Source organism: Miniopterus natalensis, chromosome 3 (assembly GCF_054644295.1).
Source record: "Miniopterus natalensis isolate mMinNat1 chromosome 3, mMinNat1.hap1, whole genome shotgun sequence".
NCBI lineage: Eukaryota > Metazoa > Chordata > Mammalia > Chiroptera > Miniopteridae > Miniopterus > Miniopterus natalensis.
The window spans coordinates 36,327,430-36,452,425 of NC_142083.1; the positions used below are offsets into that span (position 1 = coordinate 36,327,430).

The 124,996-nt window shown below is 35.5% G+C and overlaps 1 protein-coding gene, 1 long non-coding RNA gene, 1 other non-coding gene and 1 pseudogene across 4 annotated transcripts; 3 read left to right on the forward strand and 1 right to left on the reverse strand.

Moving 5' to 3' along the window:
* Positions 1-14,657: 14,657 nt before the first annotated feature.
* Positions 14,658-116,971, forward strand: FCHO2 (FCH and mu domain containing endocytic adaptor 2). Of its 2 annotated transcripts, XM_016214432.2 has the most exons (27): positions 14,679-14,743; positions 29,933-30,024; positions 37,247-37,321; positions 40,770-40,911; positions 41,004-41,156; positions 48,730-48,834; positions 54,488-54,586; positions 55,337-55,433; positions 65,685-65,729; positions 67,580-67,652; positions 71,937-71,961; positions 82,125-82,182; positions 82,446-82,621; positions 84,315-84,326; positions 84,711-84,735; positions 86,441-86,483; positions 88,547-88,641; positions 93,107-93,210; positions 97,745-97,874; positions 99,527-99,586; positions 101,440-101,551; positions 104,487-104,642; positions 105,012-105,144; positions 108,130-108,329; positions 109,075-109,139; positions 114,545-114,709; positions 114,994-116,971. In XM_016214432.2, the coding sequence occupies exons 1-27, from the start codon at positions 14,711-14,713 to the stop codon at positions 115,014-115,016; spliced, it is 2,496 nt and encodes an 831-aa protein (XP_016069918.2). In that variant the 5' UTR covers positions 14,679-14,710; the 3' UTR covers positions 115,017-116,971. The 2 variants fall into 2 exon arrangements, with proteins under 2 accessions (XP_016069919.1, XP_016069918.2); XM_016214433.2 differs by lacking the exon at positions 99,527-99,586 and having other exon boundaries at positions 14,658-14,743.
* Positions 15,287-17,727, forward strand: LOC148093471 (uncharacterized). Its single transcript, XR_015714214.1, has 2 exons — positions 15,287-15,842; positions 16,750-17,727. It is a non-coding gene; the product is annotated as an uncharacterized LOC148093471 (long non-coding RNA).
* Positions 33,724-33,914, reverse strand: LOC148093472 (U2 spliceosomal RNA). The gene has a single exon (XR_015714352.1). It is a non-coding gene; the product is annotated as a U2 spliceosomal RNA (small nuclear RNA).
* On the forward strand, positions 41,320-42,864 carry LOC107538243 (Golgi SNAP receptor complex member 1 pseudogene; annotated as a pseudogene).
* Positions 116,972-124,996: the final 8,025 nt, after the last annotated feature.

Here is a 124,996-nt window from a genome sequence, read left to right on the forward strand (position 1 = left end):
GACACATATAAGAATCAACCAATGATGTATAAATAAGTGGAACAACAAGTCGATATCTCTCTTTTTCTCCTTTCCTCTCTCTAAAAATAAAAAAAGAGACTCCCTCATGATCACTTATTTTCTCAATAAGACTTATAGTTTATTTTGCATGACATAATATTAACATTTATTAGTTATTTAAAATGTATACTCTATGAAACTAATATTTTGGCATTTAAAAAATTATTTTTCAATTTACTTAAACTAAAAAAATCCCACCAAAACAGTTCACCCATTCCTCTCACCCCACCCCCACCATCTACCTCTGGCAACCAGCAATCTGTTCTCTGTATGCATGAGTTTACTGGCTTTTTATAATATATATACTTTTAGATTTTACATATAAGAGAGATCATATAATATTTGTCTTTCTCTGTCTGACTTATTTCATTTAACATAATGTCCATAAGGTCCATCCATATTGTTGTAAATGTCAAGATTTCATTCTTTTTATGGCTAAGTAATATTCTATTGTATATGTAATATAATATATGTGTATTATATTATATATGTATATATATAAAACATTTTCTTTATCCATTTATTTATCAATGAACACTTGGGTTGCTTCTATATCTTGGGTATTGTAAATAAGGCTGTAATAAACATGAGGGTGTATATATATCTTTGAATTAGTGTTTTCAATTTCTTCAGATAAATACTCAGAAATGGGATTGCTGGATCATATGGTAGTTCTATTTTTAATTTTTTGAGGACCCTCCATACTGTTTTTCATAGTGGTTGCACCAATTTACATTTCTACCCACAGTGCACAAGGGTTCCCTTTTTTCCACATTCTTGCCAACACTTGTTATTTCTTGTTTTTTTTTTTTATAATTGCCATTCTGACAAGTGTGAGGTGATATCTCATTTCCCTGATGATTAATGATGTACAGCACCTTTTCATGTACCTACTGGCCATCTGTATGTCTTCCTTGGAAAAATGTCTATTCAGAAGTTGCCCCCATTTTTTTCTTTCTTTTTTGGACTGTGTGTTTGCTTTTGTTTTATTTTTATTTATATATTTATTTTCTATTGAGTTGTACGAGTTCTTTATATATTGTGGATATTAGTTGCTTATCAGATATGTGATTTGCAAATATTTTCTCCCATTTAGTAGGTTGCCTTTTCATTTTGTTGATGGTTTCCTTTGCTGTACAGAAGCTTTTGAGACTGATGTTGTCCCATTTGTTTACTTTCACTTTTGTTGCTTTTGATTTTGGTGGCGGATTCAAACAATCATCTCCAAGACTTATGTCAAGGACCTTACCGCCTATGTTCAGTTGTGTTGCCTTCAGTATGTGCCATGACTGGGGATCAAACCCACCAGTAATCGAACTGGCAACCCTTCGGTGCACAGGACAGTCCTCAACCAACTGAGTCACTCCAGCTGATCCGGTGTAAGCTGGGGTCAAGTTTCATTTTTTGCATGTGACTGTCCTACTTTCCTAACACTATTTTATTGAAGAGACTATCCTTTCCCCATTCTTGGTTCTTTTGCCATTAATTACTTGTCCATATAATCGTGGGTTTATTTCTAGACTCTGTTCTGTTCCACTGGTCCATGTGTCTGTTTCTATGCCATTACCATTCTGCTTTAATTACTATAGCTTTGTAATATAGTTTGAAATCAGGAAGCATGATGCCTCCAGCTTTGCTTCTTTCTCAAGATTGCTTTGGCTATTTGTGTTGTTTTATAGTTCATATAAATCTTAGGATTGTTTATTCTATTTATGTGAAGGATTTGCCTTATTCAGTCAATGTGAAGGTCAAGATTAGCAAGTTTCTTTGCTGTCTTCTTTGCAGCAGGTTTACTTCTTGCTCACCTTTACTTTTATAATATTGCTTTTGGGGTCTCAATTTATGAGAAAGATGATGTTTTAAATCAATAACAAAATAATAGGAAATTCAGTAGACAGTTGTGAAATAACTTGAAGGAAATTAAGTTAGATCCCTGTATCATGCCTTAAACTAAAATTTATTCTAAGGAGATTAAAGATTTAAAAGTAAAAAATGAAACCAGGGGAAGATTATCAATATACTCTCTATGTTCTTCCTCTCCTGAAGCAACTCAACAACTTGGCGGAAGTTTGGGGGAAATTTGATCGCTACCAGGGCCCTCAGGGTAAGCCCCACCTATGAGACTGAAGCTTTGGATTTTATGGGGGCAAGCAGGTAATATCAAGGAATGTATTTATTGCTTCGTAGCAAACCAGTCAAAACCTAGTGGCTTAAAACAACAATTCTTCACTTTGCTAATGAATTTGCAATTTGGGCAGGGCTTAGAAGGGAAACACATCTCTGTTCCACATTTTATTGGCTGGGATGGCTTGCCTGTGTACTGGGAGATCCACTTTCAGTAAGTGTCACTCATTTGACTGGCAAATTGGTTCTGGTTGTTGGCTGGGTGCTCAGCTGGAAATGTGTTCTTTGGGTCTCAGTTCCTGGCTATATGAACCTCTCCAGGGCTGTGGGCTTCTCCATAGCATGGTGTCTGGGTTTCAAGATCAAGTGTCCCAAGAGAACTGGACGGCCGTTGTACTGCTTTTTATGAGCTAGCTTCTAAAGTCACATAACAGTATTTTTACTGTAGTCACAACCCTGCCCAAGGGTTAAAGGAGAAAACAGACTTCACCTCTCCTTAGGAAGTAAATTACATTCTGTCATAAGGCGACAGGCTTGCTACAAACCTGCCTCTTCAATATCACCTGGGACATGGTCTGCTGAGCTTACAGACGACCCACACACCTGGAAAGGGGACCTGGGAACTACTGCTACCTGATTGTTTCACAGTGCTCTGGGAGTTTTCCATTAGAGAAGTCACTACATACTGACCCACACACCTACCTGGAAGCCACCACCACTACTGTCTCATTACAACTGTCACAGAGTTTTCAGGTTTAAATCCTACTTCAAGAACTTATAGACAACTGTGTGACCTTTCTGTGTCTTAGTTTCTTCATTTGTAAACTGAGGATAATAAAACCTACTTTAGATGATTGTTATGAAGGTTAAATGAGTTAATTCATGTAAAGGCTTAGAACAGTGCCTGCTACATTGTTAACCTAAAGAGGATTCTACCCTAGGGACAGACTACTCTCCTCTGTGCTCATCTGACCACGTTTCCAGGATGTAGTAAAATTGCTCCTGGCCAGAAAGGGCCTTCCAAGTGGCTGACCACCTTCAACTACCTTATGACTGAATCTAGGCAGCCCTGTCTTTTGGCCCGTGAGAGTGGAAAATGCTCACCTGGAGCCTTCTCCTTCTGGCCACCTGAGGAAGATACACACTACCCCATGCCACTGGCTGTTCTCCATCCCAGGGTAGGGCACCTTCTGGGCTGCTCCTCTCCGGGCAGTGTGAATGGCCTCCATGAACAGAACACTGTGATCCCTAAATGGATCATGAGTAGAAAGGCAGAGACAGCCTCAATCAGTTGTCCTCAGAACCCTCTCAGCAGCCAGGGACCCTGGTTAATCAAACCATCATTCAGGGCAATGAGCATACAGGAAAACCACTGGCTAGAGGAAGGGCATCAACCCCGGAGACACACGAGGAAGTGAATTCTAATGAAAACAAGGCATGAAATAGGAGCCGGACTTCTGCTTTGCCCCTCCTCCAAATCCCACTGATATGGCAAAGAAATAGAAAAATAAATTCAAAGCAGGAGAGGAAAACCAGAAAGGGTGCTTCCAGCAGACCAATACAGTAGGAATTTTCAAAAAGAGAAAAGAAATGGGAACCAATTGACAGAAAAATCTAGCAGAGCAGAAATCTGCTTCCTTATAGGGAACAGGGCACTTGAGCAATTGACAAAAGAGAGAAACAATTGAGCCATACCCCTAGAACTCTACTAACTTGCCAACTCCTGGAGCTGCTTCTGCAGCAGCTGGCTCTGCTGTTTGGGCTCAGATGATAGCCACAAGTACAGTTTTGAAGTAGTTATTTATCACAGCAGATCCAGAGCAGTGGTGTGGGAAAGCCAGGCTCTTGGAAGTGTATGTGCACAACTCTCCCCAACTCCCACTCAGTGATTTTATGTTGTTAGCTTGAAATTGGCCAAGGTAGGAGAATTTGTACTATGGAGTTCAGCAAATGCTGCAAATCAAGGCCTCCTTCCTCCACTTTGGAGAGGGCTGTTAAACATTTACCAGCATATCACTGCTCCAGCATTAGCTAAGATTAGAGAAAAAGGACAATGCCCGGAGGGTCAGGGAAACCATGTTAAGAAAAGAAGTTACCTACATAGCCTGCCCACCCCTCCACAATCCCATGAGGCAGATTCCTGTAATCAAAACATGCATTCCCTGCCAGGTAAACAGCAGTTCTCATCTGAAGTGAGGAAATGCATTCCAACTATGAATAAAGTCCAGTCCAGACTTGCACCTACAAATAGGAACAGAAAACTAAGAATCAACAAACATTTTGGGGAAACCAAGAGTATAAAAGGAAGCACCAAATTCAACAAACAGAATTAGCTCACACTAAAAATAGAGAGTTAATAGAAACAGGTTAAACATAGCTAATATCTTTATATTACTTAATATATTACAGTTACTTAACAGCATATTACATCTAAAAAATAGGGCCAATTGCTATGAAACACAACCAGAATTGATGGAAATTTTCAAATGTGATTGCTAAACTGAATAGTTGGACTGAATATGCAATTCTTGAGTTGGAAAACTGAGTTGATTCTTCCAAAATGGGTATTCTAAAAAAGAAAAAAAGAAAAAGAAGGGGAGAGAGAGAGAGGGAGAGAGAGAAGAAAAAGAAAAGTAATGTTGAGAGACCTGAAGGGTACATATAACTAAAACTGCAAGTATAGAACTTACAGAACCGTGATAAGGGAGGAAAATGATCCAAGAACATTTCCCAGAACTAAAGAGGGAGTTGGAAGGAAAGGGCGTAGGAAATGCCAGGCAGAATTAGTGTAAACTTATCCTCTGGAGATGTATAGGTATTAACATGACAAAGAAAAGTTAGGTCTTTCCTGCCTCTTCTTTTAGAAGCCACCCCTAAGTAATGAGACTGAGAAGCAGTAATGCCAACTCCATATTTGATGAACTGGGAGGCATCTGAAGCTAAAACAGGAAGAAGGACCCACAAAAGCAGTGAACATCGGAGGTGCGGAGAAGCATGGAGCCCAGAGCTGCGGATCTGGGCAGAAGCCAGCGGAACCCGTGACTTTAAGGTGCACAGCTTAAGACGAAAGTCAATACTCTGTTTTGCAACAATGGAATGACGTCTGGTGGTGGAACTTCTCTGAACTTTGTTTTGAACTGAGAAAAAGCTGAGGAAGTAGATTTTAGCAAGAAATATCATAGACTAATCATGTTTTTCAGGAAGTAGCCTGTAGTTGAGGGAGGAGGGAGGGGAGAAAGGCTGCATTGTGACACCCCTCTGGTGCCGTCCTCAAGTAGGCTAGAGAGAAGCAAAGCACAAGGCAACCGAGACCCATAGCCCTGTGTTGTGAGGAGTTTCTGCTGGTCATGATTACGGTCCTAACCTCTCTCACACAAATCTCCAGTAGATAACTAGTCTGGGGGGAACGCACCTTATTTAAAGTTGAATAAGTAAACTTAAAAAAAAAAAAGCATAAGAACTGTAAAAAGAGAGAAGAAAGAATGAGAGGGGGAAAAACAACAGGCAAAACAAGTGGCAGATAAAGAATGAAGAATTCTCACCATGGAGCAGATAAAAACTGAGGCCAAACTGCCGTTAAGTTTTTAAAATTTCATCAGTTTAAACACAAACACAAAGCAGAAATATGTGTTCAGGGACAGTAAGATAGAAAAAATGAAGACACGTTTTCCTTCGTATTGATGAAACCTGAGACAGCAGGGCCCAGGGAGAAGTGACAAGACAAGAAAGATTGCAGATGTAAACGTGATATTGCAGGCAGCACACAGGAGAATAGGCACTGCTGGAAACACAGGGAGGTAGGCACACAGAGGGCAGGTCATTGAAAGAAAAAAACAGAAAATGAAAAAATTTAAATCTAAAAAGGACGAGAGAGGAAAATTATAATTTTGGAAGACAAAAAATGAAAACTCTATTCAGGCATGATTGGTGCTTTTATTATAAACACTAAAATAAGATATAAGCTACTCAAGTGAACATATAAGAAAATTTTAAGATACAATTAAAATACTCCAGAAATAGAAGACTTATAACAACTGATTGAAGAAACACAGCATATCTTTGGCAAAATTGCTTTGTCCTATACCAAAACCTGTTCTTCCCTTCTTCCAAACAGCAGAGCGTAAGGCTGGAGTCCCTGAATCACTGGGTGGAGAAGTGTTGCCTGTGATTTGGAACACCTGTTGTAGACTGTTACCCTAAAGAGAAACACACTTCTGTTTTGTTAGGACCATTTCATTTGGGATTCTTCATAATAGGTTAGCCTGTCCTAACAGGGTCAGAGAAAAAAAAAATAGATTTGGAACATCTGTAACAAGATATATTGTCATAAATTTATTTGGCTTCAAAGAAAAATTAACAACTGTTTGGACAGGTAGGTTGAAAAAATGATGTAGAAAAGGAAAAACAATTCAGGCCAGCTTAAGACTTCACAGGTTATTTACTGTGAGGTGGCTGTAGAGCAATCCTATAAAATTGAGGAAATAAAGTATGACAATAATTACACACATTGATACTAGTCAAATAGTCATTGAAGTAAAAAAGGCAACAGAAAAGCATTTTATTTTTGTCTTGAGTGTACGCATATTCTAGTGTCTTTGGTGGTGACGTCTGTGTTTTCCTACTAAGCATCCAATCCACTTCAGTATCTTTGGTGGCTGCCTTATCCCCCTACCCCAATTCCATTACCATTTTTTAACATCTGGGCAAAATTCTGATTTGTTTCTTTCCTTTTAAAGTTTAAGTTTATTTACCCCATTTTAAATAGGTAGTACATCCACATGGAGCAGGATTCAAAAGGTGGTAAAGCCAGTCTTCTTTTCATTCCTGTTACCTAGTTGCCCTCTTTAAAGGCAATTGCACTCGGTTCTCAACATCCTGAGGATCGAGTGCAAAGGGGGTCACAGTTACCAGCTTCTTACATGTCTCTCCCAGGATAGCATAGGCACACATAGGAAAATAAGCATATGATATACCCAGATTGTGTATATATGTATAAAATATTTCTGTATATACGTAAAATGTTTGTGTAGACATATGTTTGTATGTATCCACAAACACACACAAATGGAAATATACCATTCATTCTGTTCTACACCTGGCTTTTTCCGACTTAATATATTTTGTGTATCATATTAATATATAATATTAATATATTATTTGAATATTCTCACTGGGCTATAAGATTTCTGAGGGCAAGATTTACATTTTCTGCACTGCTCTGTATCACACATCTAAAACAGTGCCAACACACAGTGCACAACACACAATTGTTGAATGAATGAATGGGGATATATTGTACATCTCCATCTACACCTTTTTTTTCCCTATAAAAAAGGGAGCTCACAGATAAAGTGAAAAGTAGGAGACAATGTGTTTTTAAGAGTAAAGAAAGGCTGAATTCCACCCTAACCACCAACACAAACACATACACCTTCAAAACAAAGCAACAAAAATAAACAAACAGACCAAAAACAAACAAAAAAACAAAGAGAGAAAACCAAGAAAGATGCTACAAAGAACAGTCTAATAGCTGTTTATGATAAGACAAAAACTTAATCTAAAGGACGGACCAGTGAATATGGACGGAGGAAAAGAAATGTGAGTGAGGTTATGCAGAAGGTAATGGTTTGGCAACTTTTCTTTTTTGGAGGAGATATATTTGAAGATAGATTTGAATAAGGGAAAGAAGTGGATTTAGCTGGCATGTGGGATGTGGGAAGGAAAAAAATAACATACATTTTTTTGGACCTAAATGAAAAAAATAACTGGTGACAGTTTGTACTTGAAACACTATAAAAAAAAAAAGTATATCAAAATAGATGTCATCCAGTGGAGTTGTAAGGCTAGAAACAAAATTTTCTTTTCTTACCTTTGGATCTGGCCAGTTCGGCCAAGTCCAATTGACTCCTTGCACATAGTTCATCAGAATTTAGGAGTCTTTCTTAAGGATTTTGATAGAGAACGTTATAGTCATGTCTAACAAGCTGGTTTGGTTGTGTGTTTCCTTCTGCCTGTGAAAAGGGAGTGCTTTTTAATGTACAATGACCAGATGTCCTGTTTAGGGTGGGACAGCCCAAATTTTGATTAGAATCTGAGTTTTTTGACAATTATATTTCTAGCATGTTTCAGAACTGACAATGAGGAGAGAAGACTTTTTAAAACAGGAATATATAAAAATCTGCTTGAAATTTTTATTGGATCCGTATTAGTTAGCATTCATGTCCATATATAGCACCTGGCTTACAGAGACAATAACCAAGGAAGGGACTTCTTTATGGAAAGAATGTGACAAATGATAAACACCAGACCATGAGTTAAAAAAACAAAACGCATAAATGAGAGCTCTGGGTGGATGAGTTTAACTTTCACCCCTGACTCTCACTTTCCTTTGACCTGTTTGTTCTCTTGCTAGAGGCCTCACTCACCTTCCTTTGTAACATTTTCTTCATGCCTTTGTTAACAGTTGTTTAATACTGTTAATGTTTACCACAAGCTAATAGCAGTTTACCAATTACTAGTTGTGTGACCTTGGCAATTTATTTAATCTTCTGGAGCATGTTTTCTCATCTGTAAAAATTGGGATAATAATAGTAGTGACCTCATAGGGCTGATGTGAGGATTCAGTGAGATAATACATAAAAAGGTGCTTTTACCATGCAGAACTAAAATTGTACATGCATTATAGTTATTTTTACAAATGAATTGATCATCCTAGAGAGTGAGTGGGTCCTAGAAGTATTGAGTTTCAGAAATTGCTCTGGATTCCACTATACCTCATGGACTCCCAAACCACTGCACTAATGGAGGAAACTCTCAGTGAATCCAGAATAATTTCCTGTAAAAAAGAGAAAAGAAAGAAAAGAACACAAATGAATTTTTTAAAAAATGTTTTTATTGATTTCAGAGAGAGGAAGGGAGAGGGAGAGATAGAAACATCAATGATGAGAGAGAGTCACTGATTGATCGGCTAACTCCTGCACGTCCCCTACTGGGGATGGAGTCTGCAACCCAGGCATGTCTCCTGACCGGGAATCGAACCTAGATCTCCTGGTTGGTTCACAGGTTCATAGGTCAACGCTAAATCACTGAGCCATGCTGGCTGGGCCATGAATAAATTTTATGAGGTTATCGTTCAGAACAAACAGTGATTCATTTATTTTTTCATATAATAAATATTTTTTGGTCACTATATGTGAGGTATTCTTCTAGAAGAATACCTCACATTATTTTGTAATTATCATCTCTACTGTCTTCTTCATTATGGGTCTATATTAGATTTTTAACTTCTTAAGAGCACAGACAGCCTTTTCATTGTATTAAGGGCTCAATAATTGCCTATTGCCTGAATAAATGAAAAAGAGGAGTTAATGAAAGTCTTAAGGAAGATTCAATTCAGTTACATTTATATTCAGACAAAAACAAGGAACAGTGATTGCTCTTTAAATCTCATTATGGCCTGGCCGGGTGTGGCTAAGCGGTTGAGCATCGACCTAGGATCCAGGCCATCGGGGTTTGATTCCCGGTCAGGGCACATGCCCGGGTTGCGGGTTCAATCAATGACTCATCATTGATGTTTCTATCTCTCTCTCTCTCTCTCCTTTCCTCTCTCTGAAATCAATAAAGATACATTAAAAAAAAAGAAAAAAAAAAAAAATCTCATTATGTTATTATATTAAAATAAATTTTAAATGTTTAATAGTTGTCATAATCTCACCACCCTAACACATATATTATTATTCCATGCTTTTTTAAATTTTCCTCTATTTACATGCATATTTTTACATGTTTGTAATTTTAATGTCTTTTCCATGTCATCTTCTTCCTTCCCCCTTAATATTTATGGCAAACATTTTTTTAAGTTTTTACATTATCATCACCTTTATGACTTTCTATAATTTAGTAGTTTCTCTTTTCTTATTTTTGAAACCCCTCTTGGGTTCCATGTGGTTACTAGCAGTGTAAACCCCTGAACATTTGTAGGTGTTTTTGTGCTTCTTCCACAGACAGAAAGGTAAGAGAGTCCCTGGTAAAGTATATCACATTCTGGGGAAAGAAATGATGCCACATCAGGGAACACACAGTCAATCACAGGTGTACTCAGGAGAGAAGAAAGCTGTGCCTAACAGGCTTTTCTGAACTGAGAAGAGTGTGGAGGGTGGTATTTAGCTCTATTCTGCAGTTTAACTTGTTCCTGTATCCCAGTCTGCTTGGATACCATCTGCTAAGCTTTTGCTTTTCTTTCTATTTTGCATAAAGCTTTTGCTTCCAATATGCTGCTATTGAGTAGGGAAAAACAAGAGAACACCAGACTTCAGGGATCTGCCTGCTTCTCTTCCGCCTCTCAGTGGAGCTTAGCTCTTTTGCCACTCGTTATCGTTAAGTGCAAGGTGAGTTTAGAGAAGGACTGCTGCCACTTGAAGAAATTAGCAGGGACAGGAGAGGTTTATAGGAGCTTCTCCTCTGCCACGCTCATCTTGGAAACAAGTGGGTGTACATTTGCAATATTATATTAAAAGCAAACAGGAAAATGAGTTTTATTTTATTGCCAACTCTTCTGGAATATAACTAGTTTTAAATGAAGTAATGAGGAAATGACCTTTGTAACTAAATGTTCATTAATGTGCTGTGAGCTGTAAACCCAGGATTGGAAATGGGAGATCAAACTAAGGAATGAAAGCAAGGAAGTTCTCTGGGTGCCTTGCCCTCAAATCTTGGAGATAAGCCATGTTTTGTAAACTAGAGAATTTAGATTTAGGTTATTTTAATTTCTCCTCTCTTATTTGCTACCACTTATCAAGTTATGTCTGAGCAGTCCAGGTATGCTATGGGCTGTAACATGCATACTTGGTCCACAGTTTCATAGGGACCAACAGCATCCTCTGAAAGCCAACATGCTGATGGCAGGTATAAAGGAGATATTCTAAGGGGAAGATGAATCTAATGATGGAGGCGCCCAAAATTTGAGGCTAAATTGTTTAGGGGTCCCTTCAATAGAAGATCTGCTAGAGCCAATCTTGAATATTATTGTTTCAATTTTACTTTATTTTTATTACAAAAGGTAGCTTATCCTTTATGAAGTATACTCAAACCCAAGAGAATTCTTTTGAAAATATTTAAAGGAATACGAGAAATTTAAATCAAGTAGAACTTAAATAATGATATTTTTTAATAGGTTCTAAGATATAGCACCAATTAAGAGTATGAGTGAAAGAAGAATGGATTTATTGCACATCTAAAGTCTCATGCACCTGGACATTTCTATAACAGGCTCAATCATTCATCCATTCTTTTACTGAACATTTACTGAGCGACTCTTTTTTTTTTTTTTAACTGAGCAACTCTTAAGTGCCCGGTGTTACAGGCAGTGAGTGGGAACACTGCTGTTATCTAGTCTGTTTTTAATAATTTCAGAATCTGTTTGGCTAAGCAAGGGTAAGTGTGTGTGGCACAAATGCTTCAATGCATATGAGTGAACTACTCACTCAGGACCTTATCTATTGTCTGCCACAGTATATATGCATCCCTGGAAACCTCACTTGAGAGGACAGAAGGTGGGTGATACCACTCACATTCTTCTACTATACCATCCTGTCTGAAATTTAGTAATCTTAATCACTATTTACTGCAGAGTCCCACAATTTAAATATCAGGTAATTACAGCATATGGTGTTTTGGCCCTAATAAACCTTGTAAATAACCAAGACACACAGGATATCTGTCTTTGTGGCAGGCCTGTCTGATATTTATGGGATCAGAGGTAAAAGTACAAATGGAGGCCAGTGTACCACATGCAACTATTTGAATATGTACTATGGCAAACTGTCAGTGTTGGAAGCACAATTTGGAACACTAAGAGAAGGAAAATTTGTGCTTGACACCACTTTGTTATGCAAAACAATCTTTTGCTATGGGAGAATCTACTGCATTCAAGCTGAGAGAAAGGATTCCACAAGTTAACTACTTGTCCTTTTTAAAAACATTTTTATTTTTTTACCTAAGCACTTCTGCTATTCAAATTCTGCCTGAACTCCACAGCAGTTTATCTCTGAAATGGGCAGCTATACCACCCACAAATTTTCACTGCGTTTGGAGTCCACTTTTTGTTTTGAGGACACAGGCTAAGAGACATGAAGTTTTTCCCTGGGGCCAACTATTGTTGGTCACTACAGAAAGTATTTATGGTTGTAGGCCAGTGTTCAACATTAGATTAGGAGTAGCAGAGGCACCCATGTGTTTTTTAAATAAATTAATATGTGCATTTGTGATATGCAAGGTTCTTGAAAGCATCGGGTCCAGGATAGAGGCATCTCCTGCCCAGCTCTAAGAGTTAGTGCTTAGTGATACTGGGAATTTAATGCCAATCTCATTTGCATGGAGATCTGGAAGGATGCATTTTTTTCTAGAATTTCTTCAGCATCATGAAAGATAGGGCTAGACTAATGGCTTAGAGAATTGTAACATATTTCTAAGTTTGACTTTCCCCAAAACTAGGCGTTAATGACAATGTTATGAAGACTTTCTCAAGGAAGGACATAGCAAACACATACAGAAAGGGACTAGTACAGTGAACCACCACGTTTCCCTTACCTCGCTCCAACAATGGACAACTCACCAACAGTCTTGTTCACACTCTATACTCCTATCCATCCCCCCTCCCTCTGTGAGTTTTTAAGCAAATTCTAGATGTCTTATCATTATATCCTATATATTTCTAAAAGATATTCTTTTAAAATTTTTTATTTATTGATTTTCGAGAGAGGAAGGGAGAGACAGAAATGTTGATTTGTTCCACTTAATTGTGCGTTTATTGGCTGCTTCTTGTATGAGCCCTGATAGGACATGGAAGGGCAACCGTGGCACCCCCAACCTTGGTAGGTATGGGAGGGGGGATCCGGATGCCGGCTCTCATCAAGTTAGGCCCCCTGCCCGGACTAAAAGATATTTATTTATTTATTTATTAACAATTTTTATCATATAAATCCCTTTATTTATTTTTTTAAAGCTATCTTTATTGATTTCAGAGAGAGGAAAGGAGAGGGAGAGAGACAGAAACATCAATGATGAGAGAGTCACTGATTGAGTCCCCAAGCGGGCATGTGCCCTTACAGGGAATCGAACCCCGATGGCCTGGATACCAGGTCGACGCTCAACCGCTGAGCCACGTGGGGCTGGGCAAAGATATTCTTAAAATTATATAGGCCCTGGCCCAGTAGCTCAGTTGGTAAGGGCACCATTTGGCTACACGGAGACTGCCCAGTCCCCGTCAGGGCACACCAAGCATCGACCAAGGGACGCGCCAGTGAGTGGAACGACAGATTCATGTTTCTCTCTCAAATCAATAAAAAATTAAATATATAAAAGATACGACAATATCCTTCCCCAATTATCCCCAATTCAACAAACACTGTACAGTGTCCTCCATGTTAAAGGCGCCATGTTTTTACTTTAGAGGATGAACCTAACTTCCAACGAACCACCAGTGGCGTGCGCACTGGGTTTGCGGCCGCGCGATCCGAGGAGGCGTGCCCGGCGTGTGTGGCTAAAGCGACCCTCAGTCTGTGGGGCTCGGTTTGGAGAGCTGCTGACCTGGTGGCCGTGAACTAGAGGCCTCTGACAAAGGCGTAGTTTTCCCCTTAACCTCTGGAAAGCAAGGTGTGGGAAGGGGATTTGGTGTCTCTGTTATGCTGACGCGTGTTCAAACTTGTGTCTCTCTGCCAACTGTACAAGTTGCTAAGAGAGCCACGGACTTACATGAACACGTCCTGGGAGAGACTTTTTTAGAGCTTCCCGGCCTTCGCCCGGAGACTCGTGGGTGTGGGTGGTTCCCGCGGCCGCCGGACCGGAGGTCTGCTGCGCGCTGGAGGGCACGGGCTGGGCGCCGGGGTCTCGCGGCTCCGGTGACCCTGGGCGACGCCGGGCGTTTCCTCCTTTTCCGGCCGTGGGAAGTTTTGTTTTGGTGCTTGGTTCCTCGTCTAGGAAAGGTGCCCTGTTGACAAGGGTTTCTCAGTCTCCTCTAGGCGGCTGGAGGCCGGGTTCCCCCATCCAGCGTGCTCGGACTCGGGATCCTCGAAGGCGGGGGAGGCGAGTCTTGTGAGGAGGAAGCGGGCGGGCGACTGGGCTCCCGGCTCCACTGCCGCCGGCCGGCCCCTCTCGGAGCCGGGTCGCTGGGCCAGTACCCAGTACACCGCAAAGGGTGCAGACGGTCCCCCCTGGTGACTCCACAAGGACCCGGTTCTCCACCATTCCCAAGAGGCTGCTCAGCGCGGCCCCGCCCGTGCTGGGAAGCGAGGGAGGCGACTCGGGCGCGGGAGCGGGTCGCGGGGCGCATGCGCGCACCAGGCCGCGTCTAAGGGTTCGCCCCGCGGCGGCTGCCGCTAGGTGGCGCATGCGCCCTGGAGGGTGCGGGCTGGTCTCTGGGAAGAAGGCGGTGGCGGTGAAAGGTGGGGGCGCCGTGGGGGCCGGGCCCGTGTTTACACAGCGGCGGGCGGGCGGGCGCGGACGCAGAACCCGGCGCGGCGGCTGCACGATGGTCATGGCGCATTTCGTCGAGAATTTTTGGGTAAGAGAAGGATGTTGGAAATTGTGTGGGTTTCGGAGTCCAGGGCTTTCTGCGCCTGACCTCGGCCTGTGTGCGCTTCGGGCCGTGGCGGCGGCGGCGGCTCCTCGGGCTGGGCGAGCGTCCTGGGACCGCCGCCTGCTGGATCCCGCCTGGATGAAGCCCGGCCGGCGACTGGTCGGCGGCCGCCCCGACTTGCAGACTCGCAGCCCTTGCCGGGGCCGAGGGCTGTCAGCGCGGCCCCTCAGCCCGCGGCGGGGACGCCGGGGAGCCGCCCGCCTCCCGCGCTGGGACAAAGCGCCGGATGAGGCGGGAGACGGGACCCGGCCCCGCCGGAGGCTCCTGGCGCCGGGCTTGCTCCGCGACTCGGACGCGGAGGACGGGCCCGCGGCGCGGCCGCCCCCGCTGCGCGCGAGCGCGGGCCCCAGTGTGGTGGAGGGGGCTCGCCTCCTCCCGCACGGCCGGCCCCCGTCTGCGCCCTTTGGCCCCCACCGTTCGCACTCGGAATCCCGTGAGGGCTGGGGCCGGAGCCGCACTTCCTCTCGGCTTCGCAGTTCGGCGCCCAGGACTTTGCCTCAGGGCCTTTTCACAAAGCGTATAAAAGTTGAATTTAATGATCCTGGATTCCTGGGGCTTAAGTGCTCCGAAACTTCCCCTTGTCCCCGCGCTCCTTCCCCTTCCTCATTCTTTCCACACTGCTCTAGCCCAGTGTCAGCATTAGGTTCTTATTTGAGAATGCCTTTTCCGTCTCCCTGTGCAGTGCCTTTGCTGCAGTTATTGTTTGCTGTCCTGGGAAGTACAGTTCAGCCATGGACAGGAGAGGAACATGTTTACTCAGGTATCTTGGGTGAATCTCATTTTATGTCCTGACAGTTGCAAGTACTGCAATTCCATTTTAAGATGCAGAAGTATTTAAAGGAGTAATCTTGCAGTGAATAAGGATTGTGCCTGAAATCCTTATTTCTAAGTGTCTCAGGCATGACCTTGCTTAGTAATCAGATCAGTTCAGAGTTAACTTGTTTTGTATGTTCCTTGTTTTCCACAGGCAACATAAATACTGGACAATAGGTGGTGTTTTTTCCCCCTGAAAAGTTTTATTGAGGTACAGTTCACATACCACGTACTCATTTAAGTGTACAATTCAAGGATTTTTTTGGTATATTCATAGAGTTGTGCAGACCTCACCACAGTCGATTTTAGAACAATTATATCACCTCAGAAAGAATCCTTGTATCCATTAGCGGTCACTCCCCATATCCCTCCTACCTCAGCCCTGGGCTACTAACCTATAGATTTCTGCCTCTGTAGATTTGTCTATTTTGAACATATTAAAGAAATGGGATCATATATGTGGTCCTATGTGACTGGCTTCTTTCACTTAGCATGTTTCCAAGGTTTATCTGTGATGTAGCATGCACCAGTCAGTACTTAATTCCATTTTATGGCTAAGTATTCCATTGGAGATATATAACATTTTATTTATCCATCGCCATGAGGGACGTTTAGTTGTTTCCACATTTTGGCTATTACGAATAATGCTGCTGTGAACATTTCTGTACAAGTTTTTGTGTGCACATATGTCTCCATTTCCTTTGGGAATGGGATTGCTGGTTCATATGGTAATTCTCTGTTTAACATTTCAAGGAGCCAACAAACTGTCCAGAGTTGCAGCACCGTTTTACAATTCCACTGTCAGTGTCTGAGGGTCCCAGTTTTTCCACATGCTGGACAACACTTGTTATCTGTCCTTTTTATTACAGTGGGTGGGTGTGAAGTGGTATCATTGTGGTTTTGATTTGCATTTCTCGGGTGGCTTATGATGTTGAACATCTTTTCATGTGCTTGTTTCCCATTTATGTATTTTGTTTGGCAAAATGTCTGGTTAGATTCATTGCCCATTTTTAGATTGGTTGGTTGTTTTATTACTGAGTTGTAAGAGTTTTTTTACATTCTGGGTGTATGTCTCGTATCAAATTTTTGACTTTGTAAATATTTTCTCCCGTCTGTAGGTCGTCTTTTTCATTTTCTTGATGGTGTACTTTGAAGCACAGACATTTTTAATGTTGATGAAGTCGTGAAGTCCAGTTTATCTAATTTTTCTGTTACCACTTACGCTTTTGTTGTTTTATCTAAGAAGCCTTTCCTAGACCAAGGTCACAGAGTTTTTTGGGGGGGAAGTGGGAGGATTTTTATAAGAGCCAAACTGACAGCATATGCTGAGGAGCAAGATCGCAGATGCTCCCCAAGATCACAGAGATTTACTTCTGTTGTTCCCTTCTGTGGGTTTTATAGCTTTTGTTTTGACATTTAGGTCTATGATCCATTTAGTTAGTTTTTGTGTGTGGTAAGAGGAAGAGGTACAATTTCATTCTTTTGCATGGGGATATCTAGTTGTCCCAGCACCATTTGTTGAAAAGGCTCTTCTTTTTCATTGAATAGTCTTGGCATCCTTGTCGAAAATCATTTTTTGACCAAAGATGTATGGGTTTACCTCTGGATTTTTAGTTTTATTCCTTGTCTATTCTTATGGTAGCACCACATTGCTTTGATTACTATAGCTTTGTAGTAAGTTTGGAATCAGGAGTGTGAGTACTCCAACTTTGTTCTTTTTCAAGATTATTTTGGCTATTTTGGATCAGCTGCACTTCCATATGAATTTTTGGGTTAGCTTGTCAATTTTAGACTTTAGGTTTTACAATGGCAATTTGTAAAACTTTTAAAAGAATAATTTAAATTGACATTCTTAAAATGTTTTGCATATTTTTTGATGCATGAATGTGTTTTGGAAGTTGACTTTAATTCCAAATTGTATGTTAACATTTTAAAGTTATTGTTTGCTTTCTGTTAACTGAGCTTTGAACATAGCCTTGTTTGATGTTTTTGGCTGTTATGAATAATGCTTCTATAAACATTTTTGTACAAGTTTAGTGTATGTACCCTTTTTTGTCTCTCTTAATAGAGGAATAAATTTCGCTGTCTGAAATCTGCAGTGAATCCCAAGTCTAATTTATGTTTCAGTCTTTGCCTTCACTTTACTGTCGAATACCAGTAGTTAAAATAGACTATTTTATTTTACTTTCAAGACTGGAATTGGGGCTGAAAGCTCTAAATTAGAGCTTAAAAAGCTCCAAAGGAGGGTTAAGTGAACTAGGAAAGTCTAGGAACAAAATAACTTTTGAGAATTTGATAGTTGTGTGTTTAAAACAACTTAAAAATTTGTATATTTTAGGATCACTTATAAAATAATTTTCTAAAATATATATTTTTATTGATTAGAGAGAGAGAAGAAGAAAGGCAGAAACATAGATTTGTTGTTCCACTTATTTATGCATTCATTGGTTGATCCTTGTGTGTGCCCTGACCGTGGATGGAATGGGGCAACTTTGGTGCATGAGAATGACACTCTAACCAACTGAGCTACCTGGCCAGGGCTTAAAATAATTTCTTAAAATAGAGAACTTAAAATTAATTTCACTTTTTTTTCTGAATGTTTAAAGCACACTGTCAAAACAGAATAAAACTTGTCAGAGTGAGATAATGGGAGACTTTAAAGTTTTAGGTTTGTAAGAAAACAACCTATTAATTGTTTTTTCTCCTGCATGTAAAAGACCTTTTGCTGTGGCATTTTATTAGAGGACAGTGTGAATCATTCAAACTCTCGTCAAGTTCTTTTGAAAGCAGCACATCCTGCCTTTCAGTCTTTAAAGTATAGTGTTTCTTAACTAAAAGTGTATGCTACATTACAAATTCTTTTACTATACTTTGAAAAGAAAAATGTATTCTGCCTTCCTACACAAACAGGTATTTTGTTGCTGATAAGTCATTTTTTACCACAAAGCATAGGGCCATTGATAAGCTGAAAATATTTTTCTTTTCTATTAAAATTGGACAGCAAAAATCTTAATAGCAGATACTACACTTCTGTCTTTACTATATAAAAACAGTTGTTAGCTCATCAAAAGATTATGTAACTTTAAAAAGGTATCAACAGTTATTACAGGGAGGAAGTGTCTCTATATGCCACTTCATTCTCCAAGAGTTGAGTACTAGTTAATAATACTTTTGAGATTCTCTATGTCAGTGTTGCACTATAGTTATTAAAATGGCTTTAAAAGTTCAGATTATTAAATTCAGGAGCTAAAAATTTTTTTAAAGGAATGGATTTCATAGGTGATTATTATTTTTTTAATATGTTTTTATTGATTTCTTTTAGAGAGAGAGGAAGGGAGAGGGAGAGATAGAAACATTGATGAGAGAGAAGCATCGGTTGGCTTCCTCCTGCATGCCTCCTACTGGGGATCAAGTCCAAAACCCAGACATGTGCCCTGACTGGGTCTTGGGGCATGGGACTACACTAAACCAACTGAGCCACACTGACTAGGCATAGGTGATAATTTTTGAAGAGGAAAAATAAGTAAGCACAACATATTTGATTAAATACCTTATAAATCTCATTTTACATAATAAACCTAATTTATATAAGCTATGAAGCATTTTCCGAAAGATACCAAGTATTCTTTAGCATACATCGCATTGTTATAAACTGACATTTTTCCTTAGGTAACTTTTTCCAAAGATTATCTCCAATCACTACATCAAGAATGCACAACAGTTATTTTAGGTATTTTTATCCTGAGGTTTTTCCTTCTTTTCCTTATTTCTTTTACTGATTAACCAGTACAAGAATTTCATTCCATTTGTCTGTTGATTTCACTGGTGTTGTCATAGTTAAGTTTTAAATAAAATTGGAGCACTTTATTATATATCCAAAATTTGATATATGATTACATGATAAATTGGGAGGATTAAAATGTATTTTTTTTTTAATAAACCTGGAATTGCTATTAGTAGGACATTGGAATGCAAAACATTGTTATATTTTTGTTTGCTTATGTAATATAAATTTAGTATCTTAGATGAGAAACTAATAACCACGCGCGCGCGCACACACACACACACACACTCTTTGGGGTTATTTAAAAATGTATGTCTTTAGCAAATTAGTTGAAGTCACCATAGAAACCCAGAATATAGGCTTTCTATTACTTAAAATTTTCAAATACTGTAGTTTGGGGTACCTGCTTAGGATATGATCCCATCAGATGATACACTAAAATTCAAAAAGTGTATGTGTATGTATATTTACATATCTACATTAACATATTTGTGAAATTTATACATTTTAGTATTCAAAAGTTACAAAAGGAAATAAATACAGTATAAAAATCTCCTTACTTTTCTCCAGTCATCAAGATCACCCCAAAGGAATTCACTGTTACCAATTTCTTACATAGCTTTCCAGAGATAACCTGTGTATATTCAAGCAGATAACATCCACTAAGTTAAAATGTATAATTGTATAACAGTTAGCCATGCCCAAATTGTTTTCAACTGCAACAAGCTATGAAAATAAATGCAAACTACAAATTCATCTAACTAGGTTCAAGTAGACTTGACAGGCAGACATTAAAAAATTACAGTATTGTAGATGGCACTAAATTTTATTTTGAGGCCCTTGGATTTTTTGGTTGGTGGTGGGGGTGAAGGGGTGGTGGTTTTGTATTTTCGCCTTAATCTAGGAGGAATTTGAAAGTGAGAAGTTGATACTGATTTAGTCTGCATAAATTCAGTTCAGGGGAAGGATTTTAGAACATTGATATGGAAGGGATAAAAATTTGCTGTCTGGGTTCTTTTCTAGCCCTGCACACTAAATCCTAAATGCTTTAATCCTTTTAGAACTACTTTAATTATTTAGGCAAAGGCATGGGAGAACAGGTATGCTTTGTATCATTCTGCATATTTGGCTAGCATTAAGTCCTTTGGAAGTAGTTTTTTTGAGTCATGGGGTATCTTTTGAGATTATTCATCCTGATTTCATAATTCTAGAACAATTAATCCTAAAACATCCATATAGAAATTTGTTGCCATGCAGATTTATAAAGGAAAGGGAATAATGGCTTGGCTTTTAATTTACCTGGTGTGGAAAAATTAAAGAATATTAGAATTAGAAGAATTTTAACAATCAGGTCCACAGAAGTTAACATAAATTGGTCAGATATGGGGAGAAACAAGAACAGCACAACAGCACCTGAGATGTATAGTTATATCTATTGATGAAGATTGTAGAGAATGTTGCTGGAATGACCAGAGTTAGGATTAAATTGGGACATGGCTAGTGAACTGCGCGATGGAGATGAAGCAAACCATTCCATCAGTTCCATGAGGCATAGACATGTTCCTTGATGGAAGCGCAGGATTAAAAATTATGGAAGATACTGACAGGCATGTTTACTTGACTTTAGGGAAAAGATAGGAAGGTACAATATAAGTAAAGCAAATTGTGGTTCTGGCGTCTTAAAACTAAAAAGTGTTCCGTTTTAGTTGGGTGAAACAACAGCCAGTGAAGATGGCTTTACCTTTTAATTATAACCATTATGATGTAATAGGTAAAACAGGAGACTACAGAAGAAAGGAAGATTACCTATAGCCTTTCCCTCTATCCTCTGAGATACTTAGAAATACAAAATGGTTCTTTATGGTTTTGTATCTTAGCTTTTTCAAGTGATACTACTATCAAGCATTTTTCTCTTGTGATTAAGTATTCTTGAAAATATTTTCAGTGACTGCATAGGTTCCCATGGAATAGAGAGGCCATACTTTTTTTAACCACCACCCCTCCCTTTGGACATTTAGGTTACTTGTAATTTTGTTTTTTCCTTTTATGAGTTATGAGGACTTGAGATTTATGTATTAATGTATACAAGATGCCAGTTTAAGAGGTAGCCTTCAGTGCCTTTGTAAGCATAGCTTGAAGAGTTTTTGAGAAAGCTGACATTGTTTTATTTCATTTTGAAAGTAATGAAAATTACATTTATTTACAGATTACAGAAAATTTGAAAGATATAAAAATGAAAGTTATTTCACAACTGTTTGCATCTGCTATTTTTGTAGAATCCATTATGTAATATCTATTTAGATGGCTTTAAGGATTTAACTAACTGGGAAGAAGTGACTTATAATTAAAAAGTTTAGGGAGTATTATCTGAGGGGTGAGAAAAATATTTTTAACGTGATAAGATTTATTTTCATCAGTCAACCAACAAATGTGTTTGAGTGAGTTTTGTACCTGCACTAAGTAGTTTTGGTTGCTGAGCAGTGCTCATTCTGCATGTTTTAATCATTGTTTTTTGCTTTAGCAATATCTTGTCAGTAGTTCTGCAGAATAGTTTTAGTGATCATGTGTGAAAAACTACTTGCATATATTTTGTTTTTTCCTAGCATTTTTCAAGGCAAAAATGGTACTGGAGGGCTGTCATTGCTTATTTGTTAAATTCCCATCAAAAGTGTCGAGAAGATACTTCACTAGAGGGTCCATTCTTCAAAGAAAAAAGAGTATCATCAGAATTAGTTAAATGTTTGATTGTGTTTTTCAGAGAAGGCAGGTAAAGTGAGACTGTACCAGACATGTATTAATGTTATACTTTGCAGTGACTTGTCCAAGGTTATCTAGTAAGTGTTGGTAAAAACTAGAGTAAAAGCAGAACGTAGAGAGGTAGAAAGTGATATTTTTTTACTTTTGAAGCAGTATAGAGTTCAGAGGAAGGTTAGGCATGTTATTGTTGTTCACATGACAGCACCTCCTGACCTTTTTCTTCCCCCTCCAAAAATATTTTTTTTAATTGAAAAGGAAAATAGGTAAAATGAACTTTTTAATTCATACAGTCTATACTCTTATCTTCTGCCTGTTTTTCAGCTCTTGGACTCATCAAAGTTGAAGTGTTTAATTTTCTGTTGCCCTTAAAAGGTTCTTTGAAAGAAAAGTTTCAAACCATTAACTAAAATCTCTGGGGTTTGCCCTGGTCCGTAGCTCATTTGGTTAGAGCGTAGTCCTGATTTGCCAAGGTTGCGGGTTTGATCTCTGGTCAGAACATATACAACCAATGAATGCATAAATACCTGGAACAACAAATTGATGTTTCTCTCTCTAAAATAAATTAAAATTTTTTAAATATGTGGGGTTTGTAGCCTTGTGCTTTTCTACTATTTTTGTGGCTCTTAAAACCTAGATATGTGAATTCCATTTTAGTTAAAATAGAAATTTCATAGCCTTTTAAATAGAGATATGCATTTTTTCTTCAAGTGGAAATATGTTAGATTGTATTTTATAACCTATTTAAAAATTTTAAGTATAAAGTTGTTATAAAATCAACCAGAAAAAGGTGCCTTTGGATTTCCAAAGTAGGTTTGATGATTTATTTAAACTTTTTAATTTGAAATTTCAAGGATGTCTTACTTGTAGACTACATTAGGCTAGAAAAAAATCTGAACATTTTCAGTGACTTGGTGACCTTTCTTATAATTTAGTTATCTTTTCAAGCTAAATTTCAGTTCAATTGATAATTTAGACCCAGGACAATATGCATAGTAGACCTCATTTTCATGATTAAAAAGTAGCATGTTACTATATGTATGTGAAAAGAAATCTGGACAGATATACATCAAACTGTTAACTGCAGTAGTCTTAGTTAAATTGGAGTGTTAAGAGGAAGTCTGATTCTGGACTTTCATCTTCAAAGGATGGTAAAACTTTTTTTTCTACTTCATGCTAGGAGTACAAAGATTTTTTAACGCTTATTTATATTGGATCATAACACAATTTTTATTTGCCCCAGGTCATAGTCAGTGGATATTCTGTGAAAGTGATACCTCTTTGTAAAGTGCATTAAGATTAGCCGGTAAAAGAACCTATCTTAGTGCAAACGTTTATAGCAGTTGTTCTCCTTGGATCAGCAATGGTGTTAATGTTTCTGTCAATCAATACTGAAAGTTTCTCTGCAAAAATTTATTGATTAAAAAGGGTAAATATTATTTACTGAACTTTTGGGACAACTTTATTGAGCTATACTTTACATACCATGTAGTTCACTCATTCATTTAAAGTGTACAATTCAGTGGCTTTTGGTAATATTCACAGTCAATTTTGTTAATATTTGCAACCACCATTACATTTAACTTAAAAACATTTTCATTACCTCAAAAAGAACTCCTATACCTTTTATCATCCCCTACATTACCCCCCAACCCCCAAGCAACCCACTAATCTACTTTGTCTTTATCTTTTTTTATTCGGGACTTTAATATGAATAGAATCATTACACTATGCGGTCTTTTGTGACTGGCTTCTTTCTTTTAGCATCATGTTTTCAGGGTCAATCATTATTGCTGCATATAGCAGTCCTTTATTCCTTTTATGGCTGAGTAATATTCTAGTGCCCGACTATATCACATTTTGTTTATTCATTTGTCAGGTGGTGGACTTCTGGGTTGTTTTCCATCTTTCAGCTATTATGATTAATGCTGCTATAAACATTCTTGTACAGATTTCTTTGTGGACGTATGCGTTAAACTAATGAATTAGCTAGCTGAAAAGAAGCTCATCACTGATTAGTAAATACCTACCCTTAAAAACCTAGCTACAGCCTGTCCGGGCATGGCTCAGCTGTTGAGCATCGACCTAGGATCCAGGAGATCCCGGTTTGATTCCCAGTCAGGGCACGCGGCTCCATCCCCAGTCTGGGACGAGGCAGCTGATCATTGATGACTCTTTCATCATTAATGTTTCTATCTCTCCCTCTCCCTTCCTCTCTCTGAAATCAATAAGATATATTAAAAAAAAAAAAATCTAGCTGCAGGTGTACCTCAGTTTGCATTTCACAGGTTTTTTTTTATAAATTGAAGGCACGTCCCTTCACCAGCATAAAGCTTACGACTTGCTTTTTGTGCAATACTCACTTTGTTGTGGTAGTCTGGAACTGAGCACCCAGTATTTCTGAGGTATGCCTGTATTTGGTTATGGATTTGTTGTTGTTTTTTGGTGGGTGACAGTAATGTTCTGACAGTGATTATGGTGATGGTTGTACAACCCTATAAATATCCGAAAAATTATTACAGTGTACATTTTAAATGAGTGAATTGTATGGTGTGTGAATTTTATCTCAATAAAACTGTTGTAAAAAAAGAATAAAAATTTGAGCAGAAGGAAAAAACAGCCATTGATAAGCAAGATTTTATGTCAACAGTTGTGGTATACTTGGGAGAAAATTGCTTTTTAAAACTGCTTGTCATGATAGCTCTTAACTCTGTTACTTCTGTATTGAAGAGTTGGCTTATTTATTTTTTAATCCTCACCCAAGGATATTTTTCCATTGCTTTTCAGAGAGAGTGGAAGGGAGGAGAGAGAGAGAGAGAAACATATATGATGTGAGAGAGACACACATTGATTCGAACCTGCAACTGAGGTACTTGGCTGGAATTGAACGTGGGATCGGTTAGTCCTCGGGCCAACGCTCTAACCACTGAGCAAACCAACTGGGGTGGCTTTATTTTTTATTAGAAAGTTAACCTATGCTCATTATTCCACTTCTTAGAAATAATTGGCTGTTAATAGTTTGCTGCATATGCCTTTAGAATCCTTTTATATACATACAAGGTGGGGCAGAGGTTTACAGTTCATATGGAAAATAATACAGTAGTTAATAAATAATAATACACGATTAAACTGTTTTGAGTACCAACAACTGTAAACCTACTTTTGCCCCACTCTGTATATGCAACATTTTTTTTCAGTGAAAATGAAATCCTACTAGGTATACTGTTTTGCACCTTCCTTTTTAATTCAATTCAATTTAATTTTTTTTACTTAAAAATAAATAAATAATAAATAAAAAAACAATACCAGGCCTCCATAGAAGAATGGGGCATTATGAATTCTGCAGTCATCTGTTCCCAATGAACATAAATAGCAACCCTATCCAACTGTTAGGGAAAGCTGACCTTCCTCAGTAAATAAGATTTGACCATTCAACTAAAAGAAAAAAGAAAAATCTTGCTTATATATGGAATCTCCCTGTACATTTTTTAGCCATTTCCTGTAAATCTACAGTTCTTTCAAACTAAAATTTAAAAATATATTTCTCTTGTAGGAAGGTACCAACCTTCAGAAATTGAGGTAGTAAGAACCAATTTGTTAAGAAAAGACAAAACCAAGCAAAACTACTCTCCCAAGAGAAAAAGGGAATTTCCCAACTTCTCTTTCTTGTTTCAGACAACCTTATTGAAAACATATTTTAGCTATCATAAAACCTACCCATTTTAAGTATACAACTTACTAGTTTTTAGTAACTTTATGGAGTGGTGCAACCATAACCATAAATCAGTGTTAGAATATTTTCATCCTTCCAATAATTAGATCCCTCATGTTCGTATACAGTTAATACTCTTTTCCACTTTCAGTTCTAGGCAGCCACTAATCCACTCTCTTTCTTTATAGATTTCACTATTCTGGACATTACATACAATCATACAACATGTGGACTCTTATGTCTGGCTTCTTTCACTTAGTAAAATGTTTATGAGGTTCATAAAGTAGTATGTGTCAGTGTTTGTTTCTTTATTGCTAAACTGTATTACATTTTATGGATATACCTCATTTTGTCTACCCACTACCCATTTACTAGTTGATGGACCCTTAAGTTGTTACATTAGGTTATTTTTGGCTATGAATAATTGTATGTTTCATTTTTTATCACTGACAGTACATCTGGGCAGATTTTTAAAATTAATACTTAAAATCTGCAAATTTTTTTCTTGCTATAGTCTTTTGAAGAACACTGTATGTATGTTATTGTAGGCTATACTGTGATTTATTTAACCAGTAATGCTAGTGGATGTTTTTTAATTGTTTCTGATTTTTTACTATTATGAACAGCACTATAGTGAATATTCTTCCACATTTTTTTTTTATATGTGTGTTTCGTGATACAGAGTTCTAAAGGTGGAATTTCTGAATCAAAGGGCACGAACACTTACAGTTTTAGTAAAATATTAAAGACCAGAAAACATTTCAGTCATAATTCTATTTGATAATAAAGGTCTGTTGTCAGGTTATTTGTACATTTGTGTATTTTAGCAAGTTCTGCTTGCTTCAGTTAACAAATATGGTAAGAAATTTTTTTTTGTCTTGAAAATAATAGGAACATATCTACTTCAAGGTCTAGTGTGATAAAATGGACATGCAATTCAGAATTATTTTTGTTATTTTACTTTTCTTTGTATTAGAACATCTACTAAAAACATTGGGGGCTACTATAAAAGTTATAGAACTTGCATGGGTATACTTTTAGTTAAAAAAAATACTGGGTAATCTCAAATGGTGGCAGAATTATAATGAGTCATGGTTGTCAGTTTCAAGAGTGGTTTCTCTTCCTATTTCCCCAGAATTTCCCATATTTTGTGCAAGGGAAAATGCTGAAGCCAAATAGGTCTAGACCTGAGCTCCAGTGCCCTCACTCCTTCTGTATTTTTTCACATATATCTGAAATGTGTGTTTATTTAATATACTATCATTTTATCAAGGCTATAAAGTAAGATTTTGATAAGGTGACAATAAAACCTGGGTTCTTTGTTAGACACCTTGACTTTGAATTTGAGTCATTTGTTTTGTGAAATTGTTAAAGAAAATGGTGCTTAGAGTTAGACTCATTACATTTTTTTGACTTTAGTAAGTGAATGAATTGCAAATAGGAAGAAATGACAAATGGATTTGTAATCATGCAGGGTGTTTATGTTTAGTCATTAGTGCCTTTTCAGGCAGCCTTCTTCTGTATCCCATCCTTACTAGGATGAGTTTTCCTTTTCTTTCCAAGTGAAGACTGGAGGGATGGAGTAGCTAGTACTTTTTCCTAAGGTATATTATATCACTGTTACTGTATTATTATATTGTATAGTAAACAAATTAATAAACCTCATTCCCTGTATTGGGAATTTTAAGTAATAGGCTGTTTGGATATCTGAACTTCCCAAGTAAAGAGCTTGCTCCTTCAAGGACTTCTGTTTTTTTAATTCTCACCAGAGGACATACTCTTTTTTTTAAAAATTGGTTTTCAAGAGAGAGGAATGGAGAGGGGGAGAGAGAGAAACGCTGATGTGAGAGCAAAACATCGATCGAACCCCCAACCTTTTGGTGTACAGGGGACTATGCTGAGCCACACTGGCCAGGGCGAGGACTTCTTAATAAGAGCCCAGATTTCTCATATAATTTAACCTTTTCTTGATTGTTCAATGTTTAAAGTGCTGTAACAGAGGCACACAATTCTCAGGACCTTGTTGCCCCAATTATAAGATGGTCTCTGAGTTCTTGTCTCCTTAAAGAAAATTCTTTTTTTTTTTTTTTTTCCCTTGTAAACTTGGTAAATATTATTTCTTCTAATGGTCTGTGTGCTGGTTTGAATAGCCTCTGCCAGCTCTTTTCCAATTTGCCCTTTAAATATGCATAGTGCACTTTGGGAACCCAGGTAACCTAGATTTGTTAGAATTATGTGCAAATGAGAACTAGTGGGTGTGTTAGGTGAGAAATTTGGGGCATAAGAGCTTCAGACTTTGGATTTTAATGTGTTAGATTTAAGGTTTGTTTCTCCCCCCCCCCCCCCCCGATTTGTTTTTTTCAAGGTCTATATTATGGGAGTTGGTGGATTGTCTAATCACTTGTAATTTCTGTATTATATTCAAGTAATGGAATGAATCCCTGAGAGGTTTCAGGCCTGTCATTATTTGTAATTTGTTTTACTAATCTGCATGATGTTATTTTTGCTTGCTATAGACCAGTGATAATGTTTATTTCAAAAAATATCCTTATTTTTGCTGGAATAAATTTGCATTCAAAACCCAGGGAAAGTAAAAAATAAACTTAGGTAATAAATTTTTTCTTTATCTTAAATATGAAAAAATTGTAGAAGCCAAATGGATATGTTTGGATTCATAGGAGGCTGTAGTTTTCTGTTATATTCGTCCTGAAAAATGGAAATGGATCTTCAGAATGCTAAGGATATTATTTATATTACCTCCTTACGAATATTACATTTTAATTTGTTGTATGTATGGCAGACTAATTACTTGGTGTATTAGCTGACAAATTTATCAGGGATCACTTCAACATAACTGGAAGTTACTATAACATGTTTCCTGTTTTTGGCAAACTTTGGAAAAATTAGGTTTCAGATTGTGTAACACTTGCTTACGATAATGCTTTTTATTTCCAGTAAATATATTCCATACTTCATTATTTTATTATCACTGAAGAAAAATAAAACTTCTATTTGTGAAGAGAGTTATTGAGCTTGGTTTATTGATAGTCTATTATTTTACCTATAACATTGATATTTCTGATGTTTTCTTTGCTATGACTAGTTAATTTAGCATTTATTGGATTAAATAACTAAAGGTTTTGTAGGATTGTGTGGTGGTCTGGTTCTGTTAATTTCCCATTAGTTGAGGACTAGCCAATAGACTGTTACTGCTCTTTAATTAAAATTTTATCTACTTTCTCACTTCTCAAATTACTTGTTTACTGAAAGACTTATATTAGCAATTATAAAGTATCTTGTGGGATATTCAATGCTTATGTGATTAATAATATGCTGTCTTGACTCAGAAGTCAAGGTATAGTAATTTTAAAGCTCAGTCTTTTGAGTTAAATCAGCGATTTTCAACCCTTTTCATCTCATGGCATATACAAACTAATTACTCAAATTCTGCAGCACATCAAAAAATATATTTTTTCCAATCTGACAAAAAATTAGGTATAATTTTGATTCATTCACATTGGACGGCTTTTGTTGTGTTGGCTGTTGTCATTTTTTTATTTGACAACCTAAGGGAAAAGAGGGCAGTCCCTCTGACTAAATAGCCATGTATTGCATGTTTTAAAAATTCTTGCGGCACACCGATTGAAAATCGCTGAGTTAAATAATTAGGAATCCCTTAATGCCTGTTTAAGGAAGTGAATTTTGGTATTTGGTAATGTATTTAAAGAGGCCCATGGCTATCTTTTCTAAATTATACTGCATATTATTCCTTAAAATTTTAGACTTAGTTTCATTAATATACTCTTATGAGTAATTATGGAGTATGCATATGTATGTGATTGTATATATAATAAATTATAAACTTCATGAAACCTTACAATATTCCTTTGATACAGTTTTAAGTCTTACAATGAGTAACAGTGGTTAAATTTAGGAAAGACAGCTTACCTGTCTTTCAGAATTGCATATTTGTTAATGTTATTAAGCCATGTTGACAGCTCTCTCCCTTTTTTTATTTTTTGTTAAACTAAAACATCTTTTTAAATTGTAGGGGGAAAAAAACAGTGGCTTTGATGTCCTTTACCATAATATGAAACATGGACAGATATCAACAAAAGAGCTAGCAGATTTTGTAAGAGAAAGGTATGTATTTTTTCATGTAATTTAACAGTTTATTACAAGTTAAATTTTAGAATATAAATGAGAAAATTTTGATTGTAAAGTAATCAAGTACAGTTAAAACTGTACTTTGTTAAAGTAGTTATACTTTAAAGTAGTGGTTATCTGTAATCTACACGCTGAGGGCTAAATAGTGGCTCCAAGTGGCATTGTTAAACTGGTTTATGTATCACTGCTTGAAAATATTATCTACATATTTTTCATTGAATGTACTAACAAGGTGATATAATAGGAAAATTTGAGGAACTTTGAAGGATAAAATATTACCATTTCTTTAAATAAACATGTCAGTAAAGAAAACATACTAAAATAACTTGAAAAGACTGTTTTCTGAACTTGTAGTTTAATTATGTATTATTATAACTTTTATCTTAAAAAAGTCCTAAAAATGTGTTTTTAAATTCTGCAAATTTACAAAATGTGATTGTCTTTTTAAAACTTTATAATATAATGGTTAATTTAGAAACTATTAAAAATAATTATAATTTGATTTGATTAAAGGTGTTTTGTGGCTGGCCCCTCTTGGTGGTTTTTATATGAATACATTTAAAATCTTTACCTTGATAATATAGAGATATTTTGCCTTTAGATACAACACTTCATTTATTCTTTCAAGAATTTATATCCAGTGTCTGTAGTGTGTCAGGTACTTGTCTTGATTCTGGGAATATAGTGGTAAAGCCATAACTTCTGCCTTCATAGAGTTAACTGGTAGGAATTGGTGAACAAACTTTTTCATGTAACACCAATCCTCTTATGGCTTCCACCTCTCTATTGGAGTTAAGAGGGAGTCCAAAAGCTCTAAGTGCTATGAATAAGGCTATCCCTCTCCAGCTTCTATGTCGTCATTGGCAGGTGTAATAAAGGAGAGATCCCAGAACTCTGCGTCTCTGGCATACCCCCTAGCCTGCCTTCTTCCCCAATACTTGCAACACTACTATAACGAACTACCTTGAGACCTTTAATGCAGTTATCATTATGCCTTTTAGCCCTGTTTATGTCAGTAACCCTAAGAAGTCCAGGACTCCTGGGCTATCTCTTTGCCCAGAATCTAACTCTGGTGTGCAGTGAGACAACCCATTCTTCCACTCCCCCTTCCCTGCTTTATTTTTCTTTATAAAACTTAAACCATCTGATATAAACAATATTTTACTTATTTGTCTTAGAATATAAACCTCATAAGAGCAGGGATTGTTTTTTGTGTCATTTTTGCTTATTACTCTATTTCCTGCACTTGGGAGAGTGCTTGCCCCTTTAGTAGGCCCTCAGTAAAGATTTTTAAAATTTTAATCTTCACTCGAGGATACTTTTTTTTTTTTAATATATCTTCATTGATTTCAGAGAGAGGAAAGGAGAGGGAGAGAGAGAGATAGAAACATCAATGATGAGAGAGTCATTGATCAAGCCTGCAACCCGGGCATGTGCCCTGACTAGGAATCGAACTCTGATCGCCTGGATCCTAGGTTGAGGCTCAACCTCTGAGCCACGCCCAGCCGGGCTCGAGGATACTTTTTCTATTGCTTTTCAGAGAGAGAGGAAGGGAGAGACAGAGAGAGAGAGAGAAATATCAATGTGAGAGAGAGACATAGATTGGTTGTCTCCTACGCACGCCCTGACCAGGGCTAGGGATTGAACCTGCAACCGAGATGTGTGCCCTTGGCCGGATTTGAACCAGGACCCTTCAGTCCACAGTCTGACACAATAACCATTGAGCCAAACAGGCCAGGGCTCAGTAAAGATTTTTTTTTTAAATAATTTTTATTTTTCAATTACAGTTGACATACATTTTTATATTAGTTCCAAGTGTATAGCGCAGTGATTAGATATTACATAACTTACTAAGTGATCATCCTGATAAATCTTGCACTCATCTGACACCATACAAAGTTATAATATTATTGACTATGTTCCCTGTGCTGTACTATACGTCCGCATGACTATTCAGTAACAACTGATCCCCTCAACCCCCTTCCATCTGGCAGCCATCAAACTGTTCTCTGTATCTATGAGTCTGTTTCTGATCTGCTTGTTCGCTTATTTTGTTTTTTTAGATTCAATTGTTGATGCATATTTATTGCCATTTTATTATTTCTATTTTTTACCTTTTTTTCTTCTTAAGGAAAACGCTTTAACATTTCATATAATACTGGTTTGGTGATGATGAACTCCTTTATTTTTTTCTTGTCTGGGAAGCTATTTATCTCTTCTTTGATTCTAAATGATAGCTTTGCTAGTTAGAGTAATCTTGGTTGTAGGTCCTTGCTTTTCATCACTGAATATTTCTTGGCTTCTGGCCTACAAAGTTCATGTTGAGAAATCAGCTACCAGTCTTATGGGAGCTCCCTTGTAGGTAACTAATTGCTTTTCTCTTGTTGCTTTTAAGATTCTCTCTTTGAGGGGGTGGGAAGTGAAGGGGGTCTTAATATATTGTGACAGGAGAAGATATGACTATAGGTGGTGGGCACACAGAGCAATATACAGATCTTGTAACATAGAAACCCATGCCTGAAACCTGTATGTTCATATTAACCATTGTCACCCCAATAAATTTAAAAAAAAGAAAGATTCTCTTTGGCCCAGCTGGTGTGGTTCAGTGCTTGAGCACTGACCCATGAACTAAGAGTTCCCCAGTTTGATTCCCGGTCAGGGCACATGCCCAGGTTTGGGGTTCCATACCCAGTAGGGGGCGTGCAGGAGGCAGCTGATCAATGTTTCTTTCTCATGGATGTTTCTCTCTATCCCTCTCTCTTCCTCTCTCTCTCAAATCAATAAAAACATATTTAAAAAATTTCTCTTTGTCTTTAACCTTTTTCATTTTAATTATGATATGTCTTGGTGTGGCCCTCTTTGGGTTCATCTTGTTTGGGACTCTCTGTGCTTCCTGGACTTATATGTTTATTTCCTTCACCAGGTTATAACATACTTCCTTGATCTATTTATGTCTAATAATAATTGGTACTTTTACCCTCTTCCTGAAAATGCAGGAAGCTTATAACACTACCACCTCCTAACTTAGGCTTTATATGCTATTTGTATGTATGTGTGTGACTTTTTACTACGGTAATTAAAAGTTTTTCATTTTTAAGAAATTTTTATTGTGGAAATATATACTTATGCATACCATTTTTGTTCTGTATTTCTTCAGTCTTCTATTATGGAAAACCTGAAATTTAGTCAAAAATAGAGAAAATATTATAAACCACTAAGTAATAAACTATAGCCTTTTCAGATTGGCTTCTTTCACTTAGTAATATGTATTTAAGATTCCTTCATGTCTTTTTGTGACTTGATAAGCTCATTTATTTTTTGTGCTTAATAATACTCCATTGTCTGGATTTACCACAGTTTATTTATCCATTCACCTAATGAAGGACATCTTGGTTGCTTCCAAATTTTGTCATTTATGGATATAGCTGCTTTAAACATCAATGTGTAGGTTTTTGTGTGGACATAAGTTTTCAGCTCCTTTGGTTAGATACCAAGGAACATGATTGCTTGATTATAGTGTAAGTGTATGTTTAGTATTGTAAGAAACTGCCAAACTGTCTTCCAAAGTGGCTTTATCATTTGAATGCCCACCAGCAATGAATGAGAGTTTTTGTTCCACATCCTTGCCAGTGTTTGGTGGTGTCGTGGTTCCAGACTTTGGCCATTTTATTTTTTTCTTGGTGCACCATTCCTGGAAGTATTACAATACTGGGTCGATGTGTGGAGCGGACAGAGCAAGTTCCTGTTCCATTTCCCTTCTCTAAAAATACATTTAATATATTGTCCTCTGATAGAGTATGTATCAGATATTAAACTGATAAGAACAGATACTATACTTGATCTTGCCCAAAAGGCTGAGAAGTGATAGACTTTGGCCATTTTAATAGGTATTTAGTGGTATCTCATTGTTTTAATTTGCAGTTTCCTGATGACGTATGACATGGAATATCTTTTCATATGCTTATTTGCCATCTGTATATCTTTTTTGGAGAGGTGTTTGTTCAGGTCATTGGCCCATTTTTAAAATTAGGCTGTTTTCTTATTGTTGAGTTTTAAGAGTTCTTTGTGTATCTGGGATACCAGTTCTTTTTTAAGGTGTGTCTTTTGCAAATAGTTTCTCCCAGTCTGTGACTTGCCTTCTCATTTTCTTGACATTATCTTTCACAGAGAAGTTTACATTTTAATGAAGTCCAGCTTAAGAATGATTTCTTTCACAGATCGTGTCTTTGGTGTTGTATCTAAAAAGACATCACTATACCCAAGGTCAGCTAGGTTTTCTCCTGTTATCCTCTAAGAGTTTTATAGTTTTGCAGTTTACTTTTTTTGTCTTTGATTTTCAGCAGTTTTACTGTGATGTGACTAGGTATAGATATCTTTTTATTTATCCTCTTAAGGTTTGTTGGGCTACTTGGATCTGTGGTTTGATATCTTGTCAATTTTGGAAAATAATCCATTTTTATCTCTATAGATATTTCTTCTGACACATTCTTTGTCTTTTTTACACGTTAGACTTTTTTGCTTTGTCCTTTGTCCTTTATTTCTGTTTTCTGTTTTACATTCTTTTGTCTTTTTGAGCTTTATTCCAGGAGACTATTTTCAACTCTCTTCTAGTTTATTAATTCTCTCTGTAGTGTATTGAATTTGCTGTTAAATCTTTTTTTTTTTAAATATATCTTTATTGATTTCAGAGAGAGGAAAGGAGAGGGAGAGAGAGAGATAGAAACATCAATGATGAGAGAGTCATTGATCGGCTGCAGCCCGCACCCGGGCATGTGCCCTGACCGGGAATTGAACCCCGATCGCCTGAATCGTAGGCCGACGCTCAACCGCTGAGCCATGCCTGGCTGGGCTTGCTGTTAAATCTTATCCATTGACAAATTAACTTTTGTATTTTTCAGATACAGAATTTGTATTTTTATTCAAGTTTGCTCTGGTTTCCTCCACTTTTAAAAAATGATTTCTAGTTCTTTACGGAAATTCTTTTTAAAATACATATATATGTTTTTATTGATTTTAGAGAGAGAGGAAAGGAGAGAAAAATGTTGATGAGCTGCCTCCTGCACACCTCTTACTGGGGATTGAGCCCACAACTCGGGCATATGCTCTGACCAGGAATCGAACCAGGGGCCTCTTGGTGCATGGGACGATGCTTAACCACCTGAGCCACACCAGCTGGGCTCTACGGAAATTCTTGATTTAATTTATCTCCTTGAACATAATACATAAACTCATAAGGTCTAAGTTTTATAATCTCAACTTTTGGAATGTTGCTAACTTGTTCCTGTTTTTGTTCATCATGTCTTGTTTCCTTATGTGCCTGGTGGTTTTATGAATGTATATAAGGCATCCATGCAGGACCCAGCATCAGGGTTTGAAAAGATATGGATTGAAGTCCTTTTGAGGGTTTGCCTATTTATGGTTCATCCTTACTCTTGGAGTCTCAACTTAAAGGGCACGGGATTTCCCATGCTTTCCACCTTTGGCAGGCCTCGATCTATTGTTTCTTCTCCCTTACCTGGTGAGGCTGTGAAAAGCTCTGCTCCACTTCTCAGTCTTAGCTGCCTCTTCTAGATGCCCCAAGGGAAAAGCTGCCCTACATATCTGACTCACGTTTTTGGATATTCTTCTCTTGGATCTTGGCCTGCTGATTCTTAACTGCCTCTTTAGTTCTCAGATGCCTTTTAGTCACACACCTCTCCTCCCATGATTTTCTAGTTTTCCTTATTGGAAGGTTTTTGTATCAATTCACAATTACTAGAAATTGACCACTTTTTTTTCTTGCTGTTAAAACTTATTCATTGAGATATTAATATTTCTTTCTGTATTAACTTTTTAGCTTATCGAAGTACTACCTTTGTAATATAGTATATTAAAAGGACAAAAAAATTTAAAGGAGCGGAAAAAAATCACAATGCCAGCAGTGAGAGGCAGATAATGTTAATAGTTGCTTGTTGTTAGAGAGCTGGTTATGGGTGTGGGGTAGGGGGATAGTGGAGATAAGCTTAGTTTGGATAATCTGAGTTTGAGATGCTTAAGGTATCTGAGTAGAGTTGTGCTTGAGGCATTTAGATATTAAACTGATGGTTTGATGTAAGAGCAATGTGGAGATCTGGATTTGGACATTAAAAGCAGCAAGTTAGTTGAACCTATCAAAGTAAATGGAAGGGCAGTGGTGGCTGTAGACTGTTACACTGTTAAGGGTAGAACAGATTGAGAAGGGATGTGATAATTACAGAGGTAAGATAGAACTTAAGTTTCATAGTGTGAAGAAGGCCAGCATGTACAACAAATACTGCCTCATGTTTTGTTTTGGTTTTTTTTTTTTTTCTTTTAAATATATCTTTATTGATTTCAGAGAGAGGAAAGGAGAGGGAGAGAGAGAGAGAAACATCAATGATGAGAGAGTCATTGATGGAGCCCACATCTGGGGCATGTGGCCTGACCGGGAATCAAACCCCAATCGCCTGGATCCCAGGTCGACGCTCAACCGCTGAGCCACGCCTGGCCGGGCCCCCCTCATGTTTGTGTATGTATCCATGGGAAAAATATTTTATCTCATACTTAATGGCTTTGGTTGATTTTTTTTTTTTTTAAGACTAAAATCCTTTAAGCTAAATAGTAGTTATATAAAACAGTATGATAGTATGAAATACTTGTTAGTGTTTTAGATCTAATCACAAAATAGATTAAGCCTGAAGTTCAGGATTTCAGACTTTCTAATAATTTATATTTAGTATTGTGCAAAAGACTATTACTAATCTTTTGTTCTAGTAAATGTGTATAATAATGAAATCACAATGTTGAAAGTAATCAAACTATATTAAGTACACCAAGTAAGTATTAAAAAATAAATGACTTTCATGCTGAATCAGTTTACAGAGAGAGAGAAAAATACAAGAAGCAGTACCCTTGCATTTCTTGTTTAAATAACCATTGGTACTAAAGATAAAAAGAGTGGTGACTTCATGTAAGTTTTTTGTGTGATATAAATTATTTTAATTCTATACCAGACTAGTTCTTTAGGTAGATGTATAAAAGGACATCTAACAATAGGCCAGAAATTCATGACCACATACTTATTTTTAACACATAATTGGACTTAGCTTTTTGTTTCTACAGTTTTAATTCTATTTTGGTAACTTTGCTATGTGTTTGGTAGTTAAATGAGATATGATAATATGGAAATTTGATTTAACAGAGCTACCATAGAAGAGGCATACTCCAGGTCAATGACAAAACTAGCAAAATCTGCAAGCAATTATTCACAACTTGGGTGAGTTAATTTCTTTGGAGAACTCTTTTTTAGTGCCGATTTAGGCAGAGTTCTTCAGAATATTAAGTTTCATTGAGGATGTAATAGTTCATAAATGTAAAGTATTTAATGTACTTATTTAAAATGTATCTGTGAATATATTCTTTACTTGATTGACTATATAATTTAACTTGCTGAATTACGGAATACAAAGTATGTGAAACTTATTTTTTCTCCTTTTATTAAATGACATAGTCATTCAGTAGTGTAGTTTGGAGCTTATAAATATTATGTGTAATGCATGTTATTCCTGTTTTCTGTAGCTTCATTTAAATTCTGCTGAACAGTGATCTTGAAAAACTCACTAACGATTGAAATGTTAAAATGTGTTAAAAATGTCTCATGGTTTTTTAGACTATCATTAAATCTTTTAAGAATTTGTGTTGAAGAAATGTATTCTTTGGAAAATGATACCAACAATAAGAATATGTTTAAAATGAGATGTGCTCACAGCCAGAACAACTCTGGGAAGAATAATTATATAATTTGAACTGTAACAATTCTGAAAGGAATACTTAATCTGATTTAATTATCTGAAATGTGGGAAGAGGTTGTATTTTAGCTCAGATGTGAAAATAATTTGTGTAACATTTACAAAGATTTTTATAGTGACATTTAGTAAAATATTTCTCTGTATATGGGTTTCTGATGAATCTGTGAATCTCCTGAAATTTTATGTAAATTTTTATGTAGGTATTATTAACTCATATTTATGATAAAGAGGGTCTATACCAGTTATCAGATTGACATATGATTTTGTGATTCAGAAAGCTGGTTAAGAATGACTATTTTATGAAAGTATTCTGTAGTGTCGTTGAGTGAGTTTGAATAAAAATCTTCCTACTTTGTGGTCTAGATAAAGAAGGGTGGGACCCTCAGTTCATCCACAGGGTAGTGACACTGTCCATTATGTAAGTGCTGACAGCCACAGCTAAAAGGACCTTTTGTAGCTATGTACAGTGGCTGGGAAGGATAGGGAGCTATCACCCTTTTCACCTAGAGAAGAGTGAGGACTGGTAGTTGGTTACTTTTGTTTTTTCCTCCCAATTCTCCTCCAATTCTTTCCCCTCCACTCCCTTGACATAACTTCATTCTTTCTTTTTTCCATCTCTCTACTCACTTTTCTGGTAGCCTTCTATTTCCGGAGCCTCCATTTAAACTTCATCTTCTAAAACATAATTTCTTCTTTATTCACCCCAGTAGAAGGGTCAGAAAGTAACTAGAATAACAGAAGCTAGCTTTCACCAGTTGGCCATAGTTTTATTATTGGAAATTCTAACCTATTTTTAGTAACCGAATGGAAGATAATAAAGTTATTGACAACCTTTCTGTCTTTGGAATGTGTGCTTCTCATAAATAAGTGATATTTTATTTTTTGTGTTAGTGTCATCTCAAGATCATAAAGATTTTAAATATTAATGTTTTTGTTCGCTGATGTATATTTAAGCAAGAAGTTGAATTTAACCTTTCTATATTTAGTTCATTTAAACATATTTTGGATTCGTCAGTTTTCTTTCTTAGTGTTTATTATACATTCATGTGTATTACCTGACCAGAAAAAAAGTTCTATATATCAAGCCTTTGTAAATGGAATTATATTTGAAATTCCTTAAAGAAACCTATATTTATAGAAATCTTATGTTGAACTGCTTTTCACTGTAAGGAATCTTTTGGTAAAGTAAAGGGACACTCCTATCTTATCTGCTTTGTGAAATCTAGACTATCATGTATCAGGTTTACATGAAGTGATGTACAAGTCTTTTGATGCTGTAGTGAGTGGATACATTTCAGGTATCTTTTTTCTTTCTAAATTTTCCATCCACTTGCCAGATTTAGTGCTGATGAGATCTTAAAGTGTGAAGTGATATCTAATCAGAACAAATCCTAAGTATTTTAATAATCCTCTGAACTGTTTCACTATTGCTTAAAATGAACATTGTTAGTTAGCTTTTCTACTAGATAAGAAGTGTAATAATTGGCACAGAGTACATATTAGAATAAGTAGTTTCTTTCTCTATCCTCTTGACTTAGTGATCATTGCTGGTATTTTCTTTGTTTTCTATTATAAGTTTTGTCATAAAACAAAGCAAGTGCTGTTGAAACTATCTTTGAAAGTACCTGAGGAAAGCATAGGATAAAATTATTCTTAGACCATTCTCTATTGACCAAATTAGTTTAAATTAACCGTTGGCATTCTAAATACTATCTAAGCTATTATAACACAGTAAGTAATTCTTGGAAATATTTGAAACTGCCGAAAATAGTAAATCCTCAATATTGAGAAAAGGTGGTAGGAAAGTATGTTGTGCATCCTGAACCAAGGTTGTAGAAAGGGGAGTCTATTAGTGTTTGTTAAAGTACACAGATAGATAACATTGTAATGGTCCTCAAAAGGTTTCAGATAACAGTTTTAAAATAATTCTTATACACTTATTAATGATGAAGACACTAAAAAATCATGTGCAAGTTTTTACTTTTCCATGTTTAAATTCAAAGGAACTTTTAGTTTTGATGAAGCATTTTATTTATCTATTTATTTTTTAAATATGTTTTTATTGATTTTTTTTTTTTTTTTTTGTGGAGAAAGAGAGAGAGGGATAGAGAATTGGAAACATCAATGATGAGAGAGAATCATTGATCGGCTACCTCCTGCATGACCCCTACTGGGGATCAATCTCACAACCCCCGGCATGTTCCCTGACTGGGAACTGAACCGTGACCTGTGACTCCATATTACAAACCCAATTCCTCCATGGGTCCACTGGGCCACACCAGTGGGGCTGATGAAGCATTTTAAATGGAACACTAAATAGTCTAAATTAAAATTTGTTAATTTAATAAGTTAATTTTTAACACTAGAGAGTGATTAGAAATGCTTCTGATACAAGTCTAAATAGCCAAGGTAAATAATATAATTAAGTGAAGGCCATGGCCAGACATGTGATAAGTAGTTAATCCATTTTTGTATACTGAGGTCCAGAAATATTTTACTTATTTAATATATTTAATTAACCAGGGATTTAAAAAGTAAGATCAAGCCCGGCTGGGCATGGCTCAGCGGTTGACCATCGATGTAGGATCTAGATCGAGGTTCGATTTCCGGTCAGGGCACATGCCTGGGTTGCCGGCTCGATCCCCAGTCAGGGGGCGCACAGGAGGCAGTTGATCAATGACTTTCATTGTTGATGTTTCTGTCTGTTTCTCCCTCTCCCTTCCTCTCTCTGAAATAAATATATATATTTTAAAAAAAAGGTCAATTTGTCAGTCATTTAATTTTTAATTTATTTTAATTTCATCTTTTACCTAATTAAAATTGCTGAATATAACATTATTAATTTCTCTAGTTCTATTTTGGAACCCTAAAATTTTTTTCATTTAGTAAATTATTCCCTTATTTCCTTTCCGTTAGAACATTTGCACCAGTGTGGGATGTGTTCAAAACATCCACCGAGAAATTAGCAAATTGTCACTTGGATCTTGTTAGAAAATTACAAGAATTAATAAAGGAAGTTCAGAAGTATGGAGAGGAGCAAGTAAAATCTCATAAAAAGGTATCAGTTTTTTCTTGCGAAAGAATTGATTGGTCAGATATTGAGTGCTTTACAGTTTGATAATTTTTGATGAATCATTTCATACCAAACAGACTAAAGAAGAAGTTGCAGGAACTCTGGAAGCTGTTCAAACCATTCAGAGCATAACTCAGGCCCTCCAGAAATCCAAGGAAAATTACAATGCCAAGTGTGTAGAACAAGAACGCTTGAAAAAGGAAGGAGCTACACAAAGAGAAATAGAAAAGGTAATTATAGTAAAAATAATTCCTCTATGGTTTCAAAGCACTGTCATATACAAGAATGCATTTAATCTTCAAACACTCAAGAGTGATCTCATATTTAAGATGAAGACACCTTTCCTCTGAGACTAGTGATATACCTGAGTGAAACAGAAGTAGGTTGCAAAATATGTTGTGTATGGTAAATAGATTAGTGAATACATAAAAAGGAATGGTTTCTTTTTGTAAGTACCACTTTACAGGATATATTTGTAAGATACTTGTCGAGATACTCCTTGGTATCAGATTTAACAATGAGGTAAAACTTTTTGAAGTAAGACTTTGGTATAGTTAGGCATAGATACTTAAAGATAAGCTTTAAATATAGGTCGTGGTCAATTTATTGCTGACTTTGAGCACATTTATGTAGTATTGTGGTAAACCATAACCCTTTCCCCACTTGTGTTTTAATTGAAAGTAGATTTTTTTCTCCTCATTCAAAACAGTTTAACCATTCATTTGTTTGACGTGGAATGAGCCATAGGGAGTGATAATTTTGAAAGCTTTGTAAAGTATTGAAATATCTAGTAAAAAAAGAAAACCAAATTGTAACCATATTACAATTATAATAATTAAAACTGTGCAAACATGGGCAGAAACTAGAAGAAAATATAGAAAAATAAAAACAGTTGATATAATTTGGGGTAATTCTTTTAATGTTTGCATAATAAATAAAAATTGGGAGAGGAAGAAAAATGAGGCATAGTAAATTCACAGTTTTAAAACACTCTCCATTCCAGACACAACAGTTATGAATAAAGTATAAAAAGGGAAGAGAAAACAAATAACAGGGTCCGAAAAGAATACTACCTCTGTGAACCAGAAATAGGACAGAAACCTGAAGTGGCATGTAGAGATTGATTATGCAGGCTTGTTGGACTCAAAGTCCTAAGTTAGGCAGTGGGTTTTGGCTTTTGTGTGGTTAAGGGGGACTAAATGTTTCATATTTAAGATAATCACAAGGACCAGCGTTTACTGGGGAGATCTCAGGAAATAGGCTGGACAGCTGGAAGATGAACTGGACCTGTAACTAGTTTCCTTCAGTACACTATGCATTAGTTATAGTCACAGCAGTGCCCAAGATGGAAGACACGGCAGGTATATCTCTGACATAACACCCTTTTGAAATGGATCAAGCCAAGACAATGTTTGAAACAATGGCAATTGAGATTGAACAGCTTTTAGCAAGGCTTATGGGAGTAAACGATAAGATGGCAGAATATACCAACAGTGCGGGCATCCCCTCCTTGAATGTGGCCCTAATGTGTACATTATAGTGACATAGATATTGCAGGATTATACACATGAATTCCATAAAACCAAAGCAAATTTTATGGCAGTATGGGAAAAGGAGAGTCTCATGGGATTAATACAAAAGGATATTGAGTCATATAAAACTGGGTCTGGAGTAAACAGAACTGAACTATTTTCCCCCATTTTTATTGAATTTATTGGGGGTGACACTGGTTAACAAAATTATACAGGTTTCAGGTGCACAGTTCCACAACACATCATCTGTACACTATATTATGTTTACTACCCAAGTCAAGTCTTTTTCTACCATCATTTATCTCCCCGTACCCTCCTTCACCTCTTACCCCTTTTTCCCCTGGCACAACCATACTGTTGTCCCTGTACATGAGTTTTTTTCTGTCTCTTTTTTTTCTTAATCCCTCCACCCTCTGCCACCAAGCCCCCAAACCTCCCCCCTGCCCCAAACAGCTGTTAGCCTACTCTATATCTATGAGTCTATCTCTATTTTGCTGTTAGTTCATTTTGTTCATTAGATTGCACATATGAGTGAAATTATATGGTACTTATCTTTCTTTGACTGGCTTATTTCACTTAACAATGCTCTCTAGATCCATCCATGCTGTCGCAAAGGGCAAGATTTCCTTCTTTTTTGTGGCTGAGTAGTATTCCATTTTGTAAATGTACCACAGCTTTTTTATCTGCTCATTTACTGATGAACACTTGGTCTGCTAACAAGTCTTGGCTATTGTAAATGCTGCAAGGACCATAGAGGTGCATATATTCTTTTGAATTAGTGTTTTAGGTTTCTTCGGATAAATTCCCAGAAATGGAATTGCTGGGTCATAAGGCAGTTCCATTTTTAACTTTTTGAGGTAATTCCATACTGCCTTCCACACAGTCTGCATTCCCACCAACAATCCCTTTTCTCCACATCCTCCCCAATACTTGTTTGTTGATTTATTGATAGCCATTCTGATGGTATGAGATGACATCTCATTGTGGTTTTAATTTGCATTTATCTGATGGTCACTGACGTTGAGCATCTTTTCATAAGTCTATTGGCCATCTGTATGCCCTCTTTGGAGGAGTGTCTTTTCAGTCCCTTTGCCCATTTTTTAATTGGATTTTTTTTTTTGTATTGAGTTTTATAAGTTCTTTATAAATTTTGGATATTAAGCCCTTATCAGATGTATCATTGGCGATTATGCTCTCTCACTCAGTGGGTTGTCTTTTCATTTTGTTGATGGTTTCCTTGCAAAAACTTTTTAGTTTGATGTAGTTCCATTTGTTTATTTTTTTCCTTTGTTTCCCTTGCCCAAGGAGATGATACATCAGAAAAAATACTGCTACAAGAAATGCCTGAGATTTTACTGCCTATGTCTAGGATTTTTATGGTTTTGAGTCTAACATTTAAGTTTTGAGTTTATTCTTGTGTATGGTGTAAAAAGGTGGTTTAGTTTTACTTTTTTGCACGTACCTGTCCAGTTTTCCCAGCACCACTTATTGAATACACTCTCTGTAGCCCTTTGTATGTTTTTGCCTCCTTTGTCAAATACTAATTGACTATAAAGGCATGGGTTTATTTCTGGGCTCTCTGTTCTATTCCATTGATCCATGTGTCTGTTTTTATGCCATTACCATGCTGTTTTGATTACTATGGCCTTGTAGTATAGTTTGGTATCAGGCAGTGTGATTCCTCCATCTTTGTTCTTCTTTCTAAAGATTGCTGTGGCTATTCAGGTTCCATATCAATTTTTGGAATATTCTATTCTGTGAAATATAAACTGAACTATTTTTAAAAGAACATGAGCACCTTCAAAACTCAGGTCATCTGATAGAAGACAATAAGAGACAATAAGCATTGCTATGGCAACAAAAGAAAATGTGACTTTACAGAGTGGAATGTGATAGTCGATTCAGAGCCAGATGAACACTTTGACCCTTCGTTTTCCTTCTGTGAACGGCCTGAGCCAGCAAATCAATCTTTTGAAGTGGTGAGACTCATTCATCCTGGGTGGTGTCATTGGTGTCTGTATCGTCCTATTACTGCTGTATGCTTTCCATTGATGGGGCATCTCCAGGGACTTTTGACAACTACCACTTTCAGGCCCTGATCTGGGATAAGGAAAAGTAGGAAGAAGAAATTGACTGTCCTGATAATTAGCCTGACCATCAGGATTAATTCAGGACTGATAGTGATGGACTCTGTGACATGATCAGGTTGAGCTGAAGCCATAGTTTTTCTGTGCTGTTTTTTCTAACACACACTTCATTCTGTTTTTAGTTTTATTAAAAGAAGGAAAAAAGGTAATCACAAGCAGCGCCCCACTCACTGTATAAAGCTATAGGTAGGGAAGAAAAAAGACTTGAGCTACTGACAAGAGCTAAAGCTTTGTTGGAAGTTGGGGTTTTTGGCATACAATTCTGACTACAAATCAGTCAGGCCAAGGAACCAATTCATGACTATTTTGGCCATATCCCCAATATTATTCTGGTGAAGTAATTAAAAAACTACTTTTATAAGACTGATAGTAAACTGGTGCTTTGGAGGGCTGGCATGAGATAAGCTGAAAACTGCTAGATGGGAATGGATGAGCATAAAGGATGGAATATAACAATTTCAAGGAGGTACCATTTACATTGTGTTCTACAGAGTTGTCCAGCAGGACTGATGGAGAGAGAAGAGGGGGAAAAAACAAGAAACCTCCCATTTGAAATGAGTAAACAACCAAAATTCAAGAGCACATCTAAGAAATCTAATACTAATACAGACACCAATAAATTTAACAATTGGAATGAGAATTCACTCCAGATGAAATGTAAATTTATAAGACATGAACAAAAACATTAATGTGTGTCAAAATTCAGAGAAGTCAGTGTAAACTTAAAGAAGATTTAAGAAACTAAAAGAGGCATGATGAAACAAGATCTACTAGATTGGAACACAGCTAATTAGAAAACTTGGAACTGAAAAATATGGTTATTGAAAAACAAAGGAATAGTGAAGACAAACATTGGACTTGATATAGTAAAAAAGAATTTGGACAGTAGCACTGAGGGTACCCACCCAGAACGTAACACAGAGAAATAAAGATTACTAACATTCATCTAATAGGAATTTCAAAAGGAAAAAATGGAGGGAATGGTGGGCATGTAGTATTTGAATTTAATTGCTGAGAATTTTTCAGAATCAAAGAAATTTAAGAGTCCTCAGATTTAAAGTACATTCTTGGTGTTAAGCATGTTAAGTAAGGATAAATTTAGACCTAGACACCAGAGAAAAGGAGATTATTAAAATATACCAGATATTTCCTTTTCCTCACATCTCTGAAATCAGAATGCATCTTCAATTAATGGTATCCTATAATCACTGTTGTGAAGGTGGCATTTGTGGTGTAGTTTCATTGCCCATTGTGAACTTAGTTGTTATGCCAGGTCGCACGATTGGACAACCTCATTACTTTGATGTTTCAGTTAGCACATCATTTTAAGACCAGTTGAGGAAGGAATAGTTCTGATTGTTGTCTGAAAACCTTTTGTTGAGACCTTCTGGTAAGATCAAGAAAATGTAAGCTCCATTATTTGGAAGAAAACTTGGAGATATAGTGGAACACTTTTAAGAAATGCTGTGTTAGATGACATCGAGGATAATATGTGGGAAAAAACAGACCTCAGTGATCCCTGAATTGGAAAGTAATTGAGAAGAGTCAGAATCTGACTATGAAGATTTAGGAGTACCTCAAATGATTCATTTTCGTCTCTTCCCTATTCTGTGTCACATAGGAGTGGTCTAGAATAAAAATCTACCTCTGAGTAAGCCAGAAGAGCTCTTTAAATAAGTATAAAGTAAATATTTTAATTTATAAGAAAACATTATTTCATGGTTTAATTGACAGCATTTTTTTATTTTAGTGGTACACAAGATAATGATGGGCTTTACAGTTAATGGTATATTAGATTTAGTAATAGCCAAGCATAACTACTACAAGTATAATAATAAATCTCCTAAATCAGCAAAAAGAAAAGGATATTAAAATTTATCCATAAGAAGAGAGAAAGGAAGTAGAGAGCAAAGTAAATGAATGGTACACAGAAAACTCAAGTCAACAGAAATAAGTCTAAATACATCAATAACTATAATACATGTAAATAAATTAGTCTCCTATATAAATAGGTTGGTTGTCAAATTGAAAAAATAATCTTATGTAAAATGACTTTGTTTGGCAGGAGGAGAATGTTTCATATAATGAGACTATTCAGCAATTTAAATGAATGGGTAAAATAAATAAAAGGGGATTTAAATAAATCAAAATAAATAATATGGGATTTAAAATACTCTAGCAAAAAAAAATACTGGAGTGGGAGGAATGGATAGAATCCATTTTTTATGTACTCTAAAATTTCTATTACAAAAGTTAAAAAAAAGGGCTAGAATGACATGAATTAAAATGGGTAAATCTGAAAAGTATAATGTTGAAGAAGAAAAGTAAAGTTCCAGAAAAATATGTAGATTTTGATACCTTTTACATAATCTTTAATTCTCTGCTAGAAAGTCATTTTTATTTATAAATAAATACATACTAGGGACATGCATGGGGACAGTAAACATGAAGCCACATGATGTGAGTTACCTTTGTGGAATAAATGGGGGGAGAATGAGACTGGGAAAGAAATGGGGCATTTGTCTATGTAATAATTAATTTTTCCTAAAAATTTATAAAGGAATATGAACAAATGCAGTGAAAAGTTGACTGTATTTCAAAATAAAGTACTTAAAAAAATGAGCTATAGGAACATTTACTTATAGTATATACTGTAACATACACATCAAGCAGTGAATTGGTATGCGTCCATATAATTAATGCAAAAGTTTCCTAGCTAAATTAGTTGAAATTTTCTGGAGGTTTAAAATACTTCTGGGTTAAACACTGCTCTTTATTCTTTTTTGTGTATGTAGGGACCACTTGAAAAATACATGGTAACTAGGGATTATACTTAAAGAAATGATTGTCTCAGTCTTGATACACACCAGAAAAGGTTTAATATAAGGTAATAATTGAGATGAAATTAAGGGACATATTTTTGATTAACATATTGAGCAAAGCTATAGCATGTGGTTGTGTCCAGGGGTTGTGAGTTGGTGGCCTGAAATACAGCCTGTGATTCATTTTGCTCTGTGGTGGGGTGGACAGCTCAGAGAAAGGGTGCTTTTTTCTGATTGTTCTGCTGAGAGGTGTTAGTGGGTCCCTGATTTAGATATATTCAAATCCAAGTCTAAGTAAGTAATTTATTTTGGCCTATAATAAGCTTATTATTATACTATTATTTTTAATCCTCACCTGAGGATATGTTTTTATTGATTTTTAGAGAGAGAGGAAGGGAGAGAGAGAAACATCGATGTGAGAGAAGCATCGATCAGTTGCCTCCCACATTAGCCCTGACCAAGGATCAAACCCACAAGCTAGGTATGTGTCCCGACTGGGAATCGAACCCACAACCTTTTTGGTGTATAGGACGACACTCCAGCCAACTTAGCCACCCAGCCAGGGCTATAATCTTATTATTAACATGAGTATAGATTTTTAAAAAATGTGCATAGATCTTTGAATCATTTTTTCTTTGGTAAATTTGAAAACACATATTATTATGACATAGTATGTGTCTTACCCTCACTTACAGACCCTTATATTTATAAAACACCGTTTAGAAGGCACTTTGGTTGTGAACTATGACTAAGTACTTTATATGTATATATTTGCTTCATAGGACTTTATTATAAAAATTATAGACACTTAAACAGAAACTTTTCTGGTAGTAAATTTATTTGTAATGTTCTAATGAATAAAATAAATAAAAGATGTAAGAATTATTTTGTTATCAATAGGAAATCTGTTAAAGCCCTTTTACTTATGAGAAGAAATGTAGCTATTGCTTTTAAACCATAATTTCCTCACTTAAGAACAAATGCCCCAACTTCCCTTTTAGTAATGACTTTACAAAAGTGGTCAAGTTTGTTACTACTAGGACATTTCGTTTCTATAATTTTATTCTAAGAATTTATGGTATTACTAAGCATATGTACTATTTAGAAAGTTGTTTTAAGATTATTGCTGTATAGTTGTTTCTAATGAAAGATGTTTCTTGCTTTAAAAAAATGTAGATGTCCCCAGTACTTTCTAAAATTGCCTCATCTCTTAAAGTGTATTAAATTGTTATTTCATATTAACTTACATCAAGAAAGAAGATAGATCATTTTGTAATTCAAAATGTTTTTGTTTTGTTACAGGCAGCTGTTAAATCTAAGAAAGCTACAGATACCTATAAACTCTATGTGGAAAAATATGCATTAGCAAAAGCTGATTTTGAACAGAAAATGACAGAAACAGCTCAGGTTTGTATTTTTAAGGCTTTAAAATCTAAAACAGGATATTTATGTTTACTGGTTAAATATAATTTTTCTGTCATATAATTTTTTAGTATTAGAAATGTTAAAATGTTCAATCTCAATGTTTTAATATTGCTGTTTTACAAATACACATTTTGTTTTGGAGATTGAAGACCAAGATGCAATAATTATAATGGATTATTCAGATAGATCAGAAGAGGCTATTTAAGGAGAATTGGGGAAAATGAGGACATAGGTAAATGATGAAGAAGACAGTGCTGACTGCTGGCCTTATATATGGATTTTAAAATTGACTTCTGCTTAAGGGGAAAACTGGAAATAACTCAGTGCTGAGGATATAGCAGTTAACAAAACAAAACTCTCTGCTTTCATAGAACTTCCATTTTAGTGAGAGAAGAGAGACAATAAAAAAATGTCTGTCTTCCATAAGCTTGGGATATTTATATTCAATTTAATGTTCTTAGAGCCTTAATTAAAGGCCTAGGTTTAAGATGGGTGCCTTTTATGAATCATTCCTAAAACTTCCGCCCCCACCCTCTTGCCCTCTTGCCCTCTTGCCCTTCCCTTGCAGCACCTTTCATTATGTAACATACCATGAATTTTATTTGTTGTATTAGGATAGGCTGGGTATGCTGAAGAACAAAGAATGCCCAAAGGCCCTAGCTGGTTTGGCTCTGTAGTTAAACTGTTGGCCTTTGGACTGAAGGGTCTCAGATTCAGTTCCCAGTCAAGGGCATGTACCTTGGTTGCAGGCTTGATCCCTGGCCCAGGTTGGGACGCATGTGGGAGGCAACCAATCAATGTATCTCTCTCACATTGATGTTTTTCTCTCTCTCCCCTCCCATTCCTCTCTTTTTAAAAATATCAATGGAAAAAAAATATCCTCAGGTGAGGATTAACAACAACAACAAAATCCTCCAAATCTCAGTGACTTACGATAGCAAGGGTTTATTTGTTACGCTACTTGTTCACCCTGGGTCAGCTGCATTATTACCACTCTGGTACTGAGGCTGGTGGAGGAACCTCTTCTTATAACATTATTCTTAGTTGTCATGTCTGAGGGGTTGGAACATGGTGAAACACAGTGGTTCATATATATGTATTTTATAATTGTCTGTCTTCCCCCACAAAAATGTAAGTTTTGTGAGAGCAGGGATTGACTTGTTTACTGCTATTTCCTCAGCACTTAAAACAGTTCTCAGTTCATGGTAGGCTCTCAGTAAGTATGAAAGAAGGACTTACAAACGGACTCTTTGGACTCTAGGGAATCTTCTCACTGGGAGTGGTGAAGGACTCACCAGAGACCAAAAGGCTTGCTTGTGTGTAGGCATCCATGCATCCATGTTTACTCATAATGTTGTGAGCACTGTGCTAGAAACTGGGTGTATACTGTATCTACTTAAATAAAACAGATATCTTCCTGCTCTGGGAGTGTAGAGGAGGGGGGCAGACATTAAATACATGCCTGAATGTAAAGTTATAAATTAGTACAGTGTTACAAGGGGGAGAATAGGCTTCAGTGACATAGAATAATAAGAGTGAACCTAATTTGGATTAGGAAGTTAGGAAAGGCATTTTTTGGAGATGTGACATTTGAAACTGAGACGAATGAGTAAGAGACTCATTCTAGGACCAGAGTGTTCCAGGCATTGGGGACCATAGGTGTGAAGACTCAGGAATGTAAAAGAGCTGTCACATTATAGAAAGTAAAAAGTGCTTACTAAAACTGAGTAAGAAGAGATGATGGTGAGGCATGAAGTTAAGGAGAACATAGGCAAGGACCAGGCTTTAGTAAGGGTTTGGGTTTTCTTCTAAGAGTAGTTTGAAGACATTGGAGGGTGGTATGCAAGGATGTGACGTGATCTGGTCTGCATTTTGAAAGATAATTCTGGCAGTTTTGTGAAGAATAGATTATATTGAGGACAAAGGAGAATCAAGAACCCAGTTTGGAAGGCAGTTAGTGGTGAGGTGAGAAGGATGAGGGCCAATGTGGCGGCCTTGGAGAGTGAGAGCAATGTGCATTTGGAGATGGCTGGAGTGGGGTGGATGGAAGAATTCTGGGAAGATCAAGATCTCTTTTAGGTTTTGGCTTTCAAGTTTACATGGATAGAGATGAATGGGAAAGACTAGACGAAGAACTGTTAGTTTGAGGCTCAGAAGGGGACCAGATGTTTAGTTTTGAACAGCCTGTACCTGAGTGGAGACAACAAATGGGCAGTTTTGGAGGATCTAAGTAAGCTGAGCTGGACATAATACTATTCGCAGTCCCTTAGTCACAGTTCTGGATTCCAAAAGCTCTGAAAACCATGTGTTTTTCTCTAACTCATTTTGCAGCAAAACTTGACTTAAATTGATGTGAGGCTATTTTTATAGTTTTTATTTATATTACTTAGACTAAATATACATGTTTTAGAAATACTAATGTTTTTGATAAATAGATGCCACTGCAGATCCTGCTGGTAGTGTTATGAAATATATGTTAATAACACCATGTTATCTTTATTTTAAAAATCCAAAATACTGAATTCCGAAACACCTGGCCCTAAAAGTTTTGACTAAAAGCTTGTGAGCCTGTATAAAATAGGGGCTTGTCAGCACACAAAGCCATAATGACATCACCTTTGAACAGAGTGTGGGGGAAGAAAGGGCCACCCACACTCTGAGATTCATCATTGACAGTTTGATAGAGGAAGAGATGCTGAAACCCAAGTAGGAGAAGCCAGAGAAGGAAGAAAACTGGGAAGTATAATGTCTTGGCAGCTGGGAAATCATCATGTTTCAAGGAGGGCTTATATTTAGTTGTGTTAAATTGAGGCTCCAACTCTAGTGAGATAAAAAGTTTTAATTTCTATAGCAACAAAGATCATTGTAGACTTCAGCAAGTGCTCTTTTGTCTTCTAAATCAGAATACTCATTTATAAGGCCATTATCGTTGACTTGTTAATTTTGTATCAAAATGACTAGTTTCTAGCAATGAAAATATTTACCTTTCAATTATTTATTTGAAAAAACAGGAATTAGAATTTGCTAGAGTCAAGGGTTTTGTTTATATTACTTTATAAATGTATTCTTAAAGAATTTTTAGCATTCATTTTTTCCCCTCTCCTTACCTTTGTCTTCTGCTTCCTCATTACCTTTTTTTCCTTCCCAAATTAGCGTTTTAATTGTTTATCCTGACATTTCCAAGATGGGATCATTAATTTATTTGATCAGATATATAAATAACCAGTGCTGCTCTTAAATAAAGATTATTGTATACTGTGCTAATAATGTCCCCCCTCCTTTGTCTCTGTCTCTGTCTCTGTCTCTGTCTCTCACCGGCAAAACAATTAACTATTGTTTGTTAATAGACAGTAGACTTTTATTTGGGTTATTTAGAAGTGAAAAAAATTATTGTACATCTCCACTTTCCTTTTCTTCCAGGCTAAGCAGATTGACCTAATCCCAGTAGGAAGGGACCTGTTTAATGAGAATCAAATTTGGGTGGCAGGACCTATATTTACTAGTGGGGAAGGAAATTGAGTACCTGGGGTTAAAGAGGTTAGAATGTAGTTGGAGTATTTGTGACTTAATTTTTTTCATTGGGTTGAGAATAATCATGATTAAAATTGTGACTTCTCTTTGTGTTTTTGCTTTTTACCACTGTCAGTTAATGACACTTGAAAAACTTTAAATAATATGGAGATTTTGTTCACTTTAGACAGTTTGATGGCTAGTTCAGGGAGTCTGAGATTTGTTTAAGCAACACCCCCAGATTAAGGATTTAGGATTAGAGTACTTCTGTATATATTTCTAGTGGCAGAAAGAATTGTACTTTTTAATATATTTATGCAGCAGTATATACAGACAGTGAATTTGAAATTGCAAGGAGGAAAAATCATCTCATTTGTTCAAGAAAGTTAATTTATTTATATTCAAACACTTGAGAGTATATATTCTTATTGCTGAATTGCTCTGAGTTTAGCAGTCACTAATTTTGAGGAATTGTGATATTTAGCAGTGTCTCCCCACCAAAAAAACTCAGCACAATTTCAAAATTGCATTTGAATCATGCATTGAGTTTGTGTGTGGCTTCATGCTCAAGATTTTTCTAAATAATTAAGGATCTGCCTTATTCACTAGAGCTGTTTCAAAAGAGAATGAGAAGGCAGCACAGTTTTCTTGGAATTAGAAATGCAATTTTGACCAACTTTTCCTGGATGTGGGTCTACCTCTGTGAGGCAATATCTTGTTCATTAAGTTACAGAAATTTAAGCTGAGGGTAACTTCTTATAATATGACCATAAGGTAGAATCATGTTCCTGCTGAATATTCCTCAGTTCTTAAGATTATATCAGTATCTTGCAATGTTAGTATTCTCATTGACTTGGTCAAAATTAGTCAAAACAAGCACTCTATTTTAACTCTGCCATTCCTCATGAATAAAATTGAAGTGTTTGGGTTATTGTTGCATTATTGATAGAACTGTAATTGCACCTTTATTGATTTTTTGAAAAAAGTTCAGAAGCTTAACACAAATATGGACACGATCATTTGGCTTAGTGATTTTTGATCATGAAATTGAGTGTTGAAGAAAACTGGATATTAAATATGGGGTGATAGAATTTAATTTGATAAACTAACCAGAGAAAAAATAACAAGGCATTTAGGCCTATTTCTTAGAACTGATTTAATTTGGGGTGGGAGGTGGGGGAAGGGTAATCAGGCTTGCGCAGTGGAAATGACGAATGTATTTTGTTTGAAATGGCTAGTTCAGCATTTCTCAAATCCTATTTTGAGGAATATTGTTCTGTGAGATAGTAATAGATATTCGGAGGTGAAGAAAGACAAAAGGGTTGTTTGGTCAAAGAATTTTGGAAAACACTGGGTTAAGCACAATGAAACAAGTTTTGTTATTCAGTCATTTTTAAAGTTTTTAATGTTTATTATGAAGCCAAGTCTAGCAGTGGTTTTCTTACTGGGAAATAAATACCAGAATAACCTGGAAATTCTTTCCAAACAACATTCTCACCTCTTCCCACCCCCCACCCCCAGGTGTAGTGGAGGATATGTGTGTTTTGTAGTTTGAAAACATTCCCCAGGTGATCTGGTGCATCCCCACCTTCAGTTGAGAACTGCTAAAATAGAGTTTACAGGCTTCCCAAATTTATTTGGCCACAGAATATCTCTTTTGAAGACTACATATTAACATTTCAAAGATGAGAAAGACATTTCGAGAGTCTGTGGGCTAGATTGTAAAGTCTTCAGAAGTAAACTGCGGTTTTTGCTCTGCTGACTAATTGTTTTTCAGTTTTTGAAACACTTCTCCCTTGGCTTTTATGACACCCTTCTGGGTCTTCTTATTTTCTCACCACGATTATAGGTTTTAATTTGTGTTATCTTCAAACTCTGAAAAAGTTCATGTTTACCTGAAAAATGGTATAACACAAAGTTAACTTTTCTCAGTGCTATATTTCAGCATGTTTACTAAATCCATTTGTCTAGAAGCATTGCTGAACATTACATGATGAGTAACTTGCTAAATTTGGTTAGCTGAATTGAGATATCTTCTAAAAGGTCTTTCAATTTCAGCATATATATATGTATATGTGTCTGTATATATATTTTATATATGTAATTTTTTATATTTGCTACTCAGAAATTTCAAGACATTGAAGAAACCCATCTCATTCACATAAAGGAAATTATAGGATCCTTGTCAAATGCTGTAAAGGAAGTTCATTTGCAAATAGGCCAGGTAAGTTTTTACTCTTGATGAACTGATTCACCAACATTTTATGTTCATTTATGACTCTTCAGAAATCTGAAACTCATAACATGATACTGAATTATTTCAGATAAAAAAATGTGTTTACATGTATTAAATATAAAATAAACTGGATTTTAATTGGCCACCAAGGATGATGATTCAAAGTAATTTTTAAAATTAACTACGTTCAGTTCTCTTTACATTAAAATTCTGAAGTTACCAATTTTTTAATATATCTTTTTTTAAGTTTTACTATTTTAAAAGTTAGAGCAGCAGCTTCAGTAAGTTGTAGAACTTGTACATAGAAATTTTCCAAAAATATAAAAGAGTTTAATGATCACAATTTGGGATTCATTGAAATATAGTAGAGAAAGATGATGTCTGCTATTCTTTATTGTTAAAGATCTAAAACTGTTTTAATTGCCTGTATAATTTTTATTTATCATAAGGATTATGCTCTAAAACATTCCAAGAGGGAAACAGGAAGCTGCATTTAATTCTAAGGTCATGCAGCCATATCTTAAGGGGTTCATGTAAACAGTTGTTGGTGCCCACAGATCTAACACTGTATGTTAGGTAACAGAGCATGTTAAGTAAATGAAAGTTCTCAAAGGCTCTGGGTCAAAAAATACATATTTTTGGGTAATGAATTTTAATTGCTTTGTGGAAGTTTTGTCTGACATATAGTGAGAATATTTATGGAAAAAGAAAGAATTTATCTTTATCTCATTTTAATAGGTCCACGAGGAATTTATAAATAACATGGCTAACACTACAGTTGAAAGCTTGATACAAAAATTTGCTGAATCAAAAAGCACCGGGAAGGAAAGACCTGGTAAGATGATAAACTCTGCAAGGAAATGTATTTACATTTCCCATCAGCAACTAATGTGTTTGCCTTTAAATTCCAATACTGCAAAATGGAGCTTGGGAGATACCTGAAAATGTGTGTAAAATCTCAGGTATCATTTACTCTGTGTCTGGTGATATGTTAAAAATTAAGATTTTTGTTTTAACTTTTAGTGCTTAATAATTTAGTATTACTTAAAATGGTTATTACAACCTTTACTAACTTAATATATTGCACTTTATGTTTTTGAAAGTAAGTTAGCAACGGAAGGTCATTTAAAAAAGAGGAAGAGTTGGAGACAATATTGAGTGCTCAGAGCATTGAGGCCAATGAAGAACTCTTAAATTTAATAACTTTTTTTTTTTACTCACACATATATTTAACAAATCTATTAATTGAATGCTAAGAGTGTTCCTGGCACTGTTTTAGATACTGGGGATACACCAGTGAACAAATGAATACAAGAATCCTGATTCCTATTTTATGAATAGATGGTTATAGGTATTCAGAATCTTACTTTTTAAATAAGCATATTATGATACATCAAATATAATAAGTAGCTCATTCCCTTCTTTTCCCTTCTCCTGCTCATCATAGTCTTCCAGATTTCTTCAGTCTATTTGTTACTCTACCATGTTCTTGCCAGATATCTGTTTCACAGGTAAAAATAATTCAGTCCAGTAAAGAAGTTAAAGTATGGTTTGGAATTCAGGAAAATAGGTAAGTGATTTGTAGAGAAGTCTGGAACCATTTTTCTTCAGTACAGTTCACAGAACTAAGGCTTGAAACCTAAATCGCCTTGACTTCATTCTTCCTACATTCCATTAAGTTTCAAATCACACTGATTCAGTTATGTTAGTAGATTTTCCCTTCAGACCTTCTTTCCATGCCCTCTCTACCTACCTGATTAATTGTAGCATCAGGTTTCTAAATATTAGCACAGCAATCCATTGTACATTTTATAGCACATTCATGCTATGACTGTACAATTATGAACTCATAATTGCACTGCTTATAAATCTTTGACATTTTATTAAAGACAGAATGAAATTTAGATTCTGAACTTGCATTCAAAGCCTTTTAGGACCAGGCCTTGACCAGTCTTGAGTCTTATTTTCCATTATTACTTTTACAGATACCCTTTAGTACAGTCTGCCTGAACTGTTTGCTGTTTCCTGTACAAGTCCTTCTTTTCTCTTGGTACCTTAGTTGCTCTTATGTCCCTACTCTAGAAAATGCTATATCCCACTCCTTTCCCATCCCATATCTTTCCATTTATTTGTTTAAAGAATAAATTCTTAAAAAGAGTCAGGTCATGTGTTACTTCCTCCATCAAAAGTTCCTGAGAAATTTAACAGTACTTTTTTTGGCATTGTTGCTATCTTAAATTTTAAGTTGTACTTGTGAAGAAAAGTTACATATTTGATTCGCCTGTTTATGTGTAAATACATTTTTGATAAATTAATGACCAAATGGGTAAGGTTAGCGTATTAAGGTTGGAATGGATGGATTTGCTGTTTGAAAAGTCTTTGGTGAGCGAATAGTAAATTATGGTTAAAGTTTAGTGAGCACTTAACTCTGTGCCATGTACTATGCCAACCACTTTGCAGGCAAACTTTGATCTTCAACAACTCTTTGAGGGTAGGTACTACTATTCCCATTTTTCAGATGAGGGAAATGTTGAGAGGTTAAATGATTTGCCTAAACTAGTACATGGCAGAGCTGGGATTAAATGCCAGGATTCCAGTCCCCAAGGCCCATGTTTTGGAGCAATTAGAATAGAACTCAGTAGGTTTACATATATATAGAAAATAGGATGTTAAGACATAACTACAAAACAGTGAGAAACCCTAAAATTCCTTGAAAAGAGATTAAATTATAAGTGAAGACCAGTTAAGAGAGGTAAAAACAATTGGGGAACAAATAGAATTTTATGTAGAGCATTTAGAAGTGTTCATAGAATAAAAGCAAAGATATATTGGCTGGTTAAAAATGCCTTAGACAGAAATCTAAACAAGATTGGTAGATTGTATCATATTTTCTTATTTGTGGTACAGCACACTACTTAGTCCTGTAGTTTGTGGTCCACCTTTCCTAGCATTGAGACTTTTAAGCCTTAAGGCTCTTATCTGTAAAGTGGGGATAATAATAGTACCTACCTCATGGAGTTGTGAAGTTTACATGAGATAATGTTATATTTATTGAGTATTTAATGTTATTTTCAAAAATTAACGTTATTTTCAAAAATTAATGCAATCCTAATTAATAGGTAGTTAATAATGGGTTGTTTCTTTATAAATTTAAATTTCCTGGCCTCAAGATATACTAAGATGTAGAAAATTTCTGTAGCTAAATGGTGAAAAGGGAGTCCAAGAGTGGCAATGTCGTGAGCTTTCCTACAATCACTAGACCCAGAATTAGATAACTGATTCAGGATGACTATTGACATTGTCACTGACTTTCAAAAAAACTGATTCTAGACCTAACTTTAAAAAAGGAGGGGAGGGAGTGTGGGATTTAGTAGAAGGAAATATATTACTTCTCTAGTTGACTTGCTATGGGTGACTAGTTACCGCCCTTTCATATTTATTTGTTCAGCTTTTGGACAGATGAACAAACTAGTCTTGGAGCCCATTGCAATGATGAAAAATTTTGAATTTCTCAGAAAAATAGCAGTCAAAATTTTACATGTGATTGTATGGAATTCATAGGCTTAAAGGATTTTGCTTTCTAACATGTATTTAACCTTCAATTTGTATCCTATTGATTGCTATTAACATTTTATTTCTCCTGCTTTGTAAGAGCCCCCTCTGGTGGATGAATTCTTTCTTAAATTAGCTTTAGTCCTGTGGACTACACATTTTAAAAAGAGGCCCAGTTCTTTAAAAGCTTTGTAAACCTAAAGGTTAGCCTATTTCTCTTGTGCTGAAAAGTGACTGTTTTTTTTAGTCAATTATCTATTGAAAGATATAACCCCTAACTTTGTCTCTAATTATTGTGTCAGTCAAACACTTTGAGAACATTAAAATTTTTTTCCTATTCATTGAGACTATTTTATACTACTTATTACATGCAGTGACATTTTTGTCATTACTTTTTTGAGATATAATTGACATAATATTGTACTAGTTTGTAATGATTTGATATATGTATTTATTGCAAAATGGTTACCAAAATAAGTTTAGTTAATATCCATCCCCACACACAGTTACAGGTTTTTTTTCTTGTGATAACTTTTAGGAACTACTTTCTTACCGTTCAGATATACGGTACAATATTGTTAAGTGTAGTCACCATGCTGTGTATTACATCTCCAGGACTTTTTGACCTTATAATGGAAGTTGGTACCTTTTGACCACCTTTACCCATTTTGCAAACCCCCCACTCCTCACCTCTGACAAACACCAACCTGTTCTTCGTATTTTTTTTTAGATTCCACAAATAAATAAGATCATATAGAATTTGTCTTTCTGACTTATTTCAGTTAGCATAATACCCTCAAGTTCCATCCACATTGTTATAAATAGCAGAGTTTGCTTCTTTGTTATGGCGGAATAATATTCCATTGTATATATACACACCACATTTTCTTTATCCATTCATCTGTAAGTGGACAGTTAGGTTGTTTCTATGTCTTGGCTATTATAAATAGCCAAGTGAATATGGGGGGGTGCAGGTACCTTTTTGAGATAATGATTTTATATATTTCAGATATATACTTGAAAGTAGAATTGCTAGATCATATGGTGGTTCAATTTTTGTATTTTTGAGGAACCTCCATACTGTTTTTGACATTACTTTTTAAGTATAGTACTGCCTGGCTCTTCTGGAATTTGGGTCACTGTAATTGGATGCTTGAAATATCAAACACCGGTGGTCTGAAAGGGTCATGAATGAACAGGTATTTTCTAATTTTGAATATCTTTTTATGTTCTAATAAGATTATTCTAGTATTTCTACCTATTCTCATGTATTTTGTTTGCCAAAGGAGATTAAAATGCATATTTTTGAAGTTTCCTGGTTTATAGTCATTCTGCTAATTTTATTTATTTTATTTATTTTGAGAGTATGTTTATTAAAGCCGGAGACAGTGAAACAAGGAAGGGTCTAAGAAGAAGCAACAGGAGAAAGTCTAGGCAGGGCTGCTTTGGCTCTCTAGAAACGTTTGGGGAAAGAAGTGAGCCAAGGGGAAGCTGCTGGCAGCACACTGGAGAGTCAGAGAAAAGGAGGCCTTAGTAGACAAGACTTGGGAGTTAGCCTGGGACAGGCTGCTGCTGCCCAGTGGTCCCCTGACTGCAAGTCTTATGGGGACCCTTGGAGTTTAGAAGAAAGAAAATTCACTTGAAAAGGAGATTCGAGCGGGTGTGCCCCAAGGAGGGCGTGCCATCATTCTGCTAATTTTACTATATGTTGTTTATAATTCGTAAAAGTTAAACAAGTTTCTCTTTATAAGAAACAAAAGAGTGAGTAACTTAAACAAAATGAAAAGTTGGTAGGTCAGTGTTTAATATGTTTAAAGAAAAGGTTTTCTTGAAAAGCTCATCGTTTTTTCATTATATGGCAATATAGTTTTATAGCTTCCATTTTTTGACTTCCAGAGAAATGTTTGAAGATACAAATAGAAAAAGCATGAGAAAGGTAGATATAAAAAACAATTAGCCCAGCCCTAACCAGTGTGCTTAATGGTTAGAGCGTCGGCCCTCGAGCTGAAGGGTCCTGGGCTTGATTCCAGCCAAGGGCACACACCCTGGTTGCAGGCTCGATCCTTGGCCCCAGTCGGGGCACATGCAGGAGGCAGCCAGTCCATGTGTCTCTCTCATGTCAATGTTTCTCTCTTCCACTCTCTCAGAAAAGCAGTGGAAAAAATACCCTCACATAAAACAATCAGCCTTGCCAGCGGGGCTCGGGTGAGCATTGTCCCATGCACCAAGAGGTCACCTGTTTGGTTCCTGATCCCCAATAAGGAGTATGCGGGAGACAGTGGATTGATGATTCTCTTTCATCGATGTTTTTCTCTCTCCCTTCCTCTCTCTTTAAAGTCAATAAAAAATATTTTTTTAAAAATTAGCCCCACCCTGGCGGGTGTGGCTCAGTGGTAAGGATGTCAGCCGGAGCACTGAAGGGTCATGGGTTCAATTCCCAGTCAAAGGCACATATCTGGGTTGCAGATTTGATTCCTGGACCTGGTCGGGGTGCGAGTGGGAGGCAAGCAATCGATGTCTGTCTCTCCCACCCCCCTTTCACTCTCTCTGAAAAGTAAATGGTGATTCTCATGCAGGAAACATTGCACTAGAAGGTTCAACTAGGAGTTGAGATTTGGAAACACTGGATTGTGGGAATTTTTTCTACAAGCATTTTATTAAAGTAAATTTTCTTGAAGTGAAGTGGCATTGATGTTGTAACTTGTAAATGACTTGGCAGGCGAAAAAACTATGTATATAGGTATGTTTATAGAGAAAGAGAAAGCAAATATGGCAAAAGGTATTATTGTGTGTTTTTTTGTTTTGTTTTCCCCCCCAAAAGGTATTATTGTTAATCCTCATATCATTTATAAAAATGATATGACTTAGGTTCTCAAAGAGAAGGTAACTAGTCCAAGGTAATCAGCAAGCACACAGTAAAACCAGAAATTGAACCGTGCCCTTTGCATATCACCACAAGCTGGAGTTTGATGCTCATTTTCTTTATTTTTAAATATATCTTTATTGATTTCAGAGAGAGGAAAGGGGAGGGAGAGAGAGAGCTAGAAATATCAATGATGAGAGAGTCGTTGATCGGCTGCAGCCCGCAACCCGGGCATGTGCCCTGACCGGGAATCGAACCCCAATCGCCTGGATCCTAGGTCGACGCTCAACCGCTGAGCCACGCCCGGCCGGGCTGATGCTCATTTTCATGTTAGCTTGCCTGGTTCATCATCCCAGGCATGTAAGAATGTGGCTGTGTTTTGTTCCGCAGACCCAGGAGCAAGCGTGAGAATGTGACACTGACTCTCATTATTATGAGTCACATGTATCTTTTCTCTCCTCCCTCCACATCCCACTCCTCCTTTCCCTACCCCCTTCACTATCATTCTTTTTGTTAGACTTTGGGGTCTGTGCATGTCTGTATATTTTGCTTTGGCTTCTAATTAGAACCAAGCGTTCTGCAGTTTTAGTTGGGCCCATGTAGAAATATGCTTGATTTGAGTAGCCCAGATTTATTATTTGAGTTTTGAGGCTAGTTTTTAACTAGACAGAGTTACAAATTTGCCCTGTTGGTGGCCTGAGATTTAGAATTGATTCCAAAACAATGGGAGCTATTAAATATTTCAGATTTTTTATACTCTCCATCATTCCACAAAATATTAGTGGTGATTAAAGATTATTGTTAGCCTGGCTGGTGTGGCTCAGTGGTTGAGCATTTACCTATGATCCAGGAGATCGAGGTTCGATTCCCAGTCAGGGCACATGCCCGGGTTGCAGGCTCGATCCCTAGCGGGGGGCAGGGCATGCAGGAGGCAGCTGATCAATGACTCTCTCATCATTGGTGTTTCTATCTCTCTCTTCCCCCTCTCCCTTCCTCTCTCTGAAATCAATAAAAATGTGTGTTTTTTTAAAAAAGATTACTGTTAAATAAAATAAATTGTCTTTTCTCCTGTAACATTTCTTAAAAGTTTTGATTCAAATTAGATTAGGACGAATTCTTTAGGTGTTAACCTTTTCTGTTTCCTATTTTTTATAGCAATAATTTATTCCTACTTGATGATTAAAGCATCGTGTAAAAATTGTCTTGCTTTAGATAGTTGACCTCTTGGAGGCCTGCCTTTAATTTCTTCTGCCTTTAGTTGAACTCATGATGGCATTTTTAGATAATGTGTAATAGAGCATCAGGAGACAGAGCCAAAATGATCTTATTTGCTTTTATACAAACTAAATTGCTCGTGTGGCCTAGCATAAAATATCTAAGCGTTAAGAGCAGTTACTTATTTTGACAACAGAATTAATTGAGCCTAAAAAATTGAAATACCAGTTGTAGCAAACTATTCTTTCTGACTCTCACTGTGGCTTTGGGACTGTCAAGGGAAGTAACTTGTCTTATGATCAAATAGCAGAATGATGGGCAGTGGACAGCATTTGAGGGAGATGCTGAATAAACCTTCTACTTGTGAAAACTGTTTAGAAGTGACATGCTGCTAAGGGGGTCAGAGTGTGCATTGATACCCAGCTGAGCTGTCAGCTGGCACTGAGCCATGCACTCAACGCTTTCCCATGTGAAGCAGCATGTCATTTGAAAAGAAAATATTTTTCATGCCTGATTTATTGTATTTTTAAAAAAGATATATTTAGTTTTATTAGACCACAAACTGTTAGTATAGTGTGTCTGGTATAGGAAAAAAGGTATTGTGAAAAAAATTGTAGAATTTTGTTTAAAGGGATTATTTTTATTTTTATAGAGCTAATTAATGCTTTTACTATTTTCACAAACGTGAAGGTATCTGAAAATCTTAAAAGAACATGTACTATATTTGCTGAGGTGATGTTGTAAAAGTCTTTCTAGACATATTTTTACATATTTGTAAATAATGCAATTTGTTTGGCATTCATGTTTTGTTTTTCTCTCTAGAATAAGCCCATAGCCTGAGTATTAAAGATTCTGTGAATGGTTACTGGGCACAAATTATATGCTGTGTTACTGTGTAGAAGAATTTTTGATTAACCACATTTCTGGTTCTTTTTTGTAAATGCTCAGATTTATTTGACAGGTGGTTATATTCTCTCAAGCTTTATTATGAGTGATAAAACTCCTAATACATAATAAGCTGTTGGTAATTTAAATAGAAATTTTCCATTATTTTATTTTTTTAATTCTCACCCAAAGACATGCTAAGAGAGAGGTGTTGTGCAGAGTGAAACATCAATGTGAGAGAGAAACATCGGTCGGTTGCCTTCCAGACATGCCCAGACCAGGGTTTAAACTCACAACCCAAGTATGCACCCTGTCCTGGAATCAGACCTTCAACCTTTTGATGTACAGGATGATGCTCCAACCAAGCCACTCCAACTAGGCAGATTTTTCATTCTTTATAATATTTACACCAAGTACAAAGTTACTAATTATCAGATACACATAGTAAAGTTCTTTACCTTTATTTATTTTTCAGATCTTATCTCTGACAACTGTAACATAGGCCTTTAAAGGAATCTAAGAACAAGCTCATTTAATGAAATCTTAGCTTCCAGCTTTGCAGAGAGTGGACTTGCAGTCCTTAAATTTTTAATTGGGCCATTTTCTGACTTAAGTTCATATCATAAGATACCCTAGAGGTATTGCTGGTTAATTCATTAGGACCTTGTTTATCAACTCACTTTTTTATGATTGTTCTGCTTAGCACTAAATGTTAATCTCTATTTGAATAGAAACTGGTACTGAAGAAGTAAATCTTAGATTGGGGGAAATTTTAGCCAGTATTTTTAGATGCTCCTAGTTGTAGAGAAATCTTTCTTGTTAATCAGTGGTTTTCATTGATAATGGAATGATCACTAAGAACTCTGGTCATGAATTTGCACACAGTTATAGTTAAGCTTAATGTCTCAGAAGAAACAGTAATGAAATCCTCTATTATCTACTCTTTACTTCAAACTCTGTTTTTAAAGTTCTTGATATAACAGGTTGTATCAATCACCATTAATAAATTAAAAATTATTTCACAGCAATACTAGACTTATATAAATGTACATATTATAAAACAGGGCTAAAGTGATAATTTAAGGGAAGATAATTTTTTAATCTTGTATTTAGCTTTGGGGATAGTTCAGTAGAAGAGTAAGTAATTCATGCTTTTGCCACTTTCTTTACTACTTAAATAATTTGGTATTTTTATATATATGAAATATATTCTATGGCATTTAATGCTAGTCTCAGCAGACCTGTCATTTCAGGGCTATTTTAGCTGTTTTCTGATTTCTATTTTATCATCTCCCTTTGTACAATCTGTCACTCATGCAAGTGCTAAATTAATTTTCCTATAAAACCATTTTGCAGGTGTGTGTGTATCACCTTCTCACATGAGAACTCTTCCCATTGCCTGCAAATTGCAGTTTAAATTCCTCGACCTGTTATACAGTTAGAGCAGTGATTTTCAACCTTCTCATCTCATGGCACACATAAACTAATTACTAAAATTCTGCGGCACACCAGAAAATATATTTTTTGAGGATCTGACAAAAAATAAGTATAACTGATTCATTCACACAGGACAGCTATTGTTGTGTTGGCTGTTGTCATTTTTTAAATTTCACAATCTAAGGGAAAAGAGGTCAGTGCCCTGACTAAATAGTCAGGTGTTGCATGTTCTAAAAATTCTTGTGGCACCCCAGTGTGCCTCTTACAGCACACCAGTTGAAAATAGCTGAGTTAGAGATCTTGGTTGTAATTCTGAGCATCACCACTTAGCTAGTATATAATTAATTAATTTGTTCAGTAAATATAGAAAACCTATTATTTGCCTTTGACAGTGGCGAATGAGACAGGCAAGGTCCCAAGTGTACATTCTAGTAGTTTTACTATCTTGGCCTCCTGTCCTTCCCATGAGCACAACCGAGGTTTCAGCAACTGCCTCTTTCTATGTTTGTTTTCTCTCAACTATACTGCAAACTCCTTGAAAACAGAAACTGTATATTAAATCTCTGTGTCTTCAGTTCTGTGATATCATGTATAAAGGGCTTTCAGTAAATATGATCATAATAATAAGCTAGTCTCAATTATTTTCATTGTTAGGATTATTTGACTTTTAAAATTATTACTGATATTTTAATTAATACTATCAGATAACACTGTAACACTTTTCAGAACATTTAAAAAAATACAGTTGACCCTTGAACAATGTGGAGGTTAGGAGTGCCGATCCTCACACAGTCAAAGATCTGTATGTAACTTGACTCCCCAAAAACTTAAGTATCCATGGATGGATTGGTTCCTGAACCCCCAAGGATACCAAATTCCAGAGATGCTCAAATCCCCTATATCAAATGGTATAGATCAGTACATATAGTTGGCCCTCAGCATCTGCAAACTCCCGTGGATCAAAACAGTGCAGATATTTATTGAAAAAAATCTGCATATAAGAGGACCTGCACAGTTTAAACCCATGTTGTTTAAGGGTCAACTTCTATTGTAATAGGAGTTGATCTGATTGTTTTCTACCAGCTTTTTTTTTTTAAACTAGCAGTTGTTTATATATACACATATATTTTTTAGGCCTTATTGAATTTGAAGAATGTGACCCTGCTAGTGCAGTTGAAGGTAAGTTGACTAATTGCTGTATGTGACAACTAGCTAATATCTTCGGTTTATTGAACAAATAAAGAGGGGCTGCTATCCATGGTGTGAGCATGTTTATGGAATGATGTAAAAATAAACAGTAGGTTAGCTGAAAGGATTATTAGTGATTAGAATATATATTTTAAAAGATTAAATATAACATGTATTTGCTTTCAAATATACGTTGAGATTGTTTTCTCCATTGACATCTATTTTTAAACATTCTATTGTCAGAAATATGAAACTCATCACTGTACATTAATGTATAGTGCTTGTTCTATAGTAGGTAATGTTTCAGTAATTAATGAGGTTATGCATTAATGTTAATATTACCATCATTCAAAATGGGTGATGATTTGACTTGAGAAATGGTCTATACCCTTTCTATTTAAGTTGATCTTTTTCATAGTATGAAACCCAAGAAATGCCTGCTATTTTTGTCATGTTTTATATATCTTACTTGAGCTACTAGAAATAATTAGAAAGCAAACTTCTATTTTTTTCTAAGACCTGCATAAGAATTTGGAGAGATGGTTTGCTGTTGTGTGTGAGGTTACTATTGGAGCAGGCAGAAACTCTGGGGCCTAGACTTCTTATAGTTACTAGCTGTTTGTGAGCAGTAATGATTTAAATTCTCTGTACTTCAGCTTTCTTTATTGTAAAATGTAAATAGTAAATACTGCTCTATGAGAATAAAACTATTTGATTTTTAACCTTTAAAAGATGGCATTTAAATTCCCGTAGTGGGGTCTCCCAGCCGGAGCTTTTTTGGGCATTTAAATTCAGCTCTGCAGGCATTTACTTTTTTGCCTCTATCTTATCTATTTTTTGAGTTACTTATGAAAAGTAAAAACATTTATAAAGAAAATGTATTGTTTATTATTAAAGTTATCTTTTAATATATGTTACTGATGTTAAAAAATATAAAAATTACATTTACAATTTAAATTACATTTTGCCGGGAACTAAAGTTCCCTTTCGTCTGATAAAGGTTAAAATATTATAACATGCTATACAAATGTATGGTTTAGGGAGTTTGTTTTGCTTGAATGCAAGTACATTATTCTAACACACCTGAATTCTGTCTAATCCTGGCTATAGTGTTCACTAGTTATATGACACTGACATAAGGTATATAACCAAGAACAAAAAAATACCCTTGAGTTTCTTCATATATAAGATGAAAAGTTAGGTTAGGTTTGCTCTAGATCTCAAAAGAGTAAGCATCTAAGCTTTCAGTGCTGAACTCCATCAACAATTTAATAGTGTGACTGACCTTTAAAAATTAATTTGTCATGCAAGAAGAGGAGGAAGAACTGCCATATTAGGCAAAACAAAGATATTTGTTCCTCATTTATGGTAGGGTCCACTTACAACATTGTTTAATTAGAGATAACATATGGATGCCATAATTATGAGTTTTCCATGTGATACTATTAATGGATTTGTTGTGTCATCTTTTTATTTAAAACAACACATTTATATTTTGTGACCCTCTAAACAGGAAACATGATTTGACTTGTATTTATAATAAAACCTAATACAGTGAGTAACGTACCAACTTGGGGAATACTTAGAGAAGAAAAGAGAATTATATTGATGAAGTGAATGTTCTAAAACCTTCTGGTGACTAATAAGCTATGTTATGTTAACATAAGTCTAAACAGATTATAACTGCTTTAAATATTAGGGTTTAGCAATAGATACATTTATTTCTTTCATCCAAATTTAGTATTGACAGTTATGAGTAAATTATGTGTCAAGATACAAGATGTATTCATAAATTTATCAGGAACAGTTATGTTTCTGTAACAGTACACATTTATTTTAAGGTATAAAGCCAAGGAAGAGAAAGACTTTCGGTTTGCCAGGAATAATTAAAAAGGAAAAGGATGCAGAGTCTGTGTAAGTATGTTAAGTATGTCAACATCCTTTCTTTTGTGATAAATAATTAAGACTGTTTTGAATTTGAAAAGGAAAAATTCTTTCAGAAATAAACTCATTATATATGTTTAAGGAGTGAAAAATACAAACTTTTCTAAATATATTTGCCAACTCCTCTGGTTTTAGTGAAAAGTAATCACTTTTCTTATTTTAAAATTTCAAGATGAAGCTTTAATGTCTTAAAATTGAAACTTTAAAGATACTCTTATTTTGTAAAATTAAACACATATTTTAAAAAATTAAAAATTAGAGAAAACTATAAAATCTTTTAAGTCTTCATGCTTAAGAAAATCTGCAATCAACAATTTGTTGAAAATCCTTTTAGACAACTCTAAGCTTTTAGGGACACAGTCATTATGTGCAGATGCTACTCATCTTACAGTGGAGTTATGCCTTCGTAAACCTGTCATAATTGAAAATGTCGTAAGTCAAAATGCTTTTACTACACCTACCAAACGTCATAGCTTAGCCTTAAACGTGCTACCTTAAATATGCTCAGAACACAATATCCAAAAAACACTGGCAACACAGTACAGATGGATTCTGACTTAACAGTGGTTCAACTTATGATTTTTCAGCTCTACAATGATGTGAAAACAATACACATTCAGTAGAAATTATACTTCGAATTCTGAATTTTGATCCTTTCCCCAGCTGGGGATGTGCAGTACGATTCTCTCTTGTGATGTTGGGCAGTGGCAGCCCCACGTTCATGAGGTTAAATGACTGATACTCTACAGTGTACTATGTTGCCAGCGTTTTTTGAATATTGTGTTTTTGCATCTCATCGTGTCTGTAAAACATCCATCTGTGTCTCCTGCTTCTGGTGCGAAGAGGAAGGCAAATAAATACTCAAGACAGTTGCACAACTGTAAACTAATATAAGTATTCTGAGCACATTTAAAAAAGTAGGCTAGGCTAAGTAAACTATGATGGTCGTTAGGCTATTGTATTAAATGCATTTTCAGCTTACAGTGTTTTCAATTAATAGTGGGTTTATCAGGACATAACCCCATCATGAATCAAGGAGCATCTCTGTACACTGTAGCGTATTGATCTGTCATTAAGTTGAACCACTGTAAGTGGGGACCATCTGTATGCATAAATGGAAAATGTTAAATGTGGTAGGAAAGAAAGCCCTAACATATTTCAAACATTTATTCCAGTCATCATTTTTAGACAGAGATGGAATATAAATTCAATTTACCTTTTTTAAAAATAGGAAATTAGTATGCAAAGACCATATAATTTAGCATGTAAGAATTTCAACTAGGCTCAGTTGGTTGGCCCATCATCCCATGCACCAAAGGTCGAGGGTTCCATTCCTGGTCAGGGCACATACTCAGATTGTGGATTTGATCCCTGGTTGGGGTGTGTATGGGAGGCAGCCTATTGATGTTTCTCACATCGATGCTTCTCTGTCTCCCTCTCCCTTCCTCTCTCTAAAAATCAATAAAAATGTATATCATCAGGTGAGGATTTAAAAAGAATTTCAACTAGTAATAGTAGCTAAGTGAAGTTTTCTACCTTGAATACACATTAGAACTATCTAGGAAATTAAAATAAATATATCTATACCTGGCCCCGTCTCAGACCAATTTAATCAGATTCTTGGACAAGAGGCCCAGCATAGTTTTTGTTTTGTTTTGTTTTGTTTTGTCTTAAGCAGCCTGTGTAATTGATGATATACACCTGGGGTTGAGAATCATTGAGCTCTGATTAACCAGAGACAAGTGGAATTAAAGAAATCTTTCTTTCTGTAATTACTCAACCCAGTGAGATTGAAGAGACACTAGTTAAAAGTCTTAAGTGATTTGTTGACCCAGTAACATTGGCTGAAATTTTGTTTAAACTTCTCTAGCATAATCAGAACTCTCACGAGATTTAATGTTAATGGGCACTCATATTTGCAGTAAAAGAGAACAATTTGTGCATTGGGGGTTTTTTCCTACTACCTAGTTATATTCTTATCATCTGAGTTTCTTAGAATTTCTACCACTGTAAATATGTTTCGTCCTTTCTTCTAAATGGCATTTGGTTAATAAATTAAGACCAGTTGCATAGTGATTTATATCTATAGTTACCATCTCTTCTGTAAATGTCTTTTTAGAGCATTTGTGAAGGGATATTTTGCTAAGGGGATGGAACATACTCTCTTTTTATAACATAGGAAATACATTTTGAAGTCTAAACAGTTGATTTGAAAGTAAAATTTTAACACAGCCAGTAATCTGTTAGTGACTATATTATAAAGAGTAATGGCCGTAAGTTAAATATTTATTTTATTCTTTTTATTTTTTATTTTTTTAAAATATGTCTTTATTGATTTCAGAGAGAGAGGAAAGGAGAGGGAGAAAGAGAGACAGAAACATCAGTGATGAGAGAGTCTTTGATGGGCTGCCTCCTGTATGCCCCCTACTAGGGATCAAGCCCACAACACAGGCATGTGCCCTGACTGGGAATTGAACCGCCATCTCCTGGATCCTAGGTCAATGCTCAACTGCTAAGCCGTGCCTGGCCAGGCAATATTTTTATAATGTATGTTTTTCACAGAAGTTCATTCAGGGACTTACTATATTTTTATATACTTGTGTTTTTAAATAATTTTTCATGATGATTATTTTCCCAGTATGATCATTAGGCGATTGGATATTGGAATATTTTTATCAATGAGAATGCCAGGGCAGAAAATTATTCTTAAACCACTGTACCATGATTGCCTTCTTTCAATACTTCTGGCAGAAAAAATGTTAGAATTCACTTTGCTTAAAATGCCCCAGGCTCTTGGCAAACTTATCCTCATAGCCTGAAGGCTTTTGAAATACCAGTAGTTGTGAATGAGGGGTTCTGCTTAGACAGGGCTCTTTCTGGGGCTCCATCTGCACATTGCATAGAGCCTGCTGTGGAGGCAAACAGATGAATGTTTTCACACACACACTGAAGAGCTCTGGCTTCATGCCAGAGAATAAACTCTATGGAACTTGTATATGTGCTTTTATATTTAAATGTTATCTTTTCAATAAAGGTAGAAAGTAGAAATGGTCTAACATTTTAATTGATTTGGTTCTGTACAGGGATTGAATTGTTATTATTGCAGTGCCTTTTCTGGTGAAACATTTCTCAGAGTATACATAGGTTTCCTCATTTACCAATAGTAAGGGAGCTCTTTTTAAAAACTTGCTATTTTAAGTCGATATAAAGACATGAGATTTGTATTTACCCTGTCCCTTTGGAGCTTCAGTTTGGAGTAAGAGCAGTGTAGTCATCTTACACTTTTTTCATTTATTCAGTCTATTCCATTCTGTGTTCCTGTAACAAACATTTTCACTTTGTAGATTTTTCTGCTTGTGCTTAGTCTTTGATTAGAGATTACTCGTTTATCTTGTACATTAATTTATTATGAACAATTTTATTGTTCATTTGGCTCTTAAGGTGTACATAATGCCTATGTGTTCAGCCTGTTAAAGTGGCACATTTTGATACCATGTGCATTATCTGTCTCAAGCCAAAGAATATATAACTAATCCAAATACCTTTTAAATATGCACCCTAATTTGTGTTTGTGAATTTTTAAAGAATGCATGCATAGAAGTTTTTCTAACCTTATTCCTCATGGCTTCAGTGTCTTTAATTTTACATTTTTAGGTTAATTGAGAAAGTTGGTTTTTATGTTTTAGTTTTACTTTTAAAGTAATAGTTTTTGCTTATTTTTATCCAAAGTCATATTTGTTTATCAATTAAATGATAAAATACCAGTTCTGAACTACATATTACATTAGACTAGAAAGCTATTCCAAATGGAAGTCTACCCATTTAACAAATTTGGAGAAAATTGGTTTTGAAACCTTTTAGATAGACTAGCTTATAGAAAGTACTGCACTGTAAAACTTCAGTTTTGCAAGTATAAACTTTTTTTTACACTTTCTCTCCCTGAAGAATTAAGTCAGTAGAAATCCCTGTAGGACTGACATTTTCCTTGATGTGATTCATGTGTATATTCACGGAAAAGAAGTACTTTTGAAAGTGGTTTTAGAAATACTTGTGTTTTATTTTGTCCTGTATATGGGTACAGGAATGCCTTCTTTTGAATTTTAAAATCATTTGGTTTTTTTAATCTTCATGAGATGATTTCTCTAAGTATTTTTTGTAGAGTTTAAGTAAAAGTTATGCTTAAATGCCAAGGTAGTATGATTATCAGATCGTTCTAATAGTTGAATATTTCTAATACTTTTTTTGTTTTAATAGGGAATGCCCTGACGCAGATTCACTTGTAAGTAGATTTTACTTTGATATAAACAATTTAAATGAGCTGTTTTCATTAGCAAATACCCAGCATATTTAAGTTGAATTGTTTACAAATCTTTCCAAGGAAAATACTGATTATGTTATTGTAAACTCACTATTAAAATTATTTTACAGATGCATTTTTGGCTTTATGTTGCCAGATGCTTTCCTATTAAATACAAGGTGTTTCTAACTACCTTTGAAAAGTGGACATTTTACTTTTAAAATTGGAGTAATGCCATAGCATATTGCTTTTTTGGGGAAAATGTGTCAGATCTCAAATGTGCTTACTTTATTTTAAAATATGGTGCTGTTATTATTTATTCTTAGATCTGTTAAAAATAATACTTCATCTGTTCATGTATTTTAAGTTTTATTTAAGAGATTGTCATTTTAGAAAAAATAACCATGGTTAGTACTTTTCTGTGCTTTTTGTTTTGTTTTTTAAAAAGATTTCTTTTATTTTTTATTTAAGTGTATTTCTTTATATATAATTAAAGAAGATATCAAATGGAGCTCCCTGTGGTTACAGTGGAAGAGTAAATTTACCAAATGGTATAAGCAGTGTGTAAACAGACAACATTTTTCGAACTGCTCTTTAAACACTGGTTATGTTGATAAGTGTAGTAGAGCCAAACTATCCATTTCCTCTGCTTATTGTTTTTGCTTGCATAACCATTGTTTCTTTTGGCCCCAAAACAGTTTCATCTTTTACAGCACAATGGTATATCAAAATAAAGAACTAGATATTTTGTGAAACACTGTGTTTTATATTAAGATAAAACTAGTATTTTGTTTTCATATTTCAGCTTTAAAATAAGAAAACTATTATTTGTTAATAAATTTATACTTAAAATAATGAAATAGGTTCCTAATGAGCTCTAGGAATCATCAGAGTGTTTTTGGAGTTACATTTACCTTACCATTTGCCTGTTATGGTACCCTTGGTTTATTATTATTAATTAATGAAAAAGTGAGCAGATGTGTTTGACATTTACTTTTTGTACTCATGCATTTTATTTCTGAATTAATTTGTGTGATGGTTACATTGCATGAAATGCTTTAGTACTTCATGTTTTATATATACTCCCTTAAAACATTATTAATTCTCTCAGCTCATTGATACTATTCTATAATGATCAGTATTAACCAATTTTGTTAGTCATTACTTATCTGGAATTAGAAAAGGGCTTTTAAAGAGGACACAAAATTCTTACCCATATAAGAAATGATTGGTAAATTTGTGTAGAAATAAAAAAATTATAAAATTAGAAGAAATACAGCATAGAAGGATTTGAATAACTGAAGATAAATTGGCAGAGTGTATTTGCAAGACACATAACAAGGGGCTAATGACTTTCCGTTGTAAAATTTTTATACAAATCACTATAAAAGGTAAGCAAGCACCCAAAATGAAAAGGGCATTAAATAAAAACAAGCAGTTTTCATAAAAAGAAATAAAAATTGTGAAATGTTGTTCAAAATACTAGTCTATTCTGATGCAAATTAGAATGAAATGACTGTGTTCACCTATATCATATTGGCCAAAGTAGGAATGCAAATTGGTAAGTCTGCCTTGTGGATAGTTAGCGGTATCTCCCCAAATAAGAAATACATGTTCTTTTGACCCTGCAATCCTACTTATTGGGGTTTACTGTTGTGACTATATTCACAAACCTATATGAGATTCATCAAATAAATGCATAAAAAGAAGAGGAGGGAGAGAGGTAGAGATAATTGTTTATATTAGAAAAAACTGAAAACATTAAAGCATCCACCAAGTTGGGATTGGTTAAATTATTATTATTATTATTTTCAAATATATCTTTATTGGTTTCATAGAGAGGAAAGGAGAGGGATAGAGAGATAGAAACATCAATGATGAGAGAGTCATTGATCGGCTGCCTCCTGCACGCCCCCTACTGGGGATCCAGCCCGCCACCTGGGTGTGTGCCCTGACAAGGAATTGAACCCTAATCACCTGGATCCTGGGTCGATGCTCAACCACTGAGCCACGCCCAGCTGGGCGGGATTGGTTAAATTATTAAACATTCACTTGATGAAGTAACAGATGTTACAGTTACCTTACTCTGTGTCTGCTGACATGGAAAGAGCTTACCAGGTAAAAACAAATAGGAACTTTTAAGTAATCGCTGTTTTAAAAATATAAATGTGTGGGTACAGTAGTCCCTCCCCATCCATGATTCTGCCTTCTGTGGTTTCAGTTGCATGTTCATTTGCGGTTAGAAAATAATGGAAAATTCCAGAAATAAACAATTCATAAGTTTTAAATTGCGTGCCATTTTAAATAATGAGATGAAATCTCACGCTGTCCTGCTCCTTCCCACTTGGGATGTGAATCATCCCTTTGTCCAGCATATCCATGTTGTAGATACTGTCCACCCTTTAGTCTTGGTTGTTATCAGTTTGTAGCCATCTTGTTTATCAGTTTGACTGTTGCGGTATCACTGTGCTTGAGTTCAGGTAATTCTCATTTTACTTAATAATGCCAAATTCACATAACTTTAATTGTAGTGTATTGTTATAATTGTCATATTTTATTATTTTTGTTGTTAATCTCTTACTTTGCCTAATTTATAAATTAAACTTTATCATAGGTGTGTATGTATAAGAAAAACCGTGTGCATAGTGTTTGGTGATATCCATGGTTTCAGGCTTCCACTGGGGGTCTTGGAACGTATCCCCTGAGGTTTTTGGCGGGGACTAGTGGATATGTGTTCTGTTTTTAAAAGAGAATGAGTTACAAGACACTTAATTTTGCTTACCTTTGGGGAGAAGGGTTACAATGGTGCTAAGCAGTGAAAGGAGGCTTGCTTTTTTGTTTCCTTTTATTTATGGCTAGTTTTACTAATTACTTGTAAAAATATCAGTAGGCTGCCTTGGCAGGGAAATTGTTTATTTTCTTTTTGGTTTAATGTCTATGTAACTTAAAAAATTATTTTGAAGTCCTTTGTACTTTGAAAGTTGACCAAGGAAGTGTGAATTGCTCTTTTCTTTTGGTTTTGGCCAATTTCCCCAATCCAGACAGAGAGATTGAGAAACATTCCATTGACTTCTGTTCTGTATTCCAATATATGTTTTTAAATCACTACTGCTATCCACAATCCACCAAAACTGCCTTTAGGATTGGTGGAAGTAAACTGCTCTTTTCTTCTTCATTCTGCTTTTGACTTAGTGCTTTGCTCTAGAAGTGTTGGGTCCTAATATAGAAATTATGGATTGAATGGACCAAAGTGTCAACAGGGTAGAGTGATAGGTGGTTTTTTATTGTAATTGAATTTATTGGGATGACATTGGTTTCCAAAACCATACAGATTTCAAATGTAAACTCAATTAAAATATCATTTGCATACTGCAGCTCATGCCCATTTATTTCCCCAGGCAAAAAGGCAAAGTCTCTTTCTGTCCCCTTTGTCCACCTCCACCTACCTCCGTAGCCCCCTTTCCCTCTCTGTATCACAACACTGTTGTCTATGTCTGTGTGTTACATTTATATTTTATTCCCTTCACTTTCTTTACTCCAGCCCCCAGCCCTCTCTACTCTCACAACTGTCAGTCTGTTCCATGTATCCATGCCTCTGTTTCTGTTTTGTTTTTCACTTTATTTTGTTCATTAGATTCCCATATAAGTGAGATCATATGGTATTTCTCTTTCTTTGACTGGCTTATTTAATTTAGCATAATAATCCACGGGTCCTTCAATGCTGTTGCAAAAGGTAAGAGTTTCTTCTCTTTTATAGCCACCTAGTATTCCATTGTGTAAATGTCCCACAGCTTTTTACCCAGTCATCTACTCATGGGAACTTGGGGCTGTTTCCAGATCTTGGCTATTGTAAATAATGCTGCTATGAACATAGGGATGCATATATCCTTTCTGATTGGTGTCTTGGGATTCTTAGGATACTTTCCCAGAAGTGGAATTGCTGGGTCAAAATGCAGTTCCATTTTTAATTTTTTGAGGAAACTCCATCCCATTTTCTACAGTGGCTGCACCAGTCTGCATTCCCACCAGCAGTGCATGAGGGTTCTCTTTTCTCCACATCCTCACCAGCACTTACTGTTTGTTGATTTATTGATGATAGTCATTCTGATAGGGGTGATGTGATATCTCATTTTTGCTTTAATTCACATCTCACTGATGATCAGTAATGTTGAGCATCTTTTCTTATCTATTGGCCATTTGTATGTCCTCTTTGGACAAATGTCTATTTAGGTCCTTTGCTCATTTTTTAATTGGATTGTTTTTCTTCCTGGTGTTGAGTTGTATAAGTTCTTTATATCTTTTGGAAATTAACCCCTTAATCAGATGTATCATTGGCAAATCTGTTCTCCCATTCAGTGGGTTCCCTTTTCATTTTGTTCATGGTTTCCTTCACTGTGCAGAACTTTTTTAGTTTGATGTAGTCCCATTTGTTTACTTTTTACTTTTTTCCCTTGCCCAAGGAGATGTATTGGCAAAAATATTGCTGTAAGAGATGTCTGAGATTTTATTGCCTGTTTTCTTTTAGAATTTTTATGGTTTCATAATTTACATTTAACTCTTTTATCCATTGTGAGTTTATTCTTGTATAAGGTGTAAATCGGTGGTCTAGTTTCATTTTTTTGCATTTACCTGTCCAGTTTTTCCAACACCATTTATTGGAGATACCTGTCTTTATTTCATTGTATGCTCTTACCTCTCTTGTCAAATATTAATTAACCTTAGAGATGTGGGTTGATTTCTGGACACTCTGTTCTGTCCCATTGATCTATATGCCTGTTCTTATGCCAGTACCAGGCTATTTTGATTACCATGGCCTTGAAGTATATTTGGTATCCAGTAGTGTGCTACCTCCAACTTTGTTCTTTCTCAAGATTATTGAGGCTATTAGGTCTCTTTTTTGGTTTCATATAAATTTTTGAAATATTTGTTCTCAATCTGTGAAATATTTCACTGTTGTTTTAATAGGAATTGCACTGAATCTATAGATTGCTTTGGGTAGTGAGGACACTTTAATGATGTTAATTCTTCCAATCCACGAACGTGGTGTATGCTTCCACTTATTTGTATCTTCTTCAGTTTCATTCTTCAGTATCCTGTCATTTTCCAAGTACAGTTCTTTTACCTCCTTGGTTAAATTTATTCCTAGGTGCCCTGGCCTGTTTGGCTCAGTGGTCAGAGCGTTAGCCTGAGGACTGATGGGTCCCAGGTTCGATTCTGGCCAGGGGTGCATACCATGATTGCGGGCTTGACCCCCCCCCCCCGCCCCGGCCCCAGTTGCAATGAGTGCAGGAGGCAACCAGTCGATGTTACTGCCTCACGTTGATGTTTCTCTCTCTTCCTTTGTGCCCCCTTTCTCTTCCACTCTCTCTGAAGAGCAATGGAAAAAATATCCTCAGGTGAGGATAAAAAAAATAAATTATTCCCAGGTACCTTGTTTTTTTGTTGTTGCAATAGTAAATAGGATTATTTTCTTAGTTTCTCTTTCTGATAGTGTGTTATTGGTGTATAAAAGTGCCACCGATTTTCAAATAGAGTGGGACCTCGGTTCTCAAACTTAATTTGTTCTGGAAGGCTGTTCAAGAAGCTATTTTTGTTCAAAAACTGAATAATTTTTTCTTACTAGAAATAATATAAATTGAATTAATTCATTCCAGACCCTCAAATTCCCTGTTCTAATCTTTCTTACGTACAGTACATGTCTAATGTACCGTTTAATCTATAAACAAACACTTATTTTCTTAAATTTATTGAACCACCCCCTGCTAGCCTTAAGGAAATCACTTTCAGCACTTGTTCCATGGGTGTCCCTTTCAGGAGGTCAGTATGTGGCATCTTCCCTTTTTCATATATCATTGCCTCTGAAATGCTGTCATTGGCTAACTACTTTTCGTTTATGCAAATCAACAGTTTTTCTACCTCTTCAGTTGCCTGGGATCATTTCTTTCACGCCCTTAGCAACATTAGCATTCTTGATGGCCTCTTTATATTTTAAAATTGTGCCAGCAACAAAAGCAAAAAACAACCCACAAAAAAATATCCACAGCACAATCTCCTGAGATGTCAACAAGGCAAGGTTTAGCTGTAAACTAACTCATACTGGCGCATACTGTTCTCCGTTTGTGGCCTGACATGCTTTTTGTCATGCTGATGTATCATCATGAAAGGGTTGTCAGGTGGAGAACGGAAGTTAACTGAGACATTTTTCTGTGAACAACTTGGTTGAGAACTGAATTGTTCAAGATGGGAGATGTTTGAGAACCTAGGTTTGACTATTAATTTTGTAACCTGCTACTTTGCCAAATTCATTTATTAGATCTAATAGTTTTTTGATGGAGTCCTAGAGTTTTCTATGTATAATATCATTTCACCTGTAAATGACAGTTTTACCTATTCCTTTCCAATTGGATGCCTTTTATATCTTCTTGTCTGATTGCTGTGGCTAGTACTTCCATTACTATGTAGAATAATTTTGTTGCGTATATATTTTTAAATTGTTGGGGGTGTATCTTTGGGGTGAATTCCTTGAAGTGGAATTCCTGGGTGGAAGAGTAAACACACATGTATTTTTGTTAGATATTTTTAACCTCTGGCAACCACTAATCTTTTCTCCATTATTATAATTTTGTCATTTTAAGAGTGTTGTTTAAGTGGAATCATAATGTGTGTAGCCTATTGAGATTCCCCCCCCCCCCCCCCCCCCCCACTCAGCACAATTCTCTGGAGATTCATCTAGGTTGTTGTGAGTTTGAATGGTTCATTCCTTTCTTTGCTGAGTAGTATTCTGTGGTATAGATATACCAACGTTTGTTTAACCTTTCACCTCTTGTAGGACATTTAGTTGTTCCCAATTTTTGGCTATTAGAAATAAGTCGCTTTGAACAGTCATGTACAGGTTTTTGTGTGGATATAATGTCCCTCTCTGACCCTGGTAATTTTCTTTCTGAAGTCTGTTTTGCCTAATAGTAAGGTAGTCACTCTACCTATTTTTTTTCCTTAATTAATGCTTGCATGGTATATTTTTTTATTTTTTTACTTTCAACTTACCTGTGTTGTTATATTTGAAGTGAATTTCTTGTAGATAGCACATAGTTGGCTCATTTAAAGAAAATCCATTCCACCAATCTCTGTCTTTTGTTATATCTGGACTGTTTATATTTAATATAATTATTGACCTGTCAGGACTTAAGCCTGCCATTTTATTTTTTGTTGTCTGTTTGTTCATTTTCACTTTTTTCTTTTCCCTTCCTTCTGTGGTTTATTTGAACCTTTTTAAAATTCCACTTTATGTATAGTTTTTGAGTATCGCTTTGTATAGCTTTTTATTTTATTTTATTATTTTTTAATCCTCACCTGAGGATATTTTTTCCATTGCTTTTCAGAAAGAGTGGAAAGGAGAGAGAGACAGAGAACAGAGACAGACATTCATGTGAAAGACACATTGACTGGTTGCCTCCTGCATGCGCCCTTACCCGGGCCAGGGGTGGAGTCTGCAATTGAGGTACGTGCTCTTGACTGGAATCGAACCCCAGACCCTTCTGTCTGCAGGCCGATGCTCTATAACCATTGAGCTAAACTGGCCAGGGCTGTATAGCTTATTATTATTATCTCTTTTTATCCTCACCCAAGGATATTTTTTCCATTGCTTTTCAGGGAGAGTGGAAGGGGGGGAGAGAGAAAGAGAGAGACATTGATGTGAGAGACACATCGGCTGGTTGCCTCTAGCACGTGCCCAGACCAGGGGTTGGGGATCGATCCTGCATCCGAGGTACGTGCCCTTGGCCAGAATGGAACCTCTGGGACCCTTTAGCCCTTGGGTGGACACTCTGACCACTTAGCCAAACTGGGTAGGGCTGTATAGCTTTTTAAAAGGTTACTCTTGGTCATTCTCCAGTACCTTCATGTAGTTGTTTATGTATTTTAACCAGAGTTTATAGTTGTAATCTGTAGGAAGTTGATCCAGAAGCAACTTACTTGGTCCTAGAGAAAACAGCTCAGTATTTTTTTTTTTTTTATATGACATCATACTTTATAGCATATTATAAACAAATTTAAAAGTAGTATCAGCAAATCCCAGGTAGGACTTCTAAAAATCTGGTATGTTCCTAGGGTACTTGGGAATAGGAATAAAGTATTTTGGAAAAAAAAAATTATTTCTAATGAGTCTACATTTGGCTAAGTTTATTTTAAAAGTATTTTTAAGTGTTATTTGCATATTAGTAATATGTAGAAATCAAAGAAAGTGCTCTATTTCTAAGGTCATAACTACATCACTGGTCATATTTTTATCTAGGTACTCTGCTCTTTACCCTATATTAGATTTTTTACTTCTAGACTTTAATCCAGCCTGGTAACTCCCTGCTGGCTACATCAGACTGTTTATTCGGTTTAGAAACTAGAGCCATATAAAATTCTCCTTGATCTTGTGCTGTGCCTGACACAGATTAGCAATCCTTTATATTTCTCTTGCTGAGGTTTAGCAAGTGATTGGAAAAAGAACGGTAAACTTTACCAGCAGAAGGGTATTGACTTCCCAATAACAACTGGTACCCTGGCATTTCTTGGCAGTCTTTTTCTTCTCTTTTCATTTAAAAAATTTTTATTTTGAAATAACTTTTAACTTACAAAAAAACATGCAAGACTAAAATAGTACAAAGAACACCTTTATATTCTTAAACACCTTGCTGACCGGCCACAGGATAACTTGTGTCTGCACTTACATTAATTTAAGTAATTTTAAACACCTTGCTGAGCAAAGTAGCCGGCCACATGGGCGAGTTCTGGCTTGAAATAGCCAGTCAGCAAGATGTTAACTTTTTTTTACATTTGTTTTAACATTTGCATTCTCCCTACATATGTTCATGTGTTTATGAATGTAAATGTATTTTTCTGAAAGTAGAAATGTCTCTTACCTAGTTACAAGAGCATACTTAGAGCAGTGTCTCTCCCTCCTGTATTCCTTCTGCTCCATCACTACCTTGTAGATGACCAACCTCGTGTTTTGATATATCCATCCAGTGTTGTTGTTTGTTTTTTCCCATAAAGATTAGCAGACATGCATATGTTTTTTAACTTTCCTTTTTCTTACTTAAAAGACATTACACTATATATGTTCTTTTGTACCTTTTTTTTTAAGTTACTATTTTCTGGAAGTGCTCCATATCAGATCACAGAAACCTGTCTCTTGTTTCAATAGCTGTATAGTACTCTGTTTCGTGTATGTACCACAGTTTATTGAGCTATGCTTATTTAGATACTTTTCAATAATTCCGAGTTATAGATCTTTGATGAATAATTTTGTTGTATATGTATTTTTAAATTGTTGGGGGTTGTATCTTTGGGATAAATTCTTGAAATGGAATTCCTAGGTGGAAGAGTAAACACATATGTATTTTTGTTAGATATTGTTAAATTACTCTCTGTAGAGATTGTACTACAATCTCAACATTGTTGATAGGTTCTGCAACTTTAAGTGAAACTAAACCAATTTCACCATAGGCTAATTGATATAAACAAGACTTAAATTCCTATAGCATCTAGTCAATGTTAAAACAAAACAACCTTATTCGAGGGCCTGCATTATTTTGTATTTATACCAGCAAACTATAAGAGTACATTTCCTCACAGCTTTGCCAACAGAGGTATTTTTAAGCTTTTGAATTTTTGCCGGTCTCTTGAGTAGTATTTTAGTGTAGTTTTACTTTTCTTGGTAGTCTTTTATTATATATATATATCTCCATTAACTTAAGCTGTCAGTTCTCTGATTTAATCATTTCCCTTCCCCCAGACACACAGTATTGTGCTTTTATTTCTTTACTTTGAAAATTTGGGTGAATATTGTTTATTCACAGAACTGCTGGCACTTCTACCTGAACACCTGTTCTATTCCTTCAGTGTTCCTCCTGTTTCATTTTGCAGTGCTTTTCTATTTCAGATATATGAAGCATGAGTGTCATTTGAAGCTAATTAAAAAGGCATAATTTCCCCATAGTGTTAGAATTTTGTTAACCTGTTGACATTTGATATATGATACAGCTCCTCAGTAATAATAGTTAATAATAATAGGCTATTTTGCTAATCTCTAGTAATATTTTTTTAGTGACTAGAGCCATCATTACAGTCAAGTTTTCTTTTCCTTCTTTCCATAGAACATTCCTGATGTAGATGAAGAAGGCTATAGTATAAAACCAGAAGCAAATCAAAATGATATCCTTTTATCATCTGGGTATTCTTATGGATTGTGTTGGCATATAAGTAGATAGTTTAAAATAATTTATTTAACAAAAGTTTTAAATTAATTATAATAAAATGACTCCATATTCTTCATTTGACATGTTATTAATAAAAGTTAGTAGTTATATTTCTCTTAAAGTCCATCTTTTAAAGATTTTTGTTACTTTTTTAAATGTGTAAAAAACTGGTTATGCATTAAGACAATGTAAAAACTAAATTTTTTAACTGATACTCACATACCAAAGAGAACCATTTCTACTCATCTAGTGATTCTGATTCTGAAGATGAAGAACCAAAGAAGTATCGGATAGAAATTAAACCTATGCATCCAAATAACTCACATCATACAATGGCTTCCTTGGATGAATTAAAACTATCTATAGGAAATATAACGCTCTCTCCAGCAATATCTGTAAGTAAGAAAATGAGGAAGTTTCTACTTTTTTTTCATGAATTAAAAAAAAAAAATCTTTATTGATTTCAGAGAGAGGGAGAGGGAGAGAGAGATATAGAAACATCAGTGATGAGAGAGAGTCATTGATTGGCTACCTCCTGCACGCCCCCGACTGGGGATTGAGCCCGCAACCGGGGCATGTGCCCTTTTCGGGAATCGAACCCTGATCGCCTGGATCCTAGGTCGAAGCTCGACCGCTGAGCCACGCCCGGCCGGGCTGTACTTCTTATATAGAAGTCGCTTTTTTTGTGTGTGTGTTTTTTACCTTTGTACCTGCATTTGGTTAATTCTAGGAATAATAAAAAGTAAGATTGTTTAGCAATAGTTACACATGTTGGATGAAGAAATATTTAATTTATATATTTTTTCTTTTTATTCAGCTTTATTGAGATATATAGTTATAGTTTTTATACAGTCAAATGAACTGTGAGCTTGGCTTAGTTTTGTTTCCTTTTGAAAGTATATTACAGAGGAAGCAAAAATGTAGAAAATCCACTATTTCTGCCACTTGTATTTTATAAATAGTGCTGTATGTCTCAGGCAGAATTTTGTGAACTGGCAGTATTAATCTTTTTTCCTCATCAAATTTTAAAGTTTTTGTCCATGTTTTGTGAACTTTATATAGAAAGGAATTCTATAAAAATGAATTTAAAGATTAAACGATATCTTTGTATTTTTTTGCTTGTCACTGTAACATTTTTTTCCTATACTTTTCATAGAAGGAAAGTGAAAGATAAGAATTTTTCGTTATAGTGATTAATTTCTCAGTTCTCAGATACCGTACTTACTAGCTTTTGAGGGAGAAAAAAATCATAATACATCTTTCCATTGATGTCTTACTCTAAATTCAAATATTTTAAACTATGGGGGGAAAGTATGTCTTAGAATGATATTTAGTATATCTGTGCTTGTTCATAATTGATGTTAAACCTGTTCTCCTTGGTAATAGAGAATAAAAGTTCCCACCATTTCATATTGTTATTGAATTATATATTTTAAGTAGTCTTTATGCATTTATTTGAATAAAAATTTTTTTCTCCCACTCATTCACTTTTAGAATTTAATTTTAGAACCTTTTTCCCACTAAAAAGACAGATTTCTGAAATGAGGTTTTATTCTACCATTATTAGTTAACATTAAGTTTAATGCCAGGGTTAAATTATGGTATATATATCTGAAGTAGAAAGCTCTGAAACCATTAACAATTTTGTTGTCTAAGAGCATAACTAAAGTATATATGTAAATAAAAGCCCAGAGGAGTAAGCATCAAAATGTTGAGCATCTATTTCTGAGTTGTGAGCTTGTTGATGGTTTTAATTTTCTCTTTTGTGCTCTTCTTTCTGTCATTTGTTAAAAAACAGTGAACACATTAATTAATTTCATTCTCAGAAAATAAATAATAATCATAAAGTTTCTAATGGTTAATATTGGCTGTGAAAGGAAGATATCATGAGTATATTTTTTTTTGCCCATTTCGCTTATCTAGCTTAAGATTTCCCTCTACCCCCCAAACAATGTATGTGTTTTAAGGTGTTATAGATTTTAAGTATGATTCAGCAGGAAATAGACAAATTATTAGAACTGGAAAAATAGGATATTTTAAATTCTAAAATGAACACTATGTCTTTTTTTTCTTTCCATGTACTACTAGAGACACAGCCCAGTAAGTGCAAAATTTTATACTTTTATCTATTGAGATTTTTTTAAAAAACACCACCATTGTAATGTTTGAACATTGATTTTCAAAATATTTGTGTTAATTTTTTTAAATTAGCAAGTCATAGTAAGTTGCTTTAGATACTTAGTAGTTTAATACTTAAAAACATTTTATTGAATGTTAAAAGTACATGTATTATTTTTTAGTATAAAACAAAAACTACTGAAAGTTTTTCTGTATATCTTTTCCTGTAAATACAGTTTACAATTGAGCAGCTATACTAAACACAGCTTAAAATTTAGGTTTCTATTATTAACATTTTACAAAATATTTTATTGCCAAATTAAATTATTTATTTAATGGCACTTACCTTTTGCATTTCTGTTTTAGGTGCAGATGAATCAGAATTCGTCTAGTAAGTCTGACGTTTAAGTTGGCTATTTCTATTAAAATTTATTAGGCAATTTGCTAAGCTTGTAGCCTTATATATGTAGTTATAGAAATAGTCTTTTCTCATCATGAGCCTTAACAGTGGACTGAAAGGATACTTATAACAGAAGACAAATTATTTATATTACCTCTCTTAGCTTTGAGACATGCATTAAACTTTAATACCTGACTACAACATTTTTTAGAAATCAGCAAAGCCAAAGAGTAGCTTCTGATTAAAAATGTTAAACTGTTTAATTGGCATAACTCTGCTTCATGAGTAATCTGTAGTTTTATAAAATGAATAATCTGTAGTTTTACCTATTTTTAAGTCATATCATAATTGCAATTTCTATTATATGGTTTTTAGTATCACACTTTAATTATATTAAAAACATTTTGGGGGTGTTAATACCTTGTGCAGAATCATGCATAAAAATAACAGGTTGTGGGAAAAAGTGAGTTGAGGCAGCACACTCAAAAACTATTCAATTTTGTAAATAGTGCTTGATAAAAAACCTTCAGCATCAATCCTAATAAAAATTCTAGCTCAATTAAAATTACCCATTAAATTTATAATAAATACTAAACAAAAAGTAGGATTTTATTTATTTATTTGGTTAATCCTGGCCTGAGGATATTTTTTTCGCATTGCTTTTCAGAGAGAGTGGAAGGGAGGTAGGAAGAGAAAGATAGATACATTGACTGGTTGCCTCCCGCACACTCCCTCACAACCCACATGTAGGCCCTTGACTGGAAATTGAATCCGAGACCCTTCGGTGGGCGGGCCAGTGCTCTAACCACTGAGTGACACTGGCCAGGGAAGGATTTTATTTTTAAAGAAATGGTGGGTAGCTTGATGATAGGGGATGTGAAGAAAATGAGGATAAAGGGAGCTGTTACCTTATAGAGATGAGGGCAGTATGCAAAAAGATGGAGAAGAACAGCACAAGGAGCACTGTGAGGCAAGACAAATGCTAAACTGAGCCAAATGGGCGAATGTGGCGTGAATGGGTGTCATGTACAGGGTGGTGTTCCTTACTTTGTTGCAGTTACCCATGTTGATGTATTTTGCATTCATCAGCTATTGCTTGATGATGCAAAACATTGAGGTGCGGGGAAGATTGATTATTAACCAACATGACTTGCATTACTGATGCCTTTTCCCTATGTACTAGTTGCTTGTGAAATGATTCATGTTACAAATGCAAAAGGTAGCAGGACAGACTATCTTACAGAGACTGTTGCTCTAGGTTGTTATACAAATTTTAATTTTAAAAAAGAGGATATTTTTCAAGTGTTGGTAACTGCTTTTGGTGAGTATAATAATCACTAATGATATTCTTAGAATTTGGAAAATGCTTTCATGTTCATCATTTAAAATTCTTGACTGATACTTATGGAGGTATTTAAACATCTGTTCTAATTTTTAAAGTTGCAGCCCATATTTTCCTCTTTTGAAGAGCTATTTATTTTAATAAATACAAGAGGTTAGTTGATTTGACTTAAATCATTTATCGCAAAAGATATTAGAAGACATAAAGATTTATCAGAAATTCAGTTATTATTTTAATATTCACAATAGAAAACTTGTTAAATGTTTATTTTTCTTTTCACAGTTTAAATTATGTATATCTTATGAATTCCAGAATTTTTTAATTGTTTTTAGTAATGAGATAATTTTTAATTAGGTGAAGAGTTAACAAAATTGAAACCATCTGCTGCATGCAATGAGTAAGTCCCATGTTTAAATTTTTAAAAAAAATATTTTTTTAGAGTATTTTAGGGTCATAGCAAAATTGAGTGGAATGTACAGAGTTTTTGCATATACTCTGCCCCTACATATGCTCAGAATCCTTAATCAGATAGTACATTTGTTACAATTAATGCACCTACATTGACACATCATTATTACCCAAAGTCCATGGTTTACACTTAGATTTACTCTTGTTGTTGTACATCCTTTGAGTTTTTACAAATGTATAATGACATTTCCACCATTGTAGAATGATTCAGAATAGTATGACTGCCCTAAAAATCCTGTTTCTTCCACCTTTTTATTCTTTCCTCCCCACTACCTTTAAATTTTAAGTATCCTTTGTCTTGTTTTCTAGAATTTTATTATCTCTGCAAGTTTCCATTCCAGTAGGGTGTTGTGAATTATCCTGTTTCTTAAGCTGTTAGATGTCATGTGGAATTTTTCATTGTTTTAATTATTTCTCATTGGGCAATATTTTTATAATAATTAAAAAAAAAATCCATTCAGTTGTATTTGGCCTTGATGGTCTCACTGCTTCTAAATAAACAATAATATCCCAAGTTCATATATGTCTGTATTTCAGCTAGTTATTTTCATGAAAATTTTCCCTTCAATTTTGGCTGTGACCTTGTATACTTCATCAACTTCAAAGTAAGGAAATGTCTCAAGTTGAAAAAGGAGAGGGCTAGAAAGCTTGTTGCCAGCTGTTAAAAAGAAAAAATATTTTAAGCCAATGTTGCATGTTCCTTTTTCATTTCTGTATCTACCAATAAGAATACTTTCTTTTAATTTTTGTGTGTGAGTAAAAGTAGGTTTAATTAATAGATAATTAAATAATAAATGGTTTAAAGTTATTTGATACTTTTCAAGCTAGGCACTAGTTTTAGAGTATTTTAAACTTCGTCTTTAGGAATCCTATGCAATTGTAATTCTAGGCTTTATCATGCATGATGTAGGGTGTGTCCATGTAGGTGCATGTTGAGATACTAGATATGTGCCTATAGATCATTGTAACATTTTTATTATATAGTGGGCCTGTTTTCTAAGATTTAAAAAAATATATTTAAAAAAATAATGGCAGTTTGATGCATTAAAATATTGTTTTAATGGGGATTAATCTTTTTGCTTATACCTTAAATATATACATTTTTTCCCCCCTCAAGTGTACCTCAATAAAGCTGGAAAAAAATAATTAAAAAAAAAATAGGTCGTAGCTAAGGTCAGGTGCTTCAAGATCCTAGAGGTTATATTTATATAAAAGTTTGTTTTAAAGAGCCAGATGTTGAAACCAGTACAGTGGATTCCAAGAGGTCAGTGGAGGAAAATCTTTGGTTATGCAGCACAGTGAGTTTTTTGAAACTAGAATGTTGATTCCCTTGATGAGTTTGTCCATAGTCTTGGTCATGTCTCACAAAAAGGCATGTCTGCCCCAGATACTTCACTAGACCGCCTTAGTGTCCCAGGCAGTGACTTGCCCAGGGAGAGTTGCTCTTGCATAATCTACTGCAGTGATCAGATCTGTGAAGTTTATATCAAGTGTTGGGTTTACTTATGTCCGTGAGAAATACTTTAAAAAAACACCCTTTACCCTTTTTCTTTTAAAATAAGTATGACCTTATAAAATCTCCACCAGATTTCATCACTTAAGATCTGACATTGTTGTAGAATTAAGTAGCTGTGTGTCCTTAAGCAGCTCATTTAGAGACTCAGTGCTGCTTTTTTTCATTTGTAAAGCTGAAATTATTATTTCCATTCTGACAGCCCCTAAGATTATTAAGAGTATGACAAGGTGTGATCAGTGGGGAGGAATCTTCTACCCTCTCCCTACCATCTTCACACATTGTTACTGTAGATTCTGCTTATAGTAGTTAACAAATTGGTTTATTAAATTTGTTAAGTTTCTTCATCTATTCTATTGGCAGAACATTCAGCTTTATATATGTTGAGCTATTATAATTCTGCAAAATGATAGTGATTAGCTTTCATACTGATAAAATATTCCTTTATTAAAATCTTTATTTTTAAAATATTATGGTAGGAAAGGGACCAGTGATTTACTTGCTTGGGACCCCCTGTTTGGTGGACTTCCTCTTGACCCATCTTCTTCAGCGTCACTCACTTCATCATCATCAGGTAAATATGTACACACACACACACACACACACACACACACACACGTATTTTATACTGAAGAATTCAGTAGTTTTTCTAATGATTTGTTCATTACTTATCATTGTACTTAATGATAAAAAAAATTTTTAACTTGTCCTCTGATTTTTTACTGGTTTTGTTAATTTAGCTTAAAGACCCTATGGCCTAAACAATGAAAATTTATCAAACATCAATAGGTCCTGTCCCCCCCCCCCCCATTTATATATTTATGTCTAGGCATCACTCCCATTGTAATGCCCAAGTAATCTTATTGTTTATAGATAAAATTCACCTGTATAGATGTGCATTAATGTAACCAAGTGCTTGCTTTTTTTTTTTTTTAATATGTCTTTATCGATTTCAGAGAGAGGAAGGGAGAGGGAGAGAGCTAGAAATATCAATGAAAGTCATTGATCGGCTGCCTCCTGCACGATCCCTGCTGGGGATGGAGCCCGCAACCCAGGCATGTGCCCTGACTGGGAATCGAACCTCGATCTCCTGGATCCTAGGTTGATGCTCAACCACTGAGCCATGCCAGCCGGGCAACCAGTGCTTTCTTGATGGACATTTAAGTTGCATTTTCTAATATTATGAACATTCATGAATATAACAAATTTTGTGCACGTCTCATAATATCCTTATAATAATTTATCAATATAAGATTTATGAGTCACAAGATTGCTCATTGATACTTATTGCCAAACTGCTTTCCAGAAAGGTTTTAGCATTTCCCAAGCAACATCTGAAAGGACTTGATGATTGCTTTTTAGTTATTTTGACAAGAATATGTTAAGTTTTCTCTTTTCTTCAAAATATAAAATCCCATTTGCCAACACTCAAAGCAGGCATCAAAAATGCATGTTTAGCCCAGCCGGGCGTGGCTTAGAGGTTGAGCGTCGACCTAGGATCCAGGCGATCAGGGTTCGATTCCCAGTCAGGGCACGTGCCCAGGTTGCGGGCTTGATCAATGACTCATCATTGATGTTTCTCTCTCTCTCTTCCTCTCCTTTCCTCTGCCTGAAGTCAATAAAGATATATTTAAAAAAAGAAAAAAGAAAAATGCATGTTTAATAAAACCACTGCTTGTTCAAAGATCGAAAATAAAATTTCTTTAAATTAATCTTCAACCTTCTCTGGGATTTTGGAAATGCCATACCTATAGTATTCGGGGTTAAGGGAGTGCTGGCACTGTGGGGAAAGAACTTGAATCTATTGTCCACTGACTTTCTGCTATGTCACTTTGCTAGGAGCTACACACGTTATTTAATTTCACCTCATTAACTGCTGCATGAAGTTGTTTTTATTGTCCCAATTTTATAAATGAAAAAAGTAAAGCTCAGAGATGATCAGGAATTCTTCTCTAAGATCTTGTACCTAAGAAATGATGAAGCATAGATTCAAACCTGGGTCTTACTACTGCTAAAATCATTTGCACTACGGCAGATTAACAAAACAGTAAGCCTTGTTGAAACATTTTACTATTAATAAAATAAACACTAGTATTTAAAATGAGACCATTTAGAAACTTATATATTTTTAATTTTTTAAATTGTACTTTAGACAACCTTAACCTGAAACAAGTTGGAATTTTCAAGGGAAAGTGATCTGTACCTAATATTTGTAAAACAGCAAGAAATAGTCAGTAGATAGTTGAACGTATTCAGAAGTGTCATTATAGCTTTTCTCAAAGGGCATTTGTTACTAATTAGTTTTCTAAAAATAACTTTACTAATAGGTTGTACAAGGAAACTAAAATTGTGCAGGTAAAACTGAAGTTGTTGTTAGGATCTCTTTTTTGTTTAGTGGGAATGTCGGAATGATGTTTTATATTTAGAATGAAGAGGGTCCTAAGCAGTGTTTTTCAATTTTGTTAATACTCTTTTATAAACTTTTTCAAAACTTTAATAAGAAATTTCTCATTGATATCACAGAGGCTTTAGTTATATTTGTAACTCTGCTCTTTGTTTCTCACTGTTTTCTTTAGCACAGCCTCTTCATTTTCAAAGAAGCTCTCTTCCTCTTGTTCCTGTCTAAAGAATGTTTTACCCATATCACTTTCGGTTTCAGGTTAAAAAGTGATGTGTTTTTGTTCAGTGGTCATTTGCTGTTTAGTAGCTAGGATATGATAAAGCATTTATTAACCTTTGGCTAGTTTTAAAATTCACTTTGGTATGTATTTTTAACCTTTATATAGTCTGAAAAATAATGTCATAAATTATTTTGCTTTTCAAAGAATATTAGTGACATTGAAAGAGATTATTATTGTTACACAGTGATGAATAGCACCACCAGAGAGAACCCGTAAGTTTCCTTTTGCTTCATGGTCACAAAGTCAGTGGATTTCCTTTATTGATGAACTTGTTAGAAGTTCATCTCTCCAGTGTAGCTCAGACAGCATTCCAGAGATTGTACTGGAAAGCTGAACATACCTTTTGGGTTTCCTGATGCTTTGGATAAGAGATCTCCCAACAACTGTATCTCTGTGGATCAAAGTAGCCTTTTCCATAATATCACGTCCTGAAAAATTACTGACAGAAGAAGCTAATAGCGTTGTTGATTTTTGTTCTGCATCTTTATCATTGCTTCTGGAGTCTAGATTAGTGTCTTTTTTTGTTCAGATAAAGAATGGTATGGGAAACATTCCTTGTCTATTCTCCGTAGGCATTGTCAGAGGACAGAGGTAGATTAGCTCCTATCTGCTATGTTTTTATCCTTTAGAGGCCACTTCTTATTTCTTCATATACTGCATCTAATGGATATTTCTTGGAAGTGAGCATCACCATCACCACCACCACTACCAAAAAACCACAATTAAGACACTTAAGCTTATAAACAATTGTAATAATCTCTTTCAAAAGCTTCAGAAGCAGTACCTAATTGGCATGTGCAGATAGATTCATTTATAATGTATAAATTTATTGTGAATTTATAATTAATAGATTCATTTATAAACAATGGTGTTAGTAAGTTTTACTGGCTTTCCTCAAACAACAATTTCTGATTATTTGAGGAAGGTGAACTTCACACTTCTACTATGCTTGGTTTTGAGTCAGGATAAGTGCCATTTGGAGAAGTCACTTGATTGATCAGTAATGAAGTTTCAGGTGTAAGTGTCTATTATGTTAGGCCTTCACAAGTTTGAAATAATTTGCGTATTGGCCAGTGCTGATTTCATTGATAACGAACATGTCTTTAAAGTAAATGTGTATAGCACAGGGAAGAGATATGGTCCTCAGGTTGGTGCACATTCCTCCTAGTGTATGGCTTAAGTAGGAATGCAGCATGGAAGAGCTGCTGCTGACTGGAAAAGGGCAGCAGCCTTAGAAACTAAACTTGATTTCTTACCAGCTTTCTACTGTTTTCTTCAAGTAGCCTAAAAGATGCTCACAACTTTTATCCCTTCATATGATATGCTTTCTAAAGATTGCATACCCCCATGGCATTTACTTTCACTGTCGACTCCCTTTTTTTTACTCCTGTCGACTCCCTTTTTTCTTTAGGTTACTTCCTACCACTTCCATGTTCTTCCTTTTCATGCCTCCACTCCACTATCGCTGACCAAGTGTCCTTAGCTTTACCTTTTGTCTCCCCATGGATATACTTAGGCCTATTGACGTATTTTTAACTTTACACATCTATAAACTTAAAAACTTACTGAAATGTATTTCTTCCCATCCATACTATATTCTTCAGTCTCTGAATTATGTGACTTTTGAATGGTGCACACTTGAATTCCATTCATTAATTTCTACCATGAAGAGAGTTATTTTTAATTAGGAATACTGAGGTTAATATTTCTGATTCATAAAATTGCAAAATTTGCAACTGATGTTGAAAAATGGTGAACATTAAATTTATAAAGGATTTAGGGAAAGCTAAGATATTATTTCAACACTTAACAAAAGTGAATTAGAATAATTAGGGAAATTTAAAAAATAATTTTAATACTTTCATCACACAAAAAAGTTACAAAAATATTATAATGTGGTTCAATTTAAAAGTTGAATTACAGTTTTAAAGGTAAGTGTTTTCATTTAGAGTTCATGTTCCTATTTTGAAGGTTTTGTTTCAAAGGCTTGATCTTGCATTAACTGTCTGTAAAGTAGGTATATGGGAAATAAACTAAAGGCTTAGGCCTTAAATTATTTGTTTACACCAGTTAACTTATCAGATTTAATTTTTATATGTATAATTGAAACTAGAATACAATTTCTGTGTCAGTTTTATTGAAAATTTAATGATTTTTTCCCCCAGTGATAATATTAGTAGCTTCGAAAAAAGAATATTTGATAGGCTCTCAGTATTTCACCAAATATCTATACTTACATTTTTAAAAACTCCTGAAAAATGAGCTTTGAATCCTAGCAGTTCCTCTATAATAGAATGTCTTTATGTAAGGATTGCTACATACTAATGATTTTCTCAAATTTTCTTTTTCCCCTACCAGCCAGGCCCACAACTCCTCTTTCTGTAGGCACCATTGTCCCACCTCCAAGGCCTGCTTCCAGACCAAAGCTTACTTCAGGCAAACTCAGTGGGATTAATGAAATAGTATGTACTCATGTGTTTCTCTTTTTTTAAAAAATTATAACTATTTCATTTAAGATGCAAATGATATATTTCTTTATGCCAATGTTATATTTCTTTATGCCCCTTTACAGTTAAATGTTTGGAATTTTCTACTGGAGTCTTTTCCCAAACAACACTTCCTTCACTCCCCCATCCTACCTCATTATCATACCCGTGGAGCAAGACATTGTTTAGGAGGAAAAAGATTTCCTGAGAAAGTTGGCACATTATAAAAATACTACTCAGTACTCAGTGTTTCAGAGCTGAGAAGCAGTTTTTTATAATTCTGCTTAAAAGTCAAATATTAAGGAAAAGATGGTTCTTAGGCCTTAGAAATATTTTGCCAGGAGAGTCCTGGAGGACACCTAGTTCAGCTTTCTTTATTTTGTATATAAGGAGACTGTAATACACATCACTTAATTGACTTGTCCATATTGAGTACATATTGCTGTAAAAAAGAAAAAAGCATTGGTCTTCAAAAGTTGTCAGATAATGAAAGACATTTTATGGGTTCTATTCAGAGTGAGGCTCTCCCAATCCAGTCTTCTTGCCTCTGATCTAATCGACAGAATTAAATTTCTGGAAGTCAAGCTTAATCTTTTTCTCCTGATATACGTATCCACTGTTTCCCCATAATTCATGTGGTTGAATGTTTTAGCTGCATGTACAAGGCTTTTGATGCACTGCCTGCGTTAACCAGACTAACGGTCTATCTTGCTCAACCATTTGCGTTATCAGACTAACTGTCCAACTTTCTCCTCTTTGCATCCTAGGTTCCAGCCACTTGAAACTTTCTACTGTTCCGCAAACACATCATGCTCTTTTATCTGCCCATATCTTATCATGCCCCCCCCATCTGAAATGCTCCTCAGTTTTCTTTTAGACCCTGTTAAATATCACCACGTAGATAAAGCCCTCTTTTATCATTACTTCTCCCTCAGTGGATTTAATCATTTTCTTCCTTATACTCATATATTTGGCCTATATTTCTCACTGTGCACAAATCACATTGTACTTCTCTTTTTCCCCCTCACCAGCCATACTTTCTTTGCATACATCTCCCGTACTGGACTATGCCATAGCCAATTTCATATCCTTAATTGTTTGTATAATACCTGTCACGTGGTACATAGTAGAAGACGTTTCATGACTAAATGAAAAGGCTTGAGCACCATGTGTTGAAATGGTGACATCTTTCTTTTACCCTCAATGAACAGACTTAGTGGAAGTGAAAAGAAAGACTAAATACCAGCTGCTAAGGAGATGGTTATTATTTAAGTAATATAAAAATTATATCTTAATAATGTGGGTGTTTTCCTGATTACAAAAGCAATGCTTGTTGTAAAATTTGGAAAATGGAGAAAACACACAAAGAACATAAAAATTCCTTCTATATTTTACCAAAGAGTAACTACTGTTAACATTTTTATATATATCCTTTCATTATTTTTTGAATGCATGGTACTTGTTTATTCAGAGGTAGTAAAATATAATTGTTACAAGCACAAGTCTATTAGCCACTAATTACCTGAGCAACATTAGGTAGGTTATGTATTTGGAATCTCAGTTTCCTTATTGGTAAAATGGGTATAATGATAATAGGTTGTTGTGATACTTAAGTTAATACGTGTATGTAAAGCACCTAGAACTTTGTCAAGTGAAAATAACTGCTCAAAAAGATAGTTGCTATAAATGGTATGTGTATATTTTTTAAGTAAAAAGTCTTTTCTTACATAGTTTTTGTTCTCTTGAAAGTATTTTGGGAATTTTATATCATGAATTACATAGAATTAAAGAATTAAAGTGGTAGAATTCTTTATCAGATAACTTTAACATTGTTAAGTCTGTTAAATAAGTAAAAGCGGGACTTGTGTAGTTGAACCCTTCACATCACCCTTCACTTTCTGCCCCGGCCTTGAGAGCTTTCTAGAAAGCACTCTCTACAGGCTTCAAGGAGCACCATTTGAATTGGCTGCATAGCATAAATGCTTGATCTTCTACACTATTGCCAGCATTAAATTTCCAAAAAATTTTTAGTAATTTCTTTATTTGACATTTAGTTCATTTCCAAGTTTCCATTATAAATAGTGTCTTAATGAATATCCTTATGTTTACTTCTTTGCAGACATTACTGTCTTAGTAAAAATTTTAAAGCAAAATCCATGAGCTAAATGGTGTGCACATTTTTAAGACTCTTGATAATTGTTGCTCTGTTGCTTATTCAAAAGGTTATGCTGATTTGAATTCTCTCCAGCTGTACATTTGGGTGCTCTTTTTCTTGCATGCTTGTATGTGCACTTTTGTCAGAAGGTCTATAACCACACCTTCCCCACACCCCTACAGAGAACCCCTCATTGATCTTGAGCTGTGGCTCTCAAAGTGTGGTCCCAAGACCAGAAGCCGCATTAGCATCTCTTGGAAACTTAGTAGAAATTCACTGTCTCTGGCTTCACCCCAGACAAATCAGAAATTCTGGCCCAGCAACTATTTTTACAGGCCCTCCAAGTGATTCTGATGCATGCTAATGTTTGAGGACCACTGTTTTGAAGCAGTGCTGTCCAATAGAAATGTAATGCAGGCAACATACATAATTTTAAATGTTCTAGTAGCCACATAAAAAAGTAAAAACAATGAAATATATTGTGTTTTACTTCATATACAAAATATATCAATTTAACATGTAATAAATATAAAAATTACTGAGAGTTTACATTCTTTTTACGTTTATGTTAAGTCTTCAAAACCCATTGTGTATTTTATAGTTGATGCTCATCTCATATTTGGACTTGCCTCATTTCAAGTGCCAGTGTCTACTACTGTACCAGACAGTGATGCTCCAAAACAAGCAGAAACCACTTGGGAAAAGAGCTGTTTTTGCCTCTTCCTAAAAATGTGTAAAAGGCAGATTCTAAATTATAGATTGTAGGAATGCAGCCACATTATATTGGTCATGAGGCCTTGTTGCCACAGGAGAAATGTCCCTCACAGTAAAAGTCTTGATTTCAAGACTTTTCCCAAACTTGTTAGTTTCAAATCAGCTGTTGAATTTAATATTTATTTGGCTTCTTATCTTGCAGTACCCCAATCTGTATACATACACAACTGCATTTTTCTGCCTTGCTGTAGCTTTTCAACTTATTTTTTATAATAATGAGTCATCAAAAAGCCATTCTTTGGAACTAGCTAATAGTTTAAAAATAGTTAAGTGGGTGGGGGTTTACTAATTGTAAAACACTTTGGGCAGTACTTTCTAATTTTCATAAAAGTTTGTATCTGTAAATTTTATTTATACAATGAAGAGTTGACTAGTTTTATTGTATGAACATTTATAGGGTTTGTTTGTTTTTGCCTTTTGTTTTTCAAGTCCCTTAAATATATGAGGACAGGAACAGTGTTTAATTCACTGTACCTAACCCATGGCCTGATACATAGTAGGCACTAAATAAATATTATATTTGTTTAATTCTTTTATAAACAGGAAAAGGTTATTTTTAAGTAAGTGAAATATGCCTTATTTTAAAAAGTGAAACACCTTAGGAATTATTGCTAATGTATTATTGGAACAATTCAGATTTTAGAAGGAAAACTTTTATTTACTATGGTAAAAGATAAATGAATTGGAATAATGTTTTTCATATTTGTTTTTGTGTTAAATTAGAAAAGTGGGAAGACAGTAAAATTAAGACTTTTCTCAAAACCATATGGTGGTAACTTTCTCAATGAGGAAGTATTAAAATGAATTATAAAGGAAAATATGGACATTTGTAAGCACCCAAAATGAAGGACAAGCAATATTTAGGGGGAAAATATTTGCAGCAAATAAAGTAAAGGGTTAGTGAAAGCTCAGGTAATACTAAGTCCTCCCAAGATTAAATCAGAGCTAATACGTACAACTCATAAAAGGGAAAATGCCGATTTTTAAAACTCTATCAAAGTGGCTAAAAGTTGTATTATTTTCTCCTTCTACTAAGGCCCATCCATTTATAGCTGGCAAGGGTGCAGAGAAATATTTTCTTGTATTTATAAGCAGTAGAGTAAACTCAGTAACCCTTTTGGGAAGCAGTTTAGCAGTAGGTGTGGAAAACCTTCATACTGTTGAATCATTTAACTTCTGAGAATCTATCTTAACCGTACTTTTTGAAACACAGAAAATGTTTTATGTACAAAGATTCTCTTGACAGCATTATTTTAAAATAACCTTTTCAGCTTTTAATATATTCTCAAAACTAATCTGACTTATGGCATCTCTGCCAATACTCCCAACAGTCGGTAAGGGATTATCGTTGGTTACAGGTGAAAGTTAGCATCCTAAGTTTCATCAGGCTGAGGATTTGTTGTTGTTTGTTTAATAGGCTGGTGATAGATATAACATTAGGAATTAGGAATTTTGAGTTATAAGAAATTCACGTAATAAATTTGGTTTAGTATATTAAAATGAAACTTACTTGGTATCTAATCATCTTTTTCTGATAATGGAGAAATTGTTTTACCATTTTGATAACTTTTTGTCTTTAAGCCCAGGCCATTCAGCCCACCTGTCACTTCCAGTACCAGCCCACCTCCTGCTGCTCCTTTAGCCAGGGCAGAAAGTTCTTCCTCTATCTCATCTTCTGCTTCATTAAGTGCTGCCAATACTCCAACAGTCGGTAAGGGATTATCATTGGTTACAGGTGAAAGTTAGCATCCAAAGTTTCATCAGGCTGAGGATTTGTTGTTGTTTGTTTAATGGGCTGGTGATAAATATAACGTTAGGAATTTGGGTTTTCTGGAAACACACCTGGCATTATCAAACTAGTCACATTTTCCTTTTCTTGTTCACAGTTTATATTGTCTAACTAGGAGAATTTTAACCATGGTTAGCTCTGTTAATGCATCAAGTTTACCTGAAACTAATACAAAATAACATTGAATATAACCTGTAAGTAAAAAAAGAGAATGCATCACATTTATAAGCTCCTGACTGAAAAATACTGTGGTTGACAACACAATACAATGTAGCCCTTTCTACTATGAACTGATACTTGCATTCTTAAGGAAATTTGTATTTTAAAAACAATTGATTCAATGAAAAACACGGTTTTATACTTGCAATAAATTATTTTTTCTACAAGAATTTAAATCACGAAGATTTAAAAGTAGGTATTAGGGCATAGCTAATACTGAACAAATTCAGTATTCCATTTAGATTTTGTCCAAGAGTTTTTTCTGTTATACCTTTATCCAATTTTCCCTGCAAATTCTTATTACCTTTCTCACCCACTGTTAGTACAATCAACAAAGCCCAAATCTGCTTAAACAAAGCAGCTGTGTTTTGGGAGCATCAGCTTCTTATCAAAATTGTAACTGTCCCTGTTGCTGCTGCTTCTAAGTAATAATGGGTTTATCCTTGATAATGTACATCACTGGTTTGTAATAACTCAGCATAATTCAGTAGTGCTCAAAGTGTGGTCCTTGGACCTGCAGCATATGTCTGCATCACCTGGAAACTTACTAGAAATACAACCATTTAAATCGAATGCTGGGAGTAGAGCTAGCAATCCTAGAACAGGCCTTCGAAGTAATTCTGATGCATGCTAAGTTTGAGAATCACAGTCCTAATTAAGCTGATTTAATTATGTTTAATTTGATTTGTCAAAACTCACACAGGAGAAATACATCTTGTGCCTGTGGCCATTGTAAAAATGGCATAATATAGACTAAAATGAGATAAAAAGTGATTTGCTTTCCAAATGTCTGAACATGATGTTACCATCTTATTTTATTATACCTTTATGAACATAGCATTTTTTCCATCTTTTAACTTTATGTAAACACAGTATGTCTAATAAGTTTGTCTTTGTGTTTGCTGTAACAGCAATTTCTTACTTTTTGTACATGTGGTTTTGTTAATTTTTGTTTCTGCAGAATCTACATTTTAATCATAAAATACATAGATGGGAGTCCTATTAGAAATCAGGCAGGTGGTCTGTACCAAAATTAGCTTTAGTTCTTTTACATTATCTCTATTATTTAGAAGTTTTCCTCTTTGTGATGGAAACTTTAATTTTGATTGAGTTGATACATAAGTTTTTAGTTTGATTCATTGTGGCAGATAGAACCACAGTAGGTAGGTGACTGTGATGATGCAGGCAGGATGTATGTGGATTTTGTACAACAAAGGTTCTATAAGTCTACCTAAAAAATTTTCTTTATTATGATGCTTATCCAGCTCTTTGCTTAGATGTAAATTTTTGATTCTTACTGTTTCTTGAAAGTATTTTCTTTTCCTGCAATATTTTGTTTTATTTAAATATGATAGAAGATGATAATTTGATTGGGACACTCTCTGAAATTGAAAAGCACTGTGAGACTTCACAAGGTATTGTATTAAAAGCAAATGTATATGTTAACTAATGATCCTAAAGTGTATCTAAAATACTTTGTTATCTAAATTTTCCTTTTCCAGCATTGTATGGTGTCTCAGAAATCAAGAATAACTCTAAGGTTTAACTATCTCAGTTTTGTACTAATAATGTCCAGTTGCTATACAGGATCCATTGATATCAAATCCCCAGTGATAAGAACAACAATTTTGCATTATCTTTCATCTCCCTGCTCTTCTCTCAACATTGAGAAATGTCAGTACATCTTAACTCTAAAGCTATCGGAACCAGAGAAAAAGTGATTATGAGAGAAGCAGAAAGAGTATGTCAGTTAAGGCATCATTTTCCCATGCCTCCTTAGCAAAGTGTCTGGCACATATTAGTGGCTAGTAAAATAGCTATTGAGATTTTGTGAATAAATTTTTATACTATTGGATTTTTAATTTTCACCTGAAATTTTAAGATGTCTTGTTTGGGGGGAGGTTACTTTTCCCAGTGGTGTAGAAGCAGCAATTCTTGTTCTCATGTATTTTTCTAACTGTGAAGAACTTTCTCAGTCAAAATTCCTTCAAATTCTCAAATACCACATCTTCCTGGCCTCTAAAGCTAACAAAAGATCTTTGTTACTATTTGTAGGATCTCGGCTTTAGTTGTGAGGCAGAGAAAGCCAGTACTGATTTTTGTCAGAATTAATCCTCTAAGCGTATCAAAAGTAACTCAGTCTTTCATGTAGGTAATCACCTCTGAAATAAAAGTACTTGATGGCTGTGAAAATTGTGCAGTATTTATGCAACAAAAGCGTACATTCAAATTTTAGAGCTATTTGTTGACCTATGTTATTCATTTTTAAAATAAGAATGAATAATTATCCTGTTGACTTATTTTTACAAATTGCATTACATCATATATTAAATGGAGGCATAAATGGCAAGAGGACATTTGTGGGGGGAAAAAAGGCAGTGCACTATTTTGAGGGATTTTTTTTATGAAGTAAACCAGATACTTAATTTACATTGGAAAAAACAAAACAACTTGAACACATGCATAGATTTAACTTTGTTTACACTTTATTATGCTTTTATTTCTTTTATTAAAAATATGTTTTTATTGATTTTTGGAGAGGGAGGAAGGAAGAGGAACAGAGAAATAGAAACATCGATGAGAGAGAAACATCATTGATCGGCTGCCTCCTGCACACCCCTACTGGGGATCAATCCTGCAGCTGGGGCATGTGCCCTGACCGGGAATCAAACCATGATCGTTTGGTTCCTGGGTTGACCCTCAACCACTGAGCCACACTGAGCCAGGCTTATTATGCTTTTAAAACACTATGCTTTATTATTATTTTACTCTAAAGTTATCTGAGTGAACTTTATGTCAGGAAAGTTATTAAAAATAAGTTATTAGTTACATTTATTGAGACAATGTGGGAATATAATACAAGTATTAGAGAAAGAAGAGGTAAAAGAGACTTAAAATAAATACAAAAATCCAGTTTAATGCATTGATGTATGTGATTGACAGAATCTCAAAGAATTTAGTATCTGAATGATTTTGAAGCCATATTTTAGTAATTTTTGCTCTTCAGGTAAAGGGCTTTTCCTTTTGACATTCTTTAACCCAACCCTTCTGTGTCATTACATTTAAAAGAAAAAGTCATTGTGACATGTTTTCCTCACTTTTTTGTCCTTTGTATTATCTGCTCTTTTTAACCTCCAGATTTTACTTGCGGCATCTTTGAAACCAGTAATAGAGTCATTTGTGACAAGCTAACATTGTGAATATACCTGTCTGGGTATTTAGTAATGTTTTTTAGTAGGATTTAACAAATGAATTGTATGTATTCTAGGTGTGTCACGAGGTCCCAGCCCCGTCAGCCTTGGAAATCATGACACCTTACCTGTGGCAGTCGCCCTTACAGAATCTGTTAATGCCTACTTTAAAGGAGCAGATCCCACCAAGTTAGTTTAAAAAAGATGCAAATACCTGTGTGTGTGTTGTGGGGTGGAAGGGGCTTGGTGGTAAATTTTAAGTTATTTTTGATTCTTTGTAGGTTAGGGTTTTATATTTGTTTACCTGCTATAGTCATTTAAGGATTGTCTTTCAAATTAAATCAGTATAATCAGCAGTAGTGATGTTTCCCCCCCGGTTTATTTACATTCTTGCCAAGGCTTTATGACACATCTGTTGCTTTACATATTTGTAGAGCAGAATGATATTTTATATGGGGATAGAACTCTGAATATTGGCCTAATATATATGTTTTGTGAAAGCCTGACATTTGCAAGAGAGAGACTTAGAATGCATGCTTAATATCCAAGACCTTGTTTTAAGAAAATGATATTTGGGTAAATGGCCACCCCTATTTTTCATGGAACATTATTCATTCTTCAGATATTTGAGTGCCTACTATGTGTAAGACTGTTTGTTATAAGTGCTGAGAATACTTCTCTTTTGAGCTTGCATTATTGTGAGAGAAAACTAATAAAGAAACCATTTCTCTCACAATAATGCAAACTTGTAACAGCCTTACACACAGTAGGCACTCAAATATTTGATGACTGAAGGTATAGGGAATGAATAATATTATGTATGAAAAGTTAGGTGTATTGATATATGCTATGAAGAAAAATAAACCAGGGTAAGGGGATGGAGAATTGCAATAGAGGGCTACTATTTTATTTTATTTTATTTTATTTTATTTTATTTTATTTTATTTTATTTTATTTTATTTTATTTTATTATTTTATTTTATTTTATTTTATTTTATTTTATTTTATTTTATTTTATTTTATTATTATCATTTTTAAAAAATATATGTCTTTATTGATTTTAGAGAGAGGAAGGGAGGGAGAGGGGAAGAGAGAGAGACAGAAACATCAATGATGAGTCTCTGATCAGCTGCCTCCTGCATGCCCCCTGCTGGGGATTGAGCCCTCAGCCCCAGGCATGTGCCCTGACTGGGAATCGAACTGCAATCTCATGTATCATAGGTCGGTGCTCAGCTGCTGAGCCACACCTGGCCGGGTAGGGCTACTATTTTAAATATGTTTGAAAGACATTAAGGAGTAAGTCATGCAGGTATCTCAGGGAAGAGCATTCCAGTGAGTGTAAAGGACTGAGGTAGAAGCATTCTCGGCACATTTAAGAAACAGCAAGGAGGAGAGTCGTCAAAGATAAAGCCCTATGTAGAGGGACCAATTCAGGTTGGGCATCATAGATGGTAAGGAGTTTGGAATTTATTTTGAGTGCAGTGGAAAGCCAGTGAAGGCTTTTAAGCAGTGGAGTGACGAGGTTAATGTTTTTGAAGGCGCACTATGGCTGTCATATAGAGAATAAACTGGAAGGAGTCAGAGTAGATGCAGAGAGAGAGTTAACCACAGAAGTCCAGGTGAGAGATGTTGATGGTTTCTATATGGGTATTAGCAGATGAGATGGTGAACAGATTCTGAATATATTTTGAAAATAGAGTTGTCAAGATTTAGTGACTGAGTAGACTGCTAAGTTTGAAGTACTAAGACAATTTAGTGGAGATATTGAGTTGATAGTTGAATGCATGATTCTGGAGTTCAGGGCATAGATTCAGGATAGAGAATAAAATATTTAGTTGTCATTAATTTGTACATAAGTTAAAGCCAGGGGCCTTAGAGAATAGAGAAGATATCTGATGAGAACTAAGTCCTGGTCCCCTCCATTGTTTAGGAAACAGGATGATGAGAATGATCCAGCAAAGGAGTTTTAAGATAGCATGCAACAAGAGAAGTGAGCAGAAGACCAGTAGAGCAGTGTCCCAGAAACTAAGTGAATAATCCCTTTCATGAAGGAAGGTTGTGAAGCTATATCTGATGCCACTAACAGGTCAAAAAGCACTGACCATTGACAATTTGGAGGTCATTGGTAACCTTCACAAGACCAGTTTTAGCAGAGTGATGGAGATGAAAGCCTGCTTGATGGAAGTTCAGGAACAGGACATGATGCAAATTATAGACAACTATATTTGGAGAGAGCAAATGTAGACAACTCTTTCAGGATGTATTGCTCTAAGTGGAAGCAGAAAAATGGGGTATAGTAGCAGAAGAGAGATGGTAGAATCAGAGGAGAATTTTTATTGATTTAGTGTTTTTTAAGGCTATTATTCATTTTAGCATGTCTGTATGCTGATGGAAACATCCAGTATTCATGGGAAAAATTGAACCAAGTGAAATCCTTCAGTGTGAAAGAGGAAAGGTGCTTCCATACACAGTGATAGGATTGGCCTCGGGTGCATAGACTGGTCATCAGTTGAAACGGGAAAGCAGAAGGTATGGATACAGAGTCAGGTAGAGTAGGAGTTCTGTAGTGAGAGTATCTGCATGGATATTGAAATCACTAAAATTTATGATGGTCTGTCTCTGTACCACTACTACTAACAATGGATCAGGAGCTAAAATTTCCAGAAAATGAAAGGGAGTAAAGATGACATGAAAGGGATGGGCTAGAGAGTAGTATAGTTCAATGGCAATGGGTTTTAAAACAAGCTGGTGGTTTTTAGGACGGAAGAAGGGATATAGGGTTGGAAGAGGCAGGAAGGAACAAGGAGGACATTTACCCCTGACTTCCACCCTGAGGTCCAGTACTCTGGAGTTTAGGGGGAAAAGTAGCCACGGTGGGGGTAGTGTTAACTTCCAGGATAGCCAGGGGATGGTTTGGGTAAACAAGAAGTGGAGTATTAGTATACCTGCATTTGTATTGAATATGCCATTTCACATAGGATCATTTTTTAAAAGTAAACTGAAAAAATCATTCATTCATAATTATGATAAACATATATAAAGTCCTTTTAAAACCAAATATGCCTTAAATGGAGATTAAAGCACCTACTTAAACTATTTAAAATTTTCAAAATCCCAATTTCAGGTGTATTGTGAAGATCACTGGTGACATGACAATATCATTTCCAAGTGGAATTATTAAAGTCTTCACAAGCAATCCATCTCCAGCTGTGCTCTGCTTCAGGGTGAAAAATATCAGCAGACTAGAGCAAATTCTTCCAAATGCACAGCTTGTGTTCAGGTTTGTGTACTTTTGTTTTGAAGGTGGAACTTCTTTTTAAGAAAATTTTCCTTCTTTTTTGAAGCAATAATAATTTAATTTGAAGACAATATCAAAATTATTTATGATTAAACAGCCTTCTGCTGTCTTTTGGTTTATGTTTTTTATGGTGGTAGTAATTATTACATTGTTAAACCCTTTTCTGTCCATCTTCTCATCTTTCAGGCAAGCTTCTGCTGTGTTTATTCTTTGTCCCCCAACTTTAGTTTTCCTTCATCCCATCTTTTGGTACCTTTCTACTAGTTTTTCCCAAGTCATCAAATTGTTACACAGAGGCAAAGAATAAAGATAAGTCAAATAAAATAACAAAAATATTTCTTATGCATGCAGTGATCCATCACAGTGCGATTCTAACACAAAAGATTTTTGGATGAACATGCAAGCTGTTACTGTCTACCTCAAGAAACTATCAGAGCAAAACCCAGCTGCTTCTTATTATAATGTAGATGTATTAAAGTATCAGGTGAGTGTCCTGTCATTGAAAATACCCTATATTTAAAATACTAACAAATAGAATATTGCAGATCATTAAATGAATAATATGTCATAGCCAAATGAGGATCATTTCAGGAATGCAAGGATGTTTCAAAACCAGAAAACTGTTGATAAGTCTATGTAAATTTTGACCAATTTGATCAAATTCATCATCTATTTCTGATTAAAATATTGAGTAAATATAAATACACGAGTGGGTCCTTAATCTGAAAAGACCAGCAGTGTCAGTCTTAATATAACACCTAAAGCAATCAATCAAAGTCTGGAATGGCAAAGACAACCATTATTGCTGTTAGTATATAAGATTTTTCCTGGATGTGTTAGGATAGTTAGACAAGAGAATGAAATAAGTGGTAATAAATATTGGAAAGGAGAAACCAAAATTATTAATATTTATAAGGAACCTGTTATATTCCTAGGAAGCTCAAGAAAATCAGCTAAAAAACTATAGGAGAATTTAGTAAAGTGGTCAGTTTAAAAATTAATACAAAAATTAATAGCTTTCAAAACCATCAGGAAACTTTTATAGCAAAATATTCACAGTAAAATTAATTAGGAAGAAACAGCACAATCTCTACTGCTTGAATATAATTAGAAAGGAATACTTTATTCATTCATGGAAGACTCATGTTATAAAAAAGTTTAGCTGTTTCTAAATCAACTTATTATATAACCCAGTAGAGGTGTTTATGTATTTGTGTTTGGAGACTTGACAGTCATTTTCAAGTTTTCTGGAAGAATAAAGTTTGGAAGAATAAAGTTAAGAAGTGCTTTAAACAGTAATATGGAGTAATGTTTTAGTTTTAATGGGAAAATTATTATAAAGCAACAGTATTTAAAATAGTTTGCAACTGGCACAACAGTAGATGGCCAGATCAATGGAATAACTTAGAGCATCCAGAAATAGATCTAATAATAAATGGAGAATTGTTTATATGACAAAATAGCATTTCAAGGAAATGTAGAAATGATGAATTTTTCAATAAATGGTGTTGAGGCAGCAGGCTAGAGATTTGGGAAAAAATTAAGCTAAATTCCTAACTCAGACCTTTAACTAAAATAAAATCTACATGTATCAAAGGTTTAATAATATAAATGGAACCGTAAAGATACTAAAATAAATTACGAGTGAATATATGTATATTTATGGGCTATATATGTATATCTATTTATTACAGTTTTTTATCTTTAAGTATGAAAGACCTTTCTAAGAATGGTACAAAACCCAGAAGCCATGCAAGAAGAGAGTGAGATATTTGACACAAAAATAAATTTGTGTGTAAAGTATTTAGCTAAAACAAACATACCCTTAACAGAATCAGTATTTAATGTGAGGCAAAAGTATTTGTAATAAATACATAAGATAGACCAAAAGGCTTACTCCAGAGAGTTCTTATAAATTAGCAAGTAAAAGTTGAATAACTCAGTAGACTAGATAGATAACTTATAGACAAAAGCTCCATGCCAGTAGAAATTAGAGCAGTGACTATTTAGACAACAGTGAGACACTGGTTTAAGCCCATCAGATTGACAAAAATAAAAACGATTGCTTTATTAAAAGAATGTGACCACTTGTTACTAGGACTACAAAAAAGAGAATTTCTTTGAAGGCAATTCTATTTTTTGTTTTAAATATGTTTTTACTGATTTTTAGAGAGGGAGGAAAAACAAACAGAAAACAATCGATCGGCTGCCTCCTTAACACCCCCTACTGGGGATCAAGCCCACAACCCAGATATGTGCCCTAACCTGGAATCAAACCTGTGACCTATCAAACCAGCGACCTTTAGCTGCACAGGACAGTGCCCAACCAACTGAACCATACTGGCCAGGGCAGATGTAACCTTTAATTTAACAGTTCTACTGCCAGAAATTTGTTCTTCAGAAATCACACAAATGGGGGTGGGGAGTACAAAGGATATTCACTGTATGGAAACCACCCAAGTACACATGCACAGAGGATGAGATTGATTAATTGAATTATTATAGCCATTAAAAGAATGAGATGGTTCCATGTTTGCATATGTCTAAAAAGTCTGGAAGGATACGTATCACAATGTTAATAGGAGTAAGAATGCTAAGAGATTAATTTCCTATTGCATATACTTCTATATTGTCTGAATTTTTAATAGGGTAATTTTATTTAAATGGCTTATGTTGCTAAGAAATAAATACCTAAAGAGCAAAAAAGTGCTGCTGCCACTTAAGTTGGCTTAAAGTTTATTCAAAGTATTAATTTATCATTTATTCAACAAACATTTATTATTCAGTGCTTGCGAATTGCTGGGAGTTGGATGGGGAGATAGTAAAATAAAGAGTAAATAATATCGTGTTTGAAAATAAGTGGTATGGAAAAAGGAAAAAGTGTGTAAAGTAAGGTATGAAAAATTGCATTTTCAATATAAATTTAAACAATGATCAGAGTAGGTCTCATTGAAAGGGAGTCATTTGAGCAAGGAACTGACGAATTAAATTGTACCATTTACTATGGGTCATGTGATTAAAATTTGACATTTGAAGTTGGAAGTATTCTAATTCCAGGCTTGCAGAAACTTCATGGTGACACATCCATTTTTCTGTTCTGAATCTAAATTTTTAGAATTGTAAGATTCTTTATGAATTGTATGTTGACTGTTGAGAAGTATTCAGATGTTACATGCATAAATAAAAATCACTTGATAACATGGCTGATATCTGGGCTCTGTACCTAAGCTGTTGAATCAAATTTTCTGCATTTAGAGCCAGGGGAATGTATATTTTAAGCAAGCACCAGGTAAATTTTGATGTAGGTAATTCCATGTCCAAACTTTGAGAGTGGCTCTTCTTCTTTACTCTAGCAACAGACAGCTTCCTCATTATTTATTTTTGATTCTGTGACCTCCTATGTTCAGTATACATGTCATTAAAATGATTTGTTTACTTTTCAAATAATTGTGTGTTTTTCTCTTTAAAGGTATCATCAAATGGTATTCAGTCCACTCCTCTAAATCTTGCAACATACTGGAAATGTAGTGCTGGCACCACAGATCTTAGAGTGGATTATAAGTACAACCCAGAAGCTATGGTGATACCAAGCGTGCTTTCCAACATACAGGTGGTGGTACCAGTGGATGGAGGGGTCACAAACATGCAGTCTCTTCCCCCTGCAATATGGTAAATTAAGTAGATTTCTGAATTCCTGCTAAATTTGTTTTAACCTGTAACTTTTAGAACCTAAGTTATGAAAGTTGTATAAGTTTGAAAAGTTTCAGTGCGTGTTCCTGTAGAAACCAGGCTACAAAAACGTGTTCATTTTGCTAGTCAAGCCACAGTAGCCTCAGTCCAGAATAAACAAACTAGTTTTGCTGTCACCCCCCAGACTTGAAGGATTCAAGACTTTATCCTTTGGCAAATTGCTTAGCCTCTCTAAACTTCTGTTTTTATTTTAAAAATAAAGATTAGAATAATTATTTTCCAGGGTTAGATATAGCATCTGACATATCTATAAGAACACCTATCTGAGTAGTGTTTACTAGTATTAGTTACTCTACTCTCATCTCTTAACTACCTCTCTGTGCTCTCTACTAATATTAGTATAGACCCTAACCATTCTTTATATTTGCCTCACCATTTAATAAAAGTTTGTTTTTCTTGAGTAATGAAGGAACTGGGCCATCTACAATTCAGTTTTTCTTTCTCAGACTAATAAAAATGAGAAGAATTACATAATTTGGTAAAAATTCCATTAGAGAAAGATATGACATTATATTTTATATCAAATATTTTCACCAGGTGATACTATTGAAAGTAAATGTAGTACTATAGTTTTGGTGAAATATTTAAAACACATTTATTTGTTGAGTGCCCTCCTTGTATAAGGTATAATAGCCACCTAATCTGAAGATATTTGTTGTTATAGGAATGCAGAACAGATGAAGGCCTTTTGGAAACTGTCTGGTGTTTCAGAAAAATCAGAAAATGGAGGTAAGCGTGTGCTTGTTTGTTTTCAGTGAGGTAACTGAATTTGTACTTTTTAAGGCATGTTTATGCAAAGTTTTCTCCTAGAATTTTGTGCCTTCAGTTCTAGAGTTGACCACTAGGTGGAAGTTAATACCTTAAGTAAGAGTGGACCAGTTGAGATTCAGAACTCATTTCCCCCCCATCTAGATTGAATATGTCTCTGTAAGGAAACGAATTTTTTGTCTTGCTGTAACTTTATAAATGTTAAGTAAATGCTTCTTCTGTTCACATGCTAACATTAAGAGAAAATACCTAATAAAGTAAATTTAAAGAAGTAGAACTATTTATTTCAGCTAGGTAACTTGGTAACTAACTGAAACTGATTCAACACACACTTTTGCTCACTGTTAATAGAGTCCTCCTGACTTCCCAGAAATCATGCAGAAGCTTTCAGGCTTTAAAAAGCCCCTTTTCGAAATAAAAATAAATGAATGGGACTACACCAAACTAGAAAGTTTCTGCACTGCAAAAGAAATGTCAAAACAGAAAGGCATCTGACTAGATGGGAGGAGATATTTGCAAACAATCTCTCTGATAAGGTGCTATTATCCATAATATAAAAAGAACTCATACAACTCGAGGGGGCATCTGCAGTGCTCTCAACAATAAAGATAAGTAAATATATAAATAAAACTCAGACAACTCAACAACAAAAAGCCAAGCATTCCAATTAAAAAATGGGCAGAGGACCTGAACAGACACTTTTCCCAAGAAGACATGCAGATGGCCAACAGACACATGAAAAGATGCCCAGCTTCACTAGCTATATGGGAAATTTAAATGAAATGCCACCTCACACCTGTTAGAATGGCTAATATCAACAAGACAAGAAATAGCAAGGTGTTGGAGAGGATGTGGAACAAAAGGACTCCATATACACTGCTGGTGGGAATGCAGACTGGTGCAGCCACTATGGAAGACAGTATGGAGCTTCCTCAAAAGATTAAGAATAGAGCTACCATACGACTTAGCAATCCCTCCCCTGGGTACCTACCCCCAAAATTGAAAACATCTATTCGTAAAGATATATGTGTGCACCCCTATGTTCACTGCAGCATTATTCACAGTAACCAAGACATGGGAACAACTTCAGTGTCTTTTAGCAGATGACTGTATACAGAAGACGAGGCACATAATACAGTGAACGCTACTCAGCCCTAAGAAAAAGTGAAATACTGCCATTTGCGACAACATGGATGGACCTTGAGAATATCTTGCTAAGTGAAATAAATCAGATGGAAAAGAACAAGAACTGTATGATTTCACTCATGTGGGATAGAAAACCGTAACAAATGAACAAACAACACAGTCTCACAGACACAGACAGCAGTGTGGTGGCTGCCCGAGGGGAAGAGGATGGGGGAGGACAAAAGGCTCGTGTGTGGTGACAGGAGGAGACGGGCTTTGGGTGGTGAGCACACGTGCAGCATACAGGTGCGTGTTCAGACTTGTACACTTGAAACTCATGCTATTGACCAGTGTCATCCGGCACATTTTTTAAATGCCCCCTTGCCTATTCAGTTTTCATATGGAAACCTTTCCTGGTCATGTCCCCTTATTACATACAGCTAACCCTGATAGGTCTTTAATTCTATGATAATTTTTTTTAGGGAGATAAAAGTTAATTGCCTCCTCCCACCGAGTGTGCATCTGTGTTCTCAATGCAAAGGAAAAGTCCTTGCTGGCTGATCACTCCCAGTATTTTCCCTAACTGAATTCAGAATATAATTCCCAGGACAGTCAAATCTTTAGCATTAATTATTTTCATTTTCTCTTAAAGGAGAATTACTCTGCCCTCTTGACTACCTAATTAACTTCCAGTAATTTTTCCTATTAAGTAGGTCTTGCTGAGTTTTTTCTTTTTAAGCTTAACGTGATCAAAACATAAAAACATTGTCAGTTTGTCTCACGGGTATTTCTGCATAAAGGACCAGGAACATACCTGTATTGTCCATTTATACCTGCCATGTTGAATCACTTTTACTAGGAAGCCACTTATTGGGTGAAATAACCAAGCAGATTTATTTCTTTGTTGCTAGTTGGTACTTAAAGGTTGCCTGTTTTCAGGTAGTCAACTGTACTGACTTTACGCTAGCCTGTGTCTTTTGGGGAGACAAAACTGAAATTTCTAGTTGAAACTGGAAGTAAACCAGAAATCCTACTTGAATTGAGTACTTAAAACCAGTTAGCAAGGAAGAAAAGGATGTATTTTCCCATTTCATGAAACTATACTATTATAAATACTTATAAAAAAGGGAATTAGTTCTCTCAAAAATCTAGAACAAATGTTTCAAAAATTTTTTTGGAACCAAAAGTGACCCTGAATAGCCTCGGCAGCCTTGAAAAGGAAGAACAAAGTTGGAGGTCTCACAATACCATTATCAAACTATAATACAAGACCATTGTAATCAAAACAGACTAGTACTGGCATGAGAACAGGCATATAGATCAATGAAACAGAACAGAGAACCCAGAAATCAACCCACATCTCTATGGTCAGTTAATGTTTGATAAAGGAGGCAAGAGTATACAATGAAGTAAAGACAGTCTCTTCAGTAAATGGTGCTGGGAAAGTTGGACAGGTACATGCAAAAAAATGATACTAGACCACCAATCTACACCATACACAAGGATAAACTCAAAATGAATGAGAGACTTAAATGTAAGTTGCAAAACCATAAAAATTCTAGAAGAAAACATAGGCAGTAAAAGCTCAGCCATCTCTTACAGCAATATTTTTGCCAAGGAAAAACAAAGGAAAGGGAAACAAAGGAAAAAATAAATGGGACTGCATCAAACTAAAAAAGTTCTGCACAGTGAAGGAAACCATCAACAAAATGAAAAGGGAACCCACTGAATGGGAGAACAGATTTGCCAATGATACATCTGATCAAGGGTTAATTTCTAAAATATATAAAGAACTTGTACAACTCAACACCAGGAAGACAGACAATCCAATTAAATAATGGGCAAAGGACCTGAATAGGCACTTCTCCAAAGAGAACATACAGATGGCGAAGAGACATGAAAAGATTCTCAATGTCACTGATTATCAGAGAGATGTGAATTAAAGCCACAGTGAGATACCACCTCACTCCTGTCAGAATGGCTATCAGTAAGTCAGCAAACAGCAAGTGCTGGTGAGGATGTGGAGAAAAGAGAACCCTCATGCACTGTTGGTGAGAATGCAGACTGGTGCAGCCACTGTAGAAAATGGGATGGAGTTTCCTCAAAAAATTAAATATGGAACTGCATTTTGACCTAGCGATCCCACTTCTGGGAAAGTATCCTAAGAATCCCAAGACACCAATCAGGAAGAATATATACACCCCTATGTTCATAGCAGCGTTATTTACAATAGCCAAGATCTGGAAACAGCCCAAGTTCCCATCAGTAGATGAGTGGATGAAAAGCTGTGGTACATTTACACAATGGAATACTATGGAGCTATAAAAAAGAAGGAAATCTTACCTTTCACAGCAGCATGATGGACCTGGAGATTATTGTGCTAGGTGAAATAAGCCAGAAAGAGAAAGATAAATATCATATGATCTCACTTAATATGTGGAATCTAATGAACAAAATAAAGCGATAAAATAGAACCAGAGACATGGGATAGATGGTACAGACTGACAGCTATCAGAGCGGAGGTGGGTGGGACAGACAGGATGAAAGGAGTTGAAGAGATTAGCCAAAGAACATATATGCATAGCCCATGGACACAGACAACAGTGTCATGATGGCCAGAGAGGGTTGGGGCTAGGTGGAGGTGGGTTAAAGGAGGGGGAAATGGGGGGGTATCTGTAATAGTGTCAACAATAAAAATAAAATTTATTTAAATAAATAAAAAAAGATACAGATTTTCTAGCCAGACATTTTAATAGTTTCCCTCTGCTATTCAGGTATCAGGGTGTCTATGTGAGGAAATGGAAAAATCTTATAAATGTGGTTCTGATTTGGTTAGTCAGCCTTTGAAAAGAAATACCTAAATTAGAATGCTGTAAAATAGAAATCTGTTTCTGTTCTGGCTTTATGCCCAGAAGAGGGACGGGAAATAATTCTAAAGTTTAAGGATTGCCCAGGTGGCTGCTCTTGGCCTGTGGTGGAACTTTCACATAATTGAATTGCAGATCAGGAATTGTATAAGTTTAAGGAGGGCTTGGACAGTGATTAAGAATTAGGCAGCAATTCATCTTCCCCACTGACACAATAGTCTAGGGTGAATTAGTGTTAGATTTTCTTCTTTGAGATTTCTCTGTAGTGTTCAATTTCTGTGTCAGGAATCACAGAGTGTGACTCCTGCTAACTGGCAATTCTGTCCACTTGCCCCAACCAGAAAGCTGGTAACTTCTAGTAAACTCTTCCTTTCTCACCTCATGATTCCATCTCCTAAACATCTTTCATATGCATTCCTTTTTTTCCTTAGCCTGTTCAGATCCCCTTTTCCTCACCTAGAGTTCTAGATTACTTTATTGACTTTCTGTTGCTTCCCTTTCTCAAACATTAATCTGAAATGTTTTTGTCTTTCTTACCTTTGGTGGCTCCCTGTGGTTATTTCTTATCTTGGCATATAAAAATATTTAGAGCTTGTTCCTTGCTACTGCTCCAGTCTCGTCTTCTGCCACTCGCCTGCTGTTCTCCAGCTCTTCTGGTGTAGAAGTAGTTCCCGTAAATGCATCATGCTCTCTCCCGTCTCCCATCCCTGTAACTGTAGTTCCCTCCGCCTGAAATACACAAGGTCGCCCCCACCACTGTCTTACGTGCTTTTGTGTCCCATAGTGCCCCAGAGCTCTTTACAGCACTTATCACATTCACCGTAATTATTTGGGTTACTGTTTCTTCCATGTTGTTAGGCTTGAAGTGTGTTGAATAAATGGTTATATCAAGAAGAAAGCACCTCAGAAATACCTATTTTGCATGATGTTAGACCAGTTAAATGTTAAAAAGAGATGACTAGAAAATAATGTTGATAGAGCTCTCCGCAGTCCTAGCTGTCTTTCCTGTTTTCCTCTCCCACCCCCATGATATGATAAACAGCAGTCATTTCCTTTTTACTTTATTCCCACTCACATTTGGGTTTCCCCTGACCTGCCCTCACTGACTTCCTTTTTCTCTTTTGACTCACTTCAGCATGTATATAGCATAGGAACCTTGTATTAAGTCAAAGAGGAGCATTGGTTAAGATTATTCACTTAAAAATTCAGATTCACTGAATAAAGTCTGATTTGGAAAAGGACTATGATTCAGTTACTGTACACAAGTCATGAATTTGGCATAGGACTGATAATAGTTTAGCTTACGTGCTCATTTGATTTTTTGGTATGAAATGTATATTACCCTTTGTAAATTCTTTATTCTTTTCCTTGTAGGTTCTGGGTCCCTAAGAGCAAAATTTGATCTTTCAGAAGGACCCAGTAAACCGACAACACTTGCAGTGCAATTCCTCAGTGAGGGAAGTACCCTCTCAGGAGTGGATGTTGAACTTGTAGGCACTGGCTATAGGCTTTCCTTATTAAAGAAACGGTTTGCTACTGGTAAGTTGGGAGATTTCAAGTTTTTTTCATGTATGTGGGAAACACTTGTATTCTAACCTAAAGGCATGGAAGTTTTTTCTTTGATCTTTGTTATAAGGTGCCAGGTAGAGAGGGACACCTGGGAAGGAATACCCATGGTTGGTATTGCTGAACACCTGTGATCTGATTCTGATGTACTATAAACAGCAGTTGGGAACTGGGGTTCTCTATCTGTAACCACAATGAAAATGTCCTTTGAGTTCATTTGAAATTATAATTGCAAAGCTCTACTTGGTGTTTTTCAGGACGATACCTGGCGGATTGTTGATGGACCTAGCAAAGTGGTTGGCTCAAGGGAGTAATACAGACCTGCCATTCTGCATTATCTGTTCTTTCCAAACACTATTCTAACTTGTATTACGTTTTTAAAACATAGGCATTCTTGAGAGCTGACTGTAAATATTATATTGCACCTTTGAAGTGAGTCATCGAAAGAAATAGCACTGAAATGATTTTCAACGCTGTAAATGATCAACTGCAATATTCAGGAAGCACATTGATTCAGATTCTCAGTACAAAGAAGTTTTCATAATTTTAAATTATCTTCAGAGTCTATATTTAAAAAAGGGGTTATAGTGTAATATCAGGCCTAAAATTTCAGGAGAGCAAGCACAAAGTAATTTAGCTTTCCATAAATTTTTAGAGTCAGATAATTTTGAATTTTCTTAAGTTTGATGTTGAATGGGTATAAACATAACGTGAATTCTAAGCTTTGGATGATGTTAATTTAGAAGACTCAATCAAATTGAGTTATGTGCCATAAAGTAATCAGACCAGAGTCCGGGTTGTATGCAAAAAATTTCTCATTTGATTTTTATAAACATATAACTGTAAGTGGTGTTTTATATGATTTTTTAAATCCTCAAGTGCAATGTGTTTTAAAATAAGCTTGCAAAAGACAGCAGAGAAATTGACTTCTGCAGTTAACTTTATAGAAGTTCTGATTGTTTTGATGAATTAATGCTGTAGATTTAATTTATTTTTATATGGATTGCATAATGTGTGCCTTTTAAAACAATAACAAAAAACCAGAAATGTGCCTATCCAGTTTGTGTTCATTAATGTGCCTCACTTTTTTCCTCACAGTCTGGATTTTCTGTTCAGAGTCTTACAGTGATCGGGCATTTTTACAAGATAATTGCAATTTTTATAAATAATTTTGGCTGGAATTAGGAAGGGAATTTGGAATAACTAAAGGATAATTTATACTTAAGAACCCTGGCTCACTTCTTTAGTGAAACACTGTAGCCATTAGAAAGAGAAAGAGCTGCCTAATGGCTTATGTTTGCAGGGGAAAAAATTACCTTCAGATATTTGACTATAACCTCATCAAAAGTATGTAAATCTTAAAAGAAATTCTGAAAAACTATTTAAGGTGAATTGATAACTGACATTTTAAGTCTCAATGTAACATTTCCCTCCATTCTGTTTACCATTGGTAATTTATACATTTGTTTACTGAATGTGTTGTGAGCATGAATTTTGTAGTATTTTGTGAGGAACACATTTTAGAAAAGATTAGTTTTGGCAGTAGAGAAGTCTGCCATTTGTTTTCATTTCAATAATTGGAACAATTACCAATTTGTATGTTTTTAAAGTGATGGATTGGGTTAAACATTTCTTAAATAAACTACTAATATTAAATAGTAAAAAACCTAACTTTATAGCAAATCCTGATTAATTGAAGGAATTAAATATATTGGACAAAGTTTCATAATTTACAAATGGAAATTTTATTTATAAGGATAAATACCAGTGTCTTGCATTTCGCATAGTAGAAGTGATAAATTGTGTTATATATGATAATTTATATAAAACCACTAATTGTTCTGTTAAGCTTTACAGAAAATAAAACTCCTACTACTAGACATTTAACGTCTTGCTATACTAAATACAGCAGAAAATCTACTCCTTAGCAATATATATATAACACAATATGTGCTTTTTAAAATATATTCAGTGTTAGCCCAATTCTAAATTTAGATTTGACTAAAGCAATACATAAGACAATTTGCTAAAATGTTCATCATTACTAATTAGTGAGCAAAATTAGTAATTCTAGCTCTTACACTGTGATCTTTTAAATACCAATTATAGTACCTTACTGGAATCTTAACTGTAACTGCATTGTAGTCAAACTGCTTTTATTGAGCAGTTAATATTTTATTGGAATTCAGACACCATTATACTTACAATGCTTGTTTTTAATCAAATTTTACCTAAAAATGTACAAATTAGTGAAGTGGTAAAATTTCTGCACTTTCTTAATTACCACAGAGTGTCAATACATAAATTTGTATTGGGTGCAGGTTACATTCTGAAGCCATATGAGTTTATATTGATTTTTTTTTTTTTTTTTTTTCATTTAAAACCCCATTATGGTGTAAAAAAGACCAGTAGATTTTCATTGGGAAATGTATTTAGCAAGCTGGTTCTTGCTTATGTATAGTGATAAACTTTGTAGCTGTCTCTTTAACCAAGAATTTGTAAACACAGAACTCTAACAAATGTGAGTTTTTAAGAATTGTTATTTACTACTTCGAGTTGTAATTAGAACAATGCAAATCTATCTTACAAAATTTTGTAAATATTTTTGATTTTTTCATAAAATGTAAATTTTACATAAAAGTTGTACCATTAATAAACATGTAATATATAATTTATTGGGTAGTTCATGTGACTTTGTACTCTGTTGGTAGTAATAGCCATGTCATAGATGGTAGGACAGCAAAGCTAGGTAAGGAAAGGATCATTGAATTTGAACTTTGTATCGCTGGACAGGTATATAGGTCTATGCCTTATTATCTAAAATCAACAGCCCTTGCTATGATTATTTCAGGTTTCATTCTGGCTCTTGACCTTAATCTTAATCACACAAAACTATTAAATACTGACCTGCATCATTTGTCAACCTTTCAGCAAGCCAAAAATCAGCATCATTATTATCAGACTTAATTTGACTAGAAATGTATTATCAAAAATCCATTTCCCATTTTCAAACAAAAATCTCAACACTAATCTCTGACCCAAAAGGGCCTAATTATATATTTTTTCTTTATTTATTAAATAGGAATAGGCTTAGGGCTAATGTAATTTCCTCAAGTGACTTAATAAAACCAGGATACCAGTAAGCAAACGATCGACCAGTTACTGCCATCAATCAAATTCCGTAGTTATGGAATGCAGCTTCCCCTATAGCCTCCTCACTAAAAGTGCCAGCCAGCATCTCCAGTGTCATAAATTAATTCATTAAATTTAAATACAGCCTTCACCTCATCATTTTTCAAAGTAGAAATAAGCCAAATCAGAGAAAGAAGTATCACATGATCTCACTCATATGTGGAATCTGATGAACAAGATAAACTGATGAACAAAATAGATCCAGAGACAGAAGCATGGAGCAGACTGAGGGATCTCAGGGAGGGGGCGGGGTTGGTGGGAAGAGATCAACTAAAGAACTTCTATGTATAACCCATGGACACAGATAATAGTGCAGGGAAGGCCTGGGGAGGGGGCGTGCAGGGCGGAGGGGTCAGTGGAGGAAAAGGGCATCTGTAATACTTTCAACAATAAAGATATATTTTAAAAAATAAGAACAAAGCAAAAAGTACATCAAGTTACCATAGCCTCCATCAACAACCCCAAATGGAAGCCCAAAGACAGTTACAGTAGAGACTCAGAACTCAAGAGTATTCCTCAGTAGCCATAGCTGTTGTATAACCAAAAACTGCCAACATTCCCCCCAAATAAATTTGAAAACTACTAAACCTAAAAAAGACGTACCAAAATTTATTATTATACCACAGTTCTACTTATAGCTAACCCTAAACCACTATAAAGGTCTTGAAGTAAAACTTAACTACAAACATAGTTAAAGTAAATGCAATATATGTCATCGTTCTCACATGGAATTTAACCATAACTAATGACATGAAATAGAATTGTATTTCAACTACAAGAATATGAATGGCCAACATCTGTAAATCCTACCCACTAATTAACATTATTAACTCATTCATGGATTTACCAGCCCCATTAAATATTTCCTCATGATGAAGTGCTGGCTCTCTTAGGAATCTGCTTGATTTTACAAATACATTTATACATCAGATACAATAACCACCCTTCATAACCCACACCTGCTGAGACATGAACTATGAATGAATTACTCTACACACCAATGGGGCCTCTATAGTCTTTCTTTGCATTTCTTTCACATAGGACGAGGCCTACATTGTGGATCTTACACCTCCCCAGAAACGTGAAATGTTGGAATTGTCTTACAGTAATAGCTACGGCATTTACAGGTTACGTTCTACCATGAGGTCTTCCGAGGAGCAACAGCTGTCCCAAACCAGCTGCGCTCTCACTGGCACTCGTCTGGGCGAATGAATCTGCGGGGGGTTCTCGGGTGACAAACGATTCTTCACCTCCTGCCTCATCCATTTGTTATTTCAGCCTGAGTCATTATTCACCTATTTTTTCATGAAACAGGATCAAATAACCCATCGGGAATTCTAGGCCTTTTATTTTTAATTCTAGCCCTAGCCCCACTAGTCCCGTTCTCACTCAGTCTTCTAGGAGATTGGACAGTTGCATCCAGCTAATCCTCTTAATACCCCACCACCCACTAAGCCAGAATGATACTTCCTATTTGCATGCCCAACCTTATGGTCCATCCCCAATAAGTTAGGTGGCACATTAGCTCTCTTCTCTATTCTAAGTGTAGCAGTTGCAGCAATAACTCTTCCATTAAAACTTCAGAGCATAATGCTCTGACCCCTCCTCCCGTGCTTATTCTGACTGCTAGGAGCAGGCCTACTAACTTAACATGAACACCCAGTTACCGTCGGCCAGCTAGCATCAGTCTTATACTTTCTTCTTGTACTTACGCCACTCACAAGCTTAATTAAAAATAATCTTCAAAATGAAGAATCTTTGTAGCTTACTTATTGCTCTGGTCTTATAAACCAGAAAAGGTGGAAAACCTCCCTAGGTCATTAAGGAAGATGCTCCAGTGCCACCATTAGCAGCCAAAGCTGAAACAAACTAGTCCCTGAAAGTTGCACATGAACAGTGAGTGAAATACGGTCACATGCTATGTCCATATTAAAACATTCTAGACGAAATCCATTGCTATGTACTTTATGCATTAAATTACCTACCCCACTGCAATGTATCAGTACCTACATACTTGATCATACATGGCCGTACTATGTATAATTGTATATTAACTATTTACCTCACATATAAGCAAGCACATCAAACTGAATATTACATAATACATAGAATGGGTTATTGTACATAAAATTACCTTCCACATGGCTAGTCATAAACCAACAGATAAAATTGATATTACATAGGACATATTTTTTGTGGGTTAAAACAACCACCACTTATTTGCTCACAATTCTGTAGGTCAGTATTTTTAAAATTTATTGGGATGACATTGGTTAATAAGATTATATAAATTTCAAGTGTACAGTATAATACATCACCTGTATATTGCATTGTGTGCTCATCACCCAAAGTTTATTCTCCTTTCCTCATATATTTGACACCCTTACATAGGACATAATAGTACTGATTGTACATATCCTATTAAGACAAATCAGCTCTAGTCTCCATGCTTATCACAATGGACAACTTTCCTTAATCACCAAGCTTTGGGAAACCAGCAATGCATCTACAAATGTGCCCCTCTTCTCACTCCAGGCCCATGACATGGGATTTTCTAGAACAACTATATCTGGCACCTGGTTCTTATTTCAGGACCATCTCACCTAACATCACCCACTCTTTCCTCTTATTTTTTTAAATGTATCTTTATTGATTTTAGAGAGAGGAAAGGAGAGAGAGACAGAACCATCAATAATGAGAGAGTCGTCATTGATCAGCTGCCTCCTGCACACTCCCAACTGGGGATCGAGTGTGCAACCGAGGCAAGTGCCCTGACTGGGAATCAAACTGTGATCTACTGGATCCTAGGTTGATGCTCAACTGCTAAGCCATGCCTGGCTGGGCCCATTCTTTCCTCTTAAATAAGACATCTTGATGGACTAATCAGCCATGCTCACACATAGCTGAGTTGTCATACATTTGGTATTTTTTAATTTGGGGGAGATGCTGTGACTCAGCCATAGCCATCTGAGACCTTAACACAGTCAAGCAACTTGTAGTTGGGCTTATATTGAACATCATTTACCAACATTAACCAGAAGGTGTTAGTTAGTCAATGCTTACAGGACATAAGAGAATTTTACATGTATAGCAGTCCCCCCTTATCCATAGGGGATACAGTCCAAGACCCCCAGTGGACACCTGAAATCACAGATAGTACTAAACCCTATGTTTTTTCCTATATACACATGTCTGATAAAGTTTAATTTATTAACTAGGCACTGTAAGAGATTTAAGAACAATAAAATAGAATAATTATAACAATATACTGCCAAAAAAGTTATATGAATGACTTATTAAATACAATATTGAGCAAAGCACTGTGATACTACAACAGTTGATCTGATAATCGAGACGGCTACTGTGTGACTAACGGGTGAGTAGTTTATACAGCATGGATGTGCTGAATAAAGGGATGATTCACGTCCTGAATGGGATGGAGTGGGACCGTATGCAATTTTTTTCATGCTACTCAGAATGACATGCAACATAACACATAAGTTGTTTACTTTTGGAATTTTCTATTTAATATTATCAGATTGCAGTGGACCACAGGTAACCACCATAGAAAGCAAAATCCCTTAACCCTGTAGACCTTAAACTATATATTTATTAACAATCTTGGCAAACTCCCAAAACAAGATTAAAATATAACAGTATAAAAAAATTCCATTTACCATTGCAACAATAAAAATAAGATATCTAGGAATAAACTAACCAAGGAGGCAAAAGACCTGTACTTGGAAAACTATAGGACATTGAAAAAAGAGAGGAAGATACAAACAAATGGAAGTATATACTGTGTTCATGGATTGGAAGAATTAACATCATTAAAATGTCCATACTACCCAAAGCAATCTGTAGATTCAACACAATCCCTATTAAAATGCCAATGGCATACTTCACAGAACTAGAATACTCCAAAAATTTATATGAAACCAAAAAAGACCCCGAATACCTGCAGCAATCTTGAGAAGGAAGAACAAAGAGGGATCACAATCCTGGATATCAGACTATACTACAAAGCCATTCTAATCAAAATAGCCTGGTACTGGCACAAGAGTAGGCACATAGACCAATGGAACAGAACAGAGACCCCAGAAATTGACCCATGCCATTATGGTCAATATTTAAAAAAGGAGGGAAGACATACAATGGAGTAAAGACAGTCTCTTCAACAAATGGTTTTGGGAAAACTGGACAGGTACATGCAAAAAGATGAAACAAGACCACCAACTTCCACTGTACACAAGAATAAACTTGTGTTTATGGATAAAAGATTTAAATGTAAGCCATGAAACCATAAAAATCCTAGAAGAAAACATAGGCAGTAAAATTTCAGACACCTCACCTAGCAGAATTTTCTCCGATACATCTCCTAGGGCAAGAGAAACAAAGGAAAAAATAAACAAATGGGACTACATCAAAATAAACTTTTACACAGCAAAAGAAAACACTGTCAAAATGAAAAGAGATCCTGGCCGGGTGTGGTTCAGCCATTGAGCATCAACCTAGGATCCAGGAGATCGAGGTTCGATTCCCGGTCAGGGCACATGCCCAGGTTGTGGCTCGATCCCCAGCTGGGGGCGTGCAGGAGGCAGCCGATCAATGACTCTCTCATCATTGATGTTTCTATCTATCTCTTGCTCTCTCTCCCTTCCTCCTTCAAAATCAATAAAGATATATTTTTTAAAAATGAAAAGGGAGCCCATTGTACGGGAGAACATGTTGGCCAATGATACATCTGATAAGGGGTTAATTTCCAAAATATATAAAGTAATCATACAACTCAACAAAAGGAAGACAATTAAAAAATGGGCAGAGGACCTGAATAGACACTTCTCCAAAGAGGACATACAGATGGCCAAGAGACATGAAAAAAATGCTCAATGTCACTAATCATCAGAGATGCAAATTAAAACCACGATAAGATATCACTTCACACCTGTCAGAACGGCTCCATCAACAAATCAACAAACTACAAGTGCTGGGGAGGGTGTGGAGGGAGGGAACCCTCGTGCACTGCTGGCGGGAATGCAGACTGGGGCAGCCACTGTGGAAAACAGTATGGAGGGTCCTCAAAAAATTAAAAATGGAGCTGCCATATGACCCAGTCATCCCACTTCTAGGAATGTATCCTAAGAATCCTGAAACACTAATCAGAAAGAATATATGCACCCCTGTGTTCATAGCAGCGCAATTTACAATAGATCTGGAAACAGCCCAAGTGCCCATCAGTAGGTGAGTGGATAAAAAAGAAAACTACAGACCAATAATCCTGATGACTATAGATGCAAAACTTCCCAATAAGATACTAGCAAACCAAATTCAGCAGCACATTAAATGGATTATTCACCATGATCAAGTGGGATTTATATCTGAGATGCCAAGACATTTCATATCAATGTGATATATTAATAGAAAGAAAAAAAATCATAGCTTTTCACGAAGATGGTGCTTAAAACGAAGAAGGAAGCCCCTGCCCTTCCGAGAACCCAAGACAAAGCCAAGGCTTTGAAGGCAAAGAAAGCAGTGCAGATAAGCCATCCTCAGCCACAAAAGAATGATCCACACGTCACCCACGTTCCGACAATCCAAGACACTGAGGCCCTGAAGGCAGCCTATGTGGCCTCAGAAGAGGGACCCCGGGAAACCAGCTTGACCACTGTGCCATCTTCGAGTTCCCCTGATACCGAGTCAGCCAAGAAGAAGACAGGAGACAATACACTGTGCTCCTTGTGGACGTCAAGGCCCCCGAGCACCAGGTCAACAGGCTGTGAAGAAGCTCTATGACCTGACATGGCCAAGGCCGACCCCATGCTAGGCCTGAGGGAGAGAAGAAGGCATATGTTTGACTGGCTCCCAACTATTTGTTGCCAACAAAATTGAGATGATATAAACTGAGTCCAGCTGGCTAATTCTAAATATAAACATTTTTTTACTGTAAAAAAATCTCAATAGATACCGAAAAATCATTTGACAAATATCTTTTCATAATTAAAAACTTTTACAAATTGGCTATAGAAGAAATGTACCTCAACATAATAAAGACACATATAATAACTCCACAGCTAAAATTACTAATATAAAACCTCCGGCTGCATCTCACTACCAAACACCATTATTTGTTTAGTTGGTCCTATTATGGCTGTGCTATCACTATGGTCACTCCCAGTTCAAGCAGCTGGAATTACTATATTATTAACGGACCATAACTTTTTATTTTTTTTAACCAAAGATGATTTATTTGACCAGTATAGTTTTGAAATTTAGTTTGACAACTTTTAAAAAATTGGAAGACCTTCACAAAAAACCCCTCTGGATTTCTAGTTTCTCCTGGACCAAAAAACAAAACAAAAACAAAAATCAAACAATGTGGCAACACTAAGCCCCTCTCCTGCGTGGCAATTGGCTGCTGGAGCTGCATAGTACCTGCTTATTTATTTATTTTTAAATTAAAAAACCATTTTCATTAACAGTCGACATACAATATTATATTAGAGTCAGGTGTATAACACAGAGATTAGACATTTATATAACTTACAAAGTGATCACCTTGCTAAGTCTAGTACCCCTCTGACATCACACAGTTATTAAATAGTATTAACTATACCCCCTACGCTGTACTTCACGTCCCTGTGACAAGCCACAATCTAAACACTACTTTCTCTGATCCTGAAAGCGGAGGCGATCCAATTTTATAGCAACATTTATTCTGGTTCTTTGGCCACCCAGAAATTTATGTCCTTATTTTACCTGGTTTCAATAATTTCACATAAGATCACATTCTTCAGGGGGGAAAGCACCTTTCAGGTAGATAGGAATAGTCTGAGCCATAAATCTATTGGCATCAGTCATATGCACTCACCACATATTCACAGTCAAAATAGATGTTCATACACGAGCATATTTTATATCAGCTACTATAATTATGGTTATCCCCACAGGGGTAAAAGTATGTAGCTGACTAGCAAACCTCCATGGAAGCAATATTAAATGATCATCAGCTGTATTATAAGCCTTAGGCTTTATTTTCTTATTTACAGTAGGAAGTGTAACAGGAATTGT

Excerpts from the sequence above, each read along its gene's own strand:
- FCHO2 (XM_016214432.2), top strand. The coding sequence starts at position 14,711 with ATGGTCATGGCGCATTTCGTCGAGAATTTTTGG. Across the intron at positions 67,653-71,936 it reads GAAAAGGATGCAGAGTCTGT|GGAATGCCCTGACGCAGATT; the intron begins GTAAGTATGTTA and ends TTGTTTTAATAG. Across the intron at positions 101,552-104,486 it reads AAAGGAGCAGATCCCACCAA|GTGTATTGTGAAGATCACTG; the intron begins GTTAGTTTAAAA and ends TCCCAATTTCAG.